Source organism: Peromyscus californicus, unplaced genomic scaffold (genome assembly GCF_007827085.1).
Source record: "Peromyscus californicus insignis strain IS unplaced genomic scaffold, ASM782708v3 Scaffold_4__1_contigs__length_199733344, whole genome shotgun sequence".
Classification (NCBI taxonomy): Eukaryota; Metazoa; Chordata; class Mammalia; order Rodentia; family Cricetidae; genus Peromyscus; species Peromyscus californicus.
In genome coordinates, this window is record NW_026294562.1 from 172,739,676 (window position 1) to 172,883,854 (window position 144,179).

General features: G+C 42.7%; 1 protein-coding gene and 1 pseudogene across 1 annotated transcript; both read right to left on the reverse strand.

Moving 5' to 3' along the window:
* Positions 1-10,925: 10,925 nt before the first annotated feature.
* LOC128124091 (carcinoembryonic antigen-related cell adhesion molecule 8-like) lies at positions 10,926-74,541 on the reverse strand. Its single transcript, XM_052760317.1, is given in 8 exon segments — positions 10,926-11,027; positions 11,134-11,258; positions 24,026-24,094; positions 64,435-64,530; positions 70,556-70,831; positions 71,600-71,808; positions 73,305-73,668; positions 74,478-74,541. Coding segments are annotated over 8 exon segments (1,305 nt in total).
* Positions 74,542-110,514: 35,973 nt separating this feature from the next.
* On the reverse strand, positions 110,515-140,641 carry LOC128124092 (carcinoembryonic antigen-related cell adhesion molecule 1-like; annotated as a pseudogene).
* Between the last annotated feature and the right edge of the window lie 3,538 nt (positions 140,642-144,179).

Genomic DNA, 144,179 nt, shown 5'->3' on the forward strand with positions numbered 1-144,179 from the left:
GCACTGATTAAACCAAGAGCTCCCACTGGACCGAGAGTATCATTCACCAAGAGAGCCTTCCTCAGACACAGACAGCACTTGCACCAAGTGGAGAAAGAGATGGGTAGACACTAGTGTAAAAATACAGTCAACAACAAAAAAAACAATGTGACTCCATCAAAACCTACATCAGAAAGACCTGAACACCCCAACACAGAAGAAACAGAAGAAATCAACCTTAAAAATGAAGATGATAGAGATCTTTAAAGAGGAAATGAAAAATTCCCTTAAAGAATTCGAGGAAAAATTAAACAAAAAAAAAAAATGGAAGAAATCAGGAAATCCCTTAAAGAAAGCCAAGAGAAAGCAATTAAACAAGTGAGGGAAACACTTCAAGATTTGAAAACTGAAATCGAGACACTGAAGACACAAACTGAGAGAATGCTGAAAGTGGAAAATGAACAGGAACTACAGATGCAAGCATAACCAACAGAATGTAAGAGATGGAAGAGCAGATCTCTGGCATTGAAGATACAATAGAGGAAATAGATTCATCAGACAAAGAAAACACTTAAGCCAACAAAGTCATGACTCAAAATGTCCTGAAAATTCGAGACACCATAAAAAGACCAAACCTAAGAAAAATAGGGATAGAAGAAGGAGAAGAATACCAACTCAAAGGCAGAGAAAATATATTCAACACAATCATAGAAGAAAACTTTCCCAACTTAAAGAAGGAAATGCCTATGAAGATACAAGAAGCCTATAGAACACCATACAGACTAGAACCCCCAAAAAAGTCCCCTCGCCACATAAAAATCAAACCACTAAACATACAAAATAAAGAAAAAATATTAAGAGCTGCAAAGGAAATAGGCCAAGTAACATATAAAGGCAGACCCATAAGAATAACATCTGATTTCTCAATGGAGACCCTAAAAGCCAGAAGGTCCTGGATAGATGTTAAGCAGACACTAAGAGACCAAGGATGCCAATCCAGACTATTATTCCCAGCAAAACTCTCAATCAACATAGACGGAGTAAACAAAATATTCCATGATAAAACCAGATTTAAACAATATCTTTCCACAAATCAAGCCCTACAAGAAGCACTAGAAGGAAAAATCCAACCTAAGAAAGTTAGATACACCCATGAAAACACAGGCAATAGATAGTCCCACACCAACAAATACCAAAGAAGGGAAACATACAACACTACCACCAAAAAATAACAGGAATTAACAATCACTGGTCATTAATATCCATTAATATCAATGGTCTCAATTCACCTATAAAAAGACACAGGCTAACAGAATGGATATGAAAACAAGATCCATCCTTCTGCTGCATACAAGAAACATACCTCAACTTCAAAGACAGACACTACCTCAGAATAAAAGGCTGGGAAAAGACTTTCCAATCAAATGGATTTAAGAAGCAAGCTGGTGTAGCTATCCTAATATCTAATAAAATAGACTTCAAACTAAAACAATCAAAAGAGATCAGGAAGGACATTACATATTTATCACAGGGAAAATCTAACAAGATGAAGCCTCAATTCTGAATATTTATGTCCCAAATACAAGGGAAACTACATTCATAAAAGAAACATTACTAACTCTTAAATTCCATGTCAAACCCTATACACTAGTAGTGGGAGACTTCAACACCCTACTCTCATCAATGGACAGGTCTGCCAAACAGAAATTTAACAGAGAAATGAGGAAATTAACAGACGTTATGACTCAAATGGACTTAATAGATATCTATAGAACATTCCACCCTAACACAAAAGAATATACCTTCTTTTCAGCACCCAATGGAACCTTCTCCAAAATTGACCACATGCTTGGTCACAAAGCAAATCTCAACAGATACAAAAAAAATTGAAATAACCTCCTGTATCTTATTGGACCACCATGGCTTAAAGTTAGATTTCAACAACAACAAAATTTACAGAAAGCCTACAATTTCATGGAAACTGAATAATGCCCAATTGAATCACCAATAGGTCAAGGAAGAAATAAAGAAAGAAATTAAAGATTTCCTAGAATTCAATGAAAATGAATGTACAACATACCCAAACTTATGGGACACTATGAAAGCAGTGCTAATAAGAAAATTCATAGCTCTGGATGGCCACATAAAGAAGTTGGAGAAATATCACACTAGTGAGTTAACAGTACATCTGAAAGCTCTAGAACAAGAAGAAGCGAACTCACCCAGGAGAAACAGATGCCAGGAAATAATCAAATTGAGGGCTGAAATCAATAAAATAGAAACAAAGAGAACAATACAAAGAATCAATGAAACAAAGAGTTGGTTCTTTGAGAAAATCAACAAGATAGAAAAGCCCTTATCCAAATTAATGAAAAACCAGAGAGAGAGCATTCAAATAAACAAAATCAGAAATTAAAAGGGAGACATAGCTGGGCGGTGGTGGTGCACGCCTTTAATCCCAGCACTCGGGAGGCAGAGGCAGGCAGATCTCTGTGAGTTTGAGGCCAGCCTGGTCTACAGCGCGAGATCCAGGAAAGGCGCAAAGCTACACAGAGAAACCCTGTCTCGAGAAACCAAAAAAAAAGAAAAAAAAAGGGAGACATAACAACAGACAACGAGGAAAACCAGAAAATCATCAGGTCATACTTCAAAAACATGTACTCCACAAAATTAGAAAATCTGAAAGAAATGGATGATTTTCTGAATAGGTACCCCATACCAACGTTAAATCAAGACCAGATAAACAATTTAAATAGACCAATAACCCCTAAAGAAATAGAAACAGTCATTAAAAGTCTCCCACACAAAAAAAGCCCAGGACCAGATGGTTTCAGCACAGAATTCTATCAGTTTTTCAAAGAAGAGCTAATGCCAATACTCTTCAAATTGTTGCACACAATAGAAACAGAAGGAATGTTACCAAATTCTTTTTATGAGGCTACAGTTACCCTGATACCCAAACCACACAAAGATGCAACAAAGAAAGAGAATTACAGACCAATATCCCTCATGAACATTGATGCAAAAATACCAATAAAATACTGGCTAACCCAATCCAGGAACACATCAAAAAAATTATCCACCATGATCAAGTAGGCTTTATCCCAGGGATGCAAGGATGGTTCAACATATGAAAAATCTGTCAATGTAATATATCATATAAACAAACTGAAAGAAAAAATCCACATGATCATCTCATTGGATGCTGAAAAATCCTTTGACAAAATCCAACACCCCTTCATGATAAAGGTTCTAGAGAGATCAGGAATACAAGGAACATACCTAAACATAATAAAGGCAATTTACAGCAAGCCAAAGCCAACGTCAGTAAATGGAGAGAAACTCAAAGCGATTCCACTAAAATCAGGAACAAGACAAGGCTGTCTACTCTCCCCATACTTATTCAAAATAGTACTTGAAGTTTTAGCTACAGCAATAAGACAACAAAAGGAGATCAGGGGGATACAAATTGGAAAGGAAGAAGTCAAACTTTTACTATTTGCAGATGATATGATATTATACATAAATGACCCCAAAAATTCTACCAGGGAATGCCTACAGCTGATAAACTCCTTCAGTAAGGTGGCAGGATACAAGATTAACTCAAAAAAATCAATAGCCCTCCAATATACAAATGATAAACTGGCTGAGAAAGAAATCAGAGAAACATCACCCTTTACAATAGCCACAAATAATATAAAATACCTTGGGATAACTCTACCTAAACAAGTGAAAGACCTGTATGATAAGAACTTTAAGTCTGTGAAGAAAGAAATTGAAGAAGATATCAGAAAATGGAAAGATCTCCCATGCTTCTGGATAGGTAGGATTAATATAGTAAAAATGGCAATCTTACGAAAAGCAGTCTACAAATTCAATGCAATCCCCATCAAAATTCCAAAACAATTCTTCACAGACTTGGAAAGAACAATACTTAACTTTATATGGAAAAAAAACTAGGGTAGCAAAAGAATCCTGCATAATAAAGCAAACTCTGGAGGCATCATGATCCCTGACCTCAAGCTCTACTATAGAACTATAGTAATAAAAAACAGCTTGGTACTGGCATAAAAACTGACACATGGACCAATGGAATTGAACTGAAGACCCTGAGATTAATCCACACAGGATTATGAACATATGATTTTCAACAAAGAAGCCAAAACTGTACAATGGAAAAAGAAAGCATCTTCAACAAATGGTGCTGGCATAACTGGATGTCAACATGCAGAAGATTGCAAATAGATCCATATCTGTTGCCACGCACAAAACTCAAGTCCAAGTGGATTAAAGACCTCAACATAAATCCAGTTACACTGAACTTGATAGAAAAGAAAGTAGGAAGTAGTCTGGAATGCATTGGCACAGGAAACTACTTCCTAAATATAACACCAGTAGCACAGACACTGAGAGAAACAATCAATCAATGGGACCTCTTGAAACTGAGAAGCTTTTGTAGAGCAAAGGACACGGTGAATAAGACAAAACGACAGCCTACAGAATGGGAAAAGTTCTTCACCAACCCCATATCTGACAGAGGGCTGATCTCCAAAATATATAAAGAACTCAAAAAGCTAGACGTCAAAGTACTGAACAACCCAATTAAAAAATGGGCTACAGAGCTTAACAGAGAATTCTCAACAGAAGAATCTCAAATGGCTGAATGATGACATTTAAGGAATTGCTCAACATCCTTAGTCATCAGGGAAATGCAAATCAAAACGACTCTGAGATACCATCTTACACCTGTCAGAACGGCTAAAATCAAAAACACTGAAGACAGCTGTGGTGGTATTGTGTTCCCCAAAATATTGTGCACCCTAATAAAATTATCTGGGGTCAGAGACAGAACAGCCACTAGATACAAAGGCTATAAAATGGTGGCACTCACACCTTTAATCCTAGCATTCCAGAGGTAGAAATCCCTCTAGATCTCTGTGAGTTCAAGGCCACATTGGAAACAGCCAGGCATGGTGACACATGCCTTTAATCCCAAGAAGTGAGCCTTTAATCCCAGGAGGTAATGTCAAAAAACAGAAAGATATATAAGGCATGAAGACCAGAAACTAGAAACATTTGGCTGGTTAAGCTTTCAGGCTTCTAGCAGCAGTTCAGCTGATATTCATTCTGGACTCAGAGGCTTCCAGTCTGAGGAAACAGGACCAGCTGAAGAAATGGCGAGGTGAGGTGGCTGTGGCTTGCTCTGCTTCTCTGACCTTCCAGCTTCACCCCAATACCTGGCTCCAGGTTTGATTTTATTAATAAGAACTTTTAAGATTCATGTAACAGACAGCTTATGTTGGAGAGGATGTGGAGCAAGGGGAACACTCCTACACTGTTGGTGGGAATGCAAACTTGTACAGCCACTTTAGAAATCAGTTCAGCGCTTTCTCAGAAAATTAGGAATCAATCTTCCTCAAGACCCACTATAGCACTCTTGAGCATATACCCAAGGAATGCTCAATCTTACCACAAGGACACTTGCTCAACTATGTTCGTATATCAGCATTACTTGTGATAGCAAGAACCTAGAAACAATCTAGATATCCCTCAACTGAAGAATGGATAAAAAAAAAATACACAGTGGAGTACTATTCAGCAGTAAAAAACATGAAATTTGAAGGCAAATGGATGGAACTAGAAAGTATCATCCTGAGTGAAGTAACCCAGACTCAGAAGGACAAACATGGTATGTACTCACTCATAAGTGGATACTAGATGTGAGGGAAGGTATGGCCAGACTGCAACCCAAATCTCTAGAGAGGCTAACTAACAGGGAAAGACCCTCAGAGGGACACATTCAATGACCCAGCAAAGGAGAAGTGGATGAGATCTACATGAGCGGACTGGTTGTTGGGGGATGGCGGAGGGCAGGGATTGGGGATGAGAACATAGGGAAATGGGAGGATCGAGCTGGATCAGGGACAGAGTGGAAGGGCACAGAGGGAGATACCATGATAGATGAGGACATCATGGGAATAGGAAAAGGCAGGGTGCTGGGGAGGCTCTCAGGAATCCACAATGATGATCCCACCTTGGTCTGCTGACAGTGGCCCAGAGGGTGTCTGGACTGGTCTACTCTGGTGACCAGTCTAGAGAATAACCTAGATGTCATCATAAAGCCTTTGTCCAGTGACTGATGGAGGCAGATAGATGCAGAGATCCATGGCCAGGCACTAGGCTGAGCTCCAGGAATCCAATTGATGAGAGAGAGGAGGGATTCTGCAGGTGGGGGACATCGAGATCATGATGGAAAGATGTGCAGAGATGATCGGCCACACTAGTGGAAGCCCATGAACTGTAGACTAGTGGCTGTGGAGTCCCCATGGGACTAGACTAGGCCCTCTGGATACGGAAGATGGTTGTTTGGCTCGAACTGTTTGGGGGGGGCACCCAGACAGGCGAATCGGGATCTGTCCCTGGTGCATGGGCAGGCTTTTGGGAATCTGGTGCCTGTGGTGTGATGCCTTGCGCAGCCTTGGTACAGTGGGAAAGGACTTGAACATGCCTAGGCTCAGTGTGCTGGGCTTTCCTGACTCCCCAGGAAGACCTTGATGTGGGGGATATGGGGATGTGAGTTGGCTTGGGAGAGAGGGCTGGGGGGTGGGAGGAGGGAGGAGGTGGGATCTGTGAGTGGTATGTAGAGTTGACCCGTCCCGCAGGCCAGGTTATTTGATGAGACCCGAGGAGGCACCTCCTGAAAGATCAATGGGGGCGAGAGAGAAAGGAGACCAGGCGCATAAAAGAAGACAAAGTCAGTCTGAGTCATGTCAAGGTCTCGTTTATTGCAAGGGGAGTCAGGCTTATATATGCTAGGGGCTAGGAGAAGTAGATAGGGGTATGGAAAGTTACTAGGAGGAAGTTAGGGTAAGGTAGGGTTCAGGAAAAGGTCTCTTTGTTCCAGGGCCTGATCAACGGACCATACAGCAAACCATTATGTTTCAAGAAGTTGATCAAAAGGTACATACTGTGGTCTTGTTGAAAAATGGTTGCTATTGAAACTGTTAACAGAAGGCTAGGTACACAGCTTTTTCCCATGAGAATCAGTTAGGCTACTTGGCTCCTGACAATTCCCCCTTCTTTCTATAAAATGGCCAAAGCAGGCTTTGGTCATAAATCGAGAGGGCCCCTGTCTTAGGCTATATGGAGTGCATCCTGTGGCTGGCAACGTGCCATGTTGAGCCGGTCTCTGGCGACCTCTGTACGTTGTGCTCCCAGCACAGGCCCCATACTATTCCCGTCATTGAGTACCCTCTAGCCTTTAGTTGTGGGGGGTTTTTAGGTTCATAGGCCGCTGAACCTGAGCCTTTCACCTGTTCCGATAGTTTCCTCATGAGTTTCTATCCGATGGTAGTGTACTGAAACAGTTTTTGATAAGGCCGAATCAATCTGATTTTTGATGAATTGTGTTAGTCGTTGAAAAGCCCAAGGACCAAAGGTGAGGAGGAGAAGGAAAATGATCAAGGGGGCCAGGAGGGTGGGAATCAGAGTAGAAAGCCAAGGGGACCCCTTTAGCCAACCCCCAAACCAATTGTTTTGATTTTCAAAATCACGTTTTCTTTGTGCTAATCTTTCTCTTAGTTTATCCATTGATTCTCTGACTACCCCAGTGTGATCTGCATAAAAGCAGCATTCTTCCTTCAAGGCTGCACACAATCCCCCCTCCTTTAAAAATAGTAAATCCAGACCTCTTCTGTTTTGTAACACAACCTCAGAGAGCGAGGTTAAAGACTTCTCCAGAGCAGAAATGGATCTTTCTATGGCCTCTAGATCAGTAGTCATAGCCATTTGTAACTGCATAAGGTGGTGGTTCTGCACGAGGGCAGTAGTTCCTGTACCAATTCCTGCAGCAATGCCCCCAATACCTAACAATAGGGCAATAGTCATAGACACAGGTTCTCAAGTGTATCTGCCTCTCTGCTCAAAGAATTCCATCACTGAGCTTTCTTGATAATAAGTTACATGAGGCCATAACTGGACCATCACACAAAATTCATGGGAATCATCAAATATCTGAGCAGATATGCAAGGGGTCAATCCTGTGTTACAGGCCCAGTAGGACCTGTTGGGGGCTTCAAGATAATAGCTCCCTTTATAAGGTGTCAGAGTTTGTTTACAGAGGTGACTATGGGTCGATGGAATCTTGCCCAAACAAGAACCTTGTCCGGAGACTTCAGGGAGTGTTAGTTTATGTGGCTTAGTCTGACACCTATTGCTTGGGGAAGTAAGGTTATTGGCAGCAGACTGAAAGGCGATTCCTTCATAATAAGGGGGACTGGAGGTAAGGCAGAGCCAGCAACCCAAGGTTTGGTTTGGATTTGTGGCATTTAGGGCCAGATAAGCTCCCTGGACCAAATTAAACAATTTATCTCCTGTTCCTCCAAAAGGAGTAAGGAGAGTTACGTTACTGGAGTCTGTACTCACGGTGTTTGTATGGTAAGGAAATGGACGAGGATGAGGTGAGGGGGGAGGAGGTGATGGCACCTTTTCATGATTGGAGGGAACTTTTTGGTCAGAGAGAACTACGTTGGTTCCTACTGGCTTTGGGTACAGGTTTTCTATTGTTAGCAAGATCTTTAAAATGACTCCTTTATCTGTGCCATCAAGATACCAGCGGAGTCCCCATGTTTTTCCTGAGGGCCATTCTCGATTCGCCCTACCCTGAGGGGTGAAGGTTATGTTTAAAGGTAATGATAGCCCAGGATTATGGGCTTTCCCAGTATAGGAGCTAAAGCAAAAATGTCTATCCGTGCTAGGTTTACTGTATCCCCTTGTAACTGAAATAAGGTCCCAAGATGAAGTTGGTTCCCAGTAAGCTGCCCCTGTAGTTTCACAACCCCATCGAGCACAAAAGAAGGTCTCAAATCCCCCACATCTGGCAGCCGTAGCTCGGCTTCTGCCATCCTTAGGGCAGACATAAAAGTCAGATTGTGCTAACCTACAACGAGCTGTAGGACTGACACAGTCTGGGGCAGTCATCATGGCAGGGTCATTATCATGGAATGTCCCACAAGGGCTTGTCCAAGTGGTTTTAGGACTGCGAGGAGATTGATGGCAGTTTGGAATCGTTTGACCTCCTGTACCATTTAACTGGTGTTGGCCAATAGTAGGTATATCCCAAGAATCCAATCCTGCAGCCAGCTGACAGAAGTCAGGAGTGAGTGACGGCCACCAGGAATAGGGAGCATGGTTTGCAGTAACCCTCCAGACCTTCTCCCCCGTTACTGTGAAAATTCGCCAGGTAAGCTTTTTAATAGTATGGGGGCTTTCCTTGGAGATGCAGGAGAGGGGAAGGGGGAAGAGTAGTAAGCAAATGATGAAACAGGGGTTGATTTTCCAAGGCCCGCGATGAACAGGTCCTGCCATTGAGATGTCCGTGGCTCCCTTTATTTTCCAAGTCGGAGGCATTTCTGAAAGAAAAAGAGAGAATTTTTGTCTCAGGGTTGTGTCCTGGACATAACAGTTATTTTTTCCTTAGTCTAGGGAGACAATCTGTGCAGAGTAAGCCTTAATCAGTCTTTCTGGTAGCCAACGAGCCCCATTTTCCTTGGAGTCATAAATACATGCAGACCCCTTTCCCCAGATTATAACTGGATCAGGACCACCCCATTTTCCAGTTATTGGATCCTTCCAAAGGGCCTGTGCATATCCTTGTTTGGTTTCTGGGTGCCAGTGTCGCTCAGCCGCAGATTTTCCAAAAACATCCAATGTCAGAAAATTTAATACAAATAGGGCATGAGAAAGCAAAGCTTTGTGGTTTCCCTTAAGGGGAAATAGTATCTCTTGTGAGCTGAGTTTATTAAGAGTATTTTTTAAAGTTTGGTGAGCTCTCTCCACGATATCCTGGCCTTGAGGGTTATAGGATATTCCAGTAATGTATTTAATTCCTAATTGTAAACAAAATTGTCTAAATTTGCTACTAATATATCCTGGACCATTATCAGTTTTTATACATTTTGGCTGACCCAGCACTGTAAAGACATGTAACATATGATTGATAACATCTTTGGTGGCTTCTCCACTATAAGCGGAGGCACAAATAAATCCACTGAAGGTATCTACAGTAACATGTATAAACTTTAATTTGCCAAAAGAAGGAACATGGGTGGCATCCATCTGCCATATTTGTCCAGGTATAAGTCCTCTGGGGTTTACTCCATAATGAGGTTCGGGTAAGGGCATCAGGCAATTTTTACAGCTTTTTACAATTTCCCTAGCCTGTTCTCTAGTAATTGAGAACCTTAGTCTCAGAGTTTGAGCATTGAGGTGATGAAGGCGGTGTGCCTCACGAGCGGCTGCTACCTGATCATGTTCCAAGTGAGAAACCAAGATAGAACGTGTAGCAGAATCGGCAAGTTCATTCCCCTGAGCTAGGGGTCCAGGTAGGCCTGTGTGGGCACGAATATGGCCAACATAAAAGGGTAGCGACCTCTGTCGGATTAATTTTTGTAATTCAGAAAACATTTGGAAGGTGGGAGTAATGGGTTGGATTATTGGAACCATTTCTAAAGCCTATAAAGCCCCTACCACATATCTACTATCTAAATACAAATTAAAGGAGCAATCTTCAAAATTTTTAAAGACAGCAAGGACAGCATATAGCTCCACCAGCTGAGCTGACTTGAAAGGAGTTGTCATAATGTTCTTTTGGCCATTGAGGACATAAGCAGCTTTACCATTACTTGACCCATCTATGAAAAGCACAGGGGAGTCCGGGATGGGCTCCATTCGGGTATTTTTAAGAAAAACAAAGGAAGTGAGGGAGAAGAATTGTAGGAGCTTGTTACTGGGCATCTGTGTGTCAAGTTTTCCTTCATAGGTGCAGACAAGGATGGCCCAGTCAGGACTACGGGTACATAACCATTCAAGTTGCTCTTTATCATATGGCATAACAATAATATCAGGGTCATGCCCAAAGTATCAAGTGGAGGCTTTTATTCCCAACATTATCTCTTGGCAAACCAGGGAAGGATAGGTGGGAAGGATTTTTCTTTTAGTAACAGGAAGATGTACCCACAGTAAAGGTACGGGCTCTTGACAGAGCAGGCCTGTAGGGGAAAAATCTGTAGAAAAAATGATCAAATACAATGGGAGGGTTGGGTCAAAATATCCCGTGTGTTGCTGAGTGATGGCCGTTTCAACCTTTTGTAATACCCTCTCTGCCTCCACCGTAAGGTATCTAGGAGATTGAGGGTCAGAATCTCCTTTGAGGATATCCTCAAGGGGGCGTACTTCTCCCTTGGTTATTTTTAAATAGGGTCGCAGCCAATTGATATCCCCTAAAAGTTTTTGAAAATCATTGAGACAACGAAGTGTATCTTTTCTAATCTGGATTTTTTTGTGTATAGAGGAGGTCTGGGTGTAACTCGAACCCTAAAAACAGGAAGGGGTATTGGGTTTGTATCTTCTCTGGAGCTATATGAAATCCTCGGTCCTGAAGTGTGGTAATTATCTTTTGAGCTATATTTTGTGTTTTTTTCTTTAGATTCCCCTGCTAATAACAAATCATCCATATAATGTATAATATAAACTTCAGGGTACTGGACCCTCATTGGATCTATAGACTGAGCTACATACTTTTGACATAGCGTAGGGGAATTGGCCATTCCTTGGGAATCATTGCTAGGAGCTGGGGAGCTTGGAGTCTCTGTTTGCTATAGTAAGCTTTTTATCAAATAATGTAAATGCCATATTCATCAGATCTTTGACAGGTTTGAGGACCATTATCTATTAAATGTATCTGAGCCAAACAAATCTAGGCCCAATCTTGAAAATATCTCTAAGTTTGGTAACAATAACCAGGCCAATTTGTTTTCTTATAGATATATTAGTTAAATATACCTCTCAGTTTTTTTATTAAAATAGAGCAGTTTATGCTTTAAACTAGTATCTGAATAGCCAGATGACTAGTATTAACTTGTATTCCTTAACATAAAGGACATGCAAACTCAGACATTCAAAACCAAGCATACATGTGGCCACATTTTTCATTCATACCTGCAGAGTAGACAGACATTTTTACAACTATGACCCTTTGGAGTCTCAATGTAACAGCAGAATAGCAAGACAAAGAAATCTGAAACATGTTTCATTTTTTTTATATATCTCAAGTCATTTTTTTAAATCATTATTTAAGCCTTTTTATTAAAACATTTTTTTATCTTAACCAACAATAATTTGAAACTAATTCTCTTAAATGATGGCAAGTATTTGTAACCCATTGAACTCAAATGACCAAAACCCATGTAAATTTTTATTTTTCCTGTGGAAACAAAAGCATAATTTTCCCAGTATCTTGAACTGACAATTTAACATTTGTTTTTAAGCAATACCAGGACAGAGAAGGGTTAATAAGAGAAGCTGCTGGCCGGCAGAAGAGACCTTAAAGTTATCACAGTAAAGGAAGGGAGGGGGAGCAGTGGGCATAGATCCTGTCCTTGGCTGCTAGTGTTCCTGAAAAAAAAGTTTTTGTTAACTCCTCTGACTAAAGTCAGATTCTCTGCTCAGTGTTCACACAGTTTTTGTCAATTGCAGGCAGTCCCCATTGCCCTGTCCAGAGCTCCTGTCTTTGCCCGCCTGTAAGGAGAGCACGCACCCCCACCCTCATGAGAGCAGCCAGCTGCAGCCAGTCCTGATAGCAAGAGAGCTAGGGAGGGACGGAGGTGGCCTTTGTTATACCTCTCTTTCCTCCTCTTCCTTTAGGAAAATAAGGGAGGTTAGCAGACAGAAACAAATAACATTTACACAGACAATCCAAGAACCGAAACATCAGCACTGAGAGGACAGCTTCATTCACAGCCAGCAAGTCCCTCTTACAGTATGCAAGCCCCACCTGGCAGGAGCTACCTGTTTATCTCAGTTCAATTGGGGAGTGGGGGTGGGGGACCCAGTTCCCTTTATTGTGGCTCACACATCCTTCCAGTGGGCTAGGCAAAGGTCTAGTGGAGAAGAAGGGAACTGTCCCATAGCCGTCACAGTCAAGTCAACAATGAGAACAGTTAATACATTACACACAAGACCAAGGGCACACAAAAAAACTTTGCCCCAACAAAACAACCAACAAAGCTCCAAGAACAATGACAGCCTGATGTGCTCTGGGTGAGGGGGTAACCCTCCAGGCTCAATCACATCAAAAACAATCCAGACTCGAGGATCTCTGTCCTTAATCAAACAGACATCAGGGGCTTCCACATCCCTGTCAGTCAGACATGCACCTTTTTTTCTTGGAAGAGAAGGAGAGAGTAAAGTAACAATGATCACAACAAAACATACAAAAAAAACCCCACAAAATGGCTCTGACAATTTCCCGGGACAAAATACAAAGTGGCACTTCCTCCCACCGTGGGGGAAGATACCCAAAGATGCTCCTAAACCAAATGGTCACCTCTGAGGTGGCCTTATGGCTCTGGGACGTCTCCCTTCGCCACCAGGTTCACTGTCCGGACACGTCTGTCCCAGTGAGCCTGCAAAGTACAAATTAAGCCTGCAAAGTACAAAACAAAAGTAAGACAGAGAGACACAGACAAGACAGAGAGCGCTCTTACCGGTAGATGTCAATAAACCTCTGGACCCTTGGGTGTCAGGCAGGGGGAGTTTGAGAGAAAATCCTCTGCAAGGGCTAGTAAATGTGAAACATGCCCATCTCCCTCTGCTTCCTTTAGAACATCTCTAATCACACCATAAAAACTAAAAACGGCATCGGGACATTTTCCCATTTCTGATTAATTTGTTAATATCTTTTCCAACCTTGTTCCAAGTCAGAGGGTGAATTCCTGGTCCATTAATCACTAACCAGGGGCATTTCTCCTCCACATATTGGAAAAATTTTATTAAATCCTTTTTTTTTTTTAACTCTTATTCCTCTCTCCCTAAGATTTCCTTTCATCTCCTTTAGAAAAATAGCCTCTTTAAATAAATTTTTGCCCATGATCGATGGGACGACACACTTATCTCAAGACTCTCCCGCGTTGCACGAGTGATGCGGTCCAGGCGTCTCTACCCTGATCCTCTCCGGGGCCCCTTCTGTTATCCGTCGTCCGGCAGGTCACCGTGCCTCGAGCCCCATGTTCGGGCACCACTTGACCCGTCCCGCGGGCCAGGTTATTTGATGAGACCCGAGGAGGCACCTCCTGAAAGATCAATGGGGGCGAGAGAGAAAGGAGACCAGGCGCATAAAAGAAGACAAAGTCAGTCTGAGTCACGTCAAGGTCTCGTTTATTGCAAGGGGAGTCAGGCTTATATATGCTAGGGGCTAGGAGAAGTAGATAGGGGTATGGAAAGTTACTAGGAGGAAGTTAGGGTAAGGTAGGGTTCAGGAAAAGGTCTCTTTGTTCCAGGGCCTGATCAACGGACCATACAGCAAACCATTATGTTTCAAGAAGTTGATCAAAAGGTACATACTGTGGTCTTGTTGAAAAATGGTTGCTATTGAAACTGTTAACAGAAGGCTAGGTACACAGCTTTTTCCCATGAGAATCAGTTAGGCTACTTGGCTCCTGACATAGAGTGAGTAGAAAATTTCTTAATAAAGAAAAATGAAAAAAAGAACATAAAAAGAAAAGATTACCTCACAACCACAAGTTATATATTTTCTGAAAACAAATTAAAGTCTTTACACATAGAGAAATCACAGTATGATCACAAATTAAATGTTTTCCTTAGAGCCCACGAGTAGTTAAATATTTTTGTAGTGTTAATATTTCCTCCATAACATTTCTACCTCAAAGCAATGATTCTTTTATAATTGGTTAACAAAGTTTTAAGGAAGCCAAGTATATTTCAGCCAGTTCTTTTTGTACTAGCAGGCAGCTGCTTGCAATTTCAGTGTAGCAGATACCTACAAAACTTAATTCCTGTGTTCAGCTAATCATCTATTTTTGTTTACATACAATAGGGCCATTCAATTTCCTTTCACAACTTTGCATTTTCAAGCTATGTACCAGGGCCTGTGATTAATTCTGTAAGCTACATGACTGAGGTACTCAGACCTAACCTAATGTGTAGAAACACAATTGCTTTCTTTAACCATCAGCCAGTTTTTCCACATGGAGGATACATGGGTCTATAATGCATGAGACTTCCTTGTTTTCAGGTTCCATCCTCTGCAAATCTTGCATCTAACCAAGGGGAAGGTGACTTCTAGCCTATTTTTGTCATGTGTGTGTGTGTGTGTGTGTGTGTGTCTCTTATTGGATCAATTGACTGAATAACCCAAACTATTTCCCTAATATTCTTCACTACCTGTCTTAGTCATATGTATCTTTTAGGCTGGCTCAGAACATTCAGTCAAATCATTGATCTAACTAAGCATCATTGCTTTTATAAAAATCATCTTCATTATGATCTGAAAGTAAGTTGCCCAGTAAGGAGTGGGATTTTCCCAAGAAACAATCACACTATTGTTGGAGAGTATTATTTTAAGGTGTGTTACTTTTGTTTATGTTACATTTATTTAACTCTATGAAGCTGTGTTATTTTGACTGTCTAAAACACCTGATGGTCTAATAAAGAGCTGAACAGCCAATAGCAAGGCAGGAGAAAGGATAAGCAAGGCTGGCGGGAGAGAGGATAAATAGAAGAAGAAAAAAAGAACAGGAGAGGAGAAAAGGGGTGGAAGATGCTAGGGGACAGCCACCCCTCTACAGAGCCAACCATGGAGTAAGAGTGAAAGTAAGATTACAGAAGCAAGAAAAGGAAAAGGCCCAGAGACAAAAGGTAGAAGGGATAATTTAAAGCTAAGAAAAGCTGGCTAGAAACAAGCCAAGCTAAAGCAGGGCATTTACAATTAAGAATAAGCCTTTGTGTGTGATTTATTGTGGAGCTTGGTGCCAGTTGGTCCCCAAAAGAGCGACCCTGTGACAGTATTTTGTATGACAGCTGTTGAAAGTAATACATAAGCAATTTCTTCAATCTATAGTTTACATTTACATGGACAACATTTTACTAGCTTATTCAAAGAATGTTTGAAGAAGTAAAGAAAATTTTGTCTTATTGGAGATTACAAATTGTTCCTGAAAAAATACAAAGAGGAGATTCTATTAATTAATTAGGCTATAATATAGGTCTACAAAAAATTAGACCCCAAAATGTACTAATTAGGAGAGTGGATTGCAGATTCCTAATGACTTTGAAAGATTGCTAGGAGACATTTCCAACCTAAAGACCACTATTGGGGTAAAAAAAAACATGAACTGAATAATTTGTTCAAAACCTTAGATGGTGACAAGGACTTAAATAGTCCAAGAGAATTGTCAGCTGAAGCTGAGAGAGATCGGCTTTGGTGGAAAAGAAATTATAGGATGAACATGTGGATCGTTTGGATGGGAAACTTGATTGCATTCTGGTTATTTTAAACTTCTAAGCATTTGCCTACAGTAATTTTAATGCAGAGGGAAGATATTATATTGGAATGGATATTTTTTTACCAAATAAACAGAGTAAGAAGTTAAAGACATATGTGGAAAAGATTTCTGATTTGATTTAAAAAGGAAAATTGAGACTTCATCAACTAGCAGGAATAGACCCAGCAAAAATTGTACTACCTTTAACTAATGATGAAGTTGACAAATAATGGACAGAAAGTGAACCTTGGCAAAGAGCTTGCAGTAATTTTTGGAAAGAGATTAACAACAAATATCCCCAAAACAAGAGAATTCAATTTATAAAGAGAACTAATTGGATCCTGCCTCACATTATATGGGAAACACCAATTTTTGGAGCCCCTACATTCTATACTGATGCAAACAAATGAGGAAAGGCAGGTTACAAACCAGAAAATTTAAGTAAAATGGATCTGTCCAAAAGTCAAAATTATATGCCATTCTGATGGTATGAATGGATTTTACCGAACCTCTCAACATAGTTACTGACTCTCAAATTGCAGAAAGAGATATTTTACACATTGAAATTGCTGAATTTATCCCTGATGAGTTAGAATTATCATCATTGTTTATTCATTTACAAGAAATAATCAGGAATAGGAATCCTCCCTTATATATAACACACATCAGATCCCATATGGGTTTGCTAGGCCCTCTAGCACAGGTAATGATGAGACTGAACAGATATTGATAGGAAATGTGCTGGAGGCCTCAGAATTTCATAAAAAACATCATGTCAATAGTAAGAGTTTGAAAAAGGATTTTTTTTTCCGTAGCCTGGCAATAAGCCAAGGAAATTATAAGGAAATGTCCTACTTGTTCTTCACAATCAAACTCCACTACCTGCAGAAAGTAACCCAAAGGGTACTCAAAGGAATGCAACCTGGCAGATAGATGTGTTTCATTTTATAGAATTTGGATAATTAAAATATGTACACCACACCATTGATACCTATTCAGGATTTCAATGGGCAACTGCTCTAAGTTCTGAAAAGGCTGATTCTGTAATCATACATTTGCTAGAAGTTGTGGCCATCATGGGAATACCTGTACAAATTAAGACTGACAATGCTCCAGAATGTCTCTAGTAAAATGAAAGATTTTTGCTTATTACAATATAAATCATATTACAAGTATACCACACAATCCTACAGGCCAAGCAGTCATAGAAAGACCAAATTGAATTCTAAAGGATATGCTAAATAAATGGAAAGGGGTAATAAAGACCCCCAGAAATACATGACATAATGCTTTATTAACTTTGAATTTTTTCAGTGCTAATGAGAAAGGAACAACAGCTGCAAAGAGACATTGCATAATAGAAAAAAACTACAGAATTAAATCAGCCTGTATACTTTAAGATGTGCTGACCTCAGAATGGAAACCAGGATATGTGTTATGTTGGGGACAAAGTTTTGCTTTTGTTTCCACAGGAGAAGGAAAGCTATGGATACCATCAGAATTGATAAAGGTTTGATTTGAACAAGAGAGATCTATTAATTAGAAGAGGTGATAGTTCACCAACTAGCATGACCATCCAATTTCAACTAACTTATATGACTAACAAATGCTTTTCATTTTATCAGGTATAACTTTCAAAAGGGCACCTCCCCAAAGTTAGGGTTGGGGAAGCGTTTTGTTTTTGTCTTTCAGGAAAATAAAGACTAAGAAATCTGAGAAAAACCAGACAAATAAGACATCTGGAAAAAAAGGACAAATCACCCAGAAAAAAATGTCCCAAGAAAAAGAGTAAATTGGCCCATTGGTACATCACATATCTAACAGGATAAAATTTTGTAAATCTTCTTAAATGTTTGTTTCTGCTGGTCTCTACAGACACATAATGCAAATGGTCTTTATGTAGTCCCAGTTCAATTAAAAATTAAAGCTGACTTTGAAGTTGAAATGTGGCTCTCTTCTTCTCTAAGCCTAGGCATGCTTGTTAAAGGAAAATGCAAAATCTCTGTATCATATCAGAAGAGTCATCTGATATGGGACAGAAGAAAACAAAAATTAAGGGACTATTCTATTGCTACTAATCTCATGATCCTTTGGTTATTTTGACTCTTTAAAACTTTTTTAAGGGCCGGGCGGTGGTGGCGCACGCCTTTAATCCCAGCACTCGGGAGGCAGAGCCAGGTGGATCTCTGTGAGTTCGAGGCCAGCCTGGGCTACCAAGTGAGTTCCAGGAAAGGCGCAAAGCTACACAGAGAAACCCTGTCCTGAAAAACAAAACAAAACAACAAAAAAAAAACTTTTTTAAGGTATGACTTTTATATCAAAATTTATAAGATAAATATATGTATTTTAAATTTTTGTCATGATATTAATGATCATATTGAGTACTAATTCTAGGGGGGGAAAAGCCTTCATCTAGCTTCCTGTGCATTATTTTGGGTTTGAGTCTCTATCAGTTTTCTACAGTGACCCATTACCACAACTAACAGTGACCTTTGAAGTCTCCAAAACAATGATGGGGCCCCACAATGATGATTCCATCAGGATGATGATAACACCATTAAACTAAAAAACACTACCCAATTTGGCTTTGGACTACAAACTGCTCAGGACAATTTTGAGATGGCTAGCTGAGATGATCCACCCTCACAGACTACTCTAGCCAGGACTTGAGACAAGCCATGCACTTTCCCATTATGCAGACTGGGCAAATGATACAGCTACCTCTCCCAGGACTTGAAAATTAACCCAACATTTTTCTTTTCAAGATGTCCTAAAGATGCCATTGCCCCCAGACAACAGGAAGTAATTTTAAGAACTTGACATCCACATTCCTAAGAGGTGGGGTAGGTGGGTTTTGGTCACTCAGTGGGTTATAGATAATTGTCATTGTTTAGGATGCTACAAGTTGTTATTGTTAATGGTTGGGAAAAAGAATAAACAAAGGAGATTAAATTCAGGGTTCTTGTTTTGAAAAGGAAAAAGGGGGATACAGATATGATAGAACAAAAGGTAGATTACTGAATCCACTCTGAAAAGAAAAGGAAATATGGATATGATAAGATAAAAATATGTATTATTGAATCTACTTTTTAAAAGCAACTACTAGTTTTAAATATTTTACATTGGATTGGATTTGTGTATATTGATACAAATTTGAGATTAATTTTGTTAGAACATACTGTACATATATTTCTACTCTTGTTCAAGGTATTGTACCTATACAGCTCTTTTAACAATGGAATGCAAATTGCTAGTCTGCTGTGGGATGTTCTGTATGGCAAATGTGTTGCTGATTAGTCATTAAATAAAACACTGATTGGCCATTGGCTAGGCAGGAAGTGTAGGCGGGACAAGGAGGAGAATAAAGCTGGGAAGTGGAAGGCTGAGTCAGAGAGACACTGCCAGCTGCCACGATGAGAAACAGCATGTGAAGATGCCGGTAAGCCACGAGCCACGTGGCAAGGTATAGATTAATAGAAATGGGTTAATTTAAGCTGTAAGAACAGTTAGCAAGAAGCCTGCCACGGCCATACAGTTTGTAAGCAAAATAAGTCTCTGTGTTTACTTGGTCGGGTTTGAAAGGCTGTGGGACTGGCAGGTGAGAGAGATTTGTCCTGACTGTGGGGTCAGGCAGGAAAACTCTACCTACACTAGTCTTTGAAAATTATTATTACCAACTAATTAGGACATAAAAATGCAATTGTATTAGTCATTACAATCAAACTTATAGTCATGTTAGGTATGTTTTCAAGGTCAAACAGAGATATATTTTAGATAGACAGGTCATCTTCAAACACTTCAGAGATCTATAGAATATGACATTTAAGATGTTTTAATAACATAGGTTCTTTTTTTTATGACAATCATACATGTCTGCTCCTGGCAGCACCAATCTACTTCAGAGAAGATAATGGGCATTGAAGAAACTCCATATGGAGTTTACTTTCTTGTTGGCAAAAGTTAGCCACTGGGCAAGAAACTGCCCTTACCTCAACTGCTGAGAGTATGCTGTCCAAAATGGACAAGCAGGACACAAAACAAAGGACTGCTGTACCTTACCAAGACAAGGTAGGAAGACCCTTCAGAAAATCCTGCTTCACAGATGAGTCTGTCAGATATGCTAGGCCTGTAGGCCAAAGATGGTTGCCCCAACATTGCAGAGGAATCTTGGGTGACTGTCCAGGCAGCCAGCTGTTTCAGTCATTTCTCACATTTTTTGAAAGTCGCTTGTTTGCACTTTCTGTTTACTCAGGTAATATTATTTCCTTCTTGGGTCTCTGATGGAGTTGAAGATTAGATAGTTACAGTTATAGTTTTCCTTGTTAACAAATTCAGGAAAGAAACTCACTAAAAAGGTGTAAAGTGTGTGAGTTTGGAAGATATCAAAAGATAGTTTGGGGTTAGTAATACAAGTTAGGATAGAAAGCGAATTAGGTACATTTTGGACTCACCAAAATAGGATAGATAATGGAATATTTTCTTTGAATTTGTCACATGTTTATGGACGGGACACTGTTAATGTAAATCTTGACTGTAGATATTGTATGTTGTATATAGTTTTTCTTATATTAGTTATAACCTTCTTTTATTATTTTAGGCAAAAAGGGGGTAATGTGCTGATATTTTGAACAAATAAAATATGCCTGAAGATCAGAGCAAATTGGGCAGTGGTGGCACACACCTTTGATTCCAGCACTTGGGATCACATACCTTTAATCCCAGCACTAAGAAGGCTGAGACAGGAAGTGATATGGCTGGTCAGAGAAAGAAATATAAGATGGGAAGAGACAGGAACTCGGGCTCTTTCAGGCTGAGGAGTTGGTGAAGTAAGAGGTGGTAGCGATGGCTTGCTCTGCTTCTCTGATCTTTCAGCTTTCACTCTGACATCTGGTCCCGGGTTTTTATTAAGACCAATTAGGATTTGTGTAACAGCTCATAGTATGTGATCTTTGAATGCATTGCTCAGTTAGGTTTAAAAATCTATAATGATAATTTTCCATCTGTCTTTATCAAGAAAAGTGTTCTGTAGCTTCCTGTATTTGTGTGTCCCACTGTCAGACTGGGTAACAAATGTTTATCAGGATGTATTTGGCAGGTTTCTTCCTGTATTAGTTATGCTTTTATTGCTCTGAACAAATTCCTGACAAGAGCAATGGAAAGAATGGCTCACTTTGGATGGATGGCTGAGGGGCACAGTCATCACTTGGGGCTGGCATGGCTGCAGTGGGAAGCAGAGAGATGGATGGCACTGCCGACGCTCTCTCCTCTCGCCCTGGCCCTTGAGATGGAGCTGTGTACATGCAGGGTGCATCTCCCATATTTCTTCCTGGTGGCTGTAAATCCAGGCAAGATGGTTCTGAAGATGAACCATCACCATACCTGTTTGATGGAATAGTTTGAGGAACATTGCTGTCAGGTTTTCTCTTTTATGCTTTTGTTTTATTTTAAACATCTTTTCATTATGAGTGTGTAGTGTGTGTGAGTGTGAGTGTGTGTGTGTGTGTGTGTGTGTGTGTGTGTGTGTGTGTGTACCATGTGTACATGAGCAGAGGTGTGTACAGAGGTCAGAAGAGGGCATCAGATGTGCTCTGCTCCAATTAATTACAGTTGGCTGTGAGCTGACCAACAGGGTATGGAAACTGAACTTGAGTCCTCTGCCAGAGCTGCATGACCTATCTCTTAACCACTAACCATTGTCTTTGGGCCTTAGATTTTCTTTCTATGTCTGATAGAGCTCCAGATTTGGGCTTCTCTGTGGGGAGATTTTCAATTATAATTTCACTCCAATTACATGTTATAGGTCTTCATAATTGGCTTTTACATTGTGAGTTAGTTTTGGCTGGTCATGTGTGAAAGAATTCATCCCTTCTTCCTTTCCCAGTGTTTTTAGTATGTACATTTTTCAGGACATTTTTAAAAAATCCTCAAAGCCCTTAGTGTCTCTTGGAATGCCTTTTTCACACTGGTTTTAATTACGTCACCTCTTTCTTTGGCTTGGTTTCCCCAAGGACATGTTGATTTCATGTGTCTTTTCAGGAAATGAACTCTCCATTTACTTGATTTCTTTGTCTCAGTTACATTAATTTATGTCTTGATTTAATGCTGGCATGCCATTCGCTCTTTTGTGATTAGTTGTTACTTTTCTGCTCTCCTCTATTATATCAAAATAAGTTTTTTTGCATTCCCTGTGATGTTTTCTTATTTGTTTTGTTGAGGCAGTGTCTCCTATAGCCGAGGCTGGCTGTGAACTTGCGGTATCTTTGAGGATGACATTGAAATCCTGCTCTTCCTTCCTCTACATCCCCAGTGCTTGGACAGTGGCATGTTTGTCTCCAGCCGCCATCTCATTTTCTCTTCATCTTAAGGATGGGTGTGTTTGGGCTTCAGATGCAGGGGATGCAGCCCATCATAGTAGGGAAGATGTGGCCGGCATGAGCAGGAGGAGGCTGGCCACATGTATCCACAGTTAGCAAGCAGAATATGATAACTGTTGAGCTCATCTGGCTTTCTCCTTTTGACTCAGTCCTGGGATCCAGCCCATGTTTAGCATGGGTCTTCTTCCACAATTACCCCCATCTAGAGAATCCCTACAGACAAGGCCAGGTGTGTGGCGGCATTCCTGCTGAGCTCTTGGCTTGGCTCCAGAGAGCAGCACCTAGCCCTAATCCTTCCTTTGTTTAAACACACCTTTTGTTTCTCTTACCTTTAGATTCTCTTATTGCCCTATGTGAATCTTATTTGAGAGTCAAGGATCAGAGAGTCTCCCAGAGATCAAAGGCCTATGCAAAACTTGGTCCAGGAAATCCGGAAAACTGAGGTACCTGATAATTCAAGTACTTTGCACCCGGTATTTAGTCTCTGGGAGCTCCTTTTGGGTTGCTTTGAAGGTATGGAAATTAACTGTCTAAACTACAAAAAAGAGTAAATAAAAACTGCCCTAGGTGAAGGGTTAGGGCTTCAGTCCTTCAAGGCTGGACCCCCCTGCAGCCATGATAGGCTAGATTCATTCTTAAGATGCCTGTGTGTTTTCATTCCACAGACCCGCGTGAACCTACACACCGGTGTAGCGAACCACACAGCTACACAGGTGTTCCTCTCTTCAGTAATTCCAGGTCTGATCATATTGACAACATTAGCCATCACAGCTACAATCGAAGTTCTTATGCATAATTTGTTAGTTTTGGTTTTGTGTGTATGTGTGTGTGTCTGTGTGTGTAGTGTATGTGTGTATATATGTGCACATGGGTATGCATCCATGTCATATGAGGGCATGAGTGTGGAGACCAGGGGTCAATGTCAGGTGTCTTTCTCAGTTGCTCTCCACCTTATATATTTAGATAGTCTTTCACTAAGCCTGAAGGGAGAAGTCAAGGTATCTAGGGGAAGAGTGTCTCCTGAATCAAGGGATCACACAGGAGGATTGGGATTTGCTTGTGACTTTGGACACAAGCTATGGAGTTCCTTCCTCCCAATTCTTTACAGAAAACCAGACACCACCCCAGAGATTGGCCCTGATGTTCCAAGGACTGTAACAGTGTGCATTGTGAAATTAGTTAAGCCAGTTGAAGGATTATAAGCACTACAGGTATATAATCCAGTATAATTTGAGGAGATATTGGTGATGTGTATTGCATTATTTTTAGATTCCCAGGGTATCCCATTGACTTGCCAGGAACACTGGGGTTTTGAGTAACAGGCTGCCTCACAGGATAGCCTTATGGATTTCCCTTTGCAGAAATATTTGTGTGCAGATATTGTGGGGATATCTGGGCCATCTGAAAGAAAGAGAAAAAGACATTTGATGTCACCAGGGCTTGCACAGGTTGAGCCAAACAGGGTCTCTTCACTGAGAGGGAGAAGTAGACACAGGCTCCCACTCTAACCAACATACTATCTGCAATTGCTACCCACTTGCAAAGGAAAAGCTAGTTTTCTCCAGTGCAGTCTATCATTGGACATATTAACCACACTTAAAGGCAGGCCCCAAGCCAAGCTGTAGACACCCAACACAAAACAGACCCGATTGTATCTTTGTAGACTTTTTGTCTCATTTTGCTTTGTTTGGGCATTTTTTTTTTTGTCTTACTGATCTTTTGCTTGAATATTAAATTTTTCAATTTTATGTTTTGGAGAGATGTGTATGTGTGCAGGTGCACATGCATGCATGTGTGTATGTATGTGTGTATGTTTGTGTTGTGTTTATTTTTATTTCTTGTTTGATTTTTATTGTTTGCCTTTTTATTTTATTTTTTTGGAGAGAAATAGAGGGCATGGAGTTGGGTTTGTAGGATCTGATAGGAGATGGAGGGAAGGGAAACTGTGGTCAGCATATATTGTAGAAACTTTTTCAATAAAAAGGGAAGACCCAAGCTAGTGGGAGCCCACGGACTCTTGACTGACAGCTGGAGAGCCTGCATGGGACCACACTAGGCCCTGTGAATGACAGTGACAGTTGTGTGGCTTGATCTGTTTGTGATCCCCTGGCAATGGGACCAGGACTCATCCTGAGTACATGAAATGGCTTTTTTTTTTTTTTTTTTTTTTTTTTAAAGATTTATTTATTTATTTTGTATACAGCATGTATGACCAGAAGAGGGCACCAGATCTCATTACAGATGGTTGTGAGCCACCATGTGGTTGCTGGGAGTTGAACTCAGGACCTCTGGAAGAGCAGTCAGTGCTCCTGACCTCTGAGCCATCTCTCCAGCCCGAAATGGCTTTTTTAAGAGTCCATTCCCTATGGTGCCATTGATATGGATTCACAACACGCCCCCAAGGTTGGGCATGATTGTGCATGTTCGGCGGACCTAGGCACTTCCACCTAGCCATTTTTCGGGTCAAAATGTCTTGGGTAACCAGGACCCCATGGCTTTGTGTAGTTGCATAAAGCGTGCAGCGCAACCATGTGATCTAAATGCATGCACACACACACACACACACACACACACACACACACACACACACTTCCACACACACTTCCACCCACACCCTGTGAATTAAAACCTTAAACATGTGGCCTGCCCTGATTTCCATCCCTGGGAGTGACCTCCAGCCCCTCCAGAATGGAGCAACCCTTCCACCATCAAAGGCTTGGCCTGCCAGGATGTGCCCGAAGCAGATGGCATTGGCAGCCTGGATGTTGAGGGGTGACAGTAGGTGTCATGGACCTAAGCACTGATTTGTATGGTCATAGGCCAAGCATATTCGGGTGGCAAGGAAGTTACTCACAGAAAACTGTCAGAGTCATCATCAGGTCACTATGGTTGCCACAAGCTGAGTCCTTGGCTTCACACAAATACCGTCCTTGTAAAAGCCTTCTGACATTACATAAAGTAAGGACAGTGTTGTTCAGCGACAGCTTGATGCCCCCGCATCTGGGAGGTTATCACCATTTATCAGCTACATGTAGTTTGTTTTCCAGATGTTTGGCTCACATTTGAATTGAACAGTGTTTCTCCTCTCCAGAGCTGTGGTACTGTTGCTTCTGACAGAGAGTTTGGGGATAACAACTATGTAGATAAGAGAGAGAGGAATGATCTGTGTGGGAACTGGATACCTGGAAAGTGCTCTCTCTACATGACGAGATCTCACTCACATGTCCACCCACCTAACTCAAGCCACGTTTCATATTCCAGTTTATCATGTGTGACCCTGTAGGACTTCAGAGCTTGGCCTAAGACTTCCTGCACTCTGTAACGAGCTCTTCCTTTCCAGCATTGGCTTTGGAACCTATGTGTCAATCAGTTGTCACTGCAATGTTTGTCTTCTTCCTTTCTGCCCCCATCTGTCAGCACATGTGACATGTGAGGGCCTGAGTTCACAGGTCCCTGTGCTGTGTTATGTCAGTCACTTCTGCATGTGGAAACATACATCTGCAAAAAAGGGCCACCTGGTCCTCTGGCCCAAGAACAGGATCAGGACATACTCCAAAGTCTGTCTGTCCTTCTCACTCTGCTAATAATTTCTTGGGGTCATGGCTCCTCTTTAGGGGTCACTGGCTCAACAACCACAATAGACATGAGTGCTTTGGACTGGGGTCTAAGATGGCCATTACAGCCAAATGCCAAGCCTGTTTCAGGTCTTCTGTTTGTGTTACATCTGATCACATGCCCAGACCTTGGGACAGGCTATGATCATCTCAGGGTAAAAGAACAATGGGAAGTGCCACCATGAACTACCAGTGGGACAGCCTTGAAAAGCAAAGCTTCAGAGGACTTATGCTCAGGCTGAGCAGTGGAGAGCAACCCAGCTGGAGGGAGCCAAGCACCCCATGGCCTAAGGTCAGGCAGTGGGGACCAGGAGAGCCAGGCAGGGTTGCTGCTGCAGTTCCTGGGTCAGTCCACAAGCAAACACTGCAGCTCAGTTCACAGGTGAGTGTGACTGCACTCCCACTGGGCTACACCTGGCCTGGCTCCAGAGAGTAGCACATAGCCCTAATCCATCTTTTGTTTAGCAGATACCCTTTGTGAATCTTGTCTCAGAGTCTCCCAAGGATACAAAGCATATACAAAACTTGGTTCAGGAAACAGGGAAAACTGTGGTTCCTGATGAATTGAGCAATTTGCACTTGGCATTGTATTTTTGGGGAGCTTCTTTCAGGTTGTTTTGAACAAATGGAAATCAACTGGCTACACCATAAATACTGAGAAAAATAAAAATGCTCTGGGCAAAGGGGAAATGTTTCAGTCCTTAGAGACTGGATTCCCCTGCAGCTGCAAAAGGCTAATTTCATTCTTAAGGTGCCTCTGAGTTTCCTTTCCTTGGATCCAAGTGAACCCACACATCTGTGCCGCAATGCTTTGCCACAGGTGAGAAAGCCAGTGTTCCTCCTGTGAGACCAAAATGAGCCATCTTAGAAATAAGATCAAATAAGATCAAAATGCTTTCACCCTAAAACTAAGGCCTGAGATTTCTCCTTTTAGGTACAGGCCATGAGTTTCCAGGGTAACTGACCACAGAAATGTCCCCACCTAAGGGCAGCCAATGAGAAATGGTGGCGGGTAACCACTCCCTTAGAAGTAAGATTAAGCCATGATTTCTAGGGAGTTCCTAGAAGCAAGTCAATCAGAATTATACCCATACTAGCACCCCTAAGTGATGTAACCTTGTGGTTTTTGCCTTTAAAAACTGAGCTTGCAAGAGGTGGGCACTTCCTCTAGCCTCCACTGCATTGGATCTGTTGGACAAAGTGTAAAAAGCGGGTGGGCCCTCTGTGCGTCCCTCTCTTTCCTTTCTGCTCCTTCCTTCTGTCTGTCCTCTCTCTCCCTCTCCCCCCCCCCCCCACAATAAAGCTCTAAAAAGGTAACCATGGCTGTGATTCTTCCGATCAGCACTCTCCTCCACAGGCGGCAGCCAGCCACGAGCACACAGTTTAACCAACATTGGTACTGTTCAGACTCGGATACACCACCGAACACCAAGGACCTGCTGTGACTTCTGCCGCCTGCCGCCTCTTCCCCCATCCAGCGAGACTGCGAGACCGCAAGCGTGCATGCGTCCCTCACTGCCTCTGCTGGACCCACACAGCTACCACTGCTGTCACCACAGTGAGTCTGCTGTTCTTGAGGCTGTAGTCTGAGCTATATTCTTTGTGATAGACACTCCCGGGGGGGTTGTCCTCGGCTGTACTGGCAAGGGGGTAAATGGTGTCTAGGGTTCAATGGTGGACCAACTACAGTACAGTCACAGCCCTCACAATCCCTTGATAGAGAGGACTCATGACTTGAGCTGATTCATAGATCTCTCTCCACTCTCAGGGATGCCCGAGATTGGAGTCTGATCCCAGTTTGTTATTTTAATTTTTTTATTTTTCTCTCTGCTGCATCCATGAGACAAAGGGGCAGATACATTTGCCACTTACATTGGCAGATAGGGGCCGGCACGGGTAAACCTGCCCAAATAACAGCATAAATCCGGCTACGTAACAGCATCGCGGGAACTTCTGCCAGCGAACAGGCAAATAAAAAGTTACTTTATCTCCAAGCTTTCTGCTAAAGTTCTAAACCCTTCTCCTTCCCCACTTCTGCGTCTGCCATGTGCAACCTTTTCTGTCTGACTTCCGCCGGCAGTGGGCGGGCTCAAATGGGCGGGCTTGGGGGGTTTCTACGACTCACCCTAACTCACCTTAACTCTGCCCACTCATTCTCAAACTGCCTTGAGAAGCACAGATGGGTCTGGAAGTGGCTAAGATCCATACAAATAAGTTTACAGTAGTCAGGATGGCTCTTAAGCCAAAAAATCAGCTTATAGCCTCAGACAAGTCTTCCAAAAGGATCGGTTTATAGTCTGCCTACTGGCAGATCTTCCAAAAGCTGTCCTTAAGCCATCAATCATCAGGAAAAAAAAATTCAGGACATGGAGTAAAATCCGTCTCTTGTTCCCCAGACCTCCCCGACTAAAACTTAAGCATCTGGAGAGCAAGGCTCCTGACCCCACAGGCAAGAGAGTCATCTGTGGCATTTAAGGTGTGCCAGGGAAAAGATAAAAGTCCAATAACAAAATTGCCAAGTGCTGGCACTCGCTGACTCCCAAAAGCTGTTGGGTCCCTGTTTTAAGTGAGGAAAAGGCCACGGGCTAGCAAATGCCCTGCCAGGCCATCAACAGCCTTGTTAAAAGTGCCACCTAGAAAGACAACGAGTCAGCTGACTGCCCCCAGGTGCCAAGATGCACGGGTACATCAAGCTAAGACCTCCAGCAGACCTAGGCTTGGCTACAGACATGGCAGGGAACCCAAAATGCAGCAGGGAAGCAATCTGTTTCTTTCCTTCTGGATACTAGAGCCACTGACTCAGTCCTGGGAGTTTTGGGATGTCACCTCTCCTTTATTGTCAGGTACAGAGGACAGCCTTACTACCTCACCAGATTTAATTGCACTTTCAGGGTTACTTAATGAAAAACGATTTCCACCTAAAATAAGAGCTTATTGCTTCACTCCAGATCCACTCCCTGTGTTTCTCATGAGCATACAGACAGGGCCCTGATCTTTGCCTTGTCCCTAATTCCAAAAAATAAATTCTCATGCACCACAAGCTTTTCTCTTCCCAGTTCCCTGTTCTAACTCACTGTTCAGCTAATGGTACAGGACAACCACAGAACCAGAGTCCAGAGATCATCAAGTAAGAAACTGTAACAGCTAAAAGGTATTTAGATCCCCAGACCCAAAAACATCTGGGCGCTACAAAAAGACTTTAATGTAAACATCTATTACAATAGATACTTTTAACAATTGATCACCTGTCTCCTAGATGCTAAACTAGTAAAGGAAACAGATGCTTTAAAATAATCTGTCTCTGATAAAGCTTAACATATTTCAAAATCCATAGGGACAGGCCAAATCTACCTCAGATAAATGTCAACATAAAATAATGATGATTCTTTCATCTCTCTAAGTTTTTTTTCTGTGTTACCAGCATCTTGTCAAACAAAAAGTTCCCAGCCACAGCCAAGAGGGATACATGTCTCCAGAGCAAACGGATGACAGACAACATTCCACAACGCCTGTCTACCTCGGAAAACTCCCCTTCTCCATTCCCCCCAGAGCCAACCGAAGTCCAAAAGTCAGCTGGAAGCAGTTTTTGAGAGGAACGACGCCCCTAGTCCCATCTACCTGCTTTTTTTATAATAAGCAAAAGTCTGGGATGTAAGGATTCGGTCCTTAATTACGTCATCAGCCTGCAATGGCGTCCCAGCCTAAAAAGCAGGTGGGCCCTCTGTGCGTCCCTCTCTTTCCTTTCCGCTCCTTCCTTCCATCTGTCCTCTCTCTCCCTCTCTCTCTCTCTCTCCCTCCTCTCTCCCAATAAAGCTCTAAAAAGGCAACCATGGCTGTGATTCTTCCGATCAGCACTCTCCTCTGCTGGCATGGGCCGCCACTGGCATGACCGCCGTGGCCAGCAGCCAGCGGCCAGCCATGAGCATGCCATTTAACCAACACAGAGTCCCTGCCTAGGCTTGTATTTGGATATCCCAAATTAAACCTTGCTTTTGCATTCCCACATGCTCGTCTTCAATGGTCTCTCTGGGGGCCGCGATCTGGGCACAACACCTCCCACGCCCAGTGCAGGTGACCCCAGGGGCTGAGTCCCAGAGTCTCAGTCATCTGCCTGTGGTTCACACCTCCCTCTTCCTTTAAGGATTCAAATTTAAGAACAGGCCCTCACATGTCACATGTGCTGACAGATTGCGGGAGAAAAGGAAGAAGACAAACTTTGCAGTGACAACTGATGGACACACAGGTTCCAAAGTCAATGCTAGAAAGGAAGAGCTTGCTGCAGAGTGCAGGAAGTCTTAGGCCAAGCTCTAAAGTCCTACAGGGTCACACATGGTGAATGGGAGATGTGGACAGTGGCTTGAATTACACAGTTTTTCTACAGAGAGAGCTGTGAGTCCTGTAGTGGGAACAGAACTGGTCAGAGGCAAGTTTGAGGTATCTGTCATAGTAACGGATGGATGACTGCAAGTGCAGGGAAATGTAGTGTCGTGTTTGTTGGTTTTAAATACGGCACTTTTACTCTGTGAGTAAAGGTCACAAGGCACAACAAAACCCAGTATCAGAGCTTTATTGGGGGGGGAGCATGGCCAGGCCTGTGAAAGAGACACATGAGGAGAAGGGAGAGAGGAGGCAGGAGGAGAGAGCAGAAGAGAGGGAAGGAGTCTGTGATGGGCTTTTAAGGATTTCCCTGCACATACGCATGTGGGCTTACAGAGCTATGCCATGTATGAGCAGACTGTGTGACCACACTGCACGCATTATGTAATCATGCAGTGCACACAGATGGCATAAGACGTAAGACCCCTTACTTAGCTACTGAACTGCGCATGTGCAGTCATGTGGCTGGAGGAGTGGTAGAATCCTAACAGTGTTAGTACACTTCAAGGAGTGGATGTCCACAGCTGTTCCAGAGAGTCGGGCAGGGTGCATAGGAGCCAATAAATGTGAGTGAAATGCTTTATCCCTTTATTTTTGGACCCAGAAATCACAACTGGAGCTGTATCAAATCTCCCAAATGGGGCCAAGTTAGAAGGGACATCACCCTTACCATCTGAGAGGACCCAACCATGTTACAGCAGTGACACCCTGCAAAGCCAGTTACATGTGGAAGAGGACAGGCCCATCTCAGCATTGGCTTCTGGGTGAAAGGGGGGTCAGAGGTTGGAAGAAAGGAGGGCCAGAAGTAGATGTTGTTAGACTGTCCCAGATTCTGTTTGTTTTGCAGTTTCTGACAGGTTCCGGGACATAGTTTTGTTCATTCCTCCATCCACACATCCACACATTCATTGCTCATTCTCCTGTTGCAGAATAAAAAGGATCGTGTATGTACTCTAACCCACACAACAGTCTCTCTCCCAAGCTTCCCGTCTGAGGAAAGCACACGACCCAGCAGCTCCACAGGTGCCTCAGAGGAAAAGGAAACCCATCATAGACAAGGACTGTGCTGTTGGCAAACATCTCGTCCTCTGCCCATCGCTCATGCCCTCTGTGGCCCAGATCAGCAGCTGCATTTCCCCACACTTTGTTTCCTTTCAGTGGGGTGGCTGTGGTGGGGATTACTATCTTGTCTATAGATGACCCTCACGGTGCTCACAGTCACCTGATCTTGGTAAAAAGACCTGTGTGAGGACCCAGGTCCCTTAGCCAGTCCTTGACTGAGTCCTCAGGATCTTCCTCAGAGCCATGGTCCCTGGGACAGGGACTAGGTGTGGGCAGACTTCCCCTTCACGCTAGCTGCTCTCTCAAGTGTGGATGCAGGGGAAGGAGTCTCCTCTTTTCAAGTCCGTTTTCACCATGTGTGTCCTCCACTAAGTGCTCAAAGCCTAGTAAGTGACCATTGCTGTGGGATGGTCTGTATGTCAAATGTGTTGCTGATTGGTCAATGAATAAATCACTGATTGGTCAGTGGCCAGGCAGGAAGTATAGGCGGGACTAACAGAGAGGAGAATTGAGAGAACAGGAAGCTGGGTGAGAGAGACACTGCCAGCCGCCATGATGACAAATAGCATGTGAAGATGCCGGTAAGCCACAAGCCACGTGGCAAGGTATAGATTAATAGAAATGGATTAATTTAAGCTGTAAGAACAGTTAGCAAGAAGCCTGCCACGGCCATACAGTTTGTAACCAATATAAGTCTCTGTGTTTATTTGGTTGGGTCTGAATGGCTGTGGGACTGGCGGGTGTCAGAGATTTGTCCTGACTGTGGGCCAGGCAGGAAAACTCTAGCTACAGACCATGACGCAGAGAAGACGTAGGCATGGTCGGGACTGAAAGCCTCTGTGTGTGTGTGTGTGTGTGTGTGTGTGTGTGTGTGTGTGTGTGTGTGTGTGTGTGTGTGTAATGCAATGAGCCCCACTCAGCTGCTAGAGACCACAGGGAATCACTTACAGTATACAGAGACTTCCACAAATGTTACTATTGTGTACAAGTTGTGATCTTGGTACTCCAAGGCATAGGTTCCAGAGAAGTCTTGTTGGCATTCTTTATTATCAATGATCCATTTTTCCTGTATTTTCAGATCTTCAAAGTATTTTTCCCCTTTTTTTCCTACTTTCCTCTGGTCTACCATATACAGTCCTATAAAGTTATCTACTGTGAAGTTCTTTGATGTAAGGTTTCCTTTGTACCATGCATAGTATAGAGGTCTATATGACAGACAATGGACAACTAGACTAGCATTCCCTCCTTCAGGAACAACAGCTAGTACTGACCCAATGTACATATATATCTTCAGTGCTGAATGGGTTCCAGGAGGTTAAAAAGAGACCACAAAGGAGAGAGAAACCATCGATGTGAGACTTCTAAGAGATGAAAGATGGGGCTCTAGGTCATGAGATGGTGTGCATTTCCCTTATTTGAGTGCATGTGTGTATGTGTGTGTGTGTGTGTGTGTGTGTGTGTGTGTGTGTGTGTGTGTGTGTGCATGTGTGCATGCATGTGTGTGTAGTGAAACCTCTGTGGCTTCCACCTCAAGAGACCCCGGCTTATCTCTTTCTCCTCTTTCCCTGCTCTGTTTCCTCCATGCTTCCTGTCAACCTCTAAACCTCATCTACTAGATGTCCGTGTTGGTCTCTCTCTGCTCCAAATGATGAGGTCCCCGTGAGGACAGAGACTAAAGTGATGATGTTGCAGCCCTGGTGTCTGAGAAAGGCTTACACCCCTGTGGCAGGTATGAGTGTGTGTGCCCCAAAACCCTTATCAAGAGTTTGATCACCTCAGTTTTACTTGTGTGTGGAGAGTCACCCTGATGTAGCACCAGTCTTAAGAACATGGTGGAAAGTGAGAATTATTGTTGGAATAGGGAGCTTTCTAATTGTTACCTAATTCTAGTTCCTGAAGGCTTCCTGTTTTGAGCATCTGTCCAGCTTCCTGTCCTCTCTTAAACACCAAGCAGAAGCCCTGCAGCCTCTCTCAGTTCTGTTCTCCCCAGGAGACCCTTCCTCATTCCTGCTCATCCTTCCCTGTCCTAGCCCCAGGGTTGGCTCCCTTGCCTGTGAGCAGGAGGTCCTGCTGGAGGATGTTCCCTGTGTGGGGATGGGATTGCATGGTCTCTGCTGCTGGCTCGGTTCCCCTCTGTGAAGAGCTTCAGCCCTAGCACTGCTCTGGTATCAGCTCTGGTCTTCTGAGCTCAGTTTCCTCTAGGCAAGAGCCCCTTCCTGGTTCACACGGGCTGGGGACAAGGCATGTATTCAGGGGTCCTCCTTGTCCTCTACCTTCCTACTGTTAGCTTTCAGCCCCCCCATGTCCCACTTTGAACAAGACTGATGGGGACCCCTGTCTCCTGAGAGGACAACTGCCCACTCTAGCAATGACTTCTGCTATATTCTGGCCTTAGAATTGTCATCACAGAGAGAGGCCCTGGAGTCCCCAACAAGGCCTTGCTTCCTTTTGTGACACAGCTGGTTGCCTGCTTTTCCCAGTGTCTAACACTCTCTCAAGTAGGATTTACTCCAATAGGAAGGGACAGAGGTGCTCTGCAGTATGCTAAGGGACCATTGGAGTCACATTGGACTTGAGCAGTGTCCTATCTGCTTGTCACATCATGGCCTCTGCCCCATGGACAGACATGTAGGATCACTTGTCTCAGAAGGAGCTTCACGTCCTGAGCATGGAAGAGGAGGTGACATGTGTGTCCTAGAAAGGATGGGGTCTGGTAGTGAGAGGTTGGGTGGCCATGAGCTCCACTGTCTTCAGGAGAAGATTTAGGAAGACACTCTGTGTGGGGGCAGTCTGCTCCTGTCCTGGCTAACCCTTATGGGAAGCTTCTTTCCTCTCCCCAGGTAACTCTCTTGTGGTCTATGACATTTGTCTATGGGAGATGCCTGAAGGGAGGGGAGTGCACAGGGACCCCTGACAGAGCAGGCCTGGGAATGGGTAGTCAGGGTACAGCAGGCACCTGGGAGAGCTGCTAGGATCTGTGGTTACAAAGGCTGGTGAACAGGCTGTGTCTCCACCTCCTTCGCCAGCACCATGTTCACGTCTCCAAGATTTAATTTGATGAGTGTTGGTGCCGTGTCCTGATGTGGCCTCTGGAAGACAGACATGGTGGACCCACCTCTCCTTGGAGCACTGGACCCCATGTCTGTTGAAGTCCTGTTAAGCACTTGAAATCAATACTAATAAAAGCTGTTATCTTTAGTGCTCCTTATGTTTGTTTTCCTGTATACGAGCAAGAATATCAGTGGGGACAATGGTCAGTTTGACTCACCAGCTGCCAACTTTAGGCCCTTCCAGGTGTCGGGCTTGACTGAGTATGAGATGTCAGTCAAATCACCTGAACGAACCTTGTGGGAGCACCAGCCCCTTGGACATTCAGGGATGCTTTGAGGAAGCTCTAGTGACAATCAGGTGTGGGCCTGGCACAGCTGTTTCAAACAGCTCTCCCCACACTTTCCCTGTCACATTTCCACACAGCTGGGGTTTATACTGCAGGGAGGCCCAGCAGAGGACTGTTGGGACTGATGCAACAGGGACAGTGTCATTGTTGTTGTCAGCACGACCCTGCCCCTCCCTTTCCATGGAGGGCTGCTGTGGCTGGTACACACATCGCTTTCCGGCTGTGTAAGCCAGCTCTTGGGTTCAGGTTTTGAGCCGCTGGGAGACAGGCACCTGCGCTGCCTCCCCTGCTCTCCCCTGCTCTCCTCTGTTCTCCCCTGTTCAGCCCTGCTTACCCCTGCTCTCTCCTACTCACTCCTGCTCTCCCCTGCTCTCCCTTACTCACCCCTGCTCTCCCCTGCTCACCCCTGCTCTTCCAGCTTTACCCAGGAGAGGTCTCTTGTAAGGATCCTCTTCTTGCCTACTTTCAGTAGTTTGGGCTGAGTTGGCATGGAGGTTTGAAAGAAATGGTCCCCAAAAAGAGTGGCACTATTAGAAGATGTGGCTTGTTGAAGTAGGTGTGGCCTTGTTGGAGGAAATGTGTCACTCCGGGGGGCAGGCTTTGAGGTCTCTTTTGCTTAAGCTTCTCTCAGTGTCACAATCAACTTCCTTTTGCCTGCAAAATGTAGGACTCTCAGCTACTTCTCTAGCACCATGTCTGCGCACACCACCATGCTCCCTGCCGTAATGACAATGGACTGAACCTCTGAACTGTAAGTCACCTTATTAAATGTTTTCCCTTATAAGACTTGCAATGGTCATGGTGTTTCTTCACAGCAATAGAAACCCTAAGACAGAAGTTGGTACCAGGGTATCGCTGTAATAGGCCTGACCATGTTTTTGTGTGGAGGAATATGGACTTCAGTACTTTGGGTTAGGAAAGCAGTGAAATGCTTTAAGCACTACTTAATGGGCCATACTAGTAACAGCATGGAAGACAGTGGTGATGATAATGATTTGAATTGTCTGGGGCTGGATCAAGAGGTTTCAGAGGAGAAGAATTTTAGCATGTTGCCTAGAAATCGTTCTTGTGATATTTTGGTGAAGAAAGTATGGGCCTGTTGCCCTTGTCTGCCTAAGATGAAAGTGAAGAGTTTTAGATTAATTTCATTGGCAGAGGGAATCTCAAAACAGCCTAGTATAGACTCTGTCATGTGGTTATTAATGGTCACTCTGATGAAGATTTATAATAAAAAGAAGCAAGCAAGCTGAGCAAGAAAAAATATTTGGAGAGTAAAGGAACACCAGGAAGTGGAATGGAGCTAAGTCCTGTGTTCAAGGAGATAAACAGATGAAGAAATGGAATAAAGGGAGTGGTGATCTCAGGACAAGATCCCACCCAGCTAAGTTTCCAACTTGTGAAATGGAATTAAAGAAAAGTTTAGGCAAAGTGACAATGGCACACACGTTTAATCCCAGTACTGGGAAGGCAGAGGCTGGTGGGTCTCTGAGTCTGAGGCCAACCTGGTCTACAGAGCGAGGTTCAGGACAGCCAAGCTTAGGCAGTGAAGGAAACCATCAAAAACAGAAAGATGTAATTGAACAAAGGGACCATGTTCCAGTCTCAGCAAGCAGCAGAACTTGACAGCTTTGGCCACGTAGTTCTGACTTTAGAGTTAAGGATAGAAGAAACAGGTTATGGAATTTGCCCCTGCACCTAAGGAAAGCCATTGATGTCAGGCATATGTAAGGGGTGTCCCTGCATGGAGGCCTTGTTAATATTCTGACCTGCCCCTTGGCATCACCCTGCATCCTGACATAAAAACCTCATTCTAAGGAAAAACTCCTCCCTTTTCTCTCTCTCTTCTGCTCTGTTCCTTCCCCACCACAAGGTGTGCACACCTCTCTTTCTCTCTCTCTTTTCTGTCTTTTCTGTTTCTTTATCTCCTATTATAATAAACCATTTCCATGCAGATGCAGTGCCTGGGTGTGAACGACTTTCTACGCGCTGCCACCCCTGCTGCATCTGCCCAGCATGTTTCCCTGCACAAGCAGGATACCCTGGAGGGTCTCCGCCTCCCCTTCCCCTAGGCAATAATTCATAACATCTGCACCCACCGTCACCAGACAATCCCACTGCTTCCTCCTGCCCACCAGCAGTCTGAGAAGCTCTGGGATCCTGTACCGCCCACCATTTTTCCAGCTGGAGGACCCTGGGAGACTCTTCACCCTACTGGATTGGTAAGATTCCTCCCTTCCCTTCTGGCCATTTTCCCACAACTGAGGATTTGTCTTGTTTCGAAATCTGTGCCCACTCAATTCCATGGCTCATAGTCTTTGTGACAATGGTCCATGCATTATTGTTGACCTTTCATGACCTTCTGGGATGCTCAAGGTCAGTCCACTGGACCTTATACCTCATTGTGGAAAAATGCACCTATGACCCCCAGCACCCACTACTGCCACCAACCCATGGCTTGGGTTTGTTCCTCTGTGGCTGCCTGCACCATGCCTCAGTACAGGGGGGAGGTCTCTCTCTCCCACCCAGCTGCACTGCTATTCCATTTCCTGCCCTCCACAGTACTGCCTCCAAGCTCCAATGAATTAACCATAAAAGTTTCCCAGAAAAACTTTTCTCCGTCTTTCTTTCACAAAGTCTATTTCCTATGTGCAAATGGAAATGTATGATTGATATGGCCATCTATATTCCTTTCTTTTTTAATTTATTTACTTATTACACACACAGTGTTCTGCCTGCATGTATGCCTGAAGGACAGAAGAGGGATTCAGATCTCATTACAGGTGGTTGTGAGCCACCATGTGGGTGCTGGGAATTAAACTCAGAACCTCTGGAAGAGCAGCCAGTGCTCTTAGCCATTGAGCCATTTCTCCAGCTCTATATTTCTTTCTGACTGACTTTTAAATGCTTTATTTGTTCCTTATCTGCTCAGTTTATTTTTGGGGAAAAAAAACCCACATGAACATGTGGTCGGGTACCATATTTGATAGGGGCAATCATGTGATCAGTTGGTACCATCTTAAATAAGGGCAACCATGTGGTCAAGCCACCATCTTAAAAAAGGGCAACCACATGGTCTAGCCACCATCTTGGCTAAGGTCAAAACAGGCAGGTCATATGACCTCACTGCCATCTTTACTAAGGGCAGCAAAAAAGCCACTCAAACTGTCTGGACAGGGTGGAGGTCCAGTCATGGCCTGGCGTTCATTCCTCCATAGCCACTCGTGTGGGTGGGACCCAGAGATGTATGCACTCCCTCTGGGACATGAGCAAAACCACATTCATGAGGTATTATTATGTTAAGATTTTAAATTTCAGGTTTTAACATTAATACAATTCTGATACACTTTGGGTCACAAGCTCAGGATTTTAAATTTTCCTTGGTTACTTATTACCTACTTTTCTACAATTTGGATTTCAGTACTGATTGATAATACTAACTTATCCAAAACTTTTATTTTTTCCTCATTTGTCTAATCCTAAGGATGGTATATTTTTCTTCTCTCTTCTGGTCTTCGGATTCCTGTTCTTCCCAATTACTAAGACCATGGGCCAAAAGGCTCCAAATAAATTCATGAATTCTAGCTCCCATCTCTAGTCTATATCTCCGCAGCCTGTCAGAAACATCAGAGCAGCAGTGTGGACCGCGACCCGCAGCGCTTTCCCTGCTACAGATGTCAGCGGAGCTTCTTGTCTGTGTGATGTGGACCAGCCCAGACAAATGTAATTGTTCCCTGCCTCGACAGCCAGGTCAGATGACCACTTGCTTCTGACAAATGCCCCATTGCCCAGCCTTTGACTGGCCTTTCAGCCTTTTTTGGGAACCTGACAACAATGCTCCAATGCCAGCTCGAAGCAGTTCCAGAAGAGAATATATTGTCCCATGTTCCCTGTCCAGAATAGGCAGAAATGCTGGGTCAAAAGGAAACCCCCCGGCACAGAGGACCAATTGGCTATCTAATGCCCATTGATAATTATTAATTCAAATGGTTCTGCAATAAGATAAGATACTTGACCTTCTTATCCAGAACCAGGGAGGTATTGTATGACCTTAAGAAATTATTATTTCTATATAAATCATTCAGGATGGAGTTTCTGGTCCACCAAGAGGATCTTTTTCCTTTTCTCAAAGTGTCCTTTTCTTAGAGTTGGGCTGCACCCTGACATACAAACTCCTTTTCTCCTGTTCTCATTCAGCCTTGGGATCTTTCCCCTGTCACTCTGTGACATTGAAACCTGGATTGCCTTGGAGAACCCAAGATGTTAGAGATGCCAGAGTCATAGAGTACCTGCCAAGGAGAGCTGGTAACAGAGTGGAACCAGCTCAAGAGAAAGAAGTGTGTTGCAGTCAACAAATATGAATGGAGTTGGAGATCCGAAGCATGTTTTGACATCAGACATGGAGATGCAGAGTTTTCTCAGGTGGTTTTTGGTCTTGCTTTTGTCCAGTATTTTCTCACTATGCTCCCTTCTCTACATTTTGGAATGGTAATGTATGTCCTGTGTTGTTATATGTTGGAAGTATGTGATCTGCTTTTTTATTTTGATTTTACAGGGGATTACAGTTAAGAGATTGCATGAATCTCAGAAGAGACTTTTAACTTTGGACTTTTAAACAGTGTTGAGACTGTGATAGACTATGGGCACTTTTGAAGTTGGACTAAATGAATTTTTACATTATGATATAGCTACAAGCCTTTGGGGGCCAGGGAGTGGAATGTGGTGGTTTGAATGTAATTGGCCCCCATAAGCTCATAGGGAGTGGCACTATTAGGAGTTGTGGCCTTGTTGAAGTAGGTATGGCCTTATTAGAAGTGTGTCACCATGGGGGCTGGCTTTGAGGTCCCTTTTGCTTAAACTTGACTCAGTGTCACAGTCGACTTCCTATTGCCTGCAAGATACAGGACTCTCATCTACTCCAGCACCATGTCAGCCTGCATGTGGCCATGCTCCCCACCATGATGATAATGGACTGAACCTCTGAACTACAAGCCGCCACCTCAATTAAATGTTTTTTTTTATAAGAGTTGCTGGGGTCATGGTGTCTCTTCACAGCAATAGAAACCCTAAGACAGACACCAAGAAGGAAGCAGTGGCCATGGTGGCAGTAGAGTGATGACAAGTCACAGGAATGTTCCACAGGCTGAGCAGAATGTGGCAGAATGTCTGGCGGAGAGGTGGAGCTGCACTGAGAAGCCACCAAGGCTGAACTAGTGTAGTTGGGCACCAGGTGGCCGTGGCAAAGGTGGAGCTGTGGGGAGAGGCCGGTAGACCAAAAACAGAATCGTGGAGTATCCAGCTGCTTTGACGATGGTACAAGGGGCAGGGTCCACAAGACCAGTGGCTGACAGTGGCAGGACCAACAGCAGCAAATGAAATGATGACAGAAGCCATAATAAAAACTGTGACTCTGGCTGCTATCAAGGGCTGGGGCATCAAGAATTACAGACCCAGAAGTTGTACCAGCAGCCAAGGGTTGCGGAATCCCAACTTCCTAGACATACAAAAGAACTGGAACAGTTGTCATCACGGGGCTGAGGGTTCCAGTCCCAGGGCATAGCAGGTGGCCCTCCCACCTCAGCTCTGGCCTGTCTGTTGCCATCGCTTGCTGCTGTCAGATTGTGGGGGGTGCTGATGCTGTCAAATGGCAGCAGTGAGAGCGCCTCCCCCACCCACCCACAGTTTCCACCTGGGCTGAGCAAACTGATGGCATTTAGGGCATTAGGAACAGGAGGACAGGTCTCTTGGGAATTAAGGGACAGAGGACCAGTTTGGGAGAGGTATCTATACCTGGTTCGCCGATCTCTTGTCTCTAAATCCTTGGATCGCTTTGTCCCAAAATTGCTGAGGGGTCTTCACGTGAGTATAGTGGGGATTACCTGACCAGAGTGGATGTGTTTGATACATTTTACCTAAAGAAGCTATTTTTAATATTGTGAAATATTTACAACAAAAGTACTATCTTGATCATTTTAAGTGTACAAATAACTACTTTCAGCTGAACAACTATTACTATTTCTAGAACTTCTCATCACTTGCTCAAAAACTAACCATTAAGCAATAACCTCTCATGACCAGGCCCCAGCCCCTGGAAGCTTCTCCATGTGCCTTCCTCTGTGAACTTGCCTACTCTTTGATATATAATAATTTCATAGTAGTTTTTCATATTGTTATTGCTGTTGTATTCAAAATAACAAAGACTATAACCAGTCTAGAGGCCAATCAGTGACAAAGGGACAAGGAAATTGAGGAAAATAGGTTATGCATTTTTTTTTAGCCATAAAGAAAAGTGCAACTTGCAGGAGAATTCAAGTTCTGGAAATTATTACACTAACAACTAAACAAGGTGACCCAAATCAGGAAGAAAAACACTGTATATTCTCTGTCATGTGTGGAGTCTAGCTGATAATGTGCACATGTATATATGTAATTGGGCATGAATGTGGGTAAGGCCTAAAGAACAAGAAAGGAGACCATGAAAGGGCTAAAGGAGAGACAGAGGACAAGGGAAGGAGGTATTCATCATCCAAGGAAGTCAGAACAGGAACTCAAACAGGGAGGAACCTAGAGACAGGAGCTGATGCAAAGGCCATAGAGGAGTGCTGCTTACTGGCTTGCTCCTCACGGCTTGCTCAGCTGCTTTCTTATGGAACCCAGGACCACCAGCCCAGGGATGGCACCACCCACAATGGGTTGGACCCTACCCCATCAATCTCTAATTGAGAAAATCTCATGGAGGCATCTTCTCCAGTGAGGTTCCCTCTTTTCAGATAACTTTGTGTGTCAAGTTGACATAAGACTAGCCAGCACCACTGACCCATTGTCAACTTGACATACAAATGTGTCACTATTAAACGACATCTTTCCTTTCTTATTCATCTCTAAAATCTCACATTTAAAACATAAGTAACTTTAAAAGTCCTACAGTCTTTATAAATTCAAACACATTTAAATTTCAGTCTCTTTAAAATATCCAATCTCTCTAAAAATCCAAGATCTCTTTTAAAAGTTAAAAGTCTTTCAGCTGTGGGCTCCTGTAAAAATCAAAAATAAATATCTTCTTCAAGAGGGAAGAACCAGGGCATAGTTCTGAACCAACCAAAACCAAATTCCAATAGTATAAACAACTCAACGTCCAACTATCTGGGATTCACTCATGATCTTCTGGACTCCTCCAAAGGGCTTGGTCACTTCTCCAGCTCTGCCCTCTGCAGCACACACAGCTTGTCTTTAGGCTCTGGCTGGCTCCGCTCCACTGCTGCTGCTACTCTTGGTGATCATCCCATGGTACTGGTATCTCCAAAATGCTAGTGTCTGTAGCTAGGGTTTTCCTGCCTGGCCCACAGTCAGGACAAATCTCTCTCACCCGCCAGTCCCACAGCTGCTCAGACCCAACCAAATAAACACAGAGACTTATATTGCTTACAAACTGTATGGCCGTGGCAGGCTTCTTGCTAACTGTTCTTATAGCTTAAATTAATCCATTTCCATAAATCTATACCTTGCCACATGGCTCATGGCTTACCGGCATCTTCACATGCTTCTTGTCATGGCGGCGGCTGGCAGTGTCTCCCTCTGCCTTCTTGTTCCCTCCATTCTCCTCTCTGTTAGTCCCACCTATACTTCCTGCCTAGCCACTGGCCAATCAGTGTTTTATTTATTGACTAATCAGAGCAATTTGACATACAGAACATCCCACAGCAAGTGTCTTCTGCTGCAACCGGGCTGCCCTTTCAATAGCCTCTCATGGGCTCTCTTCATGGTGCCAAGCCTTAACATCTTTACATGATTCCTTCAGTCCTGGGCCTTCAACTGCCACTGAGGCTGCACCTTCACCAATGGCCTCTCCTGGCCTCTCACAGTTGGAATCCTCAGCTGCTCTCCATGACCCCTCCATGCCTTCAAGACCAGTACCACCTGGGTGACTCTTACACTACCAAGTTCAGTTTGTCAGCATGAGGTACAACCTTGGCCCTCTGGAACACAGCTTGTGTGTGCTGACTCTCAGGAAATACTTCCCAGAAGACTTCATCTCAGTGATGCTGGCCTCCTCTTAATCATGGCTAATTTCTTAGCTCCAGATAACCAGGATCAACTGTCTTAGTAACACAAGGGTTTTACTTCAGTGGTGCTGGTCTCTTGTTAATCATGACTGACTTTACAGCCCCAGCTGACCAGAATGACAGAATCTCAATTCAAAATAGCAAATAACCCTAATAGAGTCTTTAAATTTCCCTCTGAAACTTCACAAGCCAGGCCTCCATCTTCTGCACTGCTCTCAACATTCTTACCTTCCAAGCTCCTAAAGAACATCCCATTGAGCTCTCAAAACTCAATGGCTTTTCTAGTCCAAAGTTCCAAAGTCCTTCCACAATCAGCCCCAAAACATAGTCTATCACAACAATACCCCACTACACTGGTATCCTTCTGTCTTAGGGTTTCTATTGCTGCAATGAAACACTTGCCAAAAAAGCAAGTAGTGGAGGAAAGGGTTTATTTGGTTTACACTTCAGCATTGCTGTTCATCACTGAAGGAAGTTGGGATAGGAACAGGATACCGGAGGTAGGAACTGATGCCTGGCTTTTTCCAATGTGGCCTTGAACTCACATTGATCCAGAGGGATTTTTGCCTCTAGAATGCTAGGATTAAAGGCGTGTGTGCCACCATTTTCTAGCCTCTGTATCTAGTGGCTGTTCTGTTCTCTGACCCCAGATGAGTTTATTAGGGTGCACAATATTTTGGGGAACACAATACGACCACAGACATCATTTTATCTCCTGGTCCTCACTGACCCATTGCTACCTTGAGACACAAGGTTCGGGTCCCTCCAGCTACACTGACCTCGCCTGCTTTGTGTAGACCAGAGCCCTCCCAGCCTTTGCTGTTCAGGGCTGCTCTACAGATAGGTTATGATTAGTCTTCCCATTGAGCTTCCCTGAGAAACCTGACAGCCTGTCAGAGATCTCACACAGCTCAGGATCTGCCTGACATTTAGGTCATACTGGGTCACAGGTGGGCCATTTTTGTCAGGTGTTTGATGCTGATTGACATGAATCTGGGAGCCCTATAATGTTCCTGAGTCTATGAAATGTTCTAGAGGAGTGAAAACCACCTAGTAGGTCTCCATGTTGGGGACCTGGAGATGTGGTTTTGGACAGATAGCTTGTGCCACTGATGGCCTATGTGACCCTGACTCAATAACTGTGTTTGCTGTCTCACTTTTTCTATAATAGGGCACATGGTAAATGACCATTGCTATGCCTGCAAATTAACCTTAAATGTGAACAGTGATCTGACCTTCCACCAAGCAGTGTCTACTAGTATTTTCCTGCAGGAAATAATCCCTGGACTACGGTTGGAGAGATAACTCAGTGGTTAAGAACACTGGCAGCTCTTCTAGAGGTCCTCAGTTCAATTCCTAGCAACCACATGATGGCTTACAAACATCTATAATGAAATATGGTGTCCCTTTCTGGTGTGCAGGCAGAACACTTTATAATGAATAAATAAATAAATAAATAAATAAATAAATAAATAAATAAATAAATAAATAAATAAATAAATAAATAAATAAATGAATGACTGAATGAATAAATAAATAAATAAATAAATAAGTAAAATAAGGCTAACCAGACTGTGGGAAGGAAACACCAAGGAGCTTCAGTAGCAGGATGTAAATTTCACATTGGAAAGAGAGGCAGGTTAGAAGTAACCCATAGAGAATTGTAGTCAATGGTAGTATATATTTCAGAGTAGCCAAGAAAAATTTCCAATGTCTCACCATAACAAATGGGAGATAAATGTGTAGTGGGTGTTAAATAGTTGACTTAATCAATCTGTCTTGTGCACAGACATCAAAGATCAAACTCTATTTGTATAGACTAAGTTCAGTTGGGAGGCCATTTAAAGCTCTATTAACAAGTAGTAGATCATGGATCAAGAAAGGGGAAAGATAATTTTCAAGGGCCAAATAATGTTGCATATTGTACATCTGAACATGGGCCAAAATATATAAAGAACTCTCACAATTCAACAATAATAACAATAAAACCACAAGCAGCTCAATCCAAAGAGAAGGAAAAGACCTGACATTCCTTTTAAAGAAAGAGGAATTGATGACCAACAAAGATATGCTGCTTAGTTTTTGTCTATTTGATGAACTAAATTCACATGGGAAGAGAAAACCTCAGTTGTGGTGAAAGACCCTAGCCCTTCAGGCTTACACCCCCAAGCCTCAGGAAGAGAGAAACTTCAAGCACCAGGAAATGAGAATCTAAAAATCTAGTTCCAAGGGCCACCTGACTCAGCCACTATTCAATCACCCCTGTAACAATATAACAATGTAAAAAGATTTCTGTTGAGAGATGTGCTCAACTGTGACTGGGATAGTTGCAGGTGTTCCAGGAAGGACCACTGTGACCTGTGTGTAAACTCCCCTCCCTCCCTGATACCCCCCTTGAGGTTTCAGGAAGAATGTACCTGTTGACGTGACTGTACCCACTCTGTGATCAGACCATGTTCTTGTGAAACAAAATTGTATGGGAATAGTAATCTTATGGCTTTTATGGGTTTTTCCTTTAAAAACCCCCATGTGGCTGCAGTAAGAGGCGACTCTTGCTCTTGGAAGCAGAGGAGCCCTTCTACATAGAAGCTTAATAAATCCTCGTGCTGTTGCATCAACTGGACTGGAATCTGGGTTCTTGGGGCGCCCACTTGAGACCCTAAACTTTGGGGTCCAGCATTGGAGGTTCCACCGAGATTTTTGGGGTGTCCCGGACCCCCATTGCCAGTTGGAGGTAAAAACGAGCTTGATCTATGTTTTATGTTATTATGTCCTTGTCCTTTGTCTGGTTGATTTGGCATCAGTATTCTGTGCCCGTGCATGAGGTGCACGCAGGACCTGTGTCTGGGACCTGTGAGGGGAACAGACGTGCTCAGATGCCCCCAGGTCCCCCCTCTGGAGGTTTCCTCCAGAGTGGTCAGGGGGAAGGAGGCAGACATAGTGTCTCTCCTTCCCAGGGGGAGTGAGGCTGAAGGCTGTCCACGGCCACTCCCATCTGCTTCGGTACTTTCGGTTTTGTGTCCTTGTCGTTTTCTGTGGTTTTTTTTTTTTTTTTTTTGAGTCTGTCTTTTGCCTCTACCTTTCTCTCTCCATATGGGGCAACAACTAACTACCCCCCTAAGTTTGACTTTAGACAGCTGGAGAGATGTGCTCGCCTGGGCTCACAACGCCTGTCTGGAAGTCAAGAAAAAAAAATGGATCACCTTCTGTTCCTTGGAATGGCCAGTCTTTGAGGTCAGCTGGCCAGGAGACGGCGACGGGACTTTTAACGTTGATTGATGTCATTTTGCAGGTGCCTGGGAGAAGCCGTTCCTTACTGCTTTGCCTGCCCCAGCAACGCTGGGGCTCCGACCCCCACCTCTTCCTTCTGAAACTCCCCTTACTCCCCTTGTCCCTTCAGCCCCGGCTGCCCTCCGACCATTTCCCACTCCCTCCCTTCCCCCAAGCAGCCGCCTGGGCTCCCAGGATCCCTTCCCTCCCCCAAGCAGCCACCTGGGGGGGGGGGAAGGAGAGGCTTGGTACTAGGCATTGCCCTGTGCTCAGGCGGGCTGTGAACATGGCCTGCAGGTTCTGGCTGGGCTCCCATATGGACAAGGGGCAGAGCTGGCCTGGAGCCAGCTGGAGCCTTGAGGAGCTCAGAGTGTGGGGGCTGGTGGAAAACTAACTGCCCTTCCAGGATCGCAGATGAAAAATGGCCTACAGGTCTCTGGGCCCAGCCAGGGCATTAAGTCACTTTCAGTCTGCCGCTCTCGTGTACTTAATAGCAATCTTTTGTCCCCATGGTGCATGCCTTCTCATCCTCGTCATCTCCCATGCTGTTGGGTGGGACTCCCAAGACCTGCCCTGGGGCTAAAACCTGATCAGGATCTGGCTCCAAGAATGAAATGTCACCCTTATGCTGGAGAGGATGTGGAGCTAGCGGAACTCTCCTCCACTGCTGGTGGGAATACAAGCTTGTACAACCACTTTGGAAATCAATATGGTGCTTTCTTAGAAAATTGGGAATCAATCTCCCCCAAGATCCAGCTATACCACTCTTGGGTATATACCCACGGAATGCTCAATCATACCACAAGAGCACTTGTTCAGCTATGTTCATATCAGCATTGTTTGTAATAGCCAGAACATAGAAACAACCTAGATGCCCTTCAACTGAAGAATGGATAAACAAAATGTGGATAAAACACAATGGAATACTACTCAGCAGAGAAAAAACAATGACAGCATGAGGTTTGCAGGCAAATGGATGGATCTAGAAAAAATCATCCTGAGTGAGGTAACCCAGACTCAGAAAGACAAACATGGTATGTACTCACTCATAGGAGGATACTAGATGTGGAACAAAGATGATTGGACTGCTACTCACATCACCAGGGAGGCTACCTGGAAAACAGGACCCCAAGAAAGACACGGGGATCGCCCAATGAAGGAGAAATGGAAGAGATCTACATGAACAGCCTGGACATGAGTGGAGGTAATGAAGGGTGAGGGTCGAGGGAAAGAGAGCTTGGGGGAGCGGGAGATCCCAGCTGGATCAAGAACAGAGAGGGAGAACAAGGAATAGGAGACCATGGTAAATGAAGACCACATGAGAATAGGAAGAAGCAAAGTGCTAGAGAGGCCCACAGAAATCCACAAAGATACCCACACAACAGACTGCTGGCAATGGTCGAGATACAGCCCGAACTGACGTACTCTGGTGATGGGATGGCCAAACACACTAATTGTCGTGCTAGAAACCCCATCCAATGACTGAGAGATCTGGATGCAGAAATCCATGGCTAGGCCCCGGGTGGAGCTCTGGGACTCCAATTAGCGAGAAAGAGGAGGGTATATGAGCGAGAATTGTTGAGACCAAGGTTGGATAAAGCACAGGGACAAATAGCCAAATGAATGGAAACACATGAACTATGAACCAATGGCTGAGGGGTCACCAACTGGATCAGGCCCTCTGAATGGGTGAGACAGTTAATTGGCTTGATCTGTTTGGAAGGCATCCAGGCAGTGGGACCGGGTCCTGTGCTCATTGCATGAATTGGCTATTTGAAACCTGGGGCCTATGCAGGATCGCTTGGCTGGGCCTGGGAGGAGGGGACTGGACCTGCCTGGACTAAGTCTACCAGGTTGATCTCAGTCCACGGGGGAGGCTTTGCCCTGGAGGAGGTGGGAATAGGGGGTGGGCTGGGGGGAAGCTGAGGGGGGTGGGAGGGGGGAGAACAAGGGAATCCGTGGCTGATATATAGAACTGAACTGTATTGCAAAATAAAAAAAAAAATTTAAAAAGTAAAAAAAAAAAAAAAAAAAGAATGGAATGTCACTCCCTATATGAGGCTATGATGTAAAAGGTCAGTAAACTGTTTGTTCTTATACCTACAAATACTGAATTTGAAAATTAATTCTGGTTGGTTTTCATCTTAAAAATGGCTAATGATTCTGTAAACTGCTTATATGTGTATATGGACAGGTATGTGACTTAAAAACATAAGCAAGCTTTAACTGTATGTATGTATATATGTATGTAACTTGGATCCAACTTTGTGTATGTATTCAAGTAATTATTGCTTTTAAAATATATATATATAATATATATATATATATTATATATATATATATATATCACCTAAGTACTTATGTCTTTACCAAATGTTCAACAGCAAGTTTCCAGAAAATTTAAATAAATAACAACATATGTTTAATAAATAAGATATTTGATAAATATTAAAGCTACACATCAATGCTTTTATACACAGGAATATACCTTGCTCTGTCAGCTAAACTTTGTAATTTAAGATTTACCCATGTAAAATGATAATAATTTTAAAGACATAAAAGGATCATAGGAAGCAGCTGAGGTTTGCAAATATATGACAGGACTAAAGTTCCAAAGAGTCTGGTTGCAATGGTAAACCTTAGCAGTTTTAAAAAATTGCCAGTGTCAGGTGATGATCACCGGAAACACCAGCAATAATAAAATAAAACAGACAGGCTATGTATGTGCTGCCAAAGGTAGAGTCAAAGAAATCATCCAAGCCTCTAAGTAAAAGAACCAAAAAGATTATAAATGAGTCCCAGATATTAAACTTTGGGATTGTTTGTACTCTGGAGCTTGGTTTCAGATTAAGAGGATGCCATGTTTTCTCCCCCTTAAAATAAAAAGGTACTTCATTGTTATTACAAAAGACTTTGAGAGATCTTAATCTTTTAAGAACAGTTTTTATAGTTAAAAACCAATGACTTAAAAATGTTTCTCCTTACCCAAGGTACATTCAGGCTTAAGAATGTTGTCTAGCCTCCTTGTATTTGCTAAGTTTGTTAAACTTAAGTTATTTGGATAAGCTGATACATATATTGATATTTTGTTTTGGCTTCTTTACTGAACCTGTATTTGATGCTAAAAGAACTTCAACTTAAAAGCATTGTTTTTAATAGTCAGTCATGAGTAATCAAGTTCCTTTTTAATTATAGTCAGGGTAAATAAATACTGATATAATATTATAGGGATAAGTTTACTCATTTACTCAGTCCCTTGCATATGTTTTCAGAGTTGAGCTTGAAACAAGTAATTAGAAACAAAGTTTGTCTATTCAGACATCTGGATGGCCCTCATACTTTAGAGATCTACAGAATATGGCATTTAAATGTTGATCTAAAAGTTTATTATATCAGACAGGCTTCCAGATCCTAGCAGTGACCCAAGGTCTCCGAAGAAGATTACGTATGAGGCACCACAACATCTCTGCCTGGATTATGACAACACTGACCACAGGGCAAGATGCCCCAATGCAATGCCTGCCGCCAGGACCCACCCCAGACTGTGAACAAGTAATAGGACACTGGAATTGAATGCACCCTTTTGCCTGATCGAGGTCAGTCTGCCGTGTTCCTATTCCACAGGAAAAAATACTCTGCCTTATGGGCCTGATGGCGGAAGAAGATTGATGCTGTTCTGACTGGTGCCTCCAATGCTATGGAGACCTGGGTAGGGATTGGTCTCTGTAATTTATAGGATTGGAAGCTTCTTGGTCTGCACTCAGATACAGTTTACCCTTCTCAGATCTCTGACAGTACTGATGGCTAGGCTAGCTCTAACTTTGTCAGCATGGCAGCATCAGACAACCAGATCCTTCTGTAAGGCCATAGCTAGCTTGTTAGCTCACTTTTAAAAAATGTTCTAAGATATAAAAATTTAAATAAGTCATAAAGGTTCAGATGAGTCTAAAATGAGACATGTTTCAGATTACTCTCTTGTTCTATGGTTCAGAGCTTGACATTTAAGAGTCCTGATGAGCTGGTAGAGCAATGACTACTTACTGTTCAGTCAAAAACTCAACATTTTAGATGTCATCTAAATATGTCTAAATGTAAACCTAAAAGTGCTTCTCACCAGGCCAAAAATCTCTGTCCAACTTATACCTGGCTTTCTGGACAGAAGAAAAATGCCCAAATCTGTAGTTCTTATTGGGACTCAAAGGTATGAGTCCACTTCTGCTGTTTTACAGATACCCATTACCTGCTTTGTCTACAATATGGATTTTAGTACAGATTGGTAATACTAATGTATCTAAAACTTTTATGTCATTTTGTAAGTAGGCCTCAAAGGATCAAAAGAGTCATAAAAACCTAGACCCACTTCACAGAGGTCAAAAGGACCCCAGATAAGTATTCCTAAAGATGGCATTTTTCCTCTCTCCTGGTCTTGGGACCACTGCTTTTTCCATTACTAAGGGTATGGACCTAAGGGTTCCAAATAAGTTTATAAATTTTAACTTCTGTTCCTAGTTTAAATCTGTCTCAACAGATTTCTACTTGGCTGGCAGACACCTCCAAGTTTCAGTTGTTGACTCCGCTGCTCCAGACGACTGTGAGCTCCAGACTTGCTAAAGGCTAACGTGGACCAGCCCAGCTAACATGATTCCTCCCTGTCCCTATGGGGTCAGGCAGCTACATGCTACTGACAAATGCCCCCCTTGCCCAGTCCTTGACTAGTTTTTCAGCCTTTTTTTTGGGGGGAGGGGCCCTGATAACGGTGCCCCAATGCCAACTCGAAGCAGTTCCAGAAGAGAATATGTTGTGCCATATTCCTTCTTCAGAAAAGGCTGAAATGCTGGGTCAAAAGAAAATTCCCTGGCATAGAGACAAGATGGCTAATTATACATGGACTATACATGGCCATTACAGGCCATGAGTTAATGTAATACCATAATTTTAAGATTAAAATTTGCCAAAAAGAAAATGGGGGAATGAAAGACCCTAGCCCTTCAGGCTTACACCCCCAAGCCTCAAGAAGAGAGAAACTTCAAGCACCAGGAAATGAGAATCTAAAAATCTAGTTCCAAGGGCCACCTGACTCAGCCACTACTCAATCACTCCTGTAACAATATAACAATGTAAAAAGATTTCTGTTGAGAGATGTGCTCAACTGTGACTGGGATAGTTGCAGGTGTTCCAGGAAGGACCACCATGACCTGTGTGTAAACTCCCCTCCCTCCCTGATACCCCCCTTGAGGTTTCAGGAAGAATGTACCTGTTGACGTGACTGTACTCACTCTGTGATCAGAGTATGTTCTTGTGAAACGAAATTGTATGGGAATAGTAATCTTATGGCTTTTATGGGTTTTTCCTTTAAAAACCCCCATGTGGCTGCAGTAAGAGGCGACTCTTGCTCTTGGGAGCAGAGGAGCCCTTCTACATAGAAGCTTAATAAATCCTCGTGCTGTTGCATCAACTGGACTGGAGTCTGGGTTCTTGGGGTACCCACTTGAGATCCTAAACTTTGGGGTCCAGCAGTGGAATCACCTCCATCACAATGGCCGGCAAGGCATTTTCTTAATTACTGTTTGGTGGAGGAGGACCTGGTGCTATCTCCTTGCAGATAGCCCCTTTCTTATGGGCTCTATAAGAAAAGCAGTTGAGCAAGTTGTGGGAGCAAGCCAGGAAGCTTTCCCCATGGTTCTTGCCTGCACTTCCCTCAATGACACACCCTGATCAAGAAATGTAAGCTAAATAAATCCTAACTGCCAAGTTGGTTTGGGTTGTGGCATTTCATCACAGTAGCTAAAAAGCTATCTAGAACAACACATAAAGAAATGCTATAGGAGCTGGGGGTGGTGGCACATGCCTTTAATCCCAGCACTAGGGAGGCAGAGGCAGGTGGATCTCTGTAAGTTCCATGCCAGACTGGTCTACAGAGTGAGTTCCAAGTCAACCAAGGCTACACATAGAAACCCTGTCTCAAGAAACCCAAAATGAAAAAAAGAAAAAAGAAATGCTTATAGGCCAGGCATGGTGGTGCACACCTTCATTCCCACTACTCTGGGAATTCCAGACTGGCCAGTCATGAGTATACAGTGAGACCCTATCTCACAAACAGAAAACAAAAACATGCTTAACACCAGTAGTCATTGTAAAAATGCACATGATTAGCTGACCTAAACTGTACATTCTTAAGGATAAGTTGGATATAAATTATAAGCTATTAAAGATAGTTTTTAGGATACAAGTTAAAGCTTGATCATCTTGTAAATGATCAAATTCTCTATACAAATCTATGTTTAGAAACAGGCTAAATATGCTGAATATTAGCATAATAAATTCCTTACTTCACCCATGACATTTTAAAAATGTTTAAGCTTCCCACTTTAAACTATCCCAAGCCTCTGGCTGCCAGGAATTAATTAGTCCAAATTATACTTTGAGAACATTTAGATTATATTTCCATTTACCAGGTCTAAAGATAATAATTTGCCTTGCTACCCAATTTGAATAAAAGATAGCTCACCAAAGAGATTTCAGAATAAGCTTTTACTGTTCCTTCATTAAAAGAAATTCACTTTACATTGGCTGTTCTCAATAATCAATCACCTATGTTTCCTGACTAATTAAATACATAAATGCTTTTGTGGTAAAATTTTCATAAGGGTATGAAAGTTTAGATATAGAGACTGTTTAGGAAAGTTAAATAATAACTTATGATATATGAATTGCCAGTTATTGGGATAGATAGATATAACATATAAACATCTAGATATGGTATAAATGATACCCAAGTCTCAGTAAATAACCTAGCGATACTGATGATGTATACCTAAGGTAGATCTATGGATAAAGTGGTTATTGAAATCTGGTATATATAGGCTTTAGATATAGACTTAGGTATGCATTAATACAGTAGTTTATAGACATCCCCTAGAAGGGACACTGGGGCTAATAAAGGCCAGAGCTCCACCACTGTACAAGGTATAATAATTGTCCCAGGAATGATTGATCCTGAATTTACTGGGAAAATTAAGATTATTGTAAACCTCCTACAAAAACAATTCAGATTCTACAGGGCAGAGCCTAAGGGAGCTGCCAGTTTGGATTCTAGTGTTATGATCTTCTGGGTTCAGGTAATTAAATATTCAAGAACAATTAAATCCTTAAAATACAGGGAAAGAAAATAATTCACTTGCTAGACAAAAGCATAGACATTTCTTACATTTTAGAAAATGATTGGCCAAGTACTTAAGACAATTATTACTCCTTCGTCTCTTATAGGCCTAGGTCTAGCTAATATTGTAACCAAAAGCTAAGAAATATTAAAACAGTCAGTTATATAAAATTATGGCCTATTCTGCCCACAGGCATCCCCTTTATACCTAACACTCTGTGGGGAAGAGACATGCTGCAATTAATTTGTGTATCATTGTTCTCTGCTATGGACTAATATCAGCTCAAATGCTATAGATGGGTGTTAAAATTAAAACAACTTGAGTAAACAAAATAAAGGCATAATTGAGCCCATTATTCTAAAAATTACAAATGACAGACATGGCCTAGGGTATCAAAATTAATCTGAGGGACCACTCTTGACTGCTGACCCCGTTACATGGAAATCTGATGCTCCTATGTGGGTTAAACAATGGACTTTGAATGCTGAGAGAATCATAGCTGCTACTTGTCTGGTAGAAGAGAAGCTTAAAAATAGGGCATATAAAGCCTCCCACCGGCCCTTGAGTCACCCCAATATTTGTTGGTTAGAAAAAAAATCAGGCTTACAGGCTGTTACAAGACCTTAAAATATTAAATGACTTTATTGGAGCCAAGGTGATCTTCACAGCCTGGTTTGCCATCTCCCACAGCCACCCCTAGAATCCAAAATATAATTGTCATAGACTTACAAGATTGCTTCTTCACCCTACATTCTCACCCTAAATATTGTCAGCATTTCACTTTTAGCTTGCCTTCTAACCCTGACACAATGGAAGTCAAAAGCTCCACATGCAGACAAGGAAATAAGAGTTCTGTTTACCCAGAACTCATTGATTGAGCTGAGTGCCTCATCATATACACAGATTAACTATCAGAACTATCTGTCAATTATAGCTTCCAATAATATATATATATGTGTGTGCATGTGTGTATGTGTATATGTGTGTGTCTATATATATATATATATATATGTATATGTACATTGCAACACATTTATTACACAGGTAACAATATAATTATAGCAAACTATAAAATCTATGAGTTTATAGATCAACAGATAAGTCTATACTGGCACTTTCTCATGTCTGTCCAACAATTACAAATTCTCTCCCTATGGAAGCTCACCCATGAGGCCTACGTCCTTATGATTTTTGGCTATGAAATAAAGAAATAATACACCCATTTATTCCACTGCTTTAAAATTTTAAGAAGGCCTAGAGCTCATAATTGGACACAGGCCTTACATATACTTCAGGAGCTCTTAACAATCGGTGCTTAATTTTTCATATCTCCCACTACAGGCATCCCTTATTATCCACAGGTCAAGTCACAAAGTTACACCTAAGCCTCCAGAACCTTCTCACTTGTATTTGTAAAGATCCTGATATTTTCATAAAGTCAAAAAGAGGATATGGTTACATATTTTCACAGGATACTGACCCATCTTTATGAATCCTGGATTGGCTGGTCACATCATATACTAGGCCGCTGCACGACAAAGGTTCTCTAAAGCTGCCAGTCTGAATACAGGCTGTTATTTACCTCTAGATACTTAAATATTGAGCTGTAACTTTATGAACAAATTGATAAAATTCCAGATCCTTTTGATGAACTCTGTTCATAAAGGATATCAAAACTTATAGAAATATGATTAGAAATAATCCTGTCCTAAATGCATTTTTATTAATTTTGATGAAAAGATAATCAAGACTTGAGATATATTATAAATGAAACATTTCATATTTCATTCTCTGACTATCCTGCGGTTTTGTTGAGACTCCAAAGATTCATAATCTTGCTCTGACAAATCACCACTGTTATCATATGGCTAATATGTCTTTTAAGAAGGTTCTTATAAGCTTCAGGAGATCTAAATTCACCAACGCTCACAAGCCAAGAAGGACCAGGAGGAATGCAGCCTGACTACAGTTTATGTCTTCCACTTACAAATTTTCTTTTTCTTCTCTAGGAGGGTGGATCTTTCCCTCTCTCCCTGGCCTGACATCCCCTTCTCTCATCTGCTAAGGCCGTGCATTTATTATTCCATAGGTACACTTAAGAGAAAAAGTTTCCTCCTTAAAACTCCTCAAATGCATGTTCTAATACACATATTTGTTTCCAGCAGAAATTCTGATGATTTAAAGAGTTGCACATTGTCATCCTCTGGACCACAGACATGCTGTCTAGCTGCAGGTCTGCACCCCACCCTCCATCCTCCAGCCCACATGCATGTGCTGTCCAGTTCAGCCCTGCATCATGCCCTCTAGCTCATGAGACAGAAAATCCTGCTACCCATGTCTTACAGAGCCTGAAACGACCTGCTCTTCCTGGGTTTCCACTGCATTCCAGCCTTCAAGACCCTCAGCTTTGGCCACATATCAGGAGGAAGAAACCATGAATGATTTCTACAGCCCCGTTGTGACTTACCCCTCTTTCAGTGCTGAACTCCCCAGCCCAGGGGCTGTACTGCCCTTAAAAAACACTCTATTATTAATTCTATAAATTCTGCCCATGGTCCTGAAATGTATATACTATCAGATTTTCTCCTCGAGTACTTCTAACAATTGTTCTGTATATAAGTCTTGCTATGTTATCCTGACACAGATTATTACAGTCCTCCCATAGCTAAATGGGTCAATATTGCCTTGATTATAAATTTAAATTATTAGGTCAGTTTTAACTGAAGTCTTGGTCCCACAGGTGTTCATGACTAACTCAAGTAACTCTTTATCTAACAATGCCTCTTCAAAATAGAGTTTAAGCAAATTAATACCACTAATCAGAGATTGATAGAGTTATGTTCCAAACTAATCATTTTTGATAAGTCACAATTATAGTATTTAGACACATTTGACCATATTTTGCTATACCAGCTAATGATAGAGTTTTTTTTAAAGATTTATTTATGTATACAGCATTCTGCCTGCATGTATGTCTGCAGGCCAGAAGAGGGCACCATATGTCATTATAGATGGTTGTGACCCACCATGTGGTTGCTGGGGATTGAACTAAGGACCTCTGGAAGAGCAATCAGTGCTCTTATCCACTGAGCCATCTCTCCAGCCCTAATGATAGATTTTTATGTTACTCCTCTGCTCCCTTCTTGGGACTTAGATATTCTAAGTATATATAACTACACCTATTAGATGGCTAAACTAAATCTCAGCTTGCCATCTACATAGATTATGGATTATAAATATTAGTCAACCATTACTTCTCATTTTTAAAGTCATATCCAAATTTAATTGTTTTCATGTTTTTCACTACCCTTGAGAGAATTAAACATTCTCCTTTTTTTAATAAATGAAAAAACTGGAACTGCTGCAAGCCAGAGGAAAACATAATGGAATTCAGCTACTATCCTAAAAGCTACTACTTGGAAAGGTCAAGGAATTTTCTAAAGCTCAAGTCATAGTTTGAGAAGTCTTGGTGATATTTTAGCTTTTATATATATATATATTAGCTGGTTCCTACAATGATTTTCTTGTATGTTATGTGTGTTTCCAAGAACTCCTAACAATGTTTTTATCTAAAATACCTATCAAGCATCAAAAGCCAAATAATCTCCTGAACTAAGGTAACAACCTTATAGAAACAACTCCTGTCTCCTAGGTCAGGCAGAGAGCTTCATTTCTTGTGCAATTTAAGCAGAGACCCTCTTTTCTTATACAACCTCACTAACATTATAGACCCCTAACTTCTTACTAACCACTTCTAGAAATGTAGACTGAGTATATAAATCCCCTTTTTTTATATACTAACCAATCATTAGCTCTCAGTCGACCTCCTCTTTTACCACTCTCTTTTGGGTTGTAAAAGAAAGCCTGATACTCACTCCTTGACGAAAATTCTTACCTGCCTTTTTGACCCTGTAAGAATTCAAGCCTGATGACTTGCTCCACCAGGGGATTGTTATTGCTTGGGTTTATAACTGAATACCTCAGAGACTTGGGGAAACTGGGAGGTATAAGGAGCCTTAGAGGAATCTTTTGAGGAGAGAACTTGAGGACAAGATGGAAGATGAGGAAGAGCCAGATAGGGAAATACTAGATGAGTAAGGCCAATATGAGAAGTCCCTATTGAGGCAGAATTAAGATGAGAGAATTAAGATAGAACTTAGAGGGGACAATAGATAAATATAGAGAGAGATCAGACAAGAAAGGAGTTAGGCAGGAGAACAGCACTATAGCGCTGTAGACAGGATTTTATCCCAGAGAAATAAAGTTGACAAACAAAGAAAAGAGCTTGGTTTCCTCAGATTCATTTCCAAAAAATAATTGTCCGTGTTCACAGTCTTCTCTTCTCAGCTTCTGAAAAGAATATTATGAAGGTGGGTCCTTAATATTTGAAAATAACCTCCTCTATTTTTTGGACCACCATGGCTTAAAGTTATATTTCAACAACAACAAAAATTAGAGTCTACAATCTCATGGAAACTGAAAAATGCTCAACTGAATCACCAATTGGTCAAGGAGGAAATAAAGAAAGAATTAAAGACTTCCTAGAATTCAATGAAAATGAATGTACAACATACCTAAACCTATGGGACACTATGAAAGCAGTGCTAAGAGAAAAATTCAAAGCACTAAATGCCTACATAAAGAAGTTGGAGAAATCTCACACTAGGGATTTAACACCACACCTGAAAGCTCTGGAACAAAAAGTAGCAAACTCACCCAGGAGGAATAGATGCCAGCAAATAATCAAAATGAGGGCTGATATGAATAATGTGGAAACATATAGAACAATACAAAGAATGAATGAAACAAAGTGTTGGTTCTTTGAGAAAATCAACAAGATAGATAAGCCCTTGCCCAAACTAACCAAAAGGCACAAGGAGAGCATCCAAATAAACAAAATCAGAAATGAAAAGGGATACATGACAACAGACAATGAGAAAATCTAGAGAATGATTAGGTCATTCCTCAAAAACCCTACTCCACAAAATTAGAATATATAAAAGAAATGGACAATTTTCTGGATAGGTACCATATACCAAAATTACATCAAGACCAGATAAACAATTTAAATAGACCTACAACCCTTAAGGAAATAGAAACAGTCATTAAATCTCCCAACAAGAAAAAGCCCAGGACCAGATGATTTCAGCACAGAATTCTACCAGAATTTCAAAGCAGAGATAATGCCAATATTCTTCAAATTGTTCCACACAATAGAAACCGAAGGAACATTGCCAAACTGTTTTTATGAGGCTACAGTCACCCTGACACCCAAACCACACAAAGATGCAACAAAGAAAGAGAATTGCAGACCAATCTCCCTCATGAACATTGATGCAAAAATACTCAATAAAAAACTGGCAAACTGAGTTCAAGAACACAGTATATATCCACCATGATCAAGTAGGCTTCATACAGAGATGCAACGATGGTTCAAAATACAAAAATTTGTCAATGTAATCCACCATATATCAAACTGAACGAAAAATCCACATGATCATCTCATTAAATGCTGAAAAAGCCTTTGACAAAATCCAACACCCCTTTGTGACAAAGGTCTTGGGGAGATCTGGAATACATGGAAGATTCCTAAATGTAATATAGGCAATTTACAGCAATCTGACAGCCAACATCAAATTAAATGGAGAGAAACACAAAGCGATTCCACTAAAATCAGGAAAAAGACAAGGATGTCCCCCCTTCCCATATTTATTCAGTATAGTACTCGAAGATCTAAGTAGAGCAATAAGACAACAATATAATATCAGGGGGATACAAATTGGAAAGGAAGAAGTCAAACTTTCCCTATTTGCAGAAGATACGATAGTATGCCTAAGTGATCAGGAAATTTCTACCAGGAAACTCCTACAGCTGATAAACACCTTCCCTCCTTGCTGGAGGAAGACTGATTGGGTGAGATGAAGTGTGAGGATCTTAGCAAGTGTCCTTTTCACCTCGAGTGTCTAGGTTAGTTCTAACTTTTCCTTCCAATCCTTGAATTCCATCAATTTCATCAAGGCAATCATGTGAAGCTGTGGAAATGTGAGACAGGGCTATTGCGATTTTGTGTGTTGAATATCCAGTGTTTCCATCTTATTCTCAGGGTCTCAGTTGTGGCAGCCATGAATAAGTGGTCTCTTGTGGCTGTGATCTAAGTGACAGAAGGCCCAGGCTATTGACTCTCAATGTACCAGTTCCTCTGCAGAGACCATGGTTTCTGTAGTGGGGTAGAAAAGCAAGACAGACTCTGTAAGACCCCAAATCCCTCTGCTTGGTGATTGTAGGGAACTCAGCCTCGACCTTGCAGAAACTCTGTTGGAACTACACTGCAATCTAAGACATGCCTGCTTTTCTGCCTACACAGGGATCAAATATGCATGTGTCCTGAGGGCTATCTCAGGCTCACCTTCACAAGTATATCCCTCTGCTAATACCTTGCTTGTCTAAGCCCATCATGGACACATCCTGGAGGATGAAATCTAGTAAATTACCAGGTTTAGAAATTTTGCATCAGACCCCCCACCTCCTTTTTTCTCTCCCATTTTTATTTAGTAGCTGTTTAGTTAAAGTGGTTTCACCTTTTGGATAACATGTGTCTCCCCACACCCCTTATGTATCAATGTTGTGCTCACATTTTTACTTCTTGTTTTAAACATTTGGGGCTCAAACCTCACCAGTCTGCTCAAGAGTGATTATTAACGCTAATGTTGACCATGGTGGTATGGTATTTATGATGTGGCTGGCCCTGTATTTGTTTCTGGTTTCATCTATATGATGAGTCTGTCACATAGAAATTATTTCCATTCAGATGATGAAAAACTGAAACTTAAAGTGGTTTTTTAAAAGTACTTAAATCTGTATAGTTAATCAGATATAGACCTGGCTACCTGACTTCAATGCTAACACTAGTGGTAGGAATAATTGCAGCAACATTTTTTTCCTCTGTGTGTGGTATTTTGCCAAAAAAGGTTACCTGATTATTATATTAAGTCTTTAAAAACTACTATGAGGCAGGTGAAGGATGTGATATAACCTAGCATCCTAGCTTCAGAGGCTGAGGCAGGAGGATTGTGAATCTGAGGCAAGTCTGGGTTATATAATGAGACCCTTGCCCCCTAAAAGTTCCCCCATCCTAGTGGAAGGAGAAAACTGCAGATGAGGATGAAGATGAACAAAACAGAGACTAGAGTAACTGCAAAGAAAGCTGATGCACCAAAAGTTGGTTCTTCAAAAATGATTAACATCATTAGCAACCTTTCCCCAGATTTACTGAAAAAAGGAGATGGATATTCATACAGTTTGAGACCTCACCATTCATTCTCAAGAATATGAAGAATTTCAAGAGCACTCAGTAATTATATGCTAACTGTTGAGTGGCCTTAATACAATGGACAAATTCCTACAAACCTGAATTCTTTAGAGATGGAATTGTGAAAGAAACAAAATCAAATAGCTGTATAACCAATAAGATTGAATCAACAAAAATTGACAAAATTTCACAGACTTTGATAATAAAAACACTGAAACTGGATCGAAGTCCAGCGTAGTGTAACAAAGGCCACACATGGAAACCCACAGCCAACATCATATGCAGTGGGGAGACTGACAGCTTTCTCTTTAAGATCAGGAAGAACACAGGATGCTGCTGTGACCACTTCTGTTCAAGAGACTATTAGGAGATGTTAAGCTAGACAATGAAATGAAGGTGCCCAATTATGAGGTCCTAAACCTATCTGTAGATGACAGGAACTTGTTCATAGAAAATCCAGAACATTCTACAGAAAGTTCTCAGAAATAAATGAGCAAAACTAGTAAATTTGTTGGCTAATGAAATGAAAAAGCCCAAGTGAGATGTATTTCTGTATACTAATATTGACCATGAAAAATTGGATTTTTGTTTTTCCCAGCAGTAGTGGAGCTTTAACCTAGGGCCTCGTGCGTGCCCGGCAAGTGTTCAGCCCCTGAGCAAAAGTTCCAGCCTTAACAGTGAACAATTGGAAAGGAAATGAAGAAAGTATTTATTTATGAAATCACCAAAAAGAATAAAATACTTAGAATTAACTCCACCAAGGAGATAAAAGACTTGCACTCAGCAAACTACCAAATAAGAGATGATGAAAGAAGACAAGAAATGACAGCCATTGGGGTTGATGGGTTGGAAGACTTAATCTCATTATCACTGTTGTTCTGCAGTACTGGGATTGAACCCAGGGCTTTGTGCATGGTAAGCAATGCACTACCACTGAACTGTACTCTAAGCTCTGCCTTCTAATTTTTATTTAGAAACAGGATGTCACTAAATTGATTAGGCTGACCTTGAATTGGTTGTAGTAGGCACTTTTAGAACTTGATACTCCTGCCTCAACTTCTTGAGTGGCTGGAATTACAGGAATAAGTCAGCTTGCCTGAAAGACTTTTTTTAATAGATGACAATATCCCTGAATGTACTCTATCAGTTCTATGCACATCAGATCAAAACCCCAGTGGCATTTTGCACAGAAATAGCAAAGTCTATTCTAGCTGTCTTGAAACTCACTATATAGATCAAGCTGGCCTCAAATCCCAGAGATCCACTTGTCTCTGCTCTCAAGAGCTGGGGTTAGAGGCAAGCACCACCATACCTGGCCTTAAAAGTATCTTGAAAAAAAACAATAAAATTGCAGGATATCCTACATGATTTCATAATTTTAGTACAAAGCTGCAACAATCAACAGTCTACTGCTGACATAAAGGCAGACATACAGATCAGTGAAATAGAATTGGAAAGCCCAGAACTGCTCATACACACTGGACATTATTAAATTAAAGATTAGTTGATATGATCAATATGTGTATTTATGGGGCACAGTTTTGCATATATATTATAAAGTGTGTCAGATATGCACAGTAGGCATATCCACCATTTCATCTGTCACTTTTTATGTTTGTTAAAAACATTCATTTCTGCTGGCTATTTTGAATTAATTGGTGTGAAACAGAATTGTCCTATTGAGTTACAGAAATTGGAAGGCATTCTTGTTGTCCATCTGACTGACCCTCTGTGACCAGATGTGTTTTGATCAGGCTGATAAGATTGTTCAATGATGGACGAATAATCAGTTAAACAAGGCATGTTTAGAAAATGGGATATCAAGGTAAAAGAATGAAATTAAGCCTTCACCTAACAACATAAACAAATCAACACTACATAGATCAAGGGCCTAAAATGGATCAGAGCTGAAAGTCATCAGACTTTTAGGAGACCAGCTGAAAGCACCTTGAAATTAGATTTCGAATAATGTCTTTGTTATGATGCCAGATGCATCATATGGGCCTTTTGACTGCTTATATGTCTCTACACCACATGAATGTTTTGTACAGAAAAGGGTACTGAATTCCTTGGAACTTCAGTTAGAGATAGTAATAAGATGCAATGTGGGTACTGAGAATTGAACCCCTGTCCTTTGGAAGAGCTGCTAGGGCTCTTAACTATTGAGCTATCTCTCCGTGTATTTGGTTTATGGGACTGGAGAGATAGCTCAATAGTTAAGAAACAAACACACACACATACTACTACTACTACTACTACTACTACTACTACTACTACTACTAACACAAAAAAAGTTATCAGAAAAAAGAGTCTGTGCAAGGAGCATGAGATAAGAAACTCAGTATATGCGCCACCAAGATGGCTCAGTTGGGAAGAGTGCCTGCCCTATTCCCTCCCAGTACCTACCCCCAACGGCCACACAGATATAAATGCAAAAACAATGTGGGACAGTGAAATGGCTTAGCAGATAAAGGGCTTGCCCACCTACCTGAGTTCAATTTCCTCTCCCCAGAGAACTGGCCCTCACAAATTGTCCTATGACCTCCACACATTATTCGGGGAGCACCCATACAAAATGAATAAATATGCAAACATAGTAAGAAACTCAATACAGGTCCTTCCTATCTATGGATTTTATATTTATGGATCGAAACCTTGAAGCCAACTACTTGGAAAAATATCTCTACAATGAAAAATGTATTGCTTCCTCCTATTTTTCCTGTACTCAAGACAGTAAGACTAGTGTTTATGCAGTATTCATATTAGATATTAGAAATAATCTAAAGAAAATTTGATTGTGTGGTATGGGATGTAGAGTAACATCACTATTTTAGTGGATTCTGAGGGTGGTCTGTGTGTGTGACTCAGACCCTAAACTCTTAATCACTTTGCATTTCTATTTCCTATATTGACTTCTATTGTTGCTATTATTGACAGGGTCTCACAATGTAATCTGGGCTGGCCTTGTACTTCTTTTCTTATTAAGAGATTTTCTATTTATTTTACATACCAACAGCAGATTCCCCTTTCCTCATTCCCTCAGCCCTCAGTGTTCCCGCTCCATACACCCCCTATTGCCACCTCTTCCAAGGCAAGGTCTCCCATAGTTTGTCAGCAGAGCCTGGTCCATTCAGTTGAGTGGCCTTGTACTTCTATGCTTCCTGCTTCAAGCTCTCTCTCCTTTGAGACAGGGTCTCACTATGTAGCTCAGGCTAACCTGAAACTGGCTACAAAGACAAGGGTGGTTGGGAACTCATAGAGATCCAACTGTCTCTGCCTCTGGTGTGCTGGGGTTAAAAGCATGCAGCACTGTGCTCAGCTTGCTTGGTGTGTTATCATGAGATTAACATGCATCCATCACCAAGCTGGCTATATTTGTTTCCTGACCAGTGTTTTTCTCCTTGTGACTTTGACCCATTCTGCACTCTGTTGATAAAGAAACTGCCCCCACCCCTAACACTGTGGAGTAAGAAGGCAACAGAGTTCACTCACGTATTATGTCCAGCTGGATGGGGTCACTCTTCTTGGAACTGACTTGATTGGATACTTCACACTGATAGTTCCCAGAATGCTCAATCCTGGCAGAGACTAGTGTCGTTTGTCAAGCACTTCAGGATCACAGAGGTCAGGTCTTTAATTGTAGTATTGGTGAATTGGATGGAGGGTTTAGTCACTGGTTCTGTGAATAAACAGTGGAGGGGACCAGCTGAGAGTCCTTCACCCTCAGAGATATCAGCCAGCTCCCAGGGCCCATAGAATGAAAGGGCTCTCTGCAAGATCACATGTTCAAGATATGGTCTGTAAGATATGAATCTTACTCTTACCAAGATCACCCACAGTGAACCTGACTCAGGGTGTTTGTGTAGATTCCACACTGGGAGCCTCTTCAGGCCAAATGTCCAGAAATCTCATGGCGGGAAGAAAGTATTTCCCAATGATTATTGTGGGAATTCTTGCTCACGTTTTCTGTGAGTGTGAACAGTCATGTCCCTCTTTTAAGAAATACCTTTTTGTTTGTTTGTTTATTTATTTATTTACTTGTTTAATTATTTTATTATTATTTTAGTTTACAATATAATTTAATTCTACATATCAGCCACGGATTCCCTTGTTCTCTCCCCTCACATTCCCTCCACTTCCCTCCCCCTCCTACACCCCCTATGGCCATCTCCTCCAGGGCAAAGACTCCCCCAAGGGTTGAGATCAACCTGGTAGACTCAGTCTAGGCAGGTCCAGTCCCCTCCTCCCAGGCTGAGCCAAGCATCCCTGCATAAGCCCCAGGTTTCAAACATCCAACCCATGCACTGAGCAAATCAACAAGATAGATAAGCCCTTATCCAAACTAACCAAAAGACAGAGAGAGAGCATGCAAATTAACAAAATCAGAAATGAAAAGGGGGACATAACAACAGACATTGAGGAAATCCAGAGAATCATCAGGTCATACTTCAAAAACCTTTACTCCACAAAACTGGAAAATCTAAAAGAAATGGATAATTTTCTGGATAGGTACTACATACCTAAGTTAAATCAAGACCAGATAAACTATTTAAATAGTCCAATAACCCCTAACAAAATAGAAACAGGCATTAAAAGTCTCCCAACCAATAAAAGCCCAGGACCAGATGGTTTCAGCAAAGAATTCTACCAGATCTTCAAAGAAGAGTTAATACCAATACTCTTTAAGTTGTTCCACACAATAGAAACAGAAGGAACATTACCAAACTCCTTCTATGAGGCTACAATTACCCTGATTCCTAAACCAAACAAGGATACAACAAAGAAAGAGAACTACAGACCGATCTCCCTCATGAACATTGATGCAAAAATACTCAATAAAATACTGGCAAACAGACTCCAAGAACACATCAAAACAATTATCCACCATGATCAAGTAGGCTTCATCCCAAGGATGCAAGGGTGGTTCAACATACGAAAGTCCATCAATGTAATACACCATATAAACAAACTGAAAGAAAAAAACCACATGATCATCTCACTAGATGCAGAAAAGGCATTTGACAAAATCCAACACCCCTTCATGATAAAGGTCTTGGATTGATCAGGAATACAGGGAACATACCTAAACATGATAAAGGCAATTTACAGCAAGCCAACAGCCAACATCAAATTAAATGGAGAGAAACTCAAAGCAATTCCACTAAAATCAGGAACGAGGCAAGGCTGTCCACTCTCCCCATATTTATTCAATATAGTACTTGAAGTTCTAGCCAGAGCAATAAGACAACATAAGGAGATTAAGGGGATACAAATTGGAAAGGAAGAAGTCAAGCTTTCCCTATTTGCAGATGACATGATAGTATACTTGAGTGACCCCAAAGCTTCATCCAAGGAACTGATACAGCTTATAAACACCTTCAGCAACATAGAAGGATACAAGATCAACCAAAAAAAATCAGTAGCCCTCCTATATACAATTGACAAACAGGCTGAGAAGGAAATCAGAGATACATCACCCTTTACTGTAGCCACAAATGATATAAAATACCTTGGGGTAACACTAACCAAGCAAGTGAAGGACCTATATGACAAGATCTTTAAGTCCCTGAAAAAAGAAATTGAAGAAGATCTCAGAAAATGGAAAGATCTCCCATGCTGATGGATAGGTAGGATTAACATAGTAAAAATGGCAATCTTACCAAAAGCAATCTACAGATTCAATTCAATCCCAATCAAAATACCAACACAATTCTTCACAGACCTGGAAAGAAAAATACTCAACTTCATATGGAAAAACAAAAAACCCAGGATAGCAAAAAGAATCCTGTACAATAAAACAACCTCTGGAGGCATCACAATCCCTGACTTCAAGCTCTACTATAGAGCTACAGTAATAAAAACAGTTTGGTACTGGCATAAAAACCGACATGTGGACCAATGGAATCATATTGAAGACCCTGACATTAATCTGCACACCAATGAACATACAATTTTTGACAAAGAAGCCAAAAGTGTACAATGGAAAAAAGAAAGCATCTTCAACAAATGGTGATGGCATAACTGGATATCAATGTGTAGAAGGCTGCAAATAGATCCATATCTGTCACTGTGCACAAAACTTAAGTCTAAGTGGATCAAAGACCTCAATATAAATCCAGCTACTCTGAACCTGCTAGAAGAGAAAGTAGGAAGTAGTTTTGAACGCATTGGCATAGGAGATCACTTCCTAAATATAACACCAGTAGCTCAGACACTGGGAGAAACAATCAATCAATGGGACCTCTTGAAACTGAGAAGCTTTTGTAGAGCAAAGGATACCATCAACAAGGCAAAGTGACAGCCTACAGAATGGGAAAAGGTCTTCACCAACCCCACATCTGACAGAGGACTGATATCCAGAATATATAGGGACTCAAGAAATTAGACATCAAAATACCCAACAGTCCAATTAAGAAATGGACTATAGAACTAAACAGAGAATTCTCAACAGAGGAAACTCAAATGGCTGAAAGACATTTAAGGAATTGCTCAACATCCCTAATCATCAGGGAAATGCAAATCAAAACAACTCTGAGATACCACCTTACGCCTGTCAGAATGGCTAAGATCAAAAACACTGAAGACACCTTATGCTGGAGAGGATGTGGAGCTAGGGGAACTCTCCTCCACTGCTGGTGGGAATGCAAGCTTGTACAACCACTTTGGAAATCAATATGGCACTTTCTTAGAAATTTGGGAATCAATCTCCCCCAAGATCCAGCTATACCACTCTTGGGCATATACCCAAAGAATGCTCAATCATACCACAAGGGCACTTGCTCAGCTATATTCATATCAGCATTGTTTGTAATAGCCAGAACCTGGAAACAACCTAGATGCCCTTCAACTGAAGAATGGATAAACAAAATGTGGTAGATATACACAATGGAATACTACTCAACAGAGAAAAACAATGACAGCATGAAATTTGCAGGCAAATGGATGGATCTGGAGGAAATCATCCTGAGTGAGGTAACCCAGACTCAGAAAGACAAACATGGTATGTACTCACTCATAGCAGGATACTAGATGTGGAACAAGGATGACTGGACTGCTACTCACAACACCAAGGAGGCCACCTGGAAAACAGGACCCCAAGAAAGACACGGGAATTGCCCAATGATGGAGAAATGGAAGAGATCTACATGAACAGCCTGGTCATGAGTGCTGGTAATGAAGGGCGAGGGTTTAGGGAAAGAGAGCTTGGGGGAGCGGGAGATCCCAGCTGGATCAAGAACAGAGAGGGAGAACAAGGAATAGGAGACCATGGTCAATGAAGACATGAGAATAGGAAGAAGCAAAGTGCTAGAGAGGCCCACAGAAATCCACAAAGATACCCCCACAACAGACTGCTGGCAATGGTCGAGATACAGCCCGAACTAACGTACTCTGGTGATGGGATGGCCAAACACCCTAATTGTCGTGCTAGAAACCCCATCCAACTACTGAGGGATCTGGATGCAGAGATCCATGGCTAGGCTCCAGGTGGATCTCTGGGAGTCCAATTAGCGAGAATGAGGAGGGTTTATATGAGCGAGAATTGTTGGGACCAAGGTTGGATAAAGCACAGGGACAAATAGCCAAACGAATGGAAACACATGAACTATGAACCAATGGCTGAGGGGTCCACACTGGATCAGGCCCTCTGAATGGGTGAGACAGTTGATTGGCTTGATCTGTTTGGGAGGCATCCAGGCAGTGGGACCAGGTCCTGTGCTCATTACATGAGTCGGCTGTTTGAAACCTGGGGCCTATGCAGGATCGCTTGGCTCGGCCTGGGAGGAGGGGACTGGACCTACCTGGACTGAGTCTACCAGGTTTATCTCAGTCCACGGGGAAGGCTTTGCCCTGGAGGAGGTGAGAATGGGGAGTGGGTTGGAGGGAAGGTGAGGGGGGTGGGAGGGGGAGAACGGGGGAATCTGTGGCTGATATGTAGAACTGAATTGTATTGCAAAATAAAAATAAAAAATTAAAAAAAAAAGAACAGAGAGGGAGAACAAGGAATAGGAGACCATGGTAAATGAAGACCACATGAGAATAGGAAGAAGCAAAGTGCTAGAGAGGCCCACAGAAATCCACAAAGATGCTCCCACAACAGACTGCTGGCAATGGTCGAGAGACAGCCCGAATTGACCTACTCTGGGGGTAGGATGGCCAAACACCCTAATTGTCGTGCTAGAAACCCCATCCAATGACTGAGGGAACTGGATGCAGAGATCCACGGCCAGGCCCTGGGTGGAGCTCCGGGAGTCCAGTTGGCGAGAAAGAGGAGGGTTTATGAGTGAGAATTGTTGAGACCAAGGTTGGATAAAGCACAGGCACAAATCGCCAAATGAATGGAAACACATGAACTATGAACCAGTGGCTGAGGGGCCCCCAACTGGATCAGGCCCTCTGAATAGGTGAGACAGTTGATTGGCTTAATCTGTTTGGGAGGCCCCCAGGCAGTAGGACCGGGTCCTGTGCTCAGTGCATGAGTTGGCTGTTTGAAACCTGGGGCTTATGCAGGGATGCTTGGCACAGCCTGGGAGGAGGGGACTGGACCTGCCTGGACTGAGTCTACCAGGTTGATCTCAGTCTGTGGGGGAGTCTTTGCCCTGGAGAAGATGGGAATGAGGGGTGGACTGGGGGGAAACGGAGGGGGGCTGGAGGGGGGAGAACAAGGGAATCCATGGCTGATATGTAGAATTAAATCATATTGTAAAATAAAATAATAATTAAAAAATTTGAAATTAAAAAAATACAAAAATTTATCAATGTAATCCACATATATATCAAACTGAAAGAAAAATCCACATCTCATTAGATGCTGAAAAAGTCTTTGATAAAATCCAACACCCCTTCATGACAAAGGTCTTGGGGTGATCAGGAATACATGGAAGTTTCTTAAATGTAATACAGGCAATTTACAGCAATCTGACAGCCAACATCAAATTAAATGGTGAGAACACAAAGCAATTCCACTAAAATCAGGAAGAAGACAAGGCTCTCTCCTCTCTCCATATTTATTCAGTATAGTAAGTACTCAAAGTTCTAAGTAGAGCAATAAGACAACAATATAATATCAGGGGGATACAAATTGGAAAGGAAGAAGTCAAACTTTCCCTATTTGCAGAAGATACGAAAGTATGCCTAAGTGATCAGGAAATTTCTACCAGGAAACTCCTACAGCTGATAAACACCTTCCCACCTTGCTGGCGGAAGACTGATTGGGTGAGATGAAGTGTGAGGATCTTAGCAAGTGTCCTTTTCACCTCGAGTGTCTAGGTTAGTTCTAACTTTTCCTTCCAATCCTTGAATTCCATCAATTTCATCAAGGCAATCATGTGAAGCTATGGGAATGTGAGACAGGGCTACTGTGCTTTTGTGTTTGAATATCCAGGGTCCAACTGTCTCTGCCTCTGGTGTGCTGGGTTAAAGGCATGCAGCACTGTGCTCATCTTGCTTGGTGTGTTATCATGAGATTAACATGCCTCCATCATCAAGCTGGCTCTTTTTGTAACTTGAACCATGTTTTTCTCCTTGTGACTTTTATACATTCTGCACTCTGTTGATAAAGAAACTGCCCCCACCTCCAACACTATGGATTAAGAGGGGAACAGAGATCACTCACCTATTACATCCAGCTGGAATGGGTCACTCATCTTGGAATCGAGTGGATTGGATACCTCACACTGATAGTCCCCTGAATCCTCCCTGCTGGCAGGAAATATTTGGAGGATGCTTTTGTTCTGGGTCAGTGTCATCCTATTCATGATCCTCAGACTCTGGCCTTTGAAGAACCAACTGATGGAGTTATCAATGTCAATTGACGGGCACTTCAGGAACACAGAGACCAGGTCTTTTTCTATGGTTTTGTTGACTTGGATGGAGGGTTTAGTCACTGTATCTATGGATAAACAAGGGATGGGGCCAGCTGAGAGTCTGTCACCTTCAGAGATCTCAGACAGCTCCCAGAGTCCATAGAATGAAGTGGCCCTCTGCAAGATCACATCTTTGGATTGAAGATATGGTCCGCAAGAAGAGAGCTGAATCTTACTCCATCAAGATCACTCACAGTGACCCTGACTCAGGGTATTTGTGTAGATTCCACACTGGGAGCCTCTTTAACCCACCTGTCCAGAAATCTCATGGTGGGGGTAATATATTTCCCAATGATTTTTGTGGGAATTCTTGCTCCCACTTTCTGTGAGTGTGAACAGTCAGGTCCCTCTTTTATGAAATAGACTTCTGTCTATTTTTTATTAAGTAATTTGTCATGGGGTTAAGATGGCATAGCTAATCTTAAAGATGTTAAAGTCTATACCTCAGGACTGGGAGAAATCCCTAACTGAAGAATTTCTGTTTGTAGAAAAATTTGTATTTCTTGCCCCATGGATATGGATTAAATACTACAGAGAAGTCAAGAGGCACAGTACTGACCACAGCCTGCCACTCTAATACTCAGTACTGATCATTTTTGAGACAGGGTCTCACTGTACAGTTCTAGCTTGCTTAGAACTTGCTATGTAGACCCAGCTGGCCTCAAACTCACACTATCTACCTCTTCCACCTACTTCATACCTACTGCTATGGCTTGCTATTAGCTCTGACCCCCACCCAACTTTATTTATTAACATACAAATAAAATCACATTTCAGTACAATTAAAATATCACCATAAGTCCTTACAACACTGAGTAAAGTAAGAGTCCTGTTGTCCTCAGACAGCTTCAGTCTGTCCTCTTCTGAGAGGCTTTGATCATTTATCCTCCACAGGTAGGCTGTATTCTGAGTCTCAGGCTCACACATTAATGCTACTGAGTCCTCACGCTCCATGGGATTGGAATTGTTGGTTGTGATGTTGGGCTTGGCTAGTGGTGCTGTGCTAACCACAGAGAGATGATTGCCCTGTGTGGTACCTCTGATTCTTGCAAAGGTCTCTTACAATCAGAGACAGTCTCTTAACTTTCAGGCAACCCAGATCCTTAAAGAATCAGGCAGGAAGCAAATTAAAGGCAGATGGAGTGGCTGAGTGCTTAGAGATAATGGGGCCTCCTGTGCTGTGTATGGGAGAAGAAAAGACTTTCTCATGAGAGAACTGAGCTGCAGTGTTTGGTGATGGTCAGACTCAAGACTTAAAATCAGAGACCTCATTTTATCTCCTGGTCCTGAAGGACCCATTGCCTGCCTTGAGACACAAGGTTTGAGTCCCTCCAGCTGCACTGACCTCCCCTACTGAGTGTAGACCAGAGCCCTCCCAGCCTTTGCTGTTCAGGGCTGTCCTACAGACAGGTCATGATTAGTCTTCCAATTGAGCTTCCCTGAGAAACATGACAGCCTGTCAGAGATCTCACACAGCCCAGGATCTGCTGACATTTAGGTCAGGCTGGGTCACAGGTGGGCCATTCTTGTCAGGTGTTTGATGTTGATTCACATGAAGAAGAGAGTCCTGATTCCACAAAATGACCTAGAAGAGTGAAGGTACCTAGTACTATTTCCATGTTGGGGAGGCTGGAGATGTGGCTGTGGACAGATAGCTTGTGCTATCCACAACCTATTGGACCCTGACTCAGTGACTGTGTTTCCTGTCTCAGTTCCCCTATAATAGGACACATGGTAAATGATCATTGCCATGCCTGCAAGTTAACCTTAAATGTCAACAACAACCTGACCTTCCACCAAGCAGTGTCTATTAGTGTTTGCCTGCAGGAAATAATCCTTAGGCGGGACCCCCAGAGACAAGGAGCTGTCATTTGTACACTTTTCCTTCTATCTCTTTAGGGATCGTGACCTTCCTGGGAGGTCTCAGAAGACCATCAGAAGAGCTGGCTGACTGCCTTTCCTACCTCTCCACCTATGCTGAGCACACTGAGTCTCAGGAAGAGATGCCCAGGTGACCTACCTCAGACATGGCTCTCAGAGGCTGACTGTCAGCAGGCTCCCAGTCTACAATCCATCATTGTCCTGTCAGATCCAATAGGAGATCAAATTCCAGCCCAGTCTACAAGCTTCTCAGCATTGCTGGACCAGGCTGGCATGGAGTTCTTGAGCAAAGCTATTTAGGGGTGAGATTCTCATGGTTTCTTCAGCTAGGCCCTGCCTGAGTCCTGAAGGGTCTTTCTCAAGGCCATGTTCATGGTGAGCATCTAAGACCCTGGGAAGAGTCTAACATGCCTGAGCTCAGTTACCTCACCACCTCTTCTCTGAGGGTGGATTCAAGTGAGGCATCCTGATTTACTGCCGTTTTTCTCCACTGTGTGTCCTTAACTAAATGTTTGTATCACAATGTGGGGACCATAACACAGAGTCATCCAGGAATGACAGCCATATATGTGAGGTAGGATTAGTTCCACCCATGACCCAGAGGTTACAGAGAATTACTCACAGTATACTTGAAAGTCCACGGAGAGATTCGTATCAACAGAGTATAGATTTGTCATCGTTGCTTTGTAGCCTCTTGTGTCATCCTTACTGACATTCCTGATGAGCAGGGATCCATTTTCGTACATTGTCATTTTATCACGGTATTGAGGCTCAGGTACTATTAAAGTTGGTTGAAGAGTAATTGTGGCTATCACGTGCTTCACAGAGTTATTTTCCTCGTACCAGTAAAAGCGAGTGAACTGCAAGGGCAGACTGTGGACAACTAGAAGAACGTCATTCCCAACAGCAACAATGGGTGGAACTGCTTCAAGAGTGATGTATTAGGCATTGGTGGGAGAGTTCCAGGAGGTTAAAAGAGAGACTAAGAGGGAAGAGAGAAAAAAATCTATCATTATTAGGACTTTTGCTTTTGGTAGAACTTTGAAATGTGAGTGTTTAACTCTCAGCCTTGGTGTGTGTGTCCTGTTGAGGGGAGGTCAGCAGCATCACCCCCATTCATCAGTACCCCTGAATCTTTCTACTTTATGAAACTGGCATCATAGTGTCTACACAGCTCACCCCTCACTGCCCTCAGATCCCTACTTATACTCAGAATCTGTGGTGAATGTAGCATGTCTTGTCTGATCTCCTCCTCTAAAAGACTCTGTGCCTTAATTTTCTGACCTTTCCCTGCTCTGTTTCTTCTCAAGTGCTTGTCAACCCCTGGACCCACCTTCTAGATGTCCTTGCTGCTCTATCTTCCTGCCCAATAGTAGCAGGTCTTTCTGAGGAGGACTAGTTGGATTTTGGTTTAAACCTCTCTACCTCAAACAGGCTCAAATACCTGTGAGCAAATAAGTGTCCTAGGGCCTGGGGTTTATTTGCAAATTTCTCAGGGTCCTACATAATGATGTCGTTTACTCGCCCTTTTGAGTTTTACTTGGAGAGTCACCCTGATGAAGTTGTCAACTGGAGTCTTCAGGATACAGTGACCAGTGCTGATAAATCTACAATGGGGAGCAACTGAGTTTTTCTTCCCCACTTCCCAATTACCATCCACTGTGAGCCTCCTGATGGTCTCAGGCTTCAAGCAGAGCCAGATGCCATTTCTCAGGCTCTTTCCCTCTCCCAGAAGACCCCATCCAGTCTCTGAGCTCCCCAACTCACTGTTCCTGAGGAATGTCTCCTCACCTGTGAGCAGAAGTCCCCTCCAGGATACCTGTCCTTTGTGGAGAGGGGCTGAGGTGAGCTCCATAGTTTCTGCTGTGGGCTAGGCTCTTCCTCTGGAGAGGAGGTTTGTCTCTCAGACTGCTGCCAAACTGGGCTCCTCTGGTGTCTGCTCTGATTTTATTCCCAGACCTCAGCCTCCTCCCAGAGGAGGGCACTTCCTGGAGTCAGATGGGCTGGGGGTGGAGGCTATGAGTATGCATTGCTCTGTTCTTCTGTGAGTGCTGCCTCCCACCCTTCTGTTCCTTTGTTGTTCAGTGTTCTAGAACATACTTTGAGCCGAAAGGCTGAGAAGTGTCCTGAGAAATGTGAGTTACACACTCACATTTCAAATTTCTACCAAATGCAAAGGTTCTAATAATGATAGATTTTTTTCTATCTAAATTTTAAAGCAAAGTACATTCATTCACTAACAATAACACATTCTAGACTTAAAACATAAAATGAAAACCAAACCAAACACTGCAAACTTTTCAGTGTTGGTAATTCCTGGTGTGTTAGTCTTGGGGATTCAGGGGCAGTATGTCAGCATTTCCTGGAATTTTCAAAAATCCCCCAATTATGATGATTTATGCATACTTTGGAAGCCTTTACCACTGGATTTATTGTTTAAAGAGAAGTGTCCTGTGTCCCAAGAAAACAGCAGCTCACCCCAGGGCCTTGTCCCTAAACTTCCTAGAGACAAGAGTGTATTTCCTTGAGACCCTAAAACCTAGAAGAGCCCGGTCTGCCCTGTGAATCAATGCTCAGGGAAGGTGGGGTTTATTCCCAGCAGGGAGTGGCAGTCTGCTCTAGGGGCAGGAAAAGGTCCAGCTGAGTGATGCCTGTGGAGGGCCCAGACCTGTCATCACTAGTGTCACCAGTCAGGTGTCTGATGAAGGAATACATGTTATCTCAGGGGTTCATATTCTGCTGTGCAGGAGGAGGTGGCCTGTGTGTCCTAGGAAGAGGACCCTGTGCTCCAGTTTCTTATGGAGGGCACCAAGGAGACTCCTCCACCCCCAGCTCCTGTGCTGGCTGAATGTGATTCAGGTCTGCCTTTGCCCTCCCTGACCTTCTGGGTTGTCTTTGCTCTCCTTGGTGATTGCCCTGTGAACTTCCTGTCTTTCCTCATGGATGATGAGAGGAGGGAGGGGACTACATAGGGTCTCCTTGCAGAGTGGGAGTTTCAGAGACACAGGAAATGATTATGTGAGGGAGCTCCAGGTCTGTTGGACCTGGGATGGAAACAAGGCTGCAAGATAGGGTCACTCCTCAAGGAGATTTTCCCTGTTGAAGATGTGGTTTATTGTCGCCCCCTGTTGTTCATGAGGAGACCTGCAGCTCATATTAGGGCTACTACAAGGATGGTAGCCAAGCTACAAATGCTGGAATGAACCTGAGCACCAAGTTCCCTGAGGTCCCAGTAAGCAGCCACCTTTGAAGATCTAGGTAGATTTTTGCTGGAGATCATAATAGCTGAGGTAAGAATCAATGCCATTTTGATCTGCAATTCCAGGAAGACTGATGATGTTGAGCCCCCTTTCCCATGTGTTTTTATTAGATTTTTTTGTATATCTTGTTCAGGGCAGGAATATCCAAGTCCTTTGCTAACTCTAAAATCGTTTTATTCCAACTTTAAATTTTAAAGCAAAGTACATTCATTCACTAACAATAACACATTCTAGACTTAAAACATAAAATGAAAACCAAACCAAACACTGCAAACTTTTCAGTGCTGGTAATTCCTGGTGTGTTAGTCTTGGGGATTCAGGGGCAGTATGTCAGCATTTCCTGGAATTTTCAAAAATCCCCCAATTATGATGATTTATGCATACTTTGGAAGCCTTTATCACTGGATTTATTGTTTAAAGAATGATGCACCCTAAGTTGGTAGCACTTACAAGAAGTGCATTGTACAGGGACATTTAAAAGATGAAAAACATAACTTCAAATTTGGGCTCCCAGTAAGGTGTCAGCACAGAGTTACAGGTGGATATTGCTTGTTAAAAACCTGTTTTACATCAAAACCGTGTTTCATGTTGAGAAAATGAGCATTCAGAGGACCCACACAAAGTACAGCATGTATGTGAATTCACTAGGGAGTATTTTGTCTCTCTAAAATTACTCTTCTTATATGTTGTACTGTACCTCTACATATTTAACTACATATGTACATGCATACATTATATAGGCTAGGATCCACACACAAGAAAGAACAGGTAGTTTTTCCCCTGAGTTTGGGTGATCTTATTTAACAGTATATATTCTAAGTCTATCCTCTTTCCTGTAAATTTTGTGATTTAATTTTTTCTAGGGATGAATAATATTTCATTTGGTATATGCACTACACTTGCATTATGCATTCATCTGTTGATGGGCATCTAGATTGGTTCCATCTCCTTGCCATATTGAATCAACCAGCAGCAATCATGGGGTGCCAATATCTCTATGGTAGGGTACAGGATCTCTGGGTATATGCTCAGTAAAATAGCTGAGTCATGTGATATTTCAAATGTTTTGAGGGACTTACACAAGCTCTATATAATGACTGTATTAATTTTCACACCCAGCAGCAGTGAATACGTGTTCCTCATTCTCTACAACCTCTGCCACATTTGTTGTCAGTTATTTTGATTATAGCCAATCTACCTGGAGTGAGCTAGTATCTCACAGCAGATTTAATTTGCATTTCCCTGATGACTAGGGATCACTTTTTTTCCTGAGTTGTATCAGTTATTTATTCTGAACACAAAAGTTGTACCATATAGATGAATTACAAATATGTTTTTTCGTGTCATTTCAGTTTATAGTTTTAATTCATAAACTTACTGTCTTAGGGTTACTATTGTTGTGATGAAACAACATGATTAAAAGGAATTTGGGGGAAGAAAGGGTGTATTTACCTTACACTTCCATATCACTGTTCATCATTGAAGGAAGTCAGGACAGGACAGGAACTCAAACAGGGCAGGAACCTGGAGGCAGAGCTGATGCAGAGGCCCTGGAAGAGTGTTGCTTATTGGATTGCTCCTGATGGCTTACTCAGGCTGCTTTCCTATAGAACCCAGAGCCACCAGCCCAGGAATGGCTCCACCAACAATGGGCTTGACCCTCCCCCATCAAGCACTAATTAAGAAAATGCTCTTCAGGCTTGCCTACAGCCCAGTCTTTTCTTGTTGTTGTTATTTGTTTCATTTATTTTACATACCAACCACAGTTTCCCCTCCTTCCTCACTTCCTATTCCCTCCCCGCACCTCCCATCCTCTGTCTCATCCATCCCATTCAGAAATGGACAGGGCTCCCATGGGAGGGAGTCACCAAAGCATGACATATCAAGCTGAGGCAGGACTTAGTTCCTCCCCCTGCATCAACCTTCACAAGGCATCCTAGCATGGGGAATATGTTCCAAAAAGCCAGCTGAAGCACCAGGAATGCATGATCCCACTGCTAGAGACTCCACAAACATACAGAGCTACACAACTGTCACCCACATGCAGAGGGCCTAGGTTGGTCCCATGAAGGCCCTCTAGCTGTTAGTCCAGAGTCTGTGAGCTCTCACTAGTATTGGTGAAATTATTAAGGCCACTCCACGTAGATAAAAGGAGATTTATTTAATGGCGTAACTTACAAATTAAGGGATAGGTAGGTCACGGAGTCTGGGGAAGGTGTATCGCAGTCCAGCGGTGTTCTCTGGAGCTCTGCTCAGTCCACCTCTCCAGTCCAGGGTCCCGCAACAGAGAGAGAGAGCCCGCCGATCCAGATCTCAGGTCCCCAGGCGCCTCCTTTCGCCCCGCCTTGTAGGCGTGACAGTTGCCGAAGTCTCAATGGGGGTTGGAACTTACAGATCAAAGCTGGAATGGCTACCCACTACATCTCCCCCTTTTTGTCTAAATAAGAAAGTTCTAACCTAATACAAGACTATATACAAAGGAATGGTTATCAAATATAGTCCAGGAATAATGAGGGATAATGACCTAGATAAGATGGAACTACAACCAATGCAAACAATATCAAGCAAGAAACACATACTATAATCCAGAGAAGTATAGAGCATAGGTAAATGGCATGTTACAAAGATCATTCCAAAAGGTGTCCTATCCTAAAGAACCTGAATCTAATACTTAATATGTTCTATCTACTAGGTTGTAACTATAACTGCTAGTCTTCAATCCCATCAAAGACCTGAGAAGGAATATAATGGTACCTGAGAAATGGTAGATGGATGCAAGCAACTTTCGGGAATCTTGCGAGAGTAGACGGAGACAGCTGGCAGCCTGGACAGTCACCTAATGTTTCTCAGCATTGTTGGTGCATTCAAATTGGCTACAGGCCTAAAGTATCTGACAGACCATTTTCAGAAGCAGGAATTCTGAAAGACCATCTTACCCTGTCTTGGCAGAGTACAGTGGTCGCTTTCCTTGTGTCCCGCTTGTCCAGAAAGGATAGCATTGCATTAGTACTGTCAGCCGTCGAGGCAAGGGCAGTTCTTTGCCCAGTAGGCCATTTTGTGCCAAGAAGACAAACTTCCAAATGGAAATGTCTTAGAAGCCCAACATTCTCTCGGGATCAAATTGGTGCAGCCAGGAGCAATTATGTCTCACATCAACAGAATTCTAAGTTATTTAAATGCCATATTCTCTAGGTCTATGAAGTGTTTGAAGATTACCTGTCCATCTGACCTACGTATCTGTAAATCTGGATAACCTAACTAACGTAACTATAGAGATGACAAGCATAGGTGACTATAAATCTATAAGTCTTATCTACCGAAATAACCTAAGGACTAAGGCTTCACGTAAACAAGGTAAACAGTCTATAAGCAAGTGTATGGTAAAGAACGATGACTTCAAAATTGTGACAATACACAAGATGTTATAACAGAGGTAGGAGTATATAGTGCGATATGCAATATGACAATAATCTTAAATATATATCAATATACCGAATATCCTAAACAGAAGTAGAACCTACATAAAGTATGACAGATATAAATTTACATTTGTATCAATATACAAGTATTTCAAATAAGAGTAGAAATATATGTACATTATAACAAATATAGTTCTGTATTTGTATCAATATACAAATTATCTTAAACAGGAATATAAAAATAGTTTACATTTGTATCAACATATAAGAATCCATAACAGTGCAAATTACAGTGCAAATTATTTAAGGCTGCTATTTTACTAAATTTGTTTACTAGTATACATAATAATCTACCATAATACCTTATACCTATCCATTCCATTTCTTCTTTTCATTTTTTTTTTTTTTTTTTTTTTAGAATACTGAGTTTAATATTTCCTTCCACCCCCAACCCTATAACCATCATCCATAACCCTGAGAATTATGAAACCTAAGGGAGAAGGGGCGTCGTTTTCTTAGAATTACTTCCTGCTGTTTAGGGGGTGATGTTATCTCTGTTGGGTACTGTGAGAAAGCTCAGATAGTTAAATCTCAGTTAGACTAACTGTAGGTTCTGCAGCAAGTCTTAGAGTAATGGGTAAGATTGTCTGAAATTCTGGTAAGAAGTGTAGTATGATGATGATTACCATGGCATCATTCTGGATTGGGTAGAGTTGTTGTTGGGGCCCCATCTTCCTTCTGGAGACTTCTGAGATTGCTATTAGAAAAACTTATTTGTTATCAAAATGGAAGGTTTGGATTTAAAGAGGACATAGCATGTAAGAAAGGATTCTGAGAAATCAAGAGTAAGCATGGAGAGAGTTAGAATCTAGAAGACAATGGTCCCTTTTTATTGGTTTCCTTCTGTCCCACACCAGAGGGCTCTTCAGATATGGGACTGAAGAATCTCTCAAACTTCCTTTTAGCAATATGCTTGGGTTTAGAGAAGGAGTGAGCCAATTCCATCTCCAAAGTCAGCTTGGCTTATAATTGAATTGGAACCACAACTTTTCTAGATTGATAGAGAGATAGATATTAGACAGTGAGATTTTACCGTGTGTAGATTGGTACCAATAGATTCTTTCTTTCTGCTGTAAACATCCAGATATCCAAGGCCTTATGACTTCTGTAAGATGGGTATTTCCATCATCCTGGAAAGACAAAAACAGAACCCTACCCCAACCTTTGATTGTTAAATTTTTCTTACAACTTGTAGAGATGTCACATTGGTGGATGATCTTTTACTTCTCCTCATCAAGGGGTTTTTCCTGTTCGAATCGAATTTTTATTAATTTTGTTGGTATCCATAGCTTTTCTTCTCCTGCAGAAACAAAGGCAAAACCCCTTCCCCAACGTAGAACATATCCAGGTTTCCATTCTGAGGTCAGCACATCCTTGAAATAAACTGGTTGGTTTAGCTCAGGAGTTTTGTCTGTCGTCCAATGTCTCTCCGCAGCTGTTGTTCCTTTCTCATCAGCATTGAGAAAATTCAAGGTTGATAAAGCACTATGCAATCTATTTCTAGGAGTCATTGTTACCCGTTGCTGTTTATTTAGCATATCTTTTAAAGTTCGATTGGATCTTTCTATGACTGCTTGGCCTGTGGGATTGTGTGGTATACCTGTAACATGCTTTATATTGTAATAGGCAAAGAATTGTCTCATTTTATTGGAGACATATGCTGGGGCATTGTCTGTCTTAATTTGTACAGGTATTCCCATGATGGCCATAACTTCTAATAGGTGTGTAATCACAGAATCAGCCTTTTCAGAACTCATAGGAGTTGCCCACTGAAATCCTGAATAGGTGTCAATGGTATGATGTACATACTTTAATCTTCCAAATTCTGCAAAATGAAACACATCCATCTGCCAAATTTCATTTCTTTGTATACCTTTTGGATTGCTCCCTGCAGGTAATGGAAGTTGGTTATAGATGGAACAAGTAGGACATTTTTTCACAATATCCTTAGCCTGTTGCCAAGTGATGGAGAAATCCTTCTTCAAACCTTTGCTATTTACATGGCATTTCTTATGAAATTCTGAAGCTTCTAGCACATTACCTATTAGTAACTGATCAATCTCATCATTACCTTGTGCTAGAGGTCCTGGCAGACCTGTATGGGATCTGATATGTGTTATATATATAGGATGTTCCCTTTTTCTGATGATTTCCTGCAATTGTATGAATAATGAAGTTAATTCTGTATTATCAGGAATAAATTCAGCAGTTTCAATATGTAAAACAACTCTCTCTGCATATTGAGAGTCAGTGACTATATTGAGGGGTTCTGTGAAGTCCATCAGTACCATAAGAATGGCATACAGTTCTGCCTTTTGTACAGAGCTGTATGGACTTTGTACCACTTTACTTAAGTCTCCTGATTTATATCCTGCTTTCCCTGATTTATTTGCATCAGTATAGAATGTGAGGACTCCAGAAATTGGCTTTTGTCGTACAATGTGAGGAAGGACCCATTCAGTCTTCTTTATGAATTCTATTCTCTTGCTTTTGGGATAGTGGTTGTTAATCTCTCCCAAAAAGTTACTGCAGGCTCTCTGCCAGTATTCATTATCTTTCCATAGTGATGAAATTTCTTCATTAGTTAAAGGTACTACAATTTCTGCTGGGTCCATTCCTGTCAACTGGCGAAGTCTTAGTTTACCTTTTTGAATCAAATCAGAGATCTTTTCTATATAAGTCTTTAATTTCTTATTTGGTTTACGTGGTAGGAATATCCATTCCAATATAATATCTTCCCTCTGCATCAAAATACCTGTTGGGGAATGTCTGGAGGGGAATATGACAAGAATGCATTTAAGTTCTGGATCCACACGATCCACATGTGCTTCTCGAATTGTCTTTTCTACTAGAGCCAATTCCTTCTCAGCTTCGGCTGATAATTCTCTTGGACTATTTAATTCTTTGTCCCCTTCTAGGGTATTAGCCAAATTTTGTAGTCCATCTTTGGGTATTCCCATGATGCCTAGTAAGTTGGAAATGCTTCCTAATAACTTTTGAAAATCATTAAGAGTCTTCAACCGATCTCTCCTTAGCTGTACCTTTTGGGGTCTAATTTTTTGTAGCTCTATCTTATATCCTAAGTAGTTAATAGAATCTCCTCTTTGTATTTTTTCAGGAGCAATTTGCAGTCCCCAGCGAGGCAAAACTTTTTTTACTTCTTCAAACATGCTTTCTAATGTATCTAACTTTGGATCAGCTAATAGGATATCATCCATATAGTGATAAATTATGGATTGTGGAAACTTTACACGAATTATCTCCAATGGTTTCTGCACAAAGTATTGGCACAAGGTAGGGCTGTTTAACATTCCCTGTGGGAGGACCTTCCATTGATATCTCTTGACTGGCTGAGAATTGTTATAATTAGGTACTGTGAAGGCAAATTTTTCTCTATCATTTTCTTGTAAGGGTATGGTAAAGAAACAGTCTTTTAAGTCAATAACTATTATAGGCCATTCTTTAGGTAGCAGAGAGGGCAAGGGCATCCCAGTCTGTAGGGAGCCCATTGGCTGAATTACTTTATTAATAGCTCTCAGATCTGTCAGCATTCTCCAATTACCAGACTTTTTTTTAATAACAAATACAGGAGAATTCCAAGGGCTGGTAGATTCTTCAATGTGTTGAGCATTTAACTGCTCTTGAACCAGCTGTTCTAAAGCTTGTAGCTTGTCTTTTGTCAAAGGCCATTGTCCAACCCAGACAGGTTTATTAGTTAGCCATTTTAAAGGTAAGGCAGTTGGTACTTCTGAGGGTTCAATAGCAGTTGTGCTCTGTTTGTGAACAGCCTGAATGGTTGGTGCCTGATTTTTATAGCATGTGATGATATTATTCCTAGAAACATGCATTTGTCTGTATTCTTTTTCTGAAAGTGTAGGAATTTTAATCTGGGTATTCCACTGTTGTAACAGATCTCGGCCCCAAAGATTTACTGCTACATTTGCTACATATGGCTTCAGCCTTCCTCTCTGTCCTTCTGGCCCTATGCATTCAACCCATCTCGAACTCTGTTTTATCTGAGATAGGGTGCCAATCCCTAAAAGTTGGACATCTACCTCTTGAAGAGGCCAATTTGGATGCCATGATTTTGGTGTAATTATAGTCACATCTGCACCTGTGTCTACCAGTCCCTCCATAACCAGGCCATTAATTCGAATTCTAAGCTTTGGTCTTTGATCATTTATGGAAGTCTGCCAAAATATTTGTTTTATAGTGTTCTTTGTAAACTGTGATCCATCCATCAGAGCTGTTTTATCATCCATTGCAGTATCGGTTTTTACATTAAGCATTGGTTTATTCAGTTGTCTTGGAGAGGAATTTCTTCCACAGTGGCTGGGAATGTTCGTACTACATTGGATTTGGGGGCCTGCAAGAGGCCCCCTGAGGCGTTTCCCGCCAGTAAAGGGTTACCTCGTATATCTATTTTTGATCTGCACTCACTGGTCCAATGTCGGCCTTTGCCACACCTTCTACATAATCCGGGAGGTGGTTGGGGTCTCCTGTTTAGGCTATTCCTAAAAGGAATATTACTCCTAGGAGTACCCCACGTACAGTTTTTACTTATATGACCTGGTGTACCACATGTAAAACATTTGGTAACACGGGGCCTTCTTTCACCTCTGGGATTTGTCTCTCCTATCCAAGCCTCATTACTGTAGTTACGAGACTCAACACCATTAGTATACTGAATCCATTCTTCCAAAGGAGCTGATCTGATCTTTAATGGTGTAAGTATTCTTCTGCATTCTGCATTAGCATTGTCGAATGCCAAGGACTCAGTTAATACTTTTCTTAATTCTTTATCTGATACAGCTCTTGTTATAGCTGTGTTCAGTCTTTGTAAAAAATCAGTGAAGGGTTCGTGTGGTCCCTGAAATATCTTTGTGTATACCTCAGTTGGTTTTCCAGGTTCTGGAATTTTTTCCCAAGCGTTTAGAGCTGCTGTACGGCATAGGGATATTGTATGCTCATCATAAATGGCTTGTACATTCCTGTCAGCAAAACATCCCTCACCAAGTATTTGATCTTGGGAGATCACGAAACCTCTGAGTTTACCTTGTTGTTCTAAAATTTTTGCCTCTTCTCTCAACCAGCTTTTCCACTGTAGCTGCTGGCTATATTCTAGAACAGCTGAAATTAACTGATGCCAGTCATCTGGGATGATTCTATGTGAGGTAGACCACGAATTTAACATCTGTTTTACGTACGTGGAGTGTATCCCATATGTAACTACTGCTTCCTTTATATTTTTAAAGTCCCTTGTTGAAATTGGTTGTAATGTATATGTAGTATATGGCTCGGGGTGTGTGTCATCCGCTGGCTTCTCATGGATGATAACAGGATAAGCCATTGTGTGAGAGCCATTTGGAGATGTTACAACCTCTATGGTCTTGCCCTTCTGCTTATTAGGTCCCTTGTCATGTTTACTGAGAGTTTCTTCTAAGGCCTGCAAACGAGCACCTAGGGTCTGTTCTATGGAGTGAGCCTCCTCTCTGGCAAGGGACTCCAGATTCCTCATGGAATCATAGAAGTTTTTATGTTCCTCAGAAACACATGATTCCATGGACCTTATCTTATCAATTAATGATAATCTTTCTTCCTTATATAGTGTCTGGAGAGTTAGTGTTCTGTCCATTAAATATTCACATTTATTATCAATAAGATCAATTTTTGGTACAAGCCTGTTTTGTAAATCCTGATCAGCAGATTCCAGAGAAAGAATCTTTCTCTCTAAGGTCTCATTGCTATCCCTTAAAGCAGATTCCAGAGATAGAATCTTTTTCTGTAAGCCTTCATTGCTCTCGCTTAAAGCCTGTATCAGTCCCAATAATGACTCATCTTTGTTCTTGTTATTAAACCAGTGTTTGAACACTGTGTGGATTATTACAATGAATGCCAAAATGGTACAGGCCAGATATGCCTTAGGAAGGTCGTATATTTCCAGTAAGATGTCATTCATCATACAAGCAAAAAGGTTTTCGAATTCTTGTGAGGTAATGTTGTCAGCCATATTACAAGAATTACTCAAAATTTGTTAGTCAATTTTAAGGTGTAAAATTATCAGGTGCCTTTGCTTACCTTTCGTGGTTTTTGGGGGGTGTAGTAGTACTTTTCAGCCAGCAGGTGGCGTTGGTACAGCTCCAAAGCAGGGCCTGCTGGTGATCTTGGCTGACTGCAGCTCGCTGGAGTCAAGATGGCGGGAGCCGGAGCCGGTGCCGGCACTCGGGAAGCCGGGGAGTGCCTCTTTCGCTGGTCTCGGGGCTAAGCTAGGGAACTGAGACCGGACTAGCTGCTCCCTCTTTAGGGAATGGAACCCTGTAGGCGTTCCCTGGTTATATGGAACTTTGCAGGCGGGTTTAGGTACCCGCTAGCCGGGGAAGAGGCTGAGGGTGGGAGCCACCCAGGCCTTTGGAATTTGCCCCACGTGAGCGCCAGATATTGGTGAAATTATTAAGGCCACTCCACGTAGATAAAAGGAGATTTATTTAATGGCGTAACTTACAAATTAAGGGATAGGTAGGTCGCGGAGTCTGGGGAAGGTGTATCGCAGTCCAGCGGTGTTCTCTGGAGCTCTGCTCAGTCCACCTCTCCAGTCCAGGGTCCCGCAACAGAGAGAGAGAGCCCGCCGATCCAGATCTCAGGTCCCCAGGCGCCTCCTTTCGCCCCGCCTTGTAGGCGTGACAATTGCCGAAGTCTCAATGGGGGTTGGAACTTACAGATCAAAGCTGGAATGGCTACCCACTACACACTAGCTTGTTTCAGTTGTTTCTGTGGGTTTCTCCATCAAGATCTTGACCTCCCCTGCTCATACAATCCCTCCTCCCTCTCTTCAACTGGACTCCTGGAGCTTGGCCCGGCTGTTGACTGTGAATCTCTATGTCTCCTTCCATCATTTACTGGATGCAGGCTTTCTGATGACAACTAGGATAGTCAACACTCTGATTACAGGAGAAGGCCATTTCAGACCCCCTCTCCACTATTGCTAGTGTTTTAGCTGGGGTCATCTTGTGGATTCCTGGGAGTTTCCCTTGCACCAGGTTTCTCGTTAACCCCTAATTGGCCCATTTATCAAGATATCTCTTTCATTACTCTCCCCCTCCATCCCATCGCAGTTCAACCAATCTGATCACTCATGCTCCATCCACCCATCCATTTCCTTCTTTTCCCCAACCCCCCTCCCAGTTTACCCAGGAGATCTCATATATTTCCCCTTCCCAGGGAAATTCATGTTTCCCTCTTATGGTCCTTTTTGTTATCTAGCTTCTCTGTGGCTGTAGATTGTAGCCTGGTTATCCTATGCTTTACATCTAATATCCACTTATGAGTGAGTACATACCATGTTTGTTTTGCAGAGTCTGGGATAACTCACTCAGGATGATTTATTTTCTACATCCATTTGCCTACAAATGTCATGATGTCATTTTTTTTATTACTGTTGAGTACTTCATTGTGTAAATGCACCACATTTTCTTCATCCATTCTTTGGTTGAGGGGCATCAAGGTTGTTTCCAGGTTATGGCTATCACATAAAACGCTTCTATTGAACAGAGTTGAGCAAGTATCCTTTTGTTATGATGATTGAGCTTCCTCTGGGTATATGTCCAAATTTGGTATCTCTGGGTCTTGAGGTAGATTGATTCCCATGTTTCTCAGAAACCCTCACACTGATTTCCAAAGTGGTTGTACAATTTTGCACTCCTACCAGCAGTGGAGGAGTGTTCCCCTTACTCCATATCCTCTCCAATATGGGCTGTCATCAGTGTTTTTGATTTTAGCCATTCTGAGAGGTGTAAGATGGTATCTCAGAGTTGTTTTGATAGGCATTTCCCTGATGGCTAAGGATGTTGAACATTTCCTTAAGTGTTTCTTGGCCATTTGAGATTCTTCTGTTGAGAATTCTCTGTTTAGATCTGTACCCCATTTTTAAATTGGATTATTTGGTATTTTGAGGTCTAGTTTCTTTAGTTCTTTATATATTTTGGAGATCAGCCCTATGTAAGACGTGGGGCTAGTGAAGATGTTTTCACATTCTGTAGGTTGTTGTTTTGTCTTATTAACCATGTGCTTTGCCTTACAGAAGCTTTTCAGTTTCAAGATGTCGCATTTATTAATTGTCGATCTCAGAATCTGTACTACCTGTCTTATATTCAGGGAGTTTTCTCCTGTGCCAATGCATTCAAGGCTACTTCCCACTTTCGCTTCGATTAAGTCAGTGTCACTGGATTTATGTTGAGGTCTTTGATCGACTTGGATGTGAGTTTTGTACAGGGAGATAGATATAGATCTATTTCCATTCTTCTACATGTGAATATCCAGTTATGACAGCATCATTTGTTGAGATGTACAGCCAGATCTTATGGAGGCATTTTCTCAACTGGTGTTCCCTCTTCTCACATGACTCTAGCCTGTGTCAAGTTGACATAAAATTATCCAGCAGATCCTGCCCCGGACTTCCCTTCTGGAGCACAGGTGAGTGCCCTAGCTGGGCCCAGACCCCATCCCTGGGCACCAGCCACTCCTGGGAAGACCTGCCCAACTTGGCCCCAGGTTCTGGCCACTGGGCAGGTTCCCTTCTAGCCCCACCGGGAAGGATCCCCTTCTCTAAGACCCCTGGCAGACCCTACAATCTCCACGCCCTGCCCCCACACCCATCCGCCTGAGACCCCAGCCTCTTCCTGAGACTTAGAGGCCGGTCCCCAGCTCCCACCTTGCCCTGGACTTCCCTTCTGGAGCACAGCACAGAGAGAGAGAGAGAGAGAGAGAGAGAGAGAGAGAGAGAGAGAGAAGAGCTCCCATCCTGCCCTGGACTTCCCTTCTGGACAAGAGCTCCCATCCTGCCCTGGACTTCCCATTTGGACAAGAGAGCTCCCATCTAGACAAGAGAAAGAGACTTCCTGAATCTGTCAGCTCTGTCTGAACCAAGTGTGCTGATAAGGACAAGAATGAACCACAAGGAGATGAGCAGACGTCAAGGCAGAAATACATACAACAAAATGAATAGCAACACAGCATCTCCAGAACCTAGCCCTCCTCCAACACCTAGACCTGAACATCAGAAATTAGAAGAAGCAGAAGAAAACAGCCTTATGAATGACATCATGAAGAAGCTAGAGGCTTGTGTAGAGGAAAAGACAAAAAAATGGGAAGAACGTTGTAAACAACTAGAAGAAAGGGCAAACAAATTCAAAGAAATCAATAAAGTCCTGGAATAAAACAATAAAGGACTGAAAGAAAATCAAGAAAAAGCAATGAAACAAATGAAGGAAACAGTCCAAGACCTGAAAAAGGAAATAGAAAAAATGAAGAAGACACAAACAGAGGGAATGCTGGAAATAGAAAATCTGAGTAAATGATCGGGAACTTCAGATGCAAGTATAACCAAAAGAATTAAAGAGATGGAAGAGAGAATCTCTGGCGTTGAAGATACAGTAGAAGAAATAGATTCACCAGTCAAAGAAAACACTAAAGCCAACAAAGTCATGAACCAAAATGTCGAAGAAATTTGGGACACCATGAAAAGACCAAACCTACGAATAATAGGGGTAGAAGAAGGAGAAGAATACCAACTCAAGGGCACAAAAAATATATTCAACAAGATCATAGAAGAAAACTTTCCCAACTTAAAGAAGGAAATGCCTATGAAGATACAAAAAGCCTATAGAACACCAAACAGACTAGACCCACCAAAAAAGTCCCCTCGTCACATAATAATTAAACAACTAAACATACAGAATAAAGAAAGAATATTAAGAGCAGCAAAGGAAAAAGGCCAAGTGACTTATAAAGGCAAACCCATCAGAATAACACCCGATTTCTCAATGGAGACTTTGAAAGCCAGAAGGACCTGGACAGATGTAATGCAGACACTAAGAGACCATGGATGCCAGCCTAGACTAATATACCCAGCAAAACTTTCAATCATCATAGATGGAGCGAACAAGACATTCCAAGACAAAGCCAGATTTAAACAATACTTATCCACAAACCCAGCCCTACAGAAAGCACTAGAAGGAAAATTCCAACCTAAGGAAGTCAGATACACCCTCAAAAACACAGGCAATAGATAAAGCCACAGCAGTAAACCCCAATGAAGAGAAGTACACACACATCACCACCAAAAAATAACAGGAATGAACAATCACTGATCATTAATATCCCTCAATATCAATGGACTTAATTCACCTATAAAAAGACATAGGCTTACAGAATGGATACGAAAGCAGGACCCATCTTTCTGCTGCATACAAAAAACACATCTCAAATTCAAAGATAGACACTACCTAAAAATAAAAGGCTGGGAAAAGACTTTCCAATCAAACAGTCTTAAGAAATAAGCGGGTGTAGCCATCCTGATATCCAGCAAAATAGACTTCAAACTAAAATCAATCAAAAGAGATCAAGAAGGGCATTACATACTCATCACAGGAAAGATCCACCAAGATGAAGTCTCAATTCTGAACATTTATGCCCCAAACACAAGGGCACCCACATATGTAAAAGAAACATTACTAAAGCTTAAATCACATATAAAACCCCACACATTAATAGTGGGAGACCTCAACACCCCACTTTCACCACTGGACAGATCTCCCAAGTCAAAACTTAACAGAGAAATAAAGGACTTAACTTATGTCATGACTCAAATGGACTTAATCGCTATCTACAGAACATTTCATCCTAACAAAAAAGAATATACCTTCTTCTCAGCACCCCATGGAACCTTCTCTAAAATCGACCACATACTTGGCCACAAAACAAATCTAAACACATACAAAACAATTGGAATAACCTCCTGTGTTCTATCAGACCACCATGGTCTAAAGTTGGATTTCAACAACAACAAAAACTACAGAAAACCTACAATCTCATGGAAACTGAATAATACTCAACTGAATCACCAATGGGTTAAGGAAGAAATAAAGAAAGAAATTAAAGACTTCCTACAGCTCAACGAAAATGAAGATGCCACATATCCAAACCTATGGGACACTATGAAAGCAGTACTAAGAGGGAAATTCATAGCACTAAATGCCCACAAAAATAAGTTGGAGAAATCTCACTCTAGTGACTTAACAAAACACCTGAAAGCTCTAGAACAAGAAGAAGCAAAGTCTCCCAGGAAAAATAGATGCCAGGAAATTATCAAAGTGAGAGCTGAAATCAATAAAATAGAAACAAAGAGAGCAATACAAAAAAATTAATGAAACAAAGAGTTGGTTCTTTGAGAAAACCAACAAGATAGACAAGCCCTTATCCAAACTAACCAAAAGACAGAGAGAGAGCATCCAAATCAACAAAATCAGAAATGAAAAGGGGGACATACCAACAGACATTGAGGAAATCCAGAGAATCATCAGGTCATACTTCAAAAACCTATACTCCACAAAACTGGAAAACCTAAAAGGTATGGATAACTTTCTGGATAGGTACCACATGCCTAAGTTAAATCAAGACCAGATAAAATATTTAAATAGTCCAATAACCACTAAGGAAATAGAAACAGTCATTAAAAAGTCTCCCAACCAAAAAAAGCCCAGGACCAGATGGTTTCAGCAAAGAATTCTACCAGATCTTCAAAGAAGACTTAATACCAATACTCTCTAAATTGCTCCACACAATAGAAACAGAAGGAACATTACCAAACTCCTTCTATGAGGCTACAATTACCCTGATTCCTAAACCAAACAAGGATACAACAAAGAAAGAGAACTACAGACCGATCTCCCTCATGAACATTGATGTAAAAATACTCAATAAAATACTGGCAAACAGACTCCAAGAACACATCAAAACAATTATCCACCATGTTCAAGTAGGCTTCATCCCAAGGATGCAAGAGTGGTTCAACATACGAAAGTCCGTCAATGTAATATACCATATAAACAAACTGAAAGAAAAAAACCACATGATCATCTCACTAGATGCAGAAAAGGCATTTGACAAAATCCAACACCCCTTCATGATAAAGGTCTTGGATTGATCAGGAATACAGGGAACATACCTAAACATAATAAAGGCAATATACAGCAAGCCAACAGCCAAAATCCAATTAAATGGAGGGAAACTCAAAGCAATTCCACTAAAATCAGGAATGAGGCAAGGCTGTCCACTCTCCCCATATTTATTCAATATAGTACTTGAAGTTCTAGCCAGAGCAATAAGACAACATAAGGAGATTAAGGGGATACAAATTGGAAAGGAAGAAGTCAAGCTTTCCCTATTTGCAGATGACATGATAGTATACTTGAGCGACCCCAAAGATTCCACCAAGGAACTGATACAGCTTATAAACACCTTCAGCAACATAGCAGGATACAAGATCAACTCAAAAAAATCAGTAGCCCTTCTATATACAATGGACAAAGAAGTGGAGAAGGAAATCAGAGATACATCACCCTTTACTGTAGCCACAAATGACATAAAATACCTTGGGGTAACACTAACCAAGCAAGTGAAGGACCTATATGACAAGAACTTTAAGTCCCTGAAAAAAGAAATTGAAGAAGATCTCAGAAAATGGAAAGATCTCCCATGCTCATGGATAGCAGAACTAACATAGCAAAAATGGCAATCTTACCAAAAGCAATCTACAGATTCAATGCAATCCCCATCAAAATACCAACACAATTCTTCAAAGACCTGGAAAGAATAATACTCAACTTCATATGGAAAAACAAAAAATCCAGGATAGCCAAAAGAATCCTGTACAATAATACAACCTCTGGAGGCATCACGATCCCTGACTTCAAGCTCTACTATAGAGCTACAGTAATAAAAACAGCTTGGTACTGGCATAAAAACCGACATGTGGACCAATGGAATCGAATTGAAGACCCTGACATTAATCCGCATACCTATGAACATATAATTTTTGACAAAGAAGCCAAAAGTGCACAATGGAAAAAAGAAAGCATCTTCAACAAATGGTGCTGGCATAACTGGATATCAACATGTAGAAGACTGCAAATAGATCCATATCTATCACCGTGCACAAAACTTAAGTCCCAGTGGATCAAGGACCTCAACATAAATCCAGCTACTCTGAACCTGCTAGAAGAGAAAGTAGGAAGTAGTCTTGAATGCATTGGCATAGGAGATCACTTCCTAAATATAACACCAGTAGCACAAACACTGAGAGAAACAATCAATCAATGGTACCTCTGGAAACTGAGAAGCTTTTGTAGAGCAAAGGATACAGTCAACAAGGCAAAGCGACAGCCTACAGAATGGGAAAAGGTCTTCACCAACCCCACATCTGACAGAGGGCTGATATCCAGAATATATAAGGAACTCAAGAAATTAGACATCAAAATACCCAACAGTCCAATTAAGAAATGGGCTATAGAACTAAACAGAGAATTCTCAACAGAGGAAACTCAAATGGCTGAAAGACATTTAAGGAATTGCTCAACATCCCTAATCATCAGGGAAATGTAAATCAAAACAACTCTGAGATACCACCTTATGCCTGTCAGAATGACTAAGATCAAAAACACTGAAGACACCTTATGCTGGAGAGGATGTGGAGCTAGGGGAACTCTCCTTCACTGCTGGTGGGAATGCAAGCTTGTACAACCACTTTGGAAATCAGTATGGCGCTTTCTTAGAAAATTGGGAATCCATCTCCCCCAAGATCCAGCTATACCACTCTTGGGCATATACCCAAGGAATGCTCAACCACATCACAAGAGCACTTGTTCAGCTATGTTCATATCAGCATTGTTTGTAATAGCCAGAACCTGGAAACAACCTAGATGCCCTTCAACTGAAGAATGAGTAAAGAAAATGCGGTACATATACACAACGGAATACTACTCAGCAGAGAAAAACAATGACATCATGAGGTTTGCAGACAAATGAATGGATCTGGAGGAAATCATCCTGAGTGAGGTAACCCAGACTCAGAAAGACAAACATGGTATGTACTCACTCATAGGAGGATACTAGATGTGGAACAAGGATGACTGGACTGCTACTCACATCACCAGGGAGGTTATCTGGAAAACAGGACCCCAAGAAAGACTCGGGGATCGCCCAATGACGGAGAAATGGAAGAGATCTACATGAACAGCCTGGTCATGAGTGAGGGTAATGAAGGGCGAGGGTTTAGGGAAAGAGAGCTTGGGGGAGCGGGAGATCCCAGCTGGATCAAGAACATAGAGGGAGAACAAGGAATAGGAGACCATGGTAAATGAAGACCACATGAGAATAGGAAGAAGCAAAGTGCTAAGGAGGCCCACAGAAATCCACAAAGATACCCACACAACAGATTGCTGGCAGTGGTCGAGATACAGCCCGAACTGACCTACTCTGGTGATGGGATGGCCAAACACCATAATTGTCATGCTAGAAACCCCATCCAACTACTGAGGGATCTGGATGCAGAGATCCATGGCTAGGCCCCGGGTGGATCTCTGGGAGTCCAATTAGCGAGAATCAGGAGCGAGAATTGTTGAGACCAAGGTTGGATAAAGCACAGGGACAAGTAGCCAAACAAACGGAAACACATGAACTATGAACCTATGGCTGAGGGGTCACCAACTGGATCAGGCCCTCTGAATGGGTGAGACAGTTGACTGACGTGATCTGTTTGGGAGGCATCCAGGCAGTGGGACCAGGTCCTGTGTTCATTGCATGAGTTGACTGTTTGAAACCTGGGGCCTATGCAGGATCACTTGGCTCAGCCTGGGAGGAGGGGACTGGACCTACCTGGACTGAGTCTACCAGGTGGATCTCAGTCTGCAGGGGAGGCTTTGCCCTGGAGGAGGTGGGAATAGGGGGTGGGCTGGGGGGAAGGTGAGGGGGGCGGGAGGGGGGAGAACGGGGGAATCCGTGGCTGATATGTACAACTGAATTGTATTGCAAAATAAAAATACAAATTAAAAAAATAAAATAAAATAAAAAATAAAAAATATTATCCAGCACACATACTAAATCTGACTAAACTAAAGGTCAATACTCATCGCAAAATCAACTTTAGCACTTTATATGAAATTGTTCTAGAATTTAAAAGCAAATTAATTTTTCACATTTGAAAATCTTTTAAAATAATTTTATGTCCTTTAAAAAATTTAAAAAAATTGGTAAAGCTTTGTTTCCTGTCATCTCTAACAGGAAGTTAAATTCTAGCCCTGGATACAAGTTCTCCATAGCCACCTGGAGTTGAATCTGGAACACAGTTCTGGAGCCAGGCCTTCTGGATTCTCACCTCACTGTGATGAAGCCATAGATCTCCCAGAGAGCCACTGCCTGACTACTACAGGATATTTCTGAGGGCCATGTAGGTGGGGGAACCCCAAGGGTCTGGCTAAAGATAGTCTCCCTTTTGATTTACCATTCCACAGGTCCTGCTCTCACTAGATAGATTCTCATGGGGGTTCTGATCTTTGCAGTTTGTCTCCTAAGTGTCTGGAATCTGTACCTGGGAAAAATCAAATCATGATTAAAATATTTATTCCTTAGCTGCTAAGGACAACAATCTTAGAGCCAAACTAGAGCTGCCATGAGAAGGGAGGTCAGGGAAGGATTTTTAAAGACAAAACCAGAAGAAGACCTTCTGTATCTACTCAAGAAAGCAAACAGCAGTATGTTCTGTCAAGTTAAGTCATTTAGTCATGACAAGCAGATGGTCACAGCTGTACATTTCGGGGGGTGGGGGGAAAGGTTACTGAGACAGGGTTTCCAGGAACTTATCTTCCAGGAACTGAAGTCAGAGACAAATGGCTAGTGGGTACCAAGATGAATGCCTAGCATAAAATGGAGTTTCTTTAGCCACCGCAACACTAAATGCTCAAACCCCAACATGGGATCACAATGCAAGGAGGAATTGTACAGTGTCCAAGCTCTCAGTCTTGTGTGTGAGGTGGAATTAATCCCACCCAGCATCCAGAGGCCAAAGATAGTCATTCTTTGTGATGTACATGGAACTTGACAGGAGTCTCTTGATCTGTGTATGTAGTAAGTCTGCCTGAATGACGTTCTGGAGCAGCATGCATTACAGAATATTGTTTCTCTCCCATTGTGTGCAGGTCCTGGATTAATTGAATGAGTAGATTTTAATAATATGCAATTTCTTATCTGATGCCTAGAATTTTCCCTTTGTACCAGTAAAACGCATACACATCTCTCTCTGACTGTGGACAAATAGAAGCATGTTCTTCCCTTTGGCAACGTAAGTGGCATTGATTAGTAAGGAGCAAGGCAGCAGTGGGAGAGGTCTGTTAAAGTGAAACTAACAGTGAAAAAAGAGAAACCCATTGTGGCAGTTTGAGTGTAGTTGGTCCCCATAAGTTCATAGGGAATGGCAGTATTAGGAGGTGTGGCTTTGTTGGAGTAGGTGTGGCATTGGTGGAGGAAGTGTGTCACTGTAGAGGCAGGCTTTTGGGGAGTCTCATATATACTCAAACCATGCCCAGTATTTCAGACCACAACCTGTTACCTGCAAGTCATGATGTAGGACACTCGGCTACTTCTCTAGCACCATGTCTGCTTTCATTCACTGTGTCCCACCATGATAGTGGACTACACTCTGAAAATGTAAACCACCCCAAATAAGTGCTTTTTCTTGGTAAGAATTGCTATGGTCACAGTGTCTCTTCACAGCAATAGAAACCCTAAATAAGACAACAATCAATATCGGGGCCTTTATATTTGTAAGAAAGATGGGCTGCAGGTTCTAAGCAAGTATGTTCATCACTCTGCTTTGGTAGTTTCTCTCTCTCTCTCTCTCTCTCTCTCTCTCTCTCTCTCTCTCTCTCTCTCTCTCTCTGTGTGTGTGTGTGTGTGTGTGTGTGTGTGTGTGTGTGTGTGTGTGTGTGTGTGAGTGTGTGTGCATTTGCATGCTACTAGGTTGAAATCTGTGTCATGGCCTCTATCCCCCCAGTGCCTTTGGTCTTATAATTTGTTCTGAATGGAACTCTCTCCTTAGATGTCTATATAGCTCAAACCCTCACTATCTTCAGATTCCTGCTCACTCTCAGAATATTTGGGGTGTATGTAAGTTGGGGGATACCTTCCCTGACCTTCTCATCTAGACCCTGGGTCTTCACTTTTGACCTTTCCCTGCTTTTCTCACCATGACTTTATCAACCTCTGACCTCCCCCCTCTAGATGTCCTTCCTGTCCTGTCTTCCTGTCTCCTGGAACTCTGGCATGTGAGGAGAGGACTAGTCTGATCTTCACTGAAGCTGCTGCCTGGACAAGGTTCAGATACCTGTGGGTGAATGAATGAGTGGTCCAGAGCATTGCTAGTAGCCAAGGACAGTGTTTACTGCCCTGGATTGTTTTTATGTGGAGAGTTACCCAGACCCAGCTGTGAACTGTGTCTTCAGACTACAGAGGCCAATGGTGATGAACCTAGAATGGGATCACTTATGCTTCTCCTCCTTGTACTGGTCAGTTCTTTGTTGTTGTTGTTGTTTGTTTTGCTTTTGTCAACCTGACACAAGCTAGGTTCATCTGGGAAGAGGAAATGTCAACTGAGAAAATGCCTCTATAAGATTGTCCTGTAGGCCAGTCTGTGGGGCGTCTTCTTGACTTACAGTTGATGTGGGAGGGAGGACCCAGCTCACTGTGGGTGGTGCCACCCCAGGGCACGTGGTCCTGGATTGTATAAGTAGTCTGAGTAAGCCATGAGGAGCGAGCCAGTAAGCAGCACTCCCCTGTGGTCTCTGCTTCAGCTCCTGCCTCAGTGGCCCTCAATAGACTGTGACTTGAGATATATGAGCCAAATAAACCGTTTGCTCCCCAAGTTGCTTTTCATTATAGTCTTTATCACAGCAAGAGAGAAGAAACAAAGACACTCCATGTCCACACCAATTCCTATTCAGGGAGAGCTTGTTGCTGAGACTGTCCCTCTGTGTCATCTCCTTTGATGCCCCAACTAAAAGCCCTGTGTCCCCTCTCAGGCTCTTGTTCTCCCTAGGAGACCCAGCCAGTCTCTGTGCTTTTTTCTTCCCACCACTCCCAGGAAATGGTCTCCTCTCCTGTGAGTAGGAGCCCTTGCCAAGGGACCACCAAGGGACACACCTGTGCATGATAGGGATGAAAGGATCTGCAATTCTCTCTGTCTATGGAGAGGAGCGTCAACCCCAGCATGGCTCCCATGCCCTGCTATTCTTGTGTCAGCTTTGTTGTTTTCCTGGAAGCTGAGCTTCCTGGCAGGAAGCAGTACCTCCCAGGGTCACTTCAGCTGAGGACAAGGTCTGTGTCCCTGACTCTGCCCAACCTCTTCCCTCTCAACGTGGCCTTCCATTCCTCTCCCCCTTTCTCTCTTTATGGTCCAGTCCTCTAGAAAGGCTAATCAGGAACCCTTGGCCTGAGAGAACAAAGGTCACCCAAGGACTGACCTCTGCCATGTCCTGTCCTTGTCCCTGTCAGAACCAGATAGAGATCCTGTGCTTCCTAAACCCAATAGTGGATTTCCTCTTGTGACACAGAAACACACTGAGCCCATCTGCTCTTTGCTCTCACTGCTCTGGGAAGGGGGGATTTACTCCCAGCAGGAAGGTGACAGAGATGTCTGTGAGGGCTGGAAAGGAATCAGCTGAATGATGACTGGGGAGGGAATGGAACCACTGTCACTGGTGTCACCAATCAAATGCCTGATCCAGGAATGAGAAGTTTCATGTCCTGGGTGTGCAGGAAGGGATGACCTGTGTGTCCTAAAGAGAGGAAGTGGACTTTGTCATTCTTTGAATAGTCTCAGGGAGACTCGCTAACTTCCTGTGTGGGTTGTGCTGTGGCTGTGGTCTGCCCATGTCCTCTTGACCTTCCTGGAATGTCATCTGTCTAGGTGACTTTCCTTTGACCACCCTGTCTTTCCCTCTGAGTGACACCAGAAGGGAAGGGACTGTCAGGAGGTAAAGTAGCATCCTCAGAGACATGGGAAGAAGATGGAATGTTAGAGTAGGCTTGTGGGAGGAACCTCTAGATTTTGGGACTGGTTTGAATCAGGTGTCTCAGTTACGTTTCTATTGCTGTGAGAAACACCATGACCAAAGTAACTTGAGGAAAAGAGGGTTTCTTTTGTCTTACAGTATAGAGTCCTATGATGGGAAGTCACATCAGGAACTGAAACATAGGCCATGGAGGACTGCTACCTACTGGCTCGTTCCCAAGGCTTGTTCAACTTCTTCTTTTATCCAATTCAAGACCACCTGCTCAGGAGTGGCATTCCTCATAGTGGGCTTTCCCTTCCACATCAAATTTAAATCAAGAAAATATTTCACAGACTTATCTACAGGCTGTGGGGGTTTCTGCAAATGCCATGGCCCACAGAGTAATGATCAATGTGAGGCAAGAGGAAAATCCTGTTCAACAGGACTCAGGAGCCTGTGATGGTTCAGACTTCAGAAGTCTGATTGCAGTCAGATTATTTGAGACTGTTTAAATACAGCACAATTTGAATTAAAAAAAAAAAAGTTTCCGTGTGCACAAGGAGACATGATTACATAGAAACTCTTCTCAAAGCACATGTCAGTTCTTCCATGAAATTGGGCTCTGTAGATAGGTCACATGTGTTATCTTAAGGACCTAGGAGAGTATCTGGTGTGGTCTCTGTCGTACAGAGAGCACAGAGGTCACCTAGGTTATTAACCATCTCCAGTCCTATATGTGAGTACCTTGGGAAACCCCTGCCCATGTAGATAGCACAGAGGTCATCTAGACTGTTAACCACTTCTGGTCCTGCTTCTTGGAGGTTGTGAGAACCAGATATGGCCTGGCCCGACAGATCATGCAGAGATCACCTGGGCTATGGGACACCTCCATTCCCAGCCTTCTGGGCAGAAAGCAGGTTATAACTACCCAGCAAGATTAACTTCCCTGATTTTCCTAGTGCTTCTCAATGTTCTCAATTGAGGTTCCCTCTTCCCAAATGACCCTGGCTTTTGTCAAGTTGAAAAAACATAACAAGCACACCAGGCTTTGAGATTGTGTGTCTGAGGGAAATATTCTTCTGTGTGTCCCAATGTCTCCATCTGGCCTTCACTATGAGATCTGCAGCTCATCTGTGAGGTGTTGCAAGGAGGCTCCTGATGCTGTGTGGGCCTTTATAGCTGTCTGTAAGTCGCCTAGGGAACCTTTGAATATCTATCTAGCTTTCATTAAAAATTGGTATGGCAGTGGAGATGTCACTGTGATTTTGGTATGTATTTCCACAATGGTTAATGATATTGAACTTTTTATTTATGTGTTTTTATCCACTATTTGTTGATCTTCTTTGGAGATATGTCTGTTTGAAACCTTTGCCCACATTTTTTTATTGCTGTCTTTTATTCTTTTCTCATATATTACACCCCAAGCTCAGTTTCTCCTCCCTACATGCTTTCTTGTCTTCCCCATGTGTCCCTTCTCCCTCAGATCAACTCTACCTTTGTTTGCCTTTTTGAAAAGAAAGGAGGGAGCTGGAGAGATGGCTCATCAGTTAACAGCACTGGCTATTCTTCCAGAAGATCTAAGTTCAATTCCCAGGAACCACAGTGGTTCACAACATTCTGTAATGAGATCTGGCGCCCTCTTCTGGCCTGTGTATGTAATAAATAACCTTAAAAAAATAGGAGAAGGAAGGAAAAAAGGAGCAGCCCTCCCAAAACCATTCAGCGAACATGACCTAACAAGATACAAAAGACTGGGCCAAACCCTCATATCATGGAGGAGAAGTGCCCCAACCACCAGGGACAGAGTCAGACACCCACCATGTCCACTGTTGGGAATCCCACTAGAACACCAAGCTGCACAACCTTAACACATGCAAAGAACCCAGCTCAGACCCACACAGAGTCCATGTTTGTCCCTTTGGTCTCTGGAGCCGTTATGAGCCCTGCTTAGTTGTGGGCCCTGTTCTCATGGTGTCCTGGACCCCTCTGGCTCCTACATCCTTCCTCCCACTCTGGCTTTGCCTAGTGTTTGATTGTGGGTCTCTGTATTTGCCCATTTGAAAACTAGATTTTGTTTTCTTTTTCTGGGGAGTTGTAGTTTGCTTTGGTGTTCTTCTCTTTCTCCTATCCTCTAACCTTGAGACTATGTGTTTTTGTTGTGTCCTCAAAATCCCATGTCCTGTTCATATTTTTGGTTAAATTTATAGACATTTCCTAATGATCCAATTTCTCTACTTGGTTTTCCATCCCCAGCTCTCTATTTTCTACTTGACACTTTATGTTGGTGAGGCTTTACAAGGAATTGTTTTTTGTTTCATTTCATTTTGTTTGGAGACAAGGTCTCACTATGTAGCCCTAGCTGTCCTCGAACTTTCTATGCAGACCAGGCTATTCTCCAACTCACAGAGGTCCTCCTGCCTCTGCCTCCCATGTTTTGGGATCAAAGGTGTGCATCAGCATGCCTGACTCCACTGAGCTTTTTAAATAGTTTATTGAGTTTTTCATTTCCAGCATCATTTCTGTTTAGGTTTTCTTAAATTCTATTTTGGGCCTTGTATTGACTTTGTTATTTCACTGTTCTTTTAGTCTTTGACTGTTTTGAAAGTTATTCCAAGTCACTTTCAATAGGGGCTGTTGCTGTGGGGGTTGTAATATGGAATATGGAAGTGTGGATTAGGAAAGCAGTGGAATGCTTTAAGTACTGCGTAATGGGCCAGACTGGTAGGAACATGGAAGACATTGGCGTTGAGTTATTTGAATGTGGGGCGTGGTCAAGAGATTTCAGAGGAGAAGAATATTAATATGTGGCCTAGAGATTTTTCTTGTAATGTTTTGGTGAAGAATATGGCTGCTTTTTGTCCTTGTCCAAAAAGTCTGCCTGATGCTATAGTGAAGTGTTTTGGATTAATTCCATTGGCAGAGGAAATCTCAAAACAGTCTAGTATAGACAGTGTTGTGCAGTTATGACTGGCCACTCTTATACAGATTTATAATGAAAAAGAGGAAGCTGAGCAAGGAAAAACACAAAATGTACAATTTGAGGAGATAAAGCACCAGGAAGTGGAATGTAACTAATTCTTGTATTCAAGGAGATAAACAGATGAAGAAATGGAATGCAGGGAGTGGTGGCCTCAGGGCAACATCCTACCAAGCTAAGTTTCCAACTTGTAAAAAGAAATTAAAGAAAAGCTTAAATCAGGGTGTGGTGGTACATGCCTTAAATCCCAACACTGGGAAGGCATAGGCAGGGGATCTCTGAGTTTGAAGCCAGCCTGGTCTACAGAGCCAATTTCAGTACAGCCATGCTTAGGCATTGAAAGAAACCAACAAAACCAGAAAATTGGTGGAGATATAATTAAACAAGGAGGTCACTTTCCAGCACCAGTGAGCAGCAGAACATTGCAGCTTTGGCCAGGTGGTTCTGGATTAAGGATGGAAGAAATGGGCTATAGAATTTGCCTCCTTGACTAAGGAAAACCATTGAGGCTAGGCATGTGTCAGGGGTGTCCCTAAATGGAGGACCAGAGAGGCCATTGTGTGAAGCTGTGAAGGAGATCCTTGGATTGCCTTGGGGACCCCAAGATGTTGGAGATGCCAGAGCCTTGGGATACATTCTGAGAAGAGCTGCTAACAGGAAGTGGAATCAGCCCAAGAGAGTAATGTGTTGTGGTCAACATAGCTGAAAGAAGTTGTAGATCTGAAGAGCAGTTTAAAGTAAGACCTGGAGATGCAGAGTTTGGAGATTGTCCAGATTATTTTCAGTCCTGCTTTGGTCCAATAATTCTTCATTATGTTCCCTTCCCTATGCTTTAGAAGAGTAATGTATATCTTGTGCCATTATATGTTGGAAGCATGTGATTTATTATTTTTATTTTACAGATTATAGTTAAGAGATTTCATGAATCTCAGAAGAAACTTTGAACTTTGCACTTTTAAACATTGGTGATCTGTGATAGACTATGGAGATTTTGAATTTGAACTAAATGTATTTTACATTATGATATTGTTACAAGCATGTGGGGGTCAGGAAGTGGGATTTGGTGGTTTTAATGTAATTGGCCCCCACAAGATAACAGGGAGTGGCACTATTAGGAGGTGTAGTTTTGTTGGAGTAGATATAGCCTTGTTGGAGAAAGTGTGTCACTGTAGAAGCAGACTTTGAGGTCTCCTATGCTCAAGCCATACCCAGTGTCTCAGTTTACTTCCTGTTGCCTCTGGATCAAAAATGTAGAATTCTCAGATCCTTCTCCAGCACCATGTCTGCCTGCATGCTACCATGTTCCACCGTGATGATAATGGACTGAATCTCTAAGCCATAAGCCCTCCCATTAAATGTTTTCCTTTATAAGGAAATGATGTCTCTTCATGGTCATGATGTCTCTTTACAGCAATAGAAATCCTAAGACAGTCCTGATTATCAGTCATCCTCCAAGAGGTAGCAGCACTGGGACAGGACCCAATGTCAGACATGCTGTGGCTGCAGGTCAGCCCAGGGAATGCCTGAACTTGCTCAGTGAGAAGGTGGTGGCTTGTGTTGTGAGAACCTCATTTATAATGGGAAATGTGAGGTTGTTTTCTCTTATTTTAGATTTGCTTTTTTTCTCCCTGTCTCTCAGTCTGTGTCATTGTCTCTGCCTCTCTCTCTCTCTCTCTCTCTCTCTCTCTCTCTCTCTCTCTGTATGTGAGTATGCCACATGTGTGTGTGGTTCCTATTGAAGCCAGAGGAGGGCATCATTGCCCCTGGATATGAAGCTGCAGGCACCTCCTGATGTGTGTGCTGGGAACTGAACTCAGGTCTTCCAGAAGAGCAGCAAGTGCTCTTAGCTTCTGAGAGTTTTTAAACTTTGTGTTTGGAAGGTTTTGAGTTTGCAGGTTCTCTTTGCATGTCACTGTCAATCTCATTCTCACCCACCTGTGACACAAACCTCATCTTCTACACCGTTATGAGGCAGACAGTCAGGCCCCCAGCAGCCTGTCTTGATCCAGGGACCCTCACTTGTGTCCCTGTTGTGGCAATGTGTTGAGAATAGTTACCTTCTCCAGGGAGTCAGGACTCCACTCCTGCTTTCTCACTGCAGGTCCATCTCCTCTGCTAATCCCAGGCCCCTCTCGGCCCTCACAGAACTCTGAGCTGGCCATCACAGCACCATCCTGTTAACAAGTGTTTGCTCCTGGAGCTGGTCAAAGTGTGTATATCCTCCTAGGAGAAGCAAAGGTGTGCTTGCATGCATGTGCATGTGTGTGTGCACCTGGACACATGTACAGGCTCAGGTATGAGAAGTTAAGAACCATTCAACAAATATTTATTTAACTGTAAAAGTTTGAGGGCTGGGGTGTAACTCCGTAGGCAGAGCTTACTTAGTGTGCACAAAGCTCTGGACTTGATCCCCAGGACTTTGTTCAATGATGATACAGGAAGGAGGATGAGAAGCTCAAAGTCATCCTTGGTTATGTACTGAGTTTGAAGCTAGCCTGTGCTATGTGAGACACACTCACACAAAAAAATAGTGAGGAAAAAAATGTAAGAGTAAATAGTGGTCATTGGATGGGTGGTTGACACTCTTTTGTTTACTTTCTCCTGAATTGTTTGTCTTTGTCCTTACACCTCCACCTGCCAAAAGTGGATCATTTGCCCCATGCCACATCTACCTGGGCATTACCATGAAGCTCGATCACAGTGGCCAAGGGGGCTTAACACAATGTCACTCTTCCAATCTGACATGCGAAGTGTACCCTATGATTGGCCCCTCTGCCTTTTGTGCATCCATGGTACGTACGGTATGTCACAAAACTCAATTTACCTCACAGTCATGGGCATCATACCTGGAAAGCCCAGAGCACTGGCCTTCCTGTGGTCTGAGGTGAGTCATGAGCCTGGCCCTTAGGATTTTGTTCTCAAAGCCTGTGGTGGCTCTGGCCTCAGATTCTGCATGCTCTGGGTGTCAGGAGTGTGCTCCCTGCTTTTGTGATGTTCCCATGGGCTGGCCAGAGAGAATGTCTGCAGGAGGTGGGTGTGCTGCTGTCAGGCAGTTTTCTCATGGTCCCCATTGACCCTGATACTTGATATTTTGTCAAAAGGCAAAATCATAAATGTGTGAAAGACAGACACTGGCTTCTATTCCTGTTTCTAGAATGAGACTGTCCTTACAATCTGGACAGGTTCAGAAATTGTGGGGCAGCATTGTACTCTGGAAGAATTTACAGGTGGAACACATGAGGTATCTCAAACTTAAGGGTTTGCTCAACCCCATCTGCTACCCATGACCAACACCTATGACTGAGTGAAGCCCGGCTTCTCTAACTAGCAAACAGCAGTCCACAGGTGACATACATGCCCTACTAAGAAAATTAGGCTAACAGTGTAAGTGACTCCATATTGACCTGACTGAGAGCTTAGTCCAAAACCACAGGCTTATCACAGTGTTTAATTTCACATTTAGTAGATGTCTGTATCATTCCAAAGGGTCCCCTTCTTTCATAATCTGTTTCTTTGGTACCTAAATCACAGGTGGGCGAGAATCAAAGGCCATTTTCCTACTTTTCAAATGATCATGGTTTTCTGGTTAATATGTTGATTTTCTAAAAGGCAGTGGTTGATTTTCTAATGTTAAATCACCCACATTCCTGAAACATAGTCAAGGTTGTAATTCAGAAACTGGTTTTTGCGGTATTTCGTTTAGGGGTTTTCACCTCTCTGAAGGTAGACAGGAACGAGGTTTCGCCTCCTCATTTGTTCTGGAAGGTTTTGACATTGTTCCTGAGCACTCAGTTGCCTGGTAGAATTGTGTAAGGAGGGTACGGACTGCTCCTGGATGTTTTGTGGATAGTGCTTTTTTGTTTAAACTCCTTCTCTGGGATTTAACAGGATCACTGCCTTTCTTAGGGTTTCTACTGCTTCAACAAAACACCATGACCAAAAAGCGAGTTGGAGAGGAAAGGGTTTATTTGCCTTGCACTTTTACATCATAGCCCATTACTGAAGGAAGTCAGGACAGGAACTCAAGCTTGGCAGGATCCTGGATGCAGGAGCTGATGCAGAGGCCATGGAGAGGTGTTGCTTACTGACTTGTGGCACATGGCTTTCTCAGCCTGCTATCTTATAGAACCCAAGACCCCAGCCCAGTGATGGCACCACCACCATGGGCTGGACCCTCCCCCATTGATCATTAATTGAGAAATGCCTTACAACTGGATCTTATGGAGGCATTTTCACAATTGAGGTCCCTTCTCTCTCTCATGAATCTAGCTTGTGTCAAATTGATGTACTACTAGCCAGTACACTGCCCCTAAACTTCTGCAAGTGTGCCCCACAACTCACTGCCAGACCTGAACAGAGAATCTTATTTTTTGTTTATGGTCGGGTTAGATTGATTGATCTTTTCTTGGTTTAAATTTGGTCATTTGGGTGAATCTAGAAATTCATCCATTTCTTTTAGATTTTCCAACTTAATGGGATATAGATTTTTAAAGTAGTCCCTTACAATATCCTGAATTTCTTTGGTGTCTGTTGTGACGTTTCTTTATTCATTTGTGATTCTGTCACTTTGGGTCCTCCCTCTCTTCCCTTTGGTTAGTTGGGCGCAGGGCCTGTCAATCTTGTTTACCCTCTCAAAGAACCAGCTCTCCACATGCCCAGCTGTGATCTTTTCCAAAGAGGCACAGTAGGAGTCCTGAGTATGGGAACTGTCTGACTCAGAAGAGAGCTGCTGGGCAGCACCTCCTTGTTAAAAGAAAGTCCAGTTCACGCTACATGAATAGATTAATATAACAAATTAAGACTACCTCACACATCCTTTTAATTACCAAGCTTCTTCTGATTCAGGTATAAAGCAACACTCTTTGTTTGCATTTTTATATCCCACTTCTAACCTGACAGAAAAAAATGTTCACATTTTAGTGTCTTAGCACATTATCAAAAATGACCTTGAAGTGAGGGAATACTCTCTGTATACAAAATCCAGAAAAGAAGGCACACATATACTGACATGTTAGCTGTTATTATAGTTTTAGATCATAGAAGACATTTATTCCTCTTGTTTTAACTAGAATTGAGGAACTTCTAGCCCCACAGTAGAAAAGTCATTTTCTTCTCTTTCAATTCTATGCTTAAATTTCCTGGTATTAAAAAAAAAAAAAAGAACCGCCGGGCGGTGGTGGCGCACGCCTTTAATCCCAGCACACGGGAGGCAGAGCCAGGCGGATCTCTGTGAGTTCGAGGCCAGCCTGGTCTACAGAGTGAGATCCAGGAAAGGCGCAAAGCTACACAGAGAAACCCTGTCTCGAAAAACCAAAAAAAAAAAAAAAAAAAAAAGAACCTCTGGCTCTCCATCCTCTTCAAAATTTATGAGTGATAATTCATGTATTATTTTATATATGTTTATAAGTGTCCATTTTTTATACTGGTGAGGTTTATTAACCATCTTATGATTTTTATATTAGACAGAGGGTTCTCTCATTATTCTCTCCATTAAAAGACTGTCAGTTTGAAAGTGTTAGCTCCTGTTGGTATTGTTGGAGGCACACGGCTGGGAAAACTCCCATAGAAAGCTGTAAATATATCCTGCAAAACAATGTGCAAACCCAAAAACTGCACCATGGAGTTTGGGTATACCCTCCTTAAGGTACACTTAAGAAAGTGGGTGGTGGTGGCACACACCTTAATTTCAGCACTTGGGAGACAGAGCCAGGTAGATCTGGATGAGTTTGTGGCCAGCCTTGTCTAGAGAGCAAGTTCCAGGACAGCAAGAATTATTACCCAGAAAGTCCCTGTCTTGAACCGCCCCTCTCCCCACAATGAAATGACACAAGTATCGATTTTTATCATGTGGCAATAGAGCCCATGTTGGAGTCTCTTCTGAGTCTCCCAATTCCATGATCCCATTAGGAATACAGAAGATGAAATTAAAATGGGAAAGTTGGGAAAGGCAGTCTGGGATGTGTACCTGACTGCCTGTGGCACAGGAAGTCCTAGGAGTGCATGATCTTCTGAGGGCTCTCAATACTGGTAAATATTTCAAAAACGTTACTAACTAAGATAACGGCCAAGTCACCTGGTCACCTCTATCTTGATGAAGTCACCAGCCAAGATGGCAACAAAATCACTTGGTTTCTTTCTGTGTGGTGAGGTCAGCTCATGATAAATGAGCCCACACCTCACCAGGGCATGACACCATGGGGAATATAGAAATGTGGGCGGTCACTGCTTTATTTCTCAAACAATGGACCTCAAGCATGGATATAACAGAAGAAAGTACCCAAAGAGTACAGGTATGTGGGCCCCAAACAGCAAAGTAAAGACACAGAGGATGGACCGCCATGGTCTTGATCCAAGACAGGTATCTGTATGTGTCAGCACAGAGGTAACTATGAATGCAAAGTGGTCTCATTTGGATTGTCCTTTGATCTCACTGAGCTCCTAGGTAGAGGCTAGGATCCACAAGGCCCTCTGTAGGACTTTACTTAGCGGTCACTGCTCTGTGTTTGTGTACACTCCCTGCCTGTCCCTCTATGCCTGTGTATGTGGGTGGTAAGGGTGGTGGTGATGGTAGTGCTGGTGGTGCTGGTGGTGGTTGGTGGTTTGCTGGCATGTATGTCTGTACATTAGGTATATGTCTTTTACCCCCTGGGGAGAGAAGATGGTATCAGATTCCCTGAGACTACACTTACAAAAGGTTTTCAGCTGTGTGGTTGATGGGCATCTGAGTCCTCTGGAAGAGCAGCCAAGTGCTTAGATCCACCGAACCACCTCTCCAGCTCCTATCCCTGGCATCTCTTGAGTATGCTCAACTGTATGAAGTCAGGTGGGGACAGGCTTCTAGTCTTCCTGGTCAACTAGTTTCTTTCCTGATGCATCCTTTTCTGTCACTACTCTCCTGTCACAGTAGTGGGGCAGAGGTGTACAGGGAGACAGATGCAATTAGAACAGAGGGCCCCACAGAGCTAAGTGTTGGCAAGAGCAGGAAGTGTGAGCAAGAGAGGAATCTGGAGTATGTGATAGGACACTGGACATTCCCCAGCAGGAGAAGGAGCTAGTGTCGGGGAGCTAAGGAGACAGTAGTGTGTGCGAGGAAGCCCTGAGAACAGAGTGGACAAATGTTGAGGAATGCTTCATGTGCTTGCTGAAGGCTTGGCCACTTAGCTTTGTGGGACTAGAAAACAAGTCACAGCTGAGAGGTGAAATGGAATCCCAAATGGACATGCATGGGAGATTGTATCTCTCCACCATGGAACTGCATCTGTGACCAACCAAGACAGTTCCTGTTTGCAGGACCTTGGATTTCATGGTCTGCCATGTGTACAGCAAAAATCCCATGTCAGGAAATAGGTACAGAGTGGCTGGCACTGGACTCCTAGAACTGTACACAAGTCTATCTACATTGTCATCTTTCTGAGGGCAGAGATCACATGCCAGGAACCTACACATATACTCACCCAACTGTCAGAGGGCTTTCCCCAGTGGAGGTCATCCCCTACCACAGCCCATTTTTCTCTGCCACAGCCAGTTTTCTGTTCACTACTAAGGTGGCTCCCTGGCCACAGTGCACTTCGTAAAGTACTCTTGCTCTGTGGTCTAAAGGGTGCAATCCCTCACCAGCAACACCTTTCCTGATAGCCACCAGCTACCCAATCCATTCTCTGCCTTTCTCTCTGCTGACTCTGAAGGCTGGGGCTGCAGGGTTGTGTCCTTTGGGGCATCTCTTCCACTACCCCCGCCCCCAGTGAGGGGCAGGAGACTGGGAATACATGAGCAGCAGCTAATGGGACAGGTCCCATCGCTGTGTTTTTATTTCAGAAGACCGTTGCCGTTGCTGGTGGAGATGGGAAGACTGAAGTTAGGGATCGGGGTTGCTAGACGTTGATTTCCAGGAAATAATGTGAAGCTCCATCCACCTGAAAAGTATGATCGTACAGTCAGTCTCAAGACAGAGAGATACAGAGACAGAGACAGACAGACAGACAGAACATGGGTGCATCTCAGAGGACAACTTGCAGGAGGGGTTTCTCCTTTCACCTCAGGTTTTGGCGACTGGACTCAGATGTCAGATTTGTAAACTGCACTTTACACACTAAAAAATCTCATCTGCCCTAAACCTGGTTTGTGTGTGTGTGTGTGTGTGTGTGTGTGTGTGTGTGTGTGTGTGTGTGTGTGTGTGAACCAGCTCTCATGTAGCCCAGGGAGTCCGCATATTCTCCAGGGACCAAGTGCTGAGACTGCAGGTGTGCTCCACTGTGATTCTGTGGATTGTGTGTGTGTGTGTGTGTGTGTGTGTGTGTGTGTGTGTGTGTGTGTGTGTGTGTGAACCAGCTCTCATGTAGCCCAGGGAGTCCCCATGTTCTCCAGGGACCAAGTGCTGTGACTGCAGGTGTGCTCCACTGTGATTCTGTGGATCAAAACTACGCCAGGGACAGCCAGGGAAGCACTCTAGCAATAGGACTACATTTCCAGCCTTTAAATTCTCTAAGTGACCATCTCAATTGCTAAGAAGAATATAGGTTACTATGTAGCTGGAGCCTTCTGGAAAGGAACAGAAACACACAATAGTCCCCTCCTTTAGAGTCAACCCACATGGTCTGTTTGTCCTGCACAGAAAAACATCTCATGAGGGCCCCCTGTGCCAGAAACTTTAGAAGACAGCACCCGGCCTACTTTAACATGCTACCTGTGGTCCCTGGCCATTGTCCACTGTCGCTCCTTGAAGGCCTTTCATCTGCAGTGGCTCTTTGGCCAATATCCACCCTCACTTTTGAGCATGCCTCCCATCATTCTCTAAGAAACCTGCCAGTCTTCTACATGACAGGATGTCTCTTGTCTGAATCCATCTGCCAGACTACAAGGGACTAGGACGCTGGGGAGAAGAGGGAACACAGTGAGATCCCAGAGCCTGTACTTCTGACTGGTTGGAATTGAGTCTTTCCTTTGAAGGTCAGAGCAGGTTCTGATGAGGAGAGACAAGGGAGAGGGGTGTGGCCCTTCCTCCTTTGGGTCTGTGCTGGGAACTCCACAGGGGCTAGCTCACCCACACCTGTAACTTCTTTTATAGTGGGCAGAATGCGGGCGAGCAGTCTAAGGGTAAGAGAGGTGCAGCTCCTCGTCTGCTGCACGAGGAACTAAGGACACACAGTTGTGGCTCTGAGCATCCCCATCTCTCAAGACTCATCTGAGAGGAAGCAGGCAGTGAAAGTGGCAGTGATTACCTCATTAGGAGAGCTGTCACGTGACCTGGGGAAGCAAGAGAAGAGTCACCAGATCATGGAAGTACAAAGCTCATCTAAGACTTGTGATTTGTACCTGAAGGAGTTGGCAGGAGGTGGTGGTAGATGTGGGGTGGGGGGTGAGGGGTGTCATGCCCAAGTCCAGACTCCTATAGAGTCTGTTTCACAGACCTAGCTTATTAGGACCAGAGGAGAGGTAACAAGGACAGAGACCTGGATTATTCAGTTCAGGAGTTCTCCAAGTTCACAAAGCCTTGATTATCCTTTCCTCAGTGGTATTTGTGACTGACATGTTCCTATGACAAGGAGGAGCACAGTGGTCTTTGGTACCCAGATATACACAGTAGAGAGTCTCCCTTAGGGAGAATGAATGTCCACAACCTTCACACACAGCAGGGAAGGCAATAGGGTGAGGAACTTGCTCTTGGACATGTGGTTCCCTCATGCCAGCCTAGCCTAGGTGCACTGAGTCTCCCTTCAGCACTGACTTGTTCCGCTGTGGCTGCGAAGGCCGTGAGGACCTACAGCACCTGAGGGCTAGTGTTGTGCAATATTTGTTAAACAATGCAAAGATGTGTTGTATTTGTATAACTAGGTAAACATATGTTGCTGGTTTATTTTGACTGCCCAAGGCACTGAACTTTCATAATTAATAATAAGTCTCCGTGTCTTTTTTTGGGAGCTACTTAGCAGCCTAAACAAAATGCCAGCCAGAGACTGGGGAAAGAAGATCTGCTCTGTAAGTCAGACAGTAAAGAGTGGCTGGTGTCCAGGATGCCATGGAAGGACGAGCAGGTGGTGGGACATTTGATTCCCAAAGGTCAGTGCCTTTACTTACTATGGGTGGATGGGTCCAGTTGTCCTCACTGAGCATGCTCTTACTTCTTGTCCTAAAGAAGTGGGAGACACTGTCACTGTTGTTTGGTTCCTCAGTTGGGAAGGACCCTGGGAGCCAATGTTTCTTGGGGGCTATTTGGTGTCCTTGCTGTGCATTCACACCATGGCTGCCACTGCCTTTCTTGGTGCTGCCTCCTTTTCCAACCTAACCAGCCCCTCCTAGCCTTTGATCCTTTCACCCCATCATATTTGCTGTTTTCTAACTGGTTCTGGGGGGGTACTTTGGTTGAGAATTTACTTTTTTCTTCTTTTCTTGTTGAGGTTTCACATTTGAGGCTGCTTTTGAGGTTTCATTGAGGTTGGTTGGTTCATTGGCGTTGGTTGGCTCATTGAGGTTGCTTGGCTCATTGTCCACTTGTTTAATATCATTCTCAATTTGTGGCTCCCTGGTGAAAGATGAAGTCAATTTATCCCCATACTTCACAGGGAAAGGAGTGACCATGACCAACAGACAGTGGGGTACAGGACATAGGAAGGCAGTGATATGAGGAACACAGCAGACACATAGCAAAGAGAAGATGGAGTCCAGACACAAAGTGAAGGAAGCCTCTTCCCTTTCCCAAGCATGGAGGGAATGGAAGAGTAGGTGGAAGGGTGTAAGACACTTCACCTGCCACGACGTCTGCGCCACAGGAAAACCAGTAAAAATATTACTGCAATCAGCCCCATCAGACATTGGGCAATAATGCCAATAATACTCCATAATGAAAGTCGACGTTCACCTGTCATGGACAGAAAAGAGAAGAACCATCACGATAAATTCATCCTCACCAAGCAAGTGGACAAGAACTCTCTGATTGTGTGTGACATCTGTTTGTTGTTTTAGGGAGTGCACTTCCTGTGAGAAGGTAGATTAGGAGAGGTGAGGCAATAAGGAGGATATTCTCTCCTAGTACTCCGGTAAGTACTGTGTTTCTAGGCTGGCCATGTGTCTTCCTTCAAGTCCTTGCCTGTGGCGGGTGGGGAGAGAGTGTGCTTTAGGCTGCAGCCTAAATCATATCTACTCTGGCAGTCCTTGGAAGGATCTGAAGATGGGAGAAAGTCACATAGCAATTTTTACATTAACATTACATTTGTTTTTCATGATCACTTCTTTTTCTCATTGTCCTAATTGTTGTAGATGTAAATATTCACCTCTCTGGTTCCTGTGGCCAGGAGTTAACTGAAAGCATATTGAGGCTCCATACCCAGAGAGTGCTGCCCCTTGGTCCCATCCCTGGGACACAGCTGGTCCCTAGGAACCCCTGCCCAACTCTGTCCCAGCTGCTGGCCAGAAGGCAGGGCTCCTACAGGAAGGCCCCACACTCACAAAGACCCCCCACTGAACCCTGCAATCTATATACCCTGCCCCCGTACCCATCCTCCTGAGACCCCAGCCACTTCCTGAAGCATGGAAACCAAGCCGGCAGCCCTCATTGGACAAAGAGCTCTCATTGGAACAAGAGTAACCTCCTAGAGGGGCCCCCTGAGACACAGACACAACAAGCACAGAGTAGAACAATAGCAACTCACTCAGACACAGCAACCTCTTATGCCTATTAGAGGAGAAGATGGGCAGATGTCAAGGGAAAAAATACATACAACATCATAAAGAGTAATATGGCATCACCAGAACCTAGCCCTCCTCCAACAGCAAGACCTGAACATCACAATGTAGAAGAAGCAGAAGAAAGCAACCTTAGGAACAGCATCATGAAGATGCTAGAGGCCTTTCAAGAAAAAATGAAAAGTGAAATTGAGGGAAAGACAAACAAAAAATTGGAAGAAATCAATAAACAAATAGAGGAAAAGACAAATAAAAAATTGGAAGAAATCAATAAATCCCTTAAAGAAAGCCAAGAAAACCATGAAAAAGCAATTAAACATGGGAGGGAAACACTTCAAGACCTGAAAAAGGATATAGAAACAATGAAGAAAACACAAACAGAGGGAATGCTGGAAACAGAAAAACTTTCAATCACCATAGATGGAGTGAACAAGACATTCTAGGACAAAACCAGATTTAAACAATACCTATCCACAAATCCAGCCCTACAGAAAGCACTAGAAGGAAAATTCCAACCTAAGGAAGTCAGATACACCCACGAAAATACAGGCAACACATAACCCCACAGCAGTAAATCCCGAAGAAGAGAAATACACACTCACTACCACCAAAAGATAACAGGAACTAACAATCACGGGTCATTAATATCCCTTAATATCAATGGACTTAATTCACCTATAAAAAGACATGGGCTGACAGAATGAATACAAAAACAGTACCCATCTTTCTGCTGCATAAGAAACACACCTCAATTTCAAAGATGGATGCTACCTCAGAATAAAAGGCTGGGTAAAGTCTTACCAATCAAATGGTCTTAAGAATCAAGCTGGTGTACCTATCCTAACATCCCACAAAATAGACTTCAAACTAAAATCAATCAAAAGAGATCAAGAAGGACATTACGTACTCATCACAGGGAAGATACACCAAGAGGAAGTTTCAATTCTGAACATTTATGCCCCAAATACAAGGGCACTCACATATGTAAAAGAAATATTACTAAAGCTTAAATCACACATAAAACCCCACACATTAATAGGGGGAGACTTCAACAACCCAATCTCCCCACTTGAAAGATCTGCCAAATCAAAACTTAACAGAGAAATAAGGGGCTTAACTGACTTTATGACTCAAATGGACTTAATCGATATCTACAAAACATTCCACCCTAACAAATAAGAATATACTTTCTTCTCAGCACCCCATGAAACCTTCTCTAGAATTAACCACATACTCGGTCACAAAGCAAACCTCAACAGATACAAAATATTGGAATAACCTCCTGTATTCTATCAGACCACCATGGCTTAAAGTTAGATTGCAACAACAACAAAAATTACAGAAAGCCTGCAATCTCATGGAAACTGAATAATGCTCAACTGAATCACCAATGCATCAAGGAAGAAATAGAAAGAAGTTAAAGACTTCCTAGAGATCAATGAAAATGAATATACTACATACCCAAACTTATGGGACACTATGAAAGAAGTGCTAAGAACAAAATTCATAGCACTAAATGCCCACATAAAGAATTTGGGGAAATCTCACACTAGTGACTTAACAGCAAACCTGAAAGCTCTAGAAGAAGAAGAAGAAGCAAAGTCACCCAGGAAGAATAGACGCCAGGAAATAATCAAATTGAGAGCTGAAATCAATAAAATAGAAACAAAGAGAACAATACAAAGAATCAATGAACCAAAGAGTTTGTTCTTTGAGAAAATCAACAAGACAGACAAGCCCTTGTCCAGACTACCAGAAGACAGAGAGAGAGCATCCAAATTCGGAAAATTACAAATGAAAAGGAAGACATAACAACTGACAATGAGGAAATCCAGAGAATCATCAGGTCATACTTCAAAAACCTGTACTCCAAAAAATTGGAAAATCTTTTGAACTTCAGTTAGAGACAGTAATAGGCTGCCATGTGGGTGCTGGGAATTGAACCTCTGTCCATTGTAAGAGTTGCTAGGGCTCTAAAGTATTGAGGTATCTCTCCAGTCTCATAAACCATATGTATAATATATATGCACATCACATACTACTACACACCACAAAAACAGTTATTAGAAAAAAGCATCTTGTGGAGGGATGTGATGCTTCAAATGTCAGCATGAGGATAAGAAACTCCAAGCATGAGAATAAGGATGTCAAATGTCAGCATGAGGATAAGGACCACCAAGATGGCTCAGTTGGGAAGAGTGCCTGCCAAACTCCCTCCAAGTACCTACCCCTGAAATAAATGCACAAACAAATGTGGGCCAGTGAAATGGCTTAGCAGATAAAGGGCTGGATCACCAATCTAAGTTCAATCCACTGTCCCTGGAGACTGGATCCCACAAACTGTCCCCTGACCTCCACTCACGGGTGTGGGACATACACACAAAATGAATAAATATACAAATGTAGTAAAAAAAAAAAAGTCATTACAGGTCCTTTCTATCTATGGATTTTACATTTATGGATCAAAACCTTGGAAACAAACTACTTGGAAAAGTATGTCTACAGTGAAAAATGTATTGTTTCCTCCTATCTTTGTCCTATACTCAATACAATAAGACTAGATTCTATGCAGTATTCATATTAGGTATTGGAAATAATCTAAAGAAGTTTTGAATGTGTGTGTAGGAACATGAATATTTTACTACATTCTGAGGTTTGACTGTGTTCTGACTCAGACACTAAACTCTTAATCACTTTGCATTTGTATTTGCTATATTGACATTTATTGTTATTATTGACAGGATCTCACAATGTAATCTGGGCTAGCCTGGTATTTCTTTTTTTATAGAGAGATTTTCTATTCATTTTACATATCAAACACAGATTCCCCTGTCCTACCTCCTCCTGCCCCCAAGCGTTCCCCTCCAATCCACCCCTGATTCCCACCTCCTCCAAGGCAAGGTCTTCCATGGGGAGTCAGCAGAGCCTGGTACATTCAGTTGAGTGGCCTTGTACTTCTATGCCTCCTGCTTCGAGCTCTCTCCCTTTTGAGACAGGGTCTCACTATGTAGCTCTGGCTAGCCTGATACTGGCTACAAAGACCAGGGTGGTTGGGAACTCATAGAGATCCAACTGTCTCTGCCTCTGGTGTGCTGGGGTTAAAGGCATGCAGCACTGTGCTCACCTTGCTTGGTGTGTTATCATGAGATTAACATGCCTCCATCACCAAGCTGGCTGTATTTGTATCTTGAGCCATGTTTTTCTCCTTGTGACTTTGACCCATTCTGCACTCTGTTGATAAAGAAACTGCTCCCACCCCCAACACTATGGAGTAAAAAGGGAGCAGAGGTCACTTACCTATTATGTCCAGCTGAATGGGATCACTCCTTTTGGAACTGACTGGATTGGATACTTCACACTGATAGTACCCAGAATCTTCAATCCTCACAGAGTCTATTTGGAGGGTGCTGTTGTTGTGGGAAAGATGTATCCTGTCTGTGAGATTCACACTCTGTCCTTTGAAGATCCAGTGGATGGAGACCCCAGTGTCATTTGACAAGCAGGTCAGGAACACAGAGATATTATTTTTGACTGTGGTGTTGGTGACTCGGATGGAGGGTGGAGTCACTGGATCTGTGGACAAATAGTGGAAGGGATGAGCTAAGAGTCCTTCACCCTCAGAGATCTTAGCCAGTTCCCAGAGTCGGTAGAATGAAGGGGCCCTCTACAAGATTGCATGTTTGGGTTCAAGATATGGTCTGTAAGGAGAGAGCTGCTGTGACCACATCTGTTCAAGTGACTCTTAGGAGTGCTACACAGAGCCATTAGGCAAGACAATGAAATAAAGGTGCCCAATTATGAGGTGCTAAAGATGTCTGTAGATGACAGGAACTTGTTCATAGAAAATCCTTAATATTCTACAGAAAGTTCTCAGAACTAAATGAGCAAAACTAGTAAATTTGTTGGCTAATGAAATGAACATGCACAAGTGAGCTGTATTTCTGTATACTACTATTGACCATGAACAATTTGATTTTCGTTTTTCCTGACAGTAGTGGAGCTTGAACCTAGGGCCTCGTGCATGCCAGGCAAGTGTTCAGCCCCTGAGCAATAGTCCCAGCCTTAACAGTGAACAATTGGAAAGGAAATGAAGAAAGTATTTATTTATGAAAGCACCAAAAAGAATAAAATACTTAGAATTAACTCCACCAAGGAGATAAAAGCCTTACACTCAGCAAACTACCAAATAAGAGATGATGAAAGAAGACAAGAAATGACAGCCATTGGGGTTGATGGGTTGGAAGACTTAATCTCATAATTACTGTTGTTCTGCTGTACTGGGATTGAATCCAGGGCTTTGTGTATGGTAAGCAATGCACTACCACTGAACTGTACTCTAAGCTCTGCCTTCTAATTTTTATTTAGAAACAGGATGTCACTAAACTAATCAGTCTGGCCTTGAATTGGTTGTAGTAGGCACTTTTAGAACTTGATACTCTTGCCTCAACTTCTTGAGTGGCTGGATTTACAGGCATGAGCCAGCTAGCCTGAAAGACTTTTTTTTAATAGATGACAATATCAATGAATGTAGTCTATCAGTTCTATGCACATCAGATCAAAACCCCACTGGCATTTTGCACAGAAATAGCAAGTCCATTCTAGCTGTCCTGAAACTCACTATATAGATCAAGCTTGCCTCAAACTCCCAGAGATCCACCTGTCTCTGCTCCCAACAGCTGGGGTTAGAGGCAAGCACCACCATACCTCGCATTAAAAGTATCTTGAAAAAAAACAAGAATAAAATTGCAGGTCATCCCACATGATTTCATAATTTTAGTAAAAAGCTGCAACCATCAAAATAGTCTACTGCTGACATAAAGGCAGACATACAGATCAGTAATATAGAATTGGAAAGCCCAGAACTGCTCATGCACACTGGCCATGATTAATTAAAGATTAGTTAATATGATCAATATGTGTGTTTAGGGGGCACAGTTTTGCATATATATTATCATGTGTGTCTTATCTGAGCAGTTGGCATATCGGGCATTTCATCTATCACTTTTTATGTTTGTTAAAAAAACATTCATTTCTGCTGGCTCTTTTGAATTAATTGGTGTGAAACAGAGTTGTCCTATTGAGCTACAGAATTGGAAGGCATTCTTGCTGTCCATTTGACCGTCTGTGACCAGATGAGTTTTGATCAGTCTGTGAAGACTGCACAATGTTGGAAGAATAATCAGTTAAACAAGGGATGTTTGGAAGATGTGATATCCAGGTAAAAGAATGAAGTTAAGCCTTTATGGTGATATTTTATTTGTATTAAAATGTTATTTGTATGTTAATAAATAAAGTTGCCCAGGGGTCAGAGCTATTAGGAAGCCATAGGAAAGCAGTGCAGTGGTGGCGTACGCTTGTAATCCCAGCACTTGGTAGGCAGAGCTAGGTAAGTCTCTGTGTGTTCAGGGATACAGCCAGTATTGGATACACATGCCTTTAATTTCAATACCAATCATGGAAAACCTGGAGGCCTATACAGACAGGCCGTGACGAGGCAGTCATGTGGTTGGGTTTACAACCAATGAGAAGGCAGAACAGGAACTCTAAAGACTTTAACACAGGGGTAGCTCTGGTTTGGAGAGGTAGGACCACCACAGGAGGAAGGGTAAGGTTTTAGCTCTTAGCTCTGACCTCTTGGCTTTCTTCTTTGCATTGGTTCTGTGTTTCTTATTTAATAAGAAGGTTGGTTACATCTACAAGCCTTCTCCTAACAACATACAAAAATCAACTCTACATGGACCAAAGACCTAAAACGGATCAGAGCTGAAAGTCATCAGACTTTTAAGAGACACGATGAAAGCATCTTGAAATTGGATTTCAAATGCTGTCTTTGTTATGATGCCAGATGCATCATATGGGACTTTTGGCTGCTTATATGTCTCTACACCACTTTCATGTTTTCTACATGAGGAGGACAGAAGAGGATGTTGAATTCCTTGGAACTTCAGTTACAGACAAGAATAAGCTGCCATGTGCGTGCTGGAATTAAACCCCTGTTTTTGGAAGAGCTTCCAGGGCTCTTAACTACTGAGCTATCTCTCCATGTATTTGGTTTATGGGTCTGGAGAGATAGCTCAATAGTTAAGAAACAAATACAGCCGGGCAGTGGTGGCCCACGGCATTAATCCCAGCACTCAGGAGGCAGAGGAATTCAGATCTCTGTGAGTTCCAGGCCAGCCTGGTCTCCAAAGTGAGTTCAGGAAAGGTGCAAAACTACACAGAGAAATCCTGTCTGGAAAAACCAAAAAAAAAAAAAAAAAAAAAAAAAAAAAAAAAAAAAAAAAAAAGAATCAAATACACACACACACAAACACACACACAAATACTATTACTACTACTACTGCTACTACTACTACTATTATTATTACTACTACTACACACCACAAAAAACCAGTTATCAGAAAAGAGTCTTGTTCAAGGAACGTGAGGATAAGAAACTCAGTATATGAGCCACCAAGACGGCTCAGTTGGAAAGAGTGCCTGCTGTATTCCCTCGCTGTACCTACCCCCAACTGCCACACAGATATAAATGAACAAACAATGTGGGACAGTGAAATGGCTTAGCAGATAAAGGGCTTGCTCACCTACCTGAGTTCAATTCCCTATCCCCAGAGAACGAGCCCCCACATATTGTCCTATGACTTCCACACAATAGGCGGGGCACACGCATACAAAATGAATAAATATGCAAACATAGTAAGAAACTCAGCACAGGTCCTTTTCTATGTATGGATTTTATATTTATGGATCAAAACCTTGGAAACAAACTACTTGGAAAAGTATGTCTACAGTGAAAAATGTATTGTTTCCTCCTATCTTTGTCCTGTACTCAACACAATAAGACTAGTGCCTATGCAGTATTCATATGAGGTATTAGAAATAACGTAAAGAAAATTTGATTGTGTGTTATGGGGTGTAGAGTAACATGAATATTTTACTAGATTCGGAGGGTGGTCTGTGTGTGTGTGACTCAGACCCCTAAACTCTTAATCACTTTGCATTTTTATTTGCTATATTGACATCTATTGTTGTTATTAGTGACCGGGTCTCACAATGTAATCTGGGCTGTCCTTGTGCTTCTTTTTTTATTAAAAGATTTTTCTATTCATTTTACATACCAACCACAGATTCCGCTGTCCTAATTCCCCAAGCCCACCAGTGTTCCCACCCAGTGCACCCCCTATTCCCACCTCCTCCAAGGCAAGGTCTCCCATGGGGAGTCAGCAGAGCCTGGTACATTCAGTTGAGTGGAATTGTAATTCTAGGTCTCCTGCTTCGTGCTCTCTCCCTTTTGAGACAGGGTCTCACTATGTAGCTCTGGCTAACCTGAAACTGGCTACAAAGACCAGGGTGGTTGGAACTCATAGAGTTCCAACTGTCTCTGCCTCTGGTGTGCTGGGGTCAAGTGCATGCAGCACTGTGCTCACCTTGCTTGGTGTGTTATCATGAGATTAACATGCCTCCATCACCAAGCTGGCTGTATTTGTATCTTGAGCCATGTTTTTCTCCTTGTGACTTTGACCCATTCTGCACTCTGTTGATAAAGAAACTGCCCCCCCCCCCGAAAGCTATGGAGTAACAAGGGAGGAGAAGTCACTCACCTATTATGTCCACCTGGATGGGGTCACTCCTCTTGGAACTGACTTGATTGGATACTTCACATTGATAGTCCCCGGAATGCGAACTCCTGGCAGGGACTATTTTGAGGGTGCTGTTGTTCAGGGACAGCTTCATCCTATTATTGATCCTCAGACTCTGTCCTTTGAAGAACCAATGGATTGAGATCCCAGTGTCGTTTGACAAGCACTTCAGGATCACAGAGGTCAGGCCTTTGACTGTGGTGTTGGTGAATTGGGTGGAGGGTTTAATCACTGGTTCTGTGAATAAACAGTGGAGGGGACCAGCTGAGAGTCCTTCACCCTCAGAGATCTCAGCCAGCTCCCAGGGCCATAGAATGAAGGGTCCTCTGCAAGATCACATGTTCAAGATATGGTCTATAAGGAAAGAGTTGAATCTTACTCCTACCAGGATCACCCACAATGACCCTGACTCAGGGTATTTGTGTAGATTCCACACTGGGAGCCTCTTCAGCCCACATGTCCAGAAATCTCATGGTGGGGTGGGGGATGTATTTCCCAATGATTTTTGTGGGAATTCTTGCTCACATTTTCTGTGAGTGTGAAGAGTCAGGTCTCTCTTTTATGAAATAGCCTTTTAATTTTTATTAAAAAATTTGTCATAGGGTTAAGATGGCCTACCTAATCTTAAAGGTGTTAAAGGCTGGAACACAGGAATGGGAGAAATCCCTAACTGAAGAATACCTATTTATAGACAAATTGTATTTCCTGACCCATGGATATGAATTAACTACTACAGAGAAGAAGTGAATGCTGTGGGATGGTCTGTATGTCAAATGTGTTGCTGATTGGTCAATAAATAAAACACTGATTGGCCATTGGCTAGGCAGGAAGTGTAGGCGGGACAAGGAGGAGAATAAAGCTGGGAAGTGAAGGAAGGCTGAGTCAGAGAGACACTGCCAGCCGCCATGATGACAAACAGCATGTGAAGATGCCGGTAAGCCACGAGCCATGTGGCAAGGTATAGATGAATAGAAATGGATTAATTTAAGCTGTAAGAACAGTTAGCAAGAAGCCTGCCATGGCCATACATTTTGTAACCAATATAGGTTTCTGTGTTTACTTGGTCGGGTCTAAGTGGCTGTGGGACTGGCAGGTGATAGAGATTTGTCCTGACTGTGGGCCAGGCAGGAAAACTCTAGCTACAAGTGAATAATCACAGTGCTGACCACAACCTGCCACTCTAATCCTCAGTACTGATATTTTTGAGACAGGTTCTCACTGTACAGTCCTTGCTCACTTGGAACTTGCTATGTAGACCAGGCTGGGCTCAAACTCACACTGTCTACCTGCCTCTCCCTCCTCAGTGCTGGCATCAGAGATGTGTGCCACCACACTCAGCTGACATTTGTTTTTTGAACCTTGAGAAGAGTAAGCAAAAGAACATCATCAACTGTCAGTGACACGGTTCACCCTGACTCAGACCAGGGCTCCCAGGCACCTTCTCCACCCACTCTTTCCATCCCATAGAGTCAGCGCTGAGTCAGCCACCCCACCCATGAGACAGGAACAGACCTGGGAGCAGAGGTCTAGTCCCCATCTGTGGGGAATATTCTCCTCCAATTTGGAGAATAAGAATGGGAGCACAGTTGAAAGCCCTGGGTGTTCCTTGTAGGTCATGAAGGTCATAATGAAAATGGAGGGAACAGGAAATCTTGTGTTAGGTACAGAAAGAAATCTTGACCTTGAGGCTCTCCTAACCATGGAAAGTCCCCACACAAGCTAAGGCTTTGCAAGGCTAAGAGAACCCCCTCCTCACAGAAATCAGAGAACCAGGAGGCCACTAGACATAGGGATGGAGCAGGAGGCTTGCGGGAAGACTGAGTTTTGCTTGTTCCCATAGACATGGGCTGGAAATTAAATGCTTCTGCACCTTCCCAGAAAGCCAAAAGACTCCACTCCAAACCTAGTGTTGATATTTCAGAGATCCACTTACTAAGGATTCTAGTGTTTTTGGCTGTGGTCTTACTGAAGAAAGTGACAGTTATAGACAAGGCAGATATAAGATCCACTACTATTAGTATTGATGTTGGGAATATAGAACTCTTGGGAGGATGACTGGAGCTCTCCATTGACAAACCAAGAGTACTGTGCAGGTGGATTAGCATCTGTGTGGCAGCAGATGTGAGGTTTGTCCTTCAGTGGAAATGAATATTTGAGGGGCATATGATCAGGACATCTGAACCATCTGTAGCAAGGAGAACAAAATCACACATGATGTCAGCACAAGGAAGGGGAAATCCTGATCTATAGAAGGACATAGTATCTCTTTGAGCTGTGCTTTAACCTTAGTTGAGCAGGTCCTACCCAGAGCTGGGGTGTAGATTAGCAGAAGAGTACTCATTCAACATGCCAAGCCCTGATCTATCTCAAGCACAACACATAAATATCCCCACTGCACACTCTTGTGTGCACTGAGATTGAGTGTGACATGTTCCCTGTCTCAATTACCCTGAGCCTCTCTAGGCAGGAGAAGTCCCTGGAGCCCATTCAAGCTCAATGCTGGGCCTGTCCACATATGCTTGGGCTGGCACCTGATTCCCTGGCAGCCTAGGTATCTGTATGGTAGGTCAGTGTCATAAATCCAAGGGACTGGGACCGAGTGTGGTAGATCTAGCCCTCTGTATTTAGGCAGTTGGGGCCAGGATGAAACAGAAAATACTTACAGGTAATGTTCAGAGAGAATGGATCACTTGGGGAGTCCCTCACTGGGTTCCAGGTTCACATTCATAGGGTCCTGTGTCAGTCCTCACAACACTGAGTAAAGTGAGAGTCCTGTTAACCTCAGACAGATTCAGCCTGTCCTCTTCTGAGATGTTTTGGTCATTTATCCTCCACAGGTAGGTTATATTCTGAGTCTTAGGCTCACACATTAATGCTGCTGAGTCCTCATCCTCCATGAAATTGGAATTGTTGGTTGTGGTGATGGACTTGGGTAGCAGTACTGTGTTGACCAAAAGAGATGATGGCCCTTTGTGGTACTTCTGATTCTTGCAAAGGCCTCTTACAACCAGAGATAGTCTCTTAACTCCCAGCTGACCCAAATCCTTAAATAATCAGGCAGGAAGCAAGTTAAAGGCAGATGGAGTGGCTGAGTGCTCAGAGATAATGGGGCCTCCTGTGCTGTGTATTGGAATAGCCAGGACTTTCTCATGAGTGAACTGAGCTGCAGTGTTTGGTGATTGTCAGACTCAAGACTTAGAATGAGAGACCTCATTTTATCTCCTGGTCCTCACTGACCCATTGCCTGCCTTGAGACACAATGTGTGATTCCCTCCGGCTACACTGACCTCCCCTGCTTAGTATAAACCAGAGCCCTCCAAGCCTTTTCCATTCGGGGCTGTCCTACAGACAGGTTATGATGAGCCTTCCAATTGAGCTTCCCTGAGAAATCTGACAGCCTGTGAGAGATCTCACACAGCTCAGGATCTGGCTGACATTTAGGTCTGGCTGGGCCACAGGTGGGCCATTCTTGTCAGGTGTTTGATGTTGATTGACATGAATCTGGGAGCCCTATAAGAATCCTGAGTCTATGAATGATGTAGAGGAGTGAAGGTCTCCATGGTGGGGAAGCTGGAGATGTGGTTGTGGACAGATAGCTTGTGCCACTGATGGCCTATGTGACCCTGACTCAATGGCTGTGTTTCCTGTCTGTTTCCCTATAATAGGGAACATGGTAAATGATCATTGCTAATCCTGTAAGTTAACCTTAAATGTGAACAATGACCTGACCTTCCACCAAGCAGTGTCTACTAGTATTTTCCTGCAGGAAATAATCCCTGATGGAGAGATGGCTCAGGGGTTAAGAGCACTGGCTGCTATTCTAGATGTCCTGAGTTCAATTCCCAGCAAGCACATGGTGGCTTACAACCATCTATAATGAAATATGGTGTCCCTTTCTGGTGTGCAGGCAGAACACCGTATATATAATTGATAAATAAATACATAAGGCTAAACTGGCTGTGGGAAGGAATCACCAAGGAGCTGTTGGTAACAATATGTAAATATCATATTGGAAAGAGGAGCGGGTTAGAAGTAACCCATAGAGAATTGTAGTCAATGGCAGTGTATATTTCAGAGTAGCCAAGAAAAATTTTCAATGTCTCACCATAACAAATGGGAGATAAAGCTGAGTGGTGGCGGCGGCGCGGCGGCGGCGGCGGCGGCGGCGGCGGCGGCGGCGGCGGCGCACACCTTTAATCCCAGCGCTCGGAAGGCGGAGGCAGGAGATCTCTGTGAGTTCCAGGCTAGCCTGCTCTACAAAGCGAGTTCCAGAAAGGTGCAGAGCTACACAGAGAAACCCTGTCTCAAAAAACCAAAAATGAAAAAAAGATAAAAGAAATGCTTACGGGCCAGGTATGGTGGTGCACACCTTCAATCCCAGTACTCTGAGAATTCGAGGCTAGCCAGCCAGGAGTATATAGTGAGACCCTGTCTCACAACCAAAAAACAAAAACATGCTTAACACCAGTAGTCATTGTAAAAATGCACATGGTTGGCTGACCTAAACTGTACATTCTTAAAGATAAGTCGTATATAAATTATAAGCTATTAAAGATTGTTATTAGGATACAAGTTAAAGCTTGATCATCTTATAAATGATCAAATTCTCTATACAAAACTATGTTTAGAAACAGGCTAAATATGCTGAATATTAATAGAATAAATTCCTTACTTTACCCCTGACATTTTTTAAATGTTTAAGCTTCCCACTTTAAACTATATCATGCCTCTAACTGCCAGGGTTTAGTCCACATTATACTTTGAGATCATTTAGATAATATTTCCATTTACCAGGTCTGAAGATAATTTGCCTTGCTATCCAATTTCAAATAAAAGATAGCTCACCCAACAGATTTCAAAAGGGCCTTTTACTGTTCCTTCATTAAAAGAAATTCACTTTACATTGGCTGGTCTCAATAATCAATCACCTATGTCTCCTGACTAATTAAATACATAGATGCTTTTGGATGTAAAGTTTTTACAAGGGTATAAAAGTTTAGATATAGCGACCGTTTAGGAAAGTTAAAAAATAACTTATGATATATGAATTGCCAGTTATTGGGATAGATAAATAAAACATATATACATCTAGATATGGTATAAATAATACCCACGTCTCAGTAAATAACCTAGAGATACTGAGGATGGATGCCTAAGTTAGATCTATGGATAAAGTTTTTATTGAGATCTGAGATATATAGGCTTTAGAAATAGACTTATGTATGCATTAATACATTAGTCTACAGACGTCCCCCAGAAGAGACCTGGGGCTAATAATAGGCCATAGCTCCTCCACTGTTAAAGGTATAATAATTGCCCAAGGAATGATTGATCCTGACTTTACTGGGGAAATTAAGATTATTGTAAACCTGCTACAAAAACAATTCAGATTCTACAGGGCAGCGCCTAAGGGAGCTGCCAGTTTGGATTCTAATGTTATGGTCTTCTGGGTTCAGGAAATTAAATATTACAGACCAACTAAACCCTTAAAATACAGGGAAAAAAATAATTGACTTGCTAGACATAAGCATAGACATTTCTTACATTTCAGAAAATGATTGGCCAAGTACTTAAAATGACTATTACTTCTTCATCTCTTATAAGTCTAGGTCAAGCTAATATTGTAACCCAAATCTCAGAAATATTAAAATGGTCAGATAGATAATATTATGGCACATTCTGCCCACAGGTCATCCTCTTTATACTTAACACTCTGTGGGGAAGAGACATGCTGAAATTAATTGGTGTATCATTAATCTGTGCTATGGACTAATATCAGCTCAAATGCTGTAGATGAGTGTTTAACTTAAAAGAACTTGAGTAAACAAACCAAAGGCATAATTGAGCCCATTATTCTAGAAATTATAAATGATAGCCAAGACATAGGGTATCAAAATTTATCCAAGGGGCCACTGTTGACTGCTGACCCCACTACATGGAAATCTGATGCTCCTATCTGGGTTAAACTATGGACTTTGAATGCTGACAGAATAGTAGCTGCTACTTGTCTGGTGGAAGAGAAGCTTAAAAATAGGGCATATAAAGCCTCCCACCAGCCCTTGAGTCACCCCAATATTTGTTGATTAGAAAAAAAATCAGGCTTACAGGCTGTTACAAGACCTTAAAATATTAAATGACTTTATTGGAGCCAAGGTGATCTTCACAGCCTGGTTTGCCATCTCCCACAGCCACCCCTAGAATTCAAAATATAATTGTCATAGACTTACAAGATTGCTTCTTCACCATACCTCCTCACCCTATAGATCACCAACCTTTCACTTTTAGCTTGCCTTCTAACCCTGACACAATGGAAGTCAAACGCTGACATGCAGAGCAGGAAATATGAATTCTGTTTATTCAGAACTCATTTATTGAGCTGAGTTCCTCATCATATATACAGATTAACTATCAGAACTAACTGTCAATGACAGTTTCCTCACAGTCCCCCAAACCAATCATAATATATATGTACATACATATATATTGCAATACATTTATTGCACGGGTAATATTATATTTATATCAAACTATAAAACGTGAGTCTGGGAGACTGCAACTGTTCCCTGAAACAGAGCCCACCTCCTCCAAATCCCACCCATCCTCCGAGACTGCAACTGTCCCCTCAGACAGAGCCTGTCAGCACCCGATTAGACTAAGAGATGAGTCTTAGTCTAGGTGGGGTCCGGGGTCACAACCCTGAGCACCCACACCACCACCCATTGCAGTCCCAGTCTCAAGCCAATAGGCAGGCCTCCTGCAGACAGGTCACACTACCACCATCCCCCACCAGACTCTGGACCCCAAAAGCCCCACATCTCCTAAATACCACCCAACCTCTCAGACTGCAACTGTTCCCTCAGAGAGAGCCTGCCAGCACCCGAATGGACTAAGAGGTGAGTCTTTATCCTCATACCCAAACACACCAGCCATAAGCCCCACTCTGTAGTGGTATAATTTCCTTAGTTATGATAAGAGATAAGTTAGATATGAAACCTCAGACTCACAAATATAAGATAGATAGGATATCTTCTTTAATTTTGCCAAATATAAATAGACTAGATATTATAAATAGACTAGATACTGTAACTGTAATTCTTGCTTGATAATTGTTTTGTTATATGTAATTTTACAATGTTAAAGTTAAAATCTTCCTTTTTGAAAAAAAGGGGGGAAGTGCTGTGGATGATTGATTGATAAATAAAGCACTGCTTGGCTAGTCGCCAGGCAGGAAGTATAGGCAGGACAAAGAGAGAAGGGAAGTCTGGGAAGTGGAAGGCTGCAGGGCAGAGATGCCAGGCTGTCATCCAGGGAGCAGAATGTAAAGGCAGAAGGTAAAGTCACGGAACACATGGTGACATAGAGATTAACAGAAATGGGCTGAGTTTATGTGTAACAGCTAGACAATGGTAGGCCTGAGCTAATGGCTGAGCAGTTTAGTTAATATGAGCTTCTGAGTGATTATTTTATAAGTGGTTGTGGGGTCCATGGGGCTTGGCAAGACTGGTGTAAACTCCAGCTACACCACCCCTCCCAACCCACCCACATGCTGAGATTGCAGCTACTTCCTGAGACAGAGCCCACGAGCGCCAACTGGACTGAGAGCTGCTCCCTGAGACAAATAATCCATCAGCACCAATTAGACCAAGAGCTCCCACTGGACCAAGAGTATCCATCAGACCAAGAGAGGCTCCCTCAGACACAGACACACCCCCTGAGACAAAGAGTCCATCAGCACTGATTAGACCAACAGCTCCCACTTGACCAAGAGTATCGATCACACCAAGAGAGGTTCTCTCAGACGCAGACACCACTTGCACCAAGTAGAGAAAGATATAGGGACATGGCAGTGCAAAAATACAGTCAACAACATAAAAACCAAATGGCTCGATCAGAACCTACATCAGCAAGACCTGAACATCCCAATACAAAAGAAATCGACCTTAAAAATGACCTTAAGATCATGATAGAGATCTTTAAAGATGAAATGAAGAAATCCCTTAAAAAATTCGAGGAAAAGTCCAAAAAATTGGAAGAAAACATGAAATCGTTGAAGAAAGCCAAGAGAAAGCAATTAAACAAGTGAGGGAAACAGTTCAAGATTTGAAAACTAAAATCACGACGGTAAAGAAGACACAAACTGAGGGAATGCTGGAAGTGGAAAATCTGAGTAAATGAACAGGAACTATAGATGCAAGCATAACCAAAAGAATGCAAGAGATGGAAGAGCACGTCTCTGGTATTGAAGATATGACAGAGGAAATAGATTCATCAGTCAAAGAAAACACTGAAGTCAACAAAGTCATGACTCAAAATATCCAAGAAATTTGGGACACCATGAAAAGACCAAACTTAAAAATAATAGGGATAGAAGAAGAATACCAACTCAAAGGCACAGAAAATTTATTCAACAAAATCATAGAAGAAAACTTTCCCAACTTAAAGAAGGAAATGCCTTTAAAGATACAAGAAGGTTCCAGAACACCAAATAGACTGGATCTAAAAAAAGTCCCCTCACCAAATAATAATCAAACTACTAAACATACAGAATAAAGAAAAAATATTAAGGGCTGCAAAGGAAAAAGGCCAAGTAACATATAAAGGCAGACCCATAAGAATAACACCTGACTTCTCAATGGAGACTCTCAAAGCAAGAAGGTCCTGGACAGTTGTTAAGCAGACACTAAGAGACCATGCATGCCAACACAAACTATTATACCCAGCAAAACTCTTAATCAAAATAGATGGAGTAAATAAAATATTCCATGATAAAAACCAGATTTAAATAATATCTTTCCAAAAATCGAGCCCTACAGAAAGCTATAGAAGGAAAAATCCAACCTAAGGAAGTCAGATACACCTATGAAAACACAGGCAATAGATAGTCCCACACCAACAAATACCAAAGAAAGAAAACATGCAACACTACCACCAAAACATAACAGGAATTAACAATCACTGGTCATTAATATCCATTAATATCAATGGTCTCAATTCACCTATAAAAAGACACAGGCTAACAGAATGGATAAGAAAACAAGATCCATCGTACTGCTGCATACAAGAAACACACCTCAACTTCAATGACAGACACTACCTCAGAATAAAAGGCTGAGAAAAGACTTTCCAATGAAATGGATTTAAGAAGCAAGCTGGTGTAGCTATCCTAATATCCAACAAAATAGACTTCAAACTAAAATCAATTGAAAGAGATCGGGAAGGACATTACATATTTATCACAGGGAAAATCTAACAAGATGAAGTCTCAGTTCTGAATGTTTATGCCCCAAATACAAGGGCACTCACATTTGTAAAATAAACATTACTAAAATTTAAATCGCACATCAAACCCCATACACTAGTAGTGGGAGACTTCAACACCCTACTCTCACCAATGGACAGGTCTGCCAGACAGAAACTTAACAGAGAAATAAGGAAATTAACAGACATTATGTCTCAAATGGAATAAATAGATATCTACAGAATATTCCACACTAACACAAGAGAATATACCTTCTTCTCAGCACCCCATGAAACCTTCTCTAAAATCGACCACATGCTTGGTCACAAAGCAAATCTCAACAGATACAAGAATTGAAACAACCTCCTGTATCTTATCAGACCACCATGGCTTAAAGTTATATTTCAACAACAACAAAAAAATTAGTGTCTACAATCTCATGGAAACTGAATAATACTCAAGTGAATCACCAATGGGTCAAGGAGGAAATAAAAAGAATTAAAGACTTCCTAGAATTCAATGAAAATGAGTGTACAACATACCTAAACTTATGGGACACTATGAAAGCAGTATTAAGAGGAAAATTCATAGCACTAAATGACTACATAAAGAAGTTGGAGAAATCTCACACTAGTGACTTAACAGCACACCTGAAAGCTCTAGAACAAAAAGAAGCAAACTCACATGGGAGGAATAGATGCGGGCAAATAATCAAATTGAGGGCAGAAATCACTAAAATGGAAACAAAGAGAACAACACAAAGAATCAATAAAACAAAGAGTTGGTTCTTTGAGAAAATCAACAAAATAGACAAGCCCTTATCCAAACTAATCAAAAGGTAAAGAGAGAGCATCCTTATGAACAAAATCAAAAATGAAAAGGGATACATAACAACAAACAATGAGGAAATCTAGAGGATCAATAGGTCATACTTCAAAAACCTGTAGTCCAAATAACTGGAAAATCTAAAAGAATGGATGATTTTCTCCATAGGTACCATATACCAAAATTAAATCAAGACCAGATAAACAATTTAAATAGACCTATAACCCTTAAGGAAATAGAAACAGTCATTAAAATCTCCCAACCAGAAAAAGCCCAGGACCAGATGATTTCAGCACAGAATTCTACCAGATTTTCAAAGAAGTGCTAATACCAACACTCTTCAAATTGTTCCACACAATAGAAACAGAAGGAACATTGCCAAACTCTTTTTATGAGGCTACAGTTACCCTTGATACACAAAGATGCAACAAAGAAAGAGAATTACAGACCAATATCCCTCATGAACATTGATGCAAAAATACTCAATAAAACACTGGCAAACTGAATTCAAGAACACAGCAAAAAAATTATCCACCATGATCAAGTAGACTTCATTCCAGATGCAAGGATGGTTCAACATACAAAAATCTGTCAATGAAATCCACCATATAAACAAACTGAAGAAAAAAATCCACATGATCATCTCATTAGATGCTGAAAAAGCCTTTGACAAAATTCAAAACCCCTTATGGCAAAGGTCTTGAAAAGATCAGGATTACAAGGAACGTTCCTAGACATAATAAAGGCAATTTACAGCAAGCCAACACCCACGATCAAATTAAATGGAGAGAAACTCAAAGCGATTCCACTAAAATCAGGAAGAAGACAAGGCTGTCCACTCTCACCATATTTATACAATATAGTGCTCAAAGTTCTAGCTAGAGCAATAAGACAACGAAAGAAGATCAAGGGGATACAAATTGGAAAGGAAGAAATCAAACCTTCCCTATTTGCAGAAGATACCATAGTATACAAAAGTGACCCTGAAATTTCTACCAGAAAACTCCTACAGCTGATAAACACTTTCCCACCTTGCTGGGGAAGACTGATTGGGTGAGTTGAAGTGAGAGGATCTTAGCAAGTGTCCTTTCCACCTCTCTGTGTTTCTAGGTTCTCTCTCCCTTTCCTTCCAATCTCCAGATTCCATCAATTTCTTCCAAGCAATCACGTAAAGCTATGGGAAGGTGAGACAGGGCGATTGCGATTTTGTGTGTTGAATATCCAGTGTTTCCATAGCTATATGTTTTCTCAAGGTCTCAGTTGTTGCAGCCATGAATAAGTGGTCTCTTGTGGCTGTGATCTAAGTGACAGAAGGCCCAGGCTATTGACTCTCAATGGACCAGCTCCTCTGCAGAGACTATTGTTTCTGCAGTGGAGTAGGAAAGCAAGGCAGACCCTGTGAGACCCCATTCCCCTCTGCTTGGTTACTGTGGAGAACTGAGCCTCTAACCTGCAGAAGCTCTGTTGGAACTGCACTGCAATCTGCGTCATGCCTCCTTCTCTGCCTCCACAGAGATCATATCTGCATGTGTCCTGAGGGCTATCCCAGGCTCACCTTCACAAATATATCCCTCCACTAATACCTCGCTTGTCTCAGCCCATCATGGTCACATCCTGGAGGATGAAAACTAGTAAATTACCAGGTTTAGAAATTTTGCATCACATTCCCCGCCCCCTGCTTTTTTCTCTCCCATTTTCATTTAGTAACCATGTTACAGTGGCTTCACCTTTTGGATAACTGTGTCTCCCCACACCCCTTATGTACCAATGCCGTACTAACCTTTTTACTCCTTGTTGTAACAATTTGGGGCTCAAACCTCACCAGTCGGTTCAAGAGTGATTATTAATGCTAATGTTGACCAAGGTGGTATGGTATTTATAATGTGACTAGCCCAGTAGTTGTATCTGGTTTCATCTATATGATGAATCTGTCACATAGAAATTATTTCCATTCAGAGGATGAAAAACTGGAGCTTAAAGTGGTTTTCAAAAATTACTTAAATCTGTATGGTTAATCAGAGATAGACCTGGCTACCTTGCTTCAAGGCTAACACTAGTTGTGGGAATAATTGCAGCTAACATTTTTTTCTTCCTCTGTGTATGGTATTTTGCCATAAAAAGGTTACTTGATTATCATATTAAGTCTTTAAAAACTACTATGAGACAGGTGAAGGATGTGATATAACCTAGTATCCTAGCATCAGAGACTGAGGCAGGATGATTGTGAATTTGAAGCAAGTCTGGGTTATATAATTAGACCCTTGCCTATGGTGATATCTTATTTCTACTGAAATGTGATTTTATTTGCATGTTAATAAATAAAGTTGCCTGGGGGTCAGAGCTAATGGCAAGCCATAGCAGAGCTGGGCGTTCGTGGTGCATACCTTTAATCCCAGCACTTGGTAGGCAGAGCTAGGTAGATCTCTGTGTGTTCAAGGATACAGCCAGCATTGGAGACACATGCTCCAATGTGTGTCTGGAGGTCTGTACAGACAGGCAGTGACGAGGCAGTCATGTGGTTGGTTTTACAACCAATGAGAAGGCAGAACAGAAAGTCTATATAAAGACAAACAGACAGGAAGTAGGTCTCTTTCGGAGAGGTCTCTTGGCTGAAGAGGATAGCTGCAGCAGGCGGGTAAGGTTCTTAGCTCTGATCTCTTTGCTTTCTTCTTTGCATTGGTTCTGTGTTTCTCATTTAATAAGACTGTCAGTTATATCTACACTTGCCCCCCTAAAAGTTCCCCCATCCTAGTGGAAGGAGAAAACTAAAGATGAGGATGAAGATGAACAAAACAGAGACTAGAGTAACTGCAAAGAAAGCTGGTGCACCAAATGTTGGTTCTTCAAAAATGAAGGGCTTTGTGTATGGTAAGCAATGCACTACCACTGAACTGTACTCTAAGCTCTGCCTTCTAATTTTTATTTAGAAACAGGATGTCACTAAATTAATCAGGCCGGCCTTGAATTGGTTGTGGTAGGCACTTTTAGAACTTGATACTCTTGCCTCAACTTCTTGAGTGGCTGGATTTACAGGCATGAGCCAGCTGGCCTGAAAGACTTTTTTTAATAGACGACAATATCAATGAATGTAGTCTATCAGTTCTATGCGCATCAGATCAAAACCCCAGTGGCATTTTGCACAGAAATAGCAAGTCCATTCTAGCTGTCCTGAAACTCACTATATAGATCAAGCTTGCCTCAAACTCCCAGAGATCCACCTGTCTCTGCTCCCAACAGCTGGGGTTAGAGGCAAGCACCACCATACCTCGCCTTAAAAGTATCTTGAAAAAAAACAAGAATAAAATTGCAGGTCATCCCACATGATTTCATAATTTTAGTAAAAAGCTGCAACCATCAAAATAGTCTAGTGCTGACATAAAGGCAGACATACAGATCAGTGAAATAGAATTGGAAAGCCCAGAATTGCTCATGCACACTGGCCATGATTAATTAAAGATTAGTTAATATGATCAATATGTGTGTTTAGGGGGCACAGTTTTGCATATATATTATCATGTGTGTCTTATCTGAGCAGTTGGCATATCAGGCATTTCATCTATCACTTTTTATGTTTGTTAAAAACATTCATTTCTGCTGGCTCTTTTGAATTAATTGGTGTGAAACAGAGTTGTCCTATTGAGTTGCAGAAATTGGAAGGCATTCTTGCTATCCATTTGACCCTCTGTGACCAGATAAGTTTTGATTAGGCTGCTAAGACTGCACAATGTTGGAAGAATAATCAGTTAAACAAGGGATGTTTGGAAAATGTGATATACAGGTAAAAGAATGAAGTTAAGCCTTCACCTAACAACATATACAAATCAACTCTACATAGATCGAAGACCTGAAATGGATCAGAGCTGAAAGTCATGAGACTTTTAAGAGACGGGATGAGAGCACCTTGAAATTGGATTTCAAATGTCTTTGTTATGATGCCAGATGCATCATATGGGCCTTTTGGCTGCTGATATGTCTCTACACCACATGCATGTTTTGTACATGAGGAGGACAGAAGAGGGTGTTGATTTCCTGGGAACTTGAGTTAGAGACAGTAATAAGATGTCATGTGGGTGCTGGGAATTGAACCCCTGTCCTTTGGAAGAGCTTTTGGGTTCTTAAATATTGAGCTATCTCTCCAGTCTCATAAACCATACACACACACACACACACACACACACACACACACACACACACACACACACACACACTCACACACACACACACACACACACACACACACACACACACACATACACACACTATTGCACATCACAAAAAAAAAAAAAAACCAGTTACCAGAAAAAAGAGTCCTGTGCAAGGAGGTCATGCTGTCAATGTTAGCATGAGGATAAGAAACCCAGTAACTGGGCCACAGAGATGGCTCAGTTGGGAAGAGTGCCTGCTGTAGCTACCCCCAACTGCCACACAGAAATAAATGCACAAACAAATGTGGGCCAGTGAAATGGCTTAGCAGATAAAGGGCTGGTGCACCCACCTAAGTTTAATCCCCTGTCCCTGGAGAATTGGCATCCACAAACTGTCCCCTGAACCCCACACATTGGTGTGGGACATGTACATAAAATGAATAAATATCCAAATGTATTAAAAATAAGTCATTACAGGTCCTTTCTATCTATGGATTTTATATTTATGGATCAAAACCTTGGAAACAAACTACTTGGAAAAGTATGTCTGCAGTGAAAAATGTATTGTTTCCTCCTGTCTTTGTCCTGTACTCAACACAATAAGACTAGTGTCTATGCAGTATTCATATTAGGTATTGGAAATAATCTAAAGAAGTTTTAAATGTGTGTGTAGGGGGTGTAGAGGAACATGAATATTTTACTACATTCTGAGGTTTGACTGTGTTCTGACTCAGACACTAAACTCTTAATCACTTTGCATTTGTATTTGCTATATTGCCATGTATTGTTATTATTGACAGGATCTCACAATGTAATCTGGGCTAGCCTGGTATTTCTTTTTTTATAGAGAGATTTTCTATTCATTTTACATATCAAACACAGATTCCCCTGTCCTGCCTCCTCCTGCCCCCAAGCGTTCCCCTCCAATCCACCCCTGATTCCCACCTCCTCCAAGGCAAGGTCTTCCATGGGGAGTCAGCAGAGCCTGGTACATTCAGTTGAGTGGCCTTGTACCTCTATGCCTCCTGCTTCGTTCTCTCTCTCTTTTGAGACAGGGTCTCACTATGTAGCTCTGGCTAGCCTGAAACTGGCTACAAAGACCAGGGTGGTTGGGAACTCATAGAGATCCAACTGTCTCTGCCTCTGGTGTGCTGGGGTTAAAGGCATGCAGCACTGTGCTCAGCTTGCTGGTGTGTTATCATGAGATTAACATGCATCCATCACCAAGCTGGCTGTATTTGTTTCCTGAAAAATGTTTTTCTCCTTGTGACTTTAACCCATTCTGCACTGTGTTGATAAAGAAACTGCCCCCACCCCAACACTACGGAGTAAGAGGGGAACGGAGGTCACTCACCTATTATGTCCAGCTGGATAGGGTCACTTCTTTTGGAACCGAGTGGATTGGCTACACCACAGTGATAGTCCCCAGAATCCTCCCTCCTGGCAGGGATTATTTTGAGGGTTCTGTTTTTCTGGGTCAGTTGTATCCTATTTGTGATATTCAGACTCTGGCCTTTGAAGAACCAATGAATGGAGTTATCATTGTCCCTTGTCGGGCACTTCAGGAACACAGAGACCAGGTCTTTGCCTATGGTTTTGTTGACTTGGATGGAGGGTTTAGTCACTGGATCTGTGGATAAAAAGGGATGGGGCCAGCTGAGAGTCCGTCACACTCAGAGATCTCAGACTGCTCCCAGGATCCATAGAATGAAGTGGCGCTCTGCAAGATCACATCTTTGGCTTGAAGATATGGTCTGCAAGAAGAGAGCTCAATCTTACTCCATGAAGATCACTCACAGTGACCCTGACTCAGGATATTTGTGTAGATTCCACACTGGGAGCCTCTTCAACCCACCTGTCCAGAAATCTCATGGTGGTTGGAATGTATTTCCCAATGATTTTTGTGGGAATTCTTGTTCCCACTTTCTGTGAGTGTGAACAGTCAGGTCCATCTTTTATGAAATAGCCTTGAGTGTATTTTTAATTAAACAATTTCTCATGGGGTTAAGATGGCCCAGCTAATCTTAAAGGTGTTAAAGGGTATACCTCAGGACTGGGAGAAATCTCTAACTGAAAAATATCTGTTTGTAGAAAAAATTGTATTTCCTGCACCATGGATATGAATTAAATGCTACAGAGAAGAAGTGAATAATCACAGTGCTGACCACAGCCTGCCACTCTAATCCTCAGTACTGATAATTTTTGAGACAGGGTCTCACTGTACAGTCCTAGATTGCTTGGATCTTGCTATGTAGACCAGGCTGGGCTCAAACTCACACTATCTACCTGCCTGTTCCTCCTCAGTGCTGGCATCAAAGGTGTGTGCCACCACACTCAGCTGACATTTGTTTTTTGAACCTTGAGAAGAGTAAGCAAAAGAACATCATCAACTGTCAATGACATGGCTCACCCTGACTCAGAACAGGGCCCGCAGACACCTTCTCCACCCACTCTTTCCATCCCATGGAGTCAGAGCTGAGCCAGCCACCCCATCAATGAGACAGGAGCAGACCTGGAAGCAGAGGTCCAGTCCCCATCTGTGGGGAATATTCTCCTCCAATTTGAGAATAAGAATGTGAGCACAGTTGAAAGCCCTGGGTGTTCCTTGTAGGTCATGGAGGTCATAAAATGAAAATGGAGTGGACAGGAAAGCTTGTGTTAGGTACAGAAAGTTATCTTGATCTTGAGGCTCTCCTAACCATGGAAAGTCCCTCCACTACTAAAGGCTTTCCAAGACTGGGAGAACCTCCTCCTCACATTGCAAGCTCAATCCCTATAATCGAGAAATCAGAGAACCAGGGGCCATTAGACACAGGGATGGAGCAGGAGGTTTGGGGGAAGACTGAGTTTTGCTTGTTCCCATAGACATGGGCTGGAAATTAAATGCTTCTGCACCTTCCCAGAAAGCCAAAAGACTCCACTCCAAACCTGGTGTTGATATTTCAGAGATCCACTTACTAAGGACTCTAATGTTCTTGACTGTGGTCTTACTGAGGACAGTGACAGTTATAGATGAGGCAGGTATAAGATCCACTACTATTAGTATTGATGTTGGGAATATAGAACTCTTGGGAGGATGACTGGAGCTCTCCATTGACAAACCAAGAGTATTGTGCAGGTGGGTTAGCATCTGTATGGCAGCAGATGTGAGGTTTGTTCTTCAATGGAAATGAATATTTGAGGGGTATATGATCAGGACATCTGGACCATCTGGAGCAAACAGAATAAAACCACATGTGATGTCAGCAGAGGGAAGGGGAAATCCTGGTCTGTAGAAGGACATAGTATCTCTTTGAGCTGTGCTTTAACCTTAGTTGAGCAAGTCCTACCCAGAGCTGGGGTGAAGATTAGCAGAAAAGTACTAATACAGCATGCACAAGCCCTGATCTATCTCAAGCACAACACACAAATATCCCCACTGCACACTCTTGTGTGCACTGAGACTGAGTGTGACATGTCCCCTGTCTCCATTACCCTGAGCCTTTCTAGGCAGAAGTCCCTGGAGACCATTCATGCTCAATGCTGGGCCTGTCTACATGTGCTTGGGCTGGGCCAGGATGCCCTGACAGCCTAGGTATCTGTATGGTAGGTCTGTGTCATGAACCCAAGGGGACTGGGACCTAGCATGGTATAGCTCTAGCCCTCTGTATTTAGGCAGTTGGGACCAGGATGAAACAGAAAATATTTAAAGTAATGTTCAGAGAGAATGGGTCCTTGGGGAGTCCCTCACTGGGTTCCAGGTTCACATTCATAGGGTCCTGTGTCAGTCCTCACAACACTGAGTAAAGTGAGAGTCCTGTTGTCCTCAGACAGCTTCGGCCTGTCCTCTTCTGAGAGGCTTTGATCATTTATCCTCCATAGGTAGGTTATATTCTGAGTCTTAGGCTCACACATTAATGCTACTGAGTCCTCACTGTCCATGGAATTGGAATTGTTGGTTGTGATATTGGCCTTGGGTATTGGTACAGTGCTGACCACAGAGAGATGCTTATCCTGTGTGGTACTTCTGATTCTTGCAAAGGCCTCTTAGGACCAGAGAAAGTCTCTTAACTTCCAGCCAACCAGATCCTTAAAGAATCACGCAGACTAGGCTCAGTGTGCTGGGCTCTGCTGACTCCCCATGGGAGACCTGGATGTGGGGGATGTGGGGATGCAGGGTGGCTTGGGAAAGAGGGCTGGGGGATGGGAAGAGGGAGGAAGGGGGATCTGTGGATAGTATGTGGAGTGAGTAGAAAATTTCTTAATAAAGAAAAATGAAAACAAGAAAAAGAAAAAGAACATTAAAAACAAAAAGAAAAAAAAAAATCAGGCATGAAAAAATTTCAGGCAGATGGAGTGGCTGAGTGCTCAGAGATAATGGGGCCTCCTGTGCTGTTTATGGGAGAAGAAAAGACTTTTTTTGAGTGAACTGAACTGCAGTGTTTGTTGATGATCAGACTCAAGACTTGGAATCAGAGACCTCATTTTATCTCCTGGTCCTCACTGACCCGTTGCTGCCTTGAGACACAAGGTTCGGGTCCCTCCAGCCACACTGACCTCGCCTGCTTTGTGTAGACCAGAGCCCTCCCAGCCTTTGCTGTTCAGGGCTGTCCTACAGATAGGTTATGATTAGTCTTCCAATTGTGCTTAACTGAGAAACATGACAGCCTGTCAGAGATCTCACACAGCCCAGGATCTGGCTGACATTTAGGTCCAGCTGGGCCACAGGTGGACTATTCTTGTCAGGTGTATGATGTTGATTGACATGAATCAGGGAGTCCTGATTCCACGAAATGATCTAGAAGAGTGAAGGTCACTTAGTGCCATTTCCTTGGTGGGGAGGCGGGAGATGTGGCTGTGGACAGATAGCTTGTGCTATCCACAACCTATTGGACCCTGACTCTGTGTTTCCTGTCTCAGTTTCCCAATAATAGGACACATGGTAAATGATCATTGCCATGCCTGCAAGTTAATCTTAGATGTCAACAACAACCTGACCTTCCACCAAGCAGTGTCTATTAGTGTTTGCCTTCAGGAAATAATCCTTAGGCGGGACCCCCAGAGGCAAGGAGCTGCCATTTGTACACTTTTCCTTCTATCTCTTTAGGGCTCTTGACCTTCCTGGGAGGTCTCAGAAGACCATCAGAAGAGCTGGCTGATTGCCTTTCCTACCTCTTCACCTATGCTGAGCACAGTGTGTCTCAGGAGGAGATGCTCAGGTGACCTACCTCAGACATGGCTCTCAGAGGCTGACTGTCAGCAGGCTCCCAGTCTACAATCCATCATCGTCCCCTGTCAGCTCCAATAGATCAAATTCCAGCCCAGTCTACAAGCTTCTCAGCATTGCTGGACCAGTCTGGAATGGAATTCTTGAGCAAAGCTATTGGGGGGGGGGGTCATCTCTCTGTGAGACACTCATGGTTTCCTCAGCCTGGCCCTGCCAGATTCCTGAAGGGTCTTCCTCAAGGCCATGGTCATGGTGAGCATCTAAGACCCTGGGAGAGTCTAACATGCCTGAGCTCAGTTACCTCACCGCCTCTTCTCTGAGGGTGGATTCAAGTGAGGTATCCTGACTTATTGCTGTTTTTCTCCACTGTGTGTCCTTAACTAAATGTTTGTATCACAATGTGGGGACCATAATGCAGAGGCATCCAGGAATGACAACCATATATGTGAGGTAGGATTAGTTCCACCCATGACCCAGAGGTTACAGAGAATTACTTACAGTATACCTGAAGCTGCACGAAACCTTCTTCACTTTCCTCATGGTAATAATCCGCTAAGAACTTGTATGTTCCTGCATTATCCTTATTGACATTCTTGATGAACAAGGACCAATTTGACAACAATTTCATATTATGTCGGTATGCAGGCCCAGGAATACTTGTGCCATCTTTTCTATTTGAATATATCACGTTCGTTTCAGATCCTTTTATCTTAAACCATTTATTGAGGTCAGGTTTCGTGAAATTATAGACATTTAGAAAAACGTTATTCCCTACAGCAGCAATGGGTGGAACTGCTTCAACAGTGAGGGATTGTACAGCGGTTTCAGAGCTCCAGTAGGTTAAAAGAGAGACTAAGAGGGAAGAGAGAAAAAATTCTATCAATATTAGGACCTTTGCTTTGGTAGAACTTTGAAATGTGAGTGTTTAACTCTCAGCCTTGGTGTGTGTGTCCTGTTGAGGGGAGGTCAGCAGTTCACCCCCATTCATCAGTACCCCTGAATTTTCCACTTTATGAAACTGGCTTCATAGTGTCTTCACAGCTCACCCCTCACTGCCCTCAGATCCCTACTCATACTCAGAATCTATGGTGAGTGTAGCATGTCTTGTCTGACCTCCTCCTCTAAAGACTCTGTGCCTTCATTTTCTGACCTTTCCCTGCTCTGTTTCCTCTGAAGTGTTTGTCAACCCCTGAAAACCACCTTCTAGATGTCCTTGCTGCTCTGTCTTCCTGCCCAATAGTAGCAGGGCTTTCTGAGGAGGACTAGTTTGATTTTGATTTAAACCTCTCTACTTCAAACAGGTTCAGATACCTGTGAGCAAATCAGTGTCCCAGAGCCTGGGGTTTATTTGCGGATTTCTCAGGGTCCTACATAATGATGTTGTTTACTTGCCCACTTTGAGTTTTACTTGAAGAGTCACCCTGATGGAGTTGTCAACTTGAGTCTTCAGGATACAGTGACCAGTGCTGATAAATCTACAATGGGGAGCAACTGAGTTTTTCCTCCCCAATTTCTGATTCCCACCCACTATGAGCTTCCTGATGGTCTCAAGCTTCAAGCAGAGCCAGATGTAATTTCTCAGGCTCTTTCCCTCTCCCAGAAGACTCCATCCAGTCTCTGAGCTCCCCAAATCTCTGTTCCCGAGGAATGTCTCCTCACCAGTGAGCAGGAGTCCCCTCCAGAAGACCTGTCCTTTGTGGAGAGGGGCTGAGGTGACCTCCATATTCTCTATTGGAGGCTAGGCTTTTCCTCTGGAGAGGAGGTTTGTCTCTGAAGCTGCTGCCAAGCTGGGCTCCTCTGGTGTCTGCTCTGCTTTTATTTCCAGACCTCAGCCTCCTCCCAGAGGAGGACACTTCCTGGAGTCAGATGGGCTGGGGGTGGAGGCTGTGTGTGAATATTGTTCTGTTCTTCTGTGAGTGCTGCCTCCCATCCTTCTGTTCCTTTGTTGTTCAGTGTTCTAGAACATACTCTGAGCCAAAAGGCTGAGAAGTGTCCCGAGAGAACAGCAGCTCACCCCAGGGCCTTGTCCCTGAACTTCCTAGAGCCAAGAGCATATTTCCTTGAGACCCCAAAACCTAGCAGAGCCCAGTCTGCCCTGTGATCTCAATGCTCAGGGAAGGTGGGATTTATTCCCAGCAGAGAGTGGCAGTCTACTCTAGGGGCAGGAAAAGATCCAGCTGAGTGATGTCTGTGGAGGGCCCAGAACTGTCAACACCACTGTCACCAATCATGTGTCTGATGAAGGAATACATGTTATCTCAGGGGTTCATATTCTGGTGTGCAGGAGAAGGTCACCTGTGTTTCCTAGGAAGAAGACCCTGTGCTCCAGTTTCTTATGGAGGGCATCAGGGAGACTCCTCCACCCCCAGCTTCCTTCGCTGGCTGAATGTGATTCAGGTCTGCCCATGCCCTCCCTAACCTTCTGGGTTGCCTTTGCTCTCCTTGGTGATTGCCCTGTGATCTCTCTGTCTTTCCTCATGGATGATGAGAGGAGGGAGGGGACTACATAGGGTCTCCTTGCAGAGTGGGAGTTTCAGAGACACTGGAAATGATTATGTAAGGGAGCTCCAGGTCTGTTGGACCTGGGATGGAAACAAGGCTGCAAGATAGGTTCACACCTCAAGCAGAGTTTTCCCTGTTGATTATGCGGTTTATTGTCATCCCCTGTTGTTCTTGAGGAGACCTGCATCTCATGTTTGGGCTACTACAAGGATGGTACCCAAGCTGCAAATGCTGGAATGAAGCTGAGCACCAAGTTTTCCAGAAAGGTTCCAGTGTGCAGCTGCCTTTGAAGATCTAGGCAGATTTTTGCTGGAGACCATAATAGCTGAGGTGAGACTCACTGCTTTTTTGATCTGCAGTTCCAGAAAGGCTGATGATGTTGAGCCTCCTTTCCATGTGTTTTTATTGGATTTTTTTTATGTCTTGTTCAAGACAGGAATATCCAAGTCCTTTGCTAACTCTAAAATTGTTTTATTACGACTTTAAATTTTAAAGCCAAGTACATTCATTCACTAACCATAACACATTCTAGACTTACAACCTAAAATGAAAACCAAACCAAACACTGCAAACTTTTTTGTTATTATTTTTTCTTTTATTTTACATACCAACCACAGTTTCCCCTCCTTCCTCACTTCCTATTTCCTCCCCCACCTCCCATCCTCCCTCCCATCCATCCCCTCCTCTTCCATTCAGAAATGGACAGGGCTCCCATGGCAGTCAACAAAGCATTACATATCAAGTTGAGGCAGGACTTAGTTCCTCCCCCTGCATCAACCTTCACAAGGCATCCTAGCATGGGGAATATGTTCCGAAAAACCAGCTGAAGCACCAGGAACACCTGAACCTACTGCTAGAGGCACCACAAACAGACAGAGCTACACAACTGTCACCCACATTTAGAGGGCCTAGGTTGGTCCCATGAAAGCCCCCTAGCTGTTGGTCCAGAGTCTGTGAGATCCCACTAGCTTGTTTCCGTTGTCTCTGTGAGTTTCCACATCATGATCTTGACCTCCCCTGCTCATACAATCCTCCTCCCTCTCTTCAACTGGACTCCTGGAGCTTGGCCCGGCTGTTGACTGTGAATCTCTATGTCTCCTTCCATCATTTACTGGATGCAGGCTTTCTGATGACAACTAGGATAGTCAACACACTGATTACAGGAGAAGGCCAGTTCAGGCTCCCTCTCCACTATTACTAGTGTCTTAGCTGGGGTCATCTTTGTGGATTCCTGGGAGTTTCCCTTGCACCAGATTTCTCTATAACCCACATATGGCCCCTTTATCAAGATATCTCTTTGATTACTCTCCCCCTCCATCCCATCCCAGCTGAACCAATCGGATCACTCATGCTCCCATTCCTTTCCTTCTTTCCCACTGCCCCCACTCCCAGTTTACCCAGGAGATCTCATATATTTCCCCTTCCCAGGGAAATCCATGTGTCCCTCTTATGATACTTTTTGTTACCTAGCTTCTCTGGGGCTGTGGATAGTAACCTGATTATCCTGTGCTTTAAATCTAATATCCACTTATGAGTGAGTAAATACCATGTTTGTGTTTGAGGGTCTGGGTTACCACACTCAGGATGATTTTTTTCTAGTTCCATCCATTTGCCTGCAAGTTTCATGATGTCATTCTTTATTATTGCTGAGCACTTTTTGTGTA